This window comes from Pinus tabuliformis, chromosome 5_1 (genome assembly GCF_031772625.1).
Source record: "Pinus tabuliformis cultivar Carrire ecotype Pingquan chromosome 5_1, CPIR1, whole genome shotgun sequence".
Taxonomy (NCBI): domain Eukaryota; kingdom Viridiplantae; phylum Streptophyta; class Pinopsida; order Pinales; family Pinaceae; genus Pinus; species Pinus tabuliformis.
Genome location: NC_142305.1, coordinates 302,432,189 through 302,576,367, shown reverse-complemented (window position 1 = coordinate 302,576,367; position 144,179 = coordinate 302,432,189).

Below are 144,179 nucleotides of genomic sequence, written 5' to 3'. Positions count from 1 at the left end.
TCAAACTTCCTTCTTGAACTTATCAATTTCTTGGGTTGATTAGCACTTAGTAGAGAGAACTTGGTTTTATGCTTATATGCATTATTTATGAAGGAATTCCCATCCTTGATTAGGTGATACTAGTTTTATCTAACATCACATATCTTTTGTACGTGTAGAATCTTTCAAACAATATGCTACACACATTAAATGGTGCTATATCTAATTCTACTTCATTAATATATTTTTAACTTATAAAAAAAGTAATCTTACACTAGTTGGTGCCATGAGCTCTACATCCTTATAAATCCATCCCAATCAATATGGATGAGGATGGACATGAAATTCTATTCCAAGCTTGTTGACTAGCTCTTTTGCTATGAGGTTGGCTTGTAAATCAGAATCAAATGGAGCATCCACTTTTATCTTCTTGACTTGGATCTTAATATGGAAAATTTTAGTCATATCCTTATCTTCCTTGGGATGGATACTTATTAGATTTAATCCATTATGCATTATAGCATAGACGATATTTTCATCTACATATGAGATACTCTCTACCTAGTTGCATGAATCAACAACTAGCATGTCCATCTTGACATCCTTCTTATGGTTCTATTGCTCAAAATCTAAAGGTATCTTCCAACCATTATCTTTGGTATGAAAATAAATATTATGATGGTTACAATTATTGTTTGAATCCTTGCACTAATTAATGTGCAATGGTTGTTTCCTTCTTATCATTTCCTTTCTAATTATTCATTCCCTCCATGGAAGCATCTAGGTGGTGTTTTTGCTTGGAACCACTTGGTTGTCCATTTTTCTTACTCACATTCTATAGATACTATGCTTACACATGGGACTCATCAATTATCCTAGCTTTAAAGAGCATCACTCACCTTTGTAAATGATTGTGTACACTACCCAAATACTTAATGAATAAATCCTCATTCTTGGGAGATATACCCTAACATAATGGCCATTTTTTTGAACTTAGTGGTGTACCCTTCCACACTCTACCCTTTCTTATGATATAAGTAATTCTAGTGTATCCAATATTCCTATTTATATAGAATGGCCTAGAAGTAATAATTAGTGATGGTTTTAAACACCTCCCACTTAGTTACTAGTGGATCACCCTCTAGTATAAGCATATCCATGTGATGTTCCAACCACATTTGGGCATGACCTATAACCTTAGCTAGGAAAATGAAATATTTTTCTCATCCCCTATGTCATGAACACAAAAATAAAATTTTAACTATTGCAACCACCAAATAAATTTAACAAAGATCAATCTTTCCATGATAGTGTTTAATGCCCACTTTTGCTTCCACTATAAACATAGATTAGGAAGAAGTATTGACATTGGAACTTGGTCCAACTTTCTCTATCTCTTTTTATGAATCCTTTTATAGGTCTTCATTATCTCTACATTTTGTGTATTATTTATCTTTTGAGTTAGAGCCACCAAACTGCCAAAAAGGTCCAAACTTGCTCTCTAGAACTTCCATGAGGATGCCCATGTTTCAAGATATGTTAATGACTTTCGATTCTAGATTTGAAATTCCTTCTTTGAATCGTCTCATAGATTGCCATTACTATACTAATCTCTCATGGTTAGGGGTTTAAGACTTGTTTATTACATCCATTTTTGTATCTTACAAATTCCCACAAAAAACCAAAGTAAGTATCTTTGACACCCATTCCTTTCATAGCAGGCCAATATTTAACATAGCTTTATAAACCTTTATGGTTAGGATTAGGGATTTTATATTCCTTTATCCCTAATTAATGCTAGGTATTTATACCATCTATAATATTCTTGAACATCCACAAATGACTACCTCCACATACCTAAGTAATGTGATCAAATATGGGATCCAATTAGTACCATGGTGGTCAATAATATAGGTCAAATTGTAAGAGGCATAATTTCCACATGCATACTCTAATTGAGGTGATCTTCATAGTTTTGGAAAGCTCTCTATGTCTAGAACAATGTCCATAGGTTTCAAACATTTTTCCCAAACTTTTGACCGAAAAAATGATTGTTTAAGGCCTCAAATGGGTTCCAAAAGTTTATGGGCCCCAAATCACCAAAGAAAAAGTGCATCTAAAATGGGTCCTATAAGTTAATAGCTCTATTTTTTCCACCTATAAAGTACCAAAACTAACATAAAATTATATGATGATCCATTATGAATTAGTCAACATCCTAAGAGATATATAAGGTGTTGGAAGCTTCACAATATTGGGGGGGGGGGAGTGAATCAATATTGTGTGTATGGATCAAAATTTTCACATTTTACCCTTATTTACAAATTAACTAAGTTATGTAATAGTCAGCTAGTAGCACATCAATCAATTAGCATATCATAACACATAAAGACACATTATTTAAGGCAGAAACCCTTCCAGGAGAAAAATTTCCATTCACTTTCCTCTAATTCGCTCTTATTCTTATTAATCAAAATCTTTTTTTACATATGCACTGGCCATCGCCAGTGTGAAATCCATAACTTTCTAATCATGTTATCAAATATCGTTCTACACTAATACCCGACAAAAGCCACCACTTCCTGAACTCTACATACCACCATCTGCTATAAGCCATCACTATTGGATGATCTAACACCCAATAATATTTTCCATCCACCATTAGAAGGAAGTCACTACTTCCAAGTTCTTAGGCCACTGCCTGAAGTATGCAACTACCCCTGAATCTGCAAGCCAACACTTGTTATCACAGAAGGCCCCAACATTCAACCTCTTTTATGGACCATGTTTCACAATTTTCACATTGGATCCACCTAACTCAATACAAACAACCATGGGCCACATTTCATCCCATTTTCATACTAGACCCACACATACTCTAAGCTCAATAACAACTCAATCCATTGATTCAATAAGTCTTATGCAAACTCTACTACACAAAAACTTCTCATAATCAATTTTCTCATACAATCAATCTACTCTCAATAACACATCACCTAGAAGCCAATCGACTTACTCAAACTAACACACAAGACACTCCTCACTCAGCTCTCTACAATATGTAAATACACCAAAAATAATACAACATTGTTACATAAAGGTTATGAAAATACAAGGATCTTTGTTGCACATATATACTTTGACCAACATGCAAAATTCACTTACTCAACTAGAAAACCATACAACATATATGACCATACAATAGTGTCAAATAGGCACTCATCCATGTCTCCAACAAACCTTGCAAAAACATTGTTAGAGACATAAAAAACTCAAGATGTACAACAACATACTGGACCACACGACAAATTATACAAGAAAAATAATTAGCTACAATCAAAACTCAGCTAACAACCTCTACCTCTTCCACATGCACTGGTACTTTTTTTTTGGTCCATAACTCATATCATAACTCTATTACAGGTATCTAAGGTCACTGTGAACCAACCAGCACAAACACTCTGGCCTTTTTCTCTTCATGCACATTATCTTTGCAAAAATACTTCGATATGAGTATTTTCAAGCTCTATCTCGATCACTTCATGCACATTTTTCCTCTTTGTCATCACAATCTCTCATGCAAGGTAGTGTGCATTGACCAAAAAAAACCAACTCGATCACTCCTCTATTCGCATCTACATACACGATCTCTACTTCTCTTCATCGCTTTTCCATCTATGCTAGAATAATCAATATTTATCTCTGTCTAAGAATGCATAATCCAACCTAAGCTTAGTGTATTTTGTGGGAATAAATAAAACAATTCCCAACGCTCTAATTTGACTAGATCCATGACCATTAACTCGTTCCATTATGCCCAGGTGACAGATCAATGTTCCACCATAATCCAGATTGACATGATTAGTGCATTCCACTACTTGGGTGACCAAATCAATGGACCACGAATCCAATCAATAGTTACATAGTTAGTTAAATGTGTTTACACCTTCCATTGATGACTATATCTTCAATACATGTTGTAGATAAGTCAATCAAACATTCTTATAAATACTCTAGGTTTGTGCCCGTGGTTTTTCCTTTGTGCACCTACAAGTAGGGACATAGGTTATGCATGCTTAATCTGGGTTGATTCAATGAATTTTCCACTACAAATCTAGGCTACCTCCTTACAAATGGTTCTTTTCCTTTCTGAACCAACGTATGTACACTTAATGAGGCAAAACAAAAAACCTTTAGTCCAGATCTACCACTGCTACTTCACACCATCTACAACCATCTTTTCAAGCCCCTGAAAAACACTAGACACATCAATATTCAATCAAATAACCATGCAAGCTCATCTAATCATGTTGACATTAGTGCCAATACAACTGGCTCCATTATTGAATTCAATGCCAACACAATGCTACTAACATTCTCCCCCTTTGAATTTGATGGCAACCTTCAGCACTCCAGTAAACTAATTTTCTTCATTGTATGTTGAATGGTCTTCATTCTCTACTAGTGGTTGTGTCACTCTCCCCCTTTTACATCAATGGAAAAGGGTGACCTTTCTTCATTAACACACCATGATGACACCTCTTAATATACCATGTTGATACTAATAAACAAAGTCGATGCCAAATGATTTTTTGATGAATATGGATTAGCTCCAACATCCTGCAAGATAGGCATTGGTACCCAAGGAAAATGTTGGCACATGCCAACTAGGCCAACACCATGCTCTTCTTTAAGCTGAACATGCTCCCCCTAAATATGTAATGGTGATTGCAAATAACTTCTCATAGATGTTATTTAACACATTTTGTTTCCATTTCCTCCTTGCCATGTGCAAGAGTCCACCTCGTCATGGACTAAAAACTCCAAACACATCATGGCCAAAATATGAACATAAGCTACACGGCTTCACAAACATGATACATGGCTACATCAATGAAATCAAAGCCCATGCATGGCTGAAATGAATACATGCCAAAACTTAGGACTTTCTATATTATGCATGCCTGTTACCAATGACCATTCAAACACCATGGAAATGATATACAAGTGCACATGGGGCTTATACCAATGACTATAAGACCCATACATGGTTGAGACAATACGTCCAAGATAACTTATTTTCGATGCACCCCTAACACAAGATGTCTTCCTTCTACCCAAGCCTAGACCAAAGTGTTACCGGGAATAGTGTCTATGCAGAAATGCTAATCCCACTAAGGTTGGTAGCTACCTTAGAAACAAACAAACTAAAACTACTTTCGTTTTCCTTTATGAGAGATAGATGAGAGAAGAATAAAGGAGACCAACCTCTGTCTTGCGCTTGGTTCCTTGTTTGATTCCTCTCCCTTCTGATAGATCTTTTGCTACTCGATTCCTTGTCCACCCAGCTTCACAGGGTACCTGTAGAATCAAAGCAACATAATACTATCCAAGAACATAGATCTATTATCATAAACAGTATAGGATCAGATGTACATTGACCACACAAATGCATAAAACATTAATCATACAAACATGTGGAGGAAAACTTGAATAGCTTTATTGATAATCAAGAAAGAGACAAGAGAATTACAACCAATTATTCTGACCTAGCATCATCCTCTCAGCAAGAAGCCCTTCTTCACCTCATGAAAAGCTTAGATCACCCAACATTATGATATTGCACCAAGAAACCAGTAGCACTTCCTTACAAGATACAAAATTCCAGCCTCTGGATCTCTGGGATGAGGGATCCATATATAGATGTTTGCAACGGGGTTGAGTCAGCTTTTGAGATTTGATTAGTGTCTTCTCTTTGATAGTTCTTGATTACACTTGGAGATTGATGATCTCTTACTCATTCCTGGTTGAATTCATAGAGGCAAGTGTCACAGGAGAAGTTTCTGGAAGATTCCATGCTCCTCCACCTTGCGGATTGACCCTGCCATTTGTCCCTTCTCGCCCATCGCACCCCATAGAAGGGATTTTTGACATGCATCGCACCTACTGTGTGTATTCAGGTGGGATGCAATGCACTTTGCCTATGGAGTAGGTGAAATGGTCCAATTTTGACCAGTTTTGAGTAGTTTTTCATGGAGAACTTCTGGGAGAAGATGTAATCAGTTGACCTTGTTCTTTTAGGGGTCGGAACAACACTTTTAGGGACTTAAGAGCCCTTGGCTTATTTACATTTATGATTGGGGTTGCAGTGCCCAAAAATTTCTATAATAGTTTCCCCTAAAGCATGAGGTCGTTAATTTGTCGATGTCGGGTGAAATGCTTTATCATGAGGATCTCAAGTTCTTTCAAGCTGGAAGGAGACCTGTAATAAGATACAATACAATACATTATCTTCATAATATTTTCATGATCTAGCTGAGGTGGGCATTCCCATGCTCAGCTTTATAAATTCATTTTCATGTACATGAGACAGACAATCGTCTGAGTGTAGACTGATGATTCTGGTAGAGCCATCATCCCTTAGATTGGATGATTATCTGTGCAGCAATGATGTACATTTGATGTATTTATTTTCGTGAATATATATCGCAGCCCGGATGGATGAAACTAGATCTGGGGTCTTCAATCTCGTTTGATCTTCACTCAAAGTACAAGTCGATCCATGTGAGAGATGTTCTGGAGTCGAACATGGAAAGACATCGCCTGATTACCGACCAATGATGTAAGCCGTTAACAGGCCCGAGAGGAATCACCGATAATGATGATGACCCTCAAGGTACTACAGTAAAATTCATGTGGTGTGAATAAAGGACTTGGCGTCAAACACCACGCAAAATCTTTTGGTCAAAGGCCATTGATGTAAACCTGTCGCCGGAAGTGAGAAACCTGCCATTGAGGCATGTAAGCTTCAAAGTACTGAAAGGGTTGTTCCTAGATCGACTTCTTGGATAATGAGCTGATGTCGACAAGAAGCGATCTGTCATAGGAGGGCCTTAGTGAATCCCACATCAATGACACGGAACGGAGCAAATGATTTTAATGGAGGTGAAAACGATTTGGTGATATACGGTTCAGGGTGGCGGTCATGAAAGAATGGAGCGAAAATGTATTATAGTGGGTGAGACACAGGTGAATTCTCTAAGTGACTTCTCTTGAACATATCGGTGACACTGACATGATGGATTGGTAGCGTTAACCCCAAATGTGGATGGTGTGATGGAACCATGGTGATGTGACCAGTGAATGGAACAACCCAACCCGACTCGGATGCGGAGTGAAAGTGTCATGTTCAAGAACGACTTGCTACCAACAAAGTTTCTTCAAGTTTTCTTCCCAATTTTTCCCCAGTCATTGCTGACCAGTACCTCTTTATTTTTGTCAAGCTTGAGGAGAATAACATATGCTTGTTCTATAATTTGCCCTTCGGGCAAACCCATCGCTATGTTTTAACGAGCCTAGCGATAGTGAAACTCGTTCTTGTCTGTTATGGACAAGTTTGTCGCTATTAGGTTTTAACGAGTTTAACGACAAAGATAACTTGGTCCTTTTCAATTTTAGACAGTCTAAAAAGGGACGTAAAGGAAACTCCAAAAACCCTTTTTCGTCATATAATCCCTTAAGTCCGAAAAAGTATAAAATAATACAGAAGGGATGAATTTTCGGTACTTTTAACGAGCCGAACAAAACAAGCGCTCGATTTTTTGTGTAATAATCCCTCAGGTCCAAAAAGATTAAAATCTAAAGGAGGGATAGCACTTCCGATCACTTTAACGAGCTGGAGAGGCCAATGGCTCGACAATCTTTTCATATTTTATGAGTCAATTGAAAAGAGCTTAAAGGAGACTCGTCTTTGAGGAACGAGTGATAAATTTGAGTAGCAGCTGATTCCAAGTAAGGTTTGGAATTTTCCAATCATGGTAGTGTTACAAGGATGGCTATCAGGATGACTCTTTGCAGCTGTTCCTCAAAAGGGGTAAACAATCAAGTGGAGGTGAATGATCGGCCAATACAGAGTGGAGGTGACGATGAGAACATGACCAAGGCTTTAAAGGCTGAAGTACTACATTCACGACGGTTATTTACTAGAAATCGGTTCATTTTTTATTTTAAAATGAGCTTAAATGCTTGGGGAAACACTTGCCCATTGCTTATGTTTATTTTTTAACGAGCTTGAAGTCCGTGTTAAAACTGCTCAATTTAACAGTCATTTCTTGACTTTACCATTAATAGCTTTGTTCCTTCAAAGATTGTACTGCATGCTCAATTGCTTCATCAAACTAGTTAGAAATGAACAATATATGTTTGAAAAATGAGTTTAAGACACTAATATTTTACTTGAATTAAGTAAAAAAGTAATTTAAAAGTGCTTTTACCCCTCATTTTACCATTTCATTTGAACTTTGGCTTGTTGGAGCTTTGGAGATGCTTTCCCCTTTGATTTTCACCAGCTGATTCCGAGAGATTTTGCGGATGATTTTCGGCGCCGTCTGGACCAGGTAGGAGCTAAACCTGAGCTCTTTCGTTTCATCTTTTCCATTTTGCATTCTGAGCCTGATTTCTGGTTTTTCTGAGCCTCTGGGGTTTGAAAAACTCGCCCCGGTTCCATCGCACCCTTTCTATATCAAAAGGTGCATTGCATGTTGGCCTACCCACTGGACAGTTAGCATGCAATGCACCCAGAACACTACTAGGGGTGCGATGGGCGCAAGGAGGGAAATTTGTACACAGATTTCCATGGAAAATTTTGCCTGTTTTTCACCAAATCAGGATCTAACTCTTCTCTTGTTTGTTTTCAAAGATTCATTGGAGCAAAATTCCTATTACATGGCGAGAACGTGAGCATGAAGAAGAGGACATGCTTGCTTTACATGATCCGGTTACGGTACATGCACTGCGGAACTATGGTCTGTTCAAGTTTTTCCGCATCTCTAGCATGAGGAAACAAATAAACTTGTTGCAGTATTTGCTCAATGCCTGGGACCCTACTAGCCAGGTGTTCTAGATTAGGGGCAATCCATCCCCTTCACTGTCGTGGACATCTATTTTTTGACCGGCTTATCGAGGCGGGGTGCCCCTATCTCCTTATCAGGTTCGGCCTGTGGGGGTGAATATGTGAGAGATTAAATTCGCAGGTATTGCAGAGAGGGATCTCAGCCAAGTAAAGAAGACAAGATCATTATCCGAGATGTCACTGACAGGTCCTTGAGGACCATTTTGTTCACCTTTGGTAGGATGGCTGGTGGTGCGGCTCTTCATGTGGCCAACCGGTCTTATATGCAGTATGCCTTAGAATGTCTCGAGCCGAAAGTGTTCAACTAGTGTGATGTAGTACTCTTTGTGATGAAAGAACAATTGACCAAGGTGAAGAACGAAAGATTGAAGAACTTTGGATATGGTTCTATTTTGACCGCCTTTGCCTTGGAAAAGATCTTGTTGATGCAGCCGCAATATATTTCACTTGGTTTACCTCCACCGACTGAACCACAGATGCAGAGATGGGTCGACCATATGTCCAGACATGCTGGTCAACCTTAGATTTCCTTTTTTGATACCTTCTTTGGATGTTTCGATCGTCAGGAGACAGTTTTTTCCGAGTATCCATATGCTGGTATGGACTTCTGGGGTGACCCGGATTTGGTACTGCCAGCTGGCGAGCAGTGGGGTGCCATTGGTAAATTCTTTGACCATATTTCTGTTTATCGTTTCTCTTTTATAATGTCGTTGTGCTTTATTCTATCAAGACTAATTATAACTCATGTGCTCATGCAGATGTTGGTCCCGTTTGGCCAGTAGTACGCCTGAGAGTGCCATCTGCCGCTCCAGCAGGAAGCTACCAGCCTTAGTGGGATTAGCAGCTCTGCATAGACACTATTCCCGGTAACAAAATGGTGACTCCACTGGGGAATCAAAGTCGCAGTGGACCTCAAAGACGAGTCTCCTTCAGATAGCAAAAGATCTATTAGAAGGGAGAGGAATCGAACAAGGAACCAAGCGCAAGACAGAGGTTGGTCTCCTTTATTCTTCTCTCATCTATCTCTCATAAAAGAAAACGAAAGTAGTTTTAGTTTGTTTGTTTCTAAGGTAGCTACCAGCCTTAGTGGGATTAACAGCTCTACATATACACTATTCCCGGTAACAAAATGGCGACTCCACTAGGGAATCAAAGTCGCAGTGGACCTCAAAGACGAGTCTCCTTTAAGCTCTTTTCAACTGACTCGTAAAATATGAAAAGATTGTCGAGCCATTGGCCTCTCCAGCTCGTTAAAGTGGCCGGAAGTGCTATCCCTCCTTTAGATTTTAATCTTTTTGGACCTGAGGGATTATTACACAAAAAGATTGAGCGCGTGTTTTGTTCAACTCGTTAAAAGTACCGAAAATTCATCCCTTCTGTATTATTTTATACTTTTTCAGATGCCACCTCGAGTGGGTTGGCATGGGTATATCATAGTCGCGGATTCTTGGTTGTAAAGTAAGACCAGGTCGGTCTAAGGTAGCTACCAGCCTTAGTGGGATTAACAGCTCTACATAGACACTATTCCCGGTAACAAAATGGCGACTCCACTGGGGAATCAAAGTCGCAGTGGACCTCAAAGACGAGTCTCCCTTAAGCTCTTTTCAAATGAATCGTAAAATATGAAAATATTGCCGAGCCATTGGCCTCTCCAGCTCGTTAAAGTGACCGGAAGTGATATCCCTCCTTTAGATTTTAATCTTTTTGGACCTGAGGGATTATTACACAAAAATATCGAGCGCTTGTTTTGTTTGGCTCGTTAAAAGTACCGAAAATTCATCCCTTCTGTATTATTTTATACTTTTTCGGACGCCACCTCGAGTGGGTTGGCATGAGTATATCATAGTCGCGGATTCTTGGTTGTAAAGTAAGACCAGGTCGGTCTAAGGTAGCTACCAGGCTTAGTGGGATTAACAGCTCTACATAGACAGTATTCCCCGGTAACAAAATGGCGACTCCATTGGGGAATCAAAGTCGCAGTGGACCTCAAAGATGAGTCTCCTTTAAGCTCTTTTCAACTGACTCCTAAAATATGAAAAGATTGCCGAGCCATTGGCCTCTCCTGCTCGTTAAAGTGATCGGAAGTGCTATCCCTCCTTTAGATTTTAATCTTTTTGGACCTGAGGGATTATTACACAAAAAGATCGAGCGCTTGTTTTGTTCGGCTCGTTAAAAGTACCGAAAATTCATCCCTTCTGTATTATTTTATACTTTTTCAGACCCCACCTCGAGTGGGTTGGCATGGGTATATCATAGAAACTATTCCCGGTAACAAAATGGCGACTCCGCTGGGGAATCAAAGTCGCAGTGTGTTATCACTCAGGTTGTCCTTAAAGCTCCTTAAAGGATACGGCCGAGGTAACCACAAACCAATCTTTGGACTGCAGGTCCTAGCCTACCTGCAATCAGAGAGGGCTCTCTCTTTATAATTTAGCTTTGTTTTGGGTTGATTTTAGGCTAGTTATGATTTTCTTGGGTTTTTTTTTATTTTGGTGGGATGGAGGATTCTTTCAAACAGAGTTGGGATGCATAGAGTGAGAAGTTCAAACCATTGGGGATGGAGTCGTGGATTAGGCTTGCTGTTGCGTTTTCTTGGTCACAAGAGGAATACAGAGCAGGATAGCTACACATAAAACAATATCAAGCTGGAATAAGGATGGAATGAAGGTCAGTGAATGAAAGGCAACTAAGTGGCTCTCATTATGCTAACAGAGGGAAGGTGAATGAACATTTATATAGGAGCAATCAAGGATTCCTAAACAACATTCATATATGAAGGAACTAGTGTAAATATGAGCCAATAAGTATTCATATTCAGGACTAATTCAGATGAAAACATAGATAAATCACAGAAATCGAGAACAAAATACAACTAAGTGAGCTCTGAACTATTCTTTCTTTCTGCTATTTAGATAGTGAAACAATGATGGCATGAAACATATAAACTGTAAACAGAGATAAGAAACACTTATTGGGCTATGTAGAAGCGTTAGGATTCCATAGTCACTCTTTAGTCATTAAAACACAACAACCAGTTCATCTCCCAAACATTCCAGCGATCTTTGATTATAGAGACTCTCAGAAAATACAGTGCAAGTCTAGAGAGGAAGTTATCGACCAACCAACCCTTAAAACAATGTAGAGGGTGGTTTAAATAGAAAATATTTACAAACATCAGATCTGGGATAGATCTCCTCAAATAAATGCCTTTAACCTAATTTGTACAGAAGTAAATGGCAGAAATATCTATCTAACAGCTGCGCTGGGGTAACTGGTATCTCAAAATATCTAATACAGCAGATCTTAGGCAGATCTGAGGAAAATGAGTGCTTTAATCTATTTTATCTTGAAGTAAATGCTTAAAACATTTATCTAAGTGCTGCGCTAGGGCAGCTACCTCAAAAATGGATCAAAAGAGTTCCTTGAGCCACGCGCTGTCCTCTGTGTGATAACTGTGCATTTAAGGAAGCAACGTTGCTCCAAAAATATGACTGGGAACAATGTCTTTGCAATAAATCTGCCTTGAAAGCCTTCATCTATGCCTTTAGGTGGCTTTAAAGCAACAAAAGAAGTGTTGGTGAGCCTTAATGGCTGAATGATGCTTTGTTGACTTTGCTGGGCTTGCTTTGCTTTCATCTGCTTTGAAAAACTGGACTGATACTCTTTGCCGCATCCTGATACACTTTGGCACTGAATCTGGGCCTTTTCTCACCGCTGATACTCTTTAGACTGTTTCATCGCCCCCTTTCTGCCTTTTAATGCAAAAATAACTGCTGCAAAGACTTCCGTGGCCTTTAGGATGCTATCGGCGCTGGCTGATCTAAAATAGTATTAAACTCTGAAGAAATGTCGCAAAAAGGAGGAATTACATGCTGCTGATCGTGCTGAGGCCGAGATTGGCTTCTGGAGCTAAAAAAGGCTTTGGAGCAATCCGTAATGGCTTAAGGATGCATGGATTTCTTTAACTGGAGCCAGGCGCGGGCACTAGAAGAAACCCTGTGAAAAATGGCCATTTTCCTTTTATAAGGCAAAAATGCCTTAAAACATGAAATTTTACCACAACTAGGGCGGGAGTGATCACTGTTCATTAGATTAAATCATAGCCGTTGGATCTGGTGTGGGCCGATCCAATGGCTGGCGCTAACTCGCATCGGGGCAGACCATTGGTCCCAACACATAAAACCTCTGAACTGCTGCGGACCTGAAATGCTTTGAGGCTACCCTTTATAACTTTTTGGCTCTGCCATATCAGAGCCTTCCCTTTTCGCTGTACAAAGGATCCTTACGGACCCTAAATCCTTATTGTGCCACTCTATAATTTACTTCGGCTCCGCCAGTAGGACATGGGGAGAGCCGCGAACAGATCATGTCCGTTGATCTGGGAGGGTGATCCGACGGCCGACGCTAAATCGCATCGGGGCGGACCATAGGTCCCAACATGTAAAACCTCCGATGAGCGAAATAGCTGGCGGACCCGATCTGATTATAGGCCCTTCTTTACTGCATTTCGGGTCCGGCCCATCGGCGAACCCAAATCGGTGAATTTACAATGGAACGGGTCCGCGGACCCAAAATCCTTTAAACTCTGTTGCATTTGCTATTTCGGCTCCGCCGTATCGGAGCAATCCCTCTTCACTGTGTAACGGGCTCCTTTCGGACCCGAAATCCTTATGCGCCGCGCCTATATTACTTTTCAGCTCTGCTGGGGAGCCATATATGGGGTTGCTGCGAATCCATATGAGCCGTTGATCAGCGGGCCCGGATGGGCGGCTGAGATTAAATCGGCACTTTTGCAATCGGCGGGGCAGCGGGTATACACATATGTGCGATCGCCGAAACGATGTGGACCGTTGATCTAGGTGGGACGATGGACGGTTATGATTTGGTCGCTGCTTTACTGTCGGCAATATCGCGATAAGGCTTGCGATAAGTGAAAATGTGGGTTTTTTGCAATAAAGTTAAGTTTTATGAAAAACTTAGGTTTATGTGGTAAAACGTGAAATTGCGATGCAGAGAGCTCCCAATAGCGATATTGCATCGGCGGAGGGGTCGGGGGCATATATATGTGCACATATGAGTTGCGATACGCTGATTGCGAAATCGCATTGGTGAGGGATGGATCGGAGGTATAAAAAGGGGGCCTACAATGATCGCTGCGACCTCCGACAGCGATATCGCGTTGGAGGGGGGAAAATGAATTCGGAGGAGGGTTTTAACAGTAAAGGGAGGCTTTTGTGGAATCGGAGGGGCCCTTTTAATATTTTGAAGGGATTCTAAGGCATCGGAAGGGGTCCGATAGCTTTAAAAGATGGGTTTTAATGCTTGGAAGGAGTCCGAAAAGATGGATTTTATACATTTGGAGGGGGATTTTATGCTTAGGAATGAGCCCTAATGCATTTGGAAGATAGTTAGGGGGGTGAAGTGAGGATTCTTGCTGAGTTTTAGATAAACTTAGCAATTTCCAAGGATGTATATGGTTATTTTCAACCAGGGGGAGGGATAAATATATAGGGGAGTTATATACATAGTTTTAGTAGGGGAAGGGGAAATAGATAGGGAGTTACATAGTAGTGTTAGTAGTTAATATGACAATGATGAGAAAAGCGCTAAGTATGATGTCTTAGGCTATTAGTGGGGAAAAATGGTTGATAGAAGAAGTGTGAACATTCCTTGAGTGAAGCAGATCTTCACCAAGGCAGATGATATGGAACATGATGAATCTAAAAGGTATCAAGCAGATCTTGACCTCTTTAGGGGAAGTTAGTGAGTGACTTTGGGACAGAGGAGGAAGGGGAAGTCAGACATGCCTCGCTTGAAGTCCTTCAAATGGAAAACTGCCTGAAACTTGTGATATGAATAGATATGACACTTGAAAATTTGAAATGGATCACAAGTCATGATTCTGCAACCACAAAGCTACCTACCCGGCCTACTTGCCTAGCATTTTCTCTTCTTTTTGGTTTGGGTGCACTTGAACTAGCATACCCAGCTTTTCATTCTTTTCTTCTTGCTTGTGCTCCTATCTACAACTACACTTATTGCATCCAGGGGCTCAGATTAAGCTGTTGAGCACCCTTGTTTCTCTACCTATCTACAAATCTGCCAAGATTAAGCTGTTTGGACAGATGTTCATTCTCTATATTCTACAACAGGAAATTGAAACCTAGGGAAGCCAAGATTAAGCTGTTTGGACCTCCCTTAGCTGAAAACTCATAAAAAATGGATCAACCCATCAAAATGGAACACAACAGTGGCATTTAGACTAGCACACTCTCATGGATACTTCTTTGGCCATCTGTAGCAAATATGGAGCATTGCAGCAAGCAAAGTATGACATATTTTGTATGTAAAAATGTCGATCATGAAAGATGATTAACCTGCTGCAGCAGGAGGCTAACAGTGGCTCCACTTGGGGATGGCTTTTCCTTGTGACAAGCCAAGAACAGCAGGTCAGAATGCCTTGATTCTCTGTAGTTGCTGTTAATTGAAAATTTTTTTTGTGCTAATTTCTGAATGACTAGAACTTTAACTTCTGAATGCAGCACTCCTCCTTATCTGAAACACTATGAAAAATAAAGCATCGCCTGCTTTCTTCTACGTGCTTGATATTGCATACACTTTTTCTTAAGCACTGCCTTGTGAAATAAACACAAAAAGAGAATAAAACTGGAGCTCTTCTTTTCTTGTCTTTGAAAGCGTGATGAAGTAACTGAAAATCCTCCTTTCTTTTTGATACTGTTGACTTGAAGACTACAAGCTGCAAACAGTTTCTCTTTAACATAAATCACTGTGATATGACAGTGCTGCTCTTGCTATTTTGCTGAGATTACTGCAGAGACAGAGCTTGAAAATAGAGGACTTGCATCGGCTGTGTCTTCACAAACTTTGTTGCTGCTCCTCTAACAATCAGATTATTTATACAAAATAAAAAAAAAAGTGCTGATATATACAAATATCAATGTACAAAGAGATATTTACAAAGCTGCGTTATGTTCAACAAAAGGGATCATGATAATGCTTCAGCATATGGCCATTTACAGGGCCTTCTTCAGCAGTGCTGCCCTCTACAAATTTGAGGAAATATGTGTTATTTCCCCGAACAACAAAAATAACAAATGGCCCTCTCCAAAGGAAATCGAATTTTGCATGTTTTCCCTTGTCTTTTCTTCGTGAGTCCCACCTTAGAACTTTGTTGCCAACACAGAAATTCTCAGCCTTAGTTCTCTTATCAAACATCCTTTTGAGTTTTTCTTGCATAATTTGAGCTCTGTCATAGACCTGCTCTCTTGTCTGCTGCAAATGAATTGTTTGGTTTATCCTCCTTTGTATATCATTTGGCTTAGCTTGAATCTCTTGCAGCAACTTGATAATAGGAATGCCCAGTGATGAAGGAAATCTGGCCTCCATGCCATATACTAGCTCATAAGGGCTCATCCCAATGGATTTCTTGGTTGACAATCTGTCTGCCCATAGGGCATTTGTGAGCTTTCTATGCCAGTTCTTCTTGTTTTCTTCTAAGATCTTCTTGATAATATTGATCAGTCTCTTGTTAGATGACTCGGCTAAGCCATTACCTTGAGGGTAATAGGCTGTGGAATGGCCTAAAGTGATATGGAATTTATGGCAAAAATTGATCATCTTTTTGGATTTGAAAGCAGCGGCATTGTCAGTGATGATCTTCTCAGGGCAGCCAAATCTAGAAAGGATATTGCACTCAAGGAATTGGATAATGGTGGTGTCATTGGCCTGCCTGCATGGAATGGCTTCAATCCACTTGGTGAAATAGTCGGTGGCAGTTAGAATCCACTTATGCTGGCCTGAGGAAGAGGGATGGATTTCTCCAATGAAGTCAAGACCCCATTGTTGAAAAGGCTTTTCGGTTGAGATGGGTTTCAGAGGCAAGGGGAGCAGCTTTCTTTTGCCCTCAAAGATTTGGCATTTGTGACATGAGATAGAAAACTTCTTTACATCTGCAAACAAAGAGGGCCAATAGAAACCAGCCCTTAAAATTTTATCAGCAGTGGACTTCCAATATAGATGTCCTCCAGAGTCCCCTGCATGGAATTCTTTCATGACATTATTAGTTTCATTCATGGTCAAACAATTAAGCAATATGCCTTCATGATTCTTCCAAAATAAAGCACCATCTAAGACACAAAATTTCAAAGCCTTCATTCTTAAAAATCTCTTCTTGGTCCTAGACAATCCTGGGGGAGCACACAGGTTTAACAATACAAAGCAAATATCAACATACCATGGGGATTGCAAAAAGGTGTCACTGATATGTGGAGTTGCCAGCTTCTGTTCATTGTCCAGTTGGTTGATGTCTAAGGCTTGAAAGTTTGTTTCGGACATCAGTTTGGCTAAACCTTGTCCCTTTATTAGCTTGGTTGGTTTTATTTCTATGTCATACTCAAGAATGTTAGCAATCCACTTCCCTCTTTTGCCTTCTAATCCTTCTTTGGTTAGTATGTCTTTTACAACAGCATTTGGGACATAGGCAATCACGTGTGAATATAAAATGTAAATTTTGAAGTCTTTGATTGCTTTAACAAGGGCATAGGCTTGCTTCTCCATGATTTGGTACTTCAAGGGTGCATCTCTTAAGGCTCGGCTGAAAAAAGCAATTGGCTTTTCATTTCCTTGGTCATCCTTTTGCAATAGGACAACAACTATGGTATTATTAGATGCAAATGAAAATATGATAAAGTCCCTATCAAATTGAGGACTTGTGAGGACTGGGGCTTGAGTTAAGAAAACTTTGATACTCTCAAATGCTTGCTTGGTTTCAAGAGACCATTTTACCTTGGCATCCTTCTTTAACATGTTGCTCAACAGTCTTATCAGCCCGGCTAGATTTGGGATAAATCTCCTTAGGAAATTGATCTTTCCTAGGAATGCTTGCAGCTCTTTTATGTTTCTTGGATATGGGATTTGGAGAATGGCTTGGATCCTTTCCGGATCAATTCTAATCCCGTCTTTTGAAATGATATGTCCAAGTAATTTACCTTCTTCAAGGCCAAATAAAGACTTCTTGGGGTTCAAGGAAATGCCATATTTCCTACATGTTCCTGAACACTTGTCTCAAATGTCTTAGGTTCTCTTGATCAGATTTGGAGAAAGGGGTAAGATCATCAAGATAGACAACCAAGAAATCATGGATTTCCTTGGCAAATGCAATGTCCATGGCCCTTTGAAAGGTGGCACCTGCATTCTTTAGGCGGAAAGGCATTTTAACATACTTAAATGTTCCCCACGGTGTGGTAAAGGCTGTCTTGTCTTGGTCATCCGGGTGAACCAGTATTTGATTAAAACCTGAAAAGCCACCTAGCAAAGAGATTCTAGATGACCCCACTACTCTTTGTAGGATGTGGTCCATTTGGGCAATGGGTAGTGGTCTTTAAGGGAGACTTGGTTTAAGTTTCTCAAATCTACACAAAGCCTAATCTCACCTGTTTTCTTTCTTGTGGGAACAAGATTGGATACCCATTCAGAAAATCTAATGGGTGCTATGATACCTGCTTCAAACATTCTTTGCACTTTTGTCTCAATCAAAGGGAGAAGCACAGGATTGATTCTCCTCAGTTTCTGTTTGAAGGGCTTTTGATTTGGCTTTAAGGGAATGGTATGTTGAATAATTGAGGTGTCATAGGACTTCAAGTCCTCATAACTCCAAGCAAATACATCTTGGAATTCTTTGAACAAATCCACGTACTTGGGCTTTTGATCAGTTGGTAAATTTTTGGACAGTTTGATCATTTTCGGGTTCTCTGCTGTCCCAATGTTATGTTATTCTATCTCAGTGTTTATGGGTTGCAATTTTGGTTTTCTGGGGACATCATTTGCATCAAACATGTCTTCTAGTGGAGTGAGGCCAACCGGGAGAAAATTGTCCTTTAGATCAATGATTTCGGCCTCTGTTTTGGCTATTTCCTCCAAATGCATCTGTTTCAGCTCTTCTATGTTTTCTTCATCAAAGGTGGTTGGCTGTAGCAATTTTCTAGCTGTTTCAGCTGTTACAATTTGCTGGATTTGGTTTATTGCTTGCAGTGGATCATCCATAGCATCCATATCAATGTTTAGGCCTGAAAACTCATGCTGTAAGGTAATAAAATTGTTGATTTGAGCATCATCCTCAAACACTTGCCAATCTTAGACATTGTTAGGGACAGCAGGCCTATGCTTTATCTCAACAGTAAAGTGGTGATTGGACTCAAAAGGAAGCTTGCAAGTGCTAGCAAAAGTAGCTAGGCTGTGAGCATGCATATTATTGCTTCTAGAAATCTTAGCAAGTTTGGATTCAGTGAAGGTATCAAGTATTGCAGTGGCAGCAGTCCTATAAGCTCTTAGCCTTCTATCATTGGTAACGAAGCTGCCCTTCATTTGTTGTATGATTAAATCAGAGTCACCTAGAATGGACACCTTTGCAGCTCCTAGAGCTTTGAGCAGTTTAAGGCCTAAAAGGAGAGCTTCATACTCTGCCATGTTGTTGGTACATCTGAAGTTAAGTCTGTAAGCATGACCCTCTGCATGGCTATTATGTGTATTGTGAATCCATATTCCTGCCCCTGCTCCTAGCTTATTAACAGAACCATCAAACTCTAAATACCATGTGATTTCTTGCTTGTGGTTGACATTAAGAGTTTCAGTCATTTTGGAATTGGGCAAACCTAGGTTTTGTGCTTCATGTGGTTCTTCTTGTATGCTGGTTGCGCTGACTGTTTTGACAGTTTCCTGGGTATGAGCAACTAATTCTTGATTGATGCATGTTTCTTGTTCTAAAGGCAAAGGCCTTTGATTAGTTGGAGGACTTGTTTCATCATTAAACAAAATAAAATAATCCATATCAGAATGGATTGAATAGATAGGGAAATTCTGGGGCTTTTCCTCACTACTTACCACATACTTCATCAATGTTTCTCTATACAGTCTCTTTGGTTGCCCAAAGACTGAAATAGTGGCATAGGAGAGGTCTAATTGGAGAGATCCTTGGAGTTTCCCCCCCCAAGATCTTGACAACAACATGCCATACTTTGGTGGAATGTCAGCAACCACCACATCCATTAGGATTGTCTTGTTGGGAAATTGGACTAAGGAGACACATAAGTCTTTGATTAAGCCTAAACACTTGACCTGACTTGAGTCAAAGGAGAATAGATCTTTGTAGGGTCTTGTGATATCAAGGTTTAGTTTCTCCATTACAACTTTGGGCATAAGATTGTGTGAGGCACTTGAGTCAAACATAGCGTTGTGCAATACTTTGTAATGAATGTGCAAACTGACATAAAAGGGTAGAACAGCTCCATGTGCTGATTTGCCATCAACTTCTGGACCAAAAAGCAACTCAGGTGTATCATCTAAAATATTCACATCATCCCTTTTCTCTGGCATTTGTAGTGATCTTTTGATTTGTTGCCTATACACATCATGTTTGGCAAGTTTAGATAAGGGGATGGAAATCTTAAGTTTGGTTATTTCTGCTTCTAAGTTGAATGGTTTCTCCAATGGAGTCTTTGTGTTGGCAATAGCAGATTTCCCCTTTTCAAGTGTATTTTCTGCGTTTTCCTCTTGATTATCAGTGTTATGGTGAGTGATACCTTGCAATATTTCTATTTTGGGAAGGCTTTTAGGAGTGCTATTTACGTTTTCCTTTGAGGACGAAGGTAGCAGAGGTTGATCATTAGAGGGCTGCATGTCTGTTATGTCCTCTACAGTCACTTGGTGCGGGTTTGGGACAGTTATATCAGTTGTTTCTGTTATAATAGCCTTGCCTCTAATCTGGTTGGGTTGTTTGCCTTCCTTTGGTTTAACTTTTTCGGGCACATCTATGGTTCTTGTCCTCAGCTTATATTGTTTGTGGACTTCATAAATAGCTGAATCATAACCTTGTTTGAAGTCAAAAGACTCACCAGAGTTAGTCTGAAATTGATTTATCTCATGGTCATCTTGGTCTTCTTGAGTTAGGAAAATTTGTTGCTCACCCTTCAAATCCACCAAGTTCATGTGAGTGTCCTCTATGGCATCACTAGATGTGGATGCTTCTGTGTAGTTTTCTTGGAAAGGAGGCCTTATATCACGGTCTGGGCTAGATCTACCAGCGTTTGAGTTCTGATCTGTGGAGTCGCCAACTCCTGTTCATTGTCTAGTTGGTTGATGTCTAAGGCTTGAAAGTTTGTTTCGGACATCAATTTGGCTAAACCTTGTCCCTTTATTGGCTTGGTTGGTTTTATTTCTATGTCATACTCAAGAATGTTAGCAATCCACTTGCCTCTTTTGCCTTCTAATCCTTCTTGGGTTAATATGTCTTTTATAACAGCATTTGGGACATAGGCAATCACGTGTGAATATAAAATGTAAATTCTGAAGTCTTTGATTGCTTTAACAAGGGCATAGGCCTGCTTCTCCATGATTTGGTACTTCAAGGGTGCATCTCTTAAGGCTCGGCTGAAAAAAGCAATTGGATTTTCATTTCCTTGGTCATCCTTTTGCAGTAGGACAACAGCTATGGTATTATCAGATGAAAATGAAAACATGATAAAGTCCCTATCAAATTGAGGACTTGTGAGGACTGGGGCTTGAGTTAAGGAAACTTTGATACTCTCAAATGCTTTCTTGGTTTCAAGAGACCGCATCCTTCTTTAACATGTTGCTCAACAGTCTTATCAGCTCGGCTAGATTTGGGATAAATCTCCTTAGGAAATTGATCTTTCCTAGGAATTCTTGCAGCTCTTTTATGTTTCTTGGATATGGGATTTGGAGAATGGCTTGGATCCTTTCCGGATCAATTCTAATCCCGTCTTTTGAAATGATATGTCCAAGTAATTTTCCTTCTTCAGGGCCAAATAAAGACTTCTTGGGGTTCAAGGAAATGCCATATTTCTTACATGTTCCTGAACACTTGTCTCAAATGTCTTAGGTGCTCTTGATCAGATTTGGAGAAAGGGGTAAGATCATCAAGATAGACAACCAAGAAATCATGGATTTCCTTGGCAAATGCAATGTCCATGGCCCTTTGAAATGTGGCACCTGCATTCTTTAGGCCGAAAGGCATTTTAACATACTTAAATGTTCCCCACGGTGTGGTAAAGGCTGTCTTGTCTTGGTCATCCGGGTGAACCAGTATTTGATTAAAACCTGAAAAGCCATCTAGCAAAGAGATTCTAGATGACCCCACTACTCTTTGTAGGATGTGGTCCATTTTGGGCAATGGGTAGTGGTCTTTAAGGGAGACTTGGTTTAAGTTTCTCAAATCTACACAAAGCCTAATCTCACCTGTTTTCTTTCTTGTGGGAACAAGATTGGATACCCATTCAGAAAATCTAATGGGTGCTATGATACCTGCTTCAAACATTCTTTGCACTTCTGTCTCAATCAAAGGGAGAAGCACAGGATTGATTCTCCTCAGTTTCTGTTTGAAGGGATTTTGATTTGGCTTTAAGGGAATGGTATGTTGAATAATTGAGGTGTCATAGGACTTCAAGTCCTCATAACTCCAAGCAAATACATCTTGGAATTCTTTGAAAAAATCCACGTACTTGGGCTTTTGATCAGTTGGTAAATTTTTGGACAGTTTGATCATTTTCGGGTTCTCTGCTGTCCCAATGTTATGTTCTTCTATCTCAATGTTTATGGGTTGCAATTTTGGTTTTCTGGGGACATCATTTGCATCAAACATGTCTTCTAGTGGAGTGAGGCCAATCGGGAGAAAATTGTCCTTTAGATCAATGATTTCGACCTCTTTTTTGGCTATTTCCTCCAAATGCATCTGTTTTAGCTCTTCTATGTTTTCTTCATCAAAGGTGGTTGGCTGTAGCAATTTTCTAGCTATTTCAGCTGTTACAGTTTGCTGGATTTGGTTTATTGCTTGCACTGGATCATCCATAGCATCCATATCAATGTTTAGGCCTGAAAACTCATGTTGTAAGGTAATAAAATTGTTGATTTGAGCATCATCCTCAAACACTTTCCAATCTTTAACATTGTTAGGGACAGCAGGCCTGTGCTTTATCTCAGCAGTAAAGTGGTGATTGGACTCAAAAGGAAGCTTGCAAGTGCTAGAAAAAGTAGCTAGGCTGTGAGCATGCATGTTATTGCTTCTAGAAATCTTAGCAAGTTTGGATTCAGTGAAGGTATCAAGTATTGCAGTGGCAGCAGTCCTATAAGCTCTTAGCCTTCTATCATTGGTAACGAAGTTGCCCTTCATTTGTTGTATGATTAAATCAGAGTCACCTAGAATGGACACCTTTGCAGCTCCTAGAGCTTTGAGCAGTTTAAGGCCTAAAAGGAGAGCTTCATACTCTGCCATGTTGTTGGTACATCTGAAGTTAAGTCTGTAAGCATGACCCTCTGCATGGCTATTATGTGTATTGTGAATCCATATTCCTGTCCCTGCTCCTATCTTATTAACAGAACCATAAAGCTCTAAATACCATGTGATTTCTTGCTTGTGGTTAACATTAAGAGGTTCAGTCATTTTAGGATTGGGCAGACCTAGGTTTTGTGCTTCATGTGGTTCTTCTTGTATGCTGTTTGCGCTGACTGTTTTGACAGTTTCCTGGGTATGAGCAACCGATTCTTGATTGATGCATGTTTCTTGTTCTAAAGGCAAAGGCCTCTGATTAGTTGGAGGACTTGTTTCATCATTAAACAAAATAAAAGAATCCATATCAGAATGGATTGAATAGATAGGGAAATTCTAGGGCTTTTCCTCACTACTTACCACATACTTCATCAGTGTTTCTCTATATAGTCTCTTTGGTTGCCCAAAGACTGAAATAGTGGCATAGGAGAGGTCTAATTGGATAGATCCTTGGAGTTTTGCCCCCCAAGATCTTGACAACAACATGCCATACTTTGGTGGAATGTCAGCAACCACCACGTCCATTAGGATTGTCTTGTTGGGAAATTGGACTAAGGAGACACATAAGTCTTTGATTAAGCCTAAACACTTGACCTGACTTGAGTCAAAGGAGAATAGATCTTTGTAGGGTCTTGTGATATCAAGGTTTAGTTTCTCCATTACAACTTTGGGCATAAGATTGTGTGAGGCACCTGAGTCAAACATAGCGTTGTGCAATACTTTGTAATGAATGTGCAAACTGACATAAAAGGGTAGAACAGCTCCATGTGCTGATTTGCCATCAACTTCTGGACCAAAAAGCAACTCAGGTGTATCATCTAAAACATTCACATCATCCCTTTTCTCTGGCATTTGCAGTGATCTTTTGAGTTGTTGCCTATACACATCATGTTTGGCAAGTTCAGATAAGGGGATGGAAATCTTAAGTTTGCTTATTTCTGCTTCTATGTTGAATGGTTTCTCCAATGGAGTCTTTGTGTTGGCAATAGCAGATTTCCCCTTTTCAAGTGTATTTTCTGCGTTTTCCTCTTGATTATCAGTGTTATGGTGAGTGATACCTTGCAGTATTTCTATTTTGGGAAGGCTTTTAGGAGTGCTATTTACATTTTCCTTTGAGGACGAAGGTAGCAGAGGTTGATCATTAGAGGGCTGCATGTCTGTTATGTCCTCTACAGTCACTTGGTGCGGGTTTGGGATAGTTATATCAGTTGTTTCTGTTATAATAGCCTTGCCTCTAATCTGGTTGGGTTGTTTGCCTTCCTTTGGTTTAACTTTTTCGGGCACATCTATGGTTCTTGTCCTCAGCTTATACTGTTTGTGGACTTCATAAATAGCTGAATCATAACCTTGTTTGAAGTCAAAAGACTCACTAGAGTTAGTATGAAATTGATTTATCTCATGGTCATCTTGGTCTTCTTGAGTTAGAAAAATTTGTTGCTCACCCTTCAAATCCACCAAGTTCATGTGAGTGTCCTCTATGGCATCACTAGATGTGGATGCTTCTGTATAGTTTTCTTGGAAAGGAGGCCTTATATCACGGTCTGGGCTAGATCTACCAACGTTTGAGTTCTGAGTGTTCCTGAAATTTGGGTTCCTTATGGTATTGGGCTGTTTTCCTTCCCACGATGATTTCCTTTCAACACTCTCTACTCTGTCTCCCAGCCTATGCATGCCATTGATAATAGCATCTAGCTTTTGATCCAAGGCTGAGGGCTCTTCCTTGAAGGTGGTTCTTCTCTCCGTTCTAGCTCTGTTTCTTTTGGCAATTAAATTTTCCTCCACAGTGACAGCCACGTTTTGCATGTCTGCAAGGCTATTAGGGGCTCTTTCTTTTAATTGGTAGGCCATATCTGGGTCGAATCCATCAGGGAATTTATATAAGGCAAGGTCAGATGGGGGCCTTAAGTTTTGTGGGATAGCATTATAAACGCTATTGAACCTTGCACAATAGTCCAAGACTGTTTCTTGTGGACCTCTTTTGATTGTATCGTATTCAGCTACTATGTGCAAGGGATCTTTATTTTTCTCCCATCTGTTGATAAAAGATTGGTATAAGGCTTCTGGGTCTGCTATGGAATTGGCTGGAAGTGCTCTAAACCAAGTCCTGACATCACCTGACAAGCTTTGGACAAAAATCTTCATTCTCACAGCATCATCGTCAATCTCATAGCTTTCAAAGTAATCCTGCATTTTCTTTGTATGCTGAAGGGCTGTGCAGGCACTTGTGCCATCAAAATATGTGATTTTAGTTTGGTAATCCTGAGGCATAGCCCCGGGATTTGCAGGTAATTGCAAAGGTGCATATATGTTAGCCATATTGGCAGGGATAAATGGAACAACAGGGATAAATGGAATAACTAGAACAACTGGGATAATAGGAGTAGTAGTGGTAGTATGTGTAGTGAATGGAGGTGTGGAAGGAGTGCTTTGAGAGGTGGATGAAGAACAAGGGGAACTAGGGGTTGAATGAAATAAAACTTTGACAGGGGTTGGGCCACAGCGTGGGTGAACTGTTTCAAGACTATTATCAGCAAAATCCTCTCTTCGCTCTAGCTTCCTGAGGTTCCTTGGGATTATATTGGGATTTTCAAAAGCTGCTGGGGGATTTGGGTCTGGATTTGACCTTGTATAACGTGAATTCTTCCTGGGAGCCAGCTTCTGGCTTGTTTTTTGGGGATTTTCTAAGAATGTATGGGTTAGAAAGAAACTTTTGAAGGTCTGGTTCTTTCCCAGTGGAGCTTTCCACCTTGATTTGTGAAATTATCTGAGGATGTTCCCCAGTGGAGTCTTCTTACCTTCTTTGTGAAACTTTATGAAATTATCTGAGGAAAGTCCCCAGTGGAGTCGCCATTATGTTATCACTCAGGTTTTCCTTAAAGCTCCTTAAAGGATACGACCGAGGTAACCACAAACCAATCTTTGGACTGCAGGTCCTAGCCTACCTGCAATCAGAGAGGGCTCTCTCTTTATAATTTAGCTTTGTTTTGGGTTGATTTTAGGCTAGTTATGATTTTCTTGGGTTTTGTTTTGATTTTGGTGGGATGGAGGATTCTTTCAAACAGAGTTGGGATGCATAGTGTGAGAAGTTCAAACCATTGGGCATGGAGTCGTGGATTAGGCTTGCTGTTGCGTTTTCTTGGTCAAAAGAGAAATACAGAGCAGGATAGCTACACATAAAACAATATCAAGCTGGAATAAGGATGGAATGAAGGTCAGTGAATGAAAGGCAACTAAGTGGCTCTCATTATGCCAATAGAGGGAAGGTGAATGAACATTTATATAGGAGCAATCAAGGATTCCTAAACAACATTCATATATGAAGGAACTAGTGTAAATATGAGCCAATCAGTATTCATATTCCGGACTAATTCAGAGGAAAACATAGATAAATCACAGAAATTGAGAACATAATACAACTAAGTGAGCTCTGAACTATTCTTTCTTTCTGCTATTTAGATAGTGAAACAATGATGGCATAAAACATATAAACTATAAACAGAGATAAGAAACACTTATTGGGCTATGTAGAAGCGTTAGGATTCCATAGTCACTCTTTAGTCATTAAAACACAACAACCATTTCATCTCCCAAACATTCCAGCGATCTTTGATTATAGAGACTCTCAGAAAATACAGTGCAAGTCTAGAGAGGAAGTTATCGACCAACCAACCCTTAAAACAGTGCAGAGGGTGGTTTAAATAGAAAATATTTACAAACATCAGATCTGGGATAGATCTCCTCAAATAAATGCCTTTAACCTAATTTGTACAGAAGTAAATGGCAGAAATATCTATCTAACAGCTGCGCTGGGGTAACTGGCATCTCAAAATATCTATTACAGCAGATCTTAGGCAGATCTGAGGAAAATGAGTGCTTTAATCTATTTTATCTTGAAGTAAATGCTTAAAACATTTATCTAAGTGCTGTGCTGGGGCAGCTGCCTCAAAAATGGATCAAAAGAGTTCCTTGAGCCACGCGCTGTCCTCTGTGTGATAACTATGCATTTAAGGAAGCAGCGCTGCTCCAAAAATATGACTGGGAACAATGTCTCTGCAATAAATCTGCCTTGAAAGCCTTCATCTATGCCTTTAGGTGGCTTTAAAGCAACAAAAGAAGTGTTGGTGAGCCTTAATGGCCGAATGATGCTTTGTTGACTTTGCTGGGCTTGCTTTGCTTTCATCTGCTTTGAAAAACTGGACTGATACTCTTTGCCGCATCCTGATACACTTTGGCACTGAATCTGGGCCTTTTCTCACCGCTGATACTCTTTAGACTATCCCATCGCCCCCTTTCTGCCTTTTAATGCAAAAATAACTGCTGCAAAGACTTCCGTGGCCTTTGGGATGCTATCGGCGCTGGCCGATCCAAAATAGTATTAAACTTTGAAGAAATGCCGCAAAAAGGAGGAATTGCATGCTGCTGATCGTGCTGAGGCCGAGACTGGCTTCTGGAGCTAAACAAGGCTTTGGAGCAATCCATAATGGCTTAAGGATGCATGAATTTCTTTAACTGGAGCCGGGCGCGGGTGCTAGAAGAAACCATGTGAAAAATGGCCGTTTTCCTTTTATAAGGCAAAAATGCCTTAAAACACGAAATTTTACCACAACTAGGGCGGTAGCGATCACTGTTCATTAGATTAAATCATAGCCGTTGGATCTGGCGTGGGCCGATCCAACGGCTGGCGCTAACTCGCATCGGGGCGGACCATTGGTCCCAACACATAAAACCTCCAAACTGCTGCGGACCCGAAATGCTTTGAGGCTGCCCTTTATAACTTTTCGGCTCCGCCATATCGGAGCCTTCCCTTTTTGTTGTACAAAGGATCCTTACGGACCCGAAATCCTTATTGTGCCATGCTATAATTTACTTCGGCTCCGCAAGTAGGACATGGGGAGAGCCGCGAACAGATCATGTCCGTTGATCTGGGAGGGTGATCCGACGGCCGGTGCTAAATCGCATCGGGCCGGACCATAGGTCCCAACATGTAAAACCTCCGATGAGTGAAATAGCTGGCGGACCCGATCTGATTATAGGCCCTTCTTTATTGCATTTCGGGTCCGACCCATCGGCGAACCCAAATCGGCGGATTTACAATGGAACGGGTCCGCGGACCCGAAATCCTTTAAACTCTGTTGCATTTGCTATTTCGGCTCCGCCGTATCGGAGCAATCCCTCTTCGCTGTGTAACGGGCTCCTTTCGGACCCAAAATCCTTATGCGCCGCGCCTATATTACTTTTTGGCTCCGCTGGGGAGCCATATATGGGGTTGCTGCGAATCCATATGAGCCGTTGATCAGCGGGCCCGGATGGGTGGCTGAGATTAAATCGGGACTTCGGCAATCGGCGGGGCAACGAGTATACACATATGTGCGATTGCCGAAATAGGCAATCGCCGAAACGATGTGGACCGTTGATCTGGGCGGGACGATGGACGGTTATGATTTGGTCGCTGCTTTATCATCGGAAATATCGTGATAAGGCTTGCGATAGGTGAAAATGTGGGTTTTTTGCGATAAACTTAAGTTTTATGAAAAACTTAGGTTTATGCGGTAAAATGTGATATATGCGATAAAACGTGAAATTACGATGCGGAGAGCTCCCGATAGCGATATCGCATCGACGGAGGGGTCGGGGGCATATATATGTGCACATATGAGTTGCGATATGCCGATTGCGAAATTGCATCGGCGAGGGATGGATCGGAGGTATAAAAAGGGGGCCTACAATGATCGCTGCGATCTCCGACAGCGATATCGCGTCGGAGGGGGGCAAATAAATTCGGAGGAGGGTTTTAACAGTAAAGGGAGGCTTTTGTGGAATCGGAGGGGCCCTTTTAATATTTTGAAGGGATTCTAAGGCATTGGAAGGGGTCCGATAGCTTTAAAAGATGGGTTTTAATGCTTGGAAGGAGTACGAAAGCATTTAAGAGGAATTTTATATACTTTGAGAAGGGTTTAAGGCCAGAAAGGGGTTTAAGACTTGGAAAAGGTAAAACAAGGCCAAAAGATGGATTTTATACATTTGGAGGGGGATTTTATGCTTAGGAATGAGTCCTAATGCACTTGGAAGATAGTTAGGGGGGTGAAGTGAGGATTCTTGCTTAGTTTCAGATAAACTTAGCAATTTCCAAGGATGTATATGGTTATTTTCAACCAGGGGGAGGGATAAATATATAGGGGAGTTATATACATAGTTTTAGTAGGGGAAGGGGAAATAGATAGGGAGTTACATAGTAGTGTTAGTAGTTAATATGACAATGATGAGAAAAGCACTAAGTATGATGTCTTAGGCTATTAATGGGGAAAAATGACAGATAGAAGAAGTGTGAACATTCCTTGAGTGAAGCAGATCTTCACCAAGGCAGATGATATGGAACATGATGAATCTAAAAGGTATCAAGCAGATCTTGACCTCTTTAGGGGAAGTTAGTGAGTGACTTTGGGACATAAGAGGAAGGGGAAGTCAGACATGCCTCGCTTGAAGTCCTTCAAATGGAAAACTGCCTGAAACTTGTGATATGAATAGATATGACACTTGAAAATCTGAAATGGATCACAAGTCATGATTCTGCAACCACAAAGCTACCTACTCAGCCTACTTGCCTAGCATTTTCTCTTCTTTTTGGTTTGGGTGCACTTGAACTAGCATACCCAACTTTTAATTCTTTTCTTCTTGCTTGTGCTCCTATCTACAACTACACTTATTGCATCCAGGGGCTCAGATTAAGCTGTTGAGCACCCTTGTTTCTCTACCTATCTACAAATCTGCCAAGATTAAGCTGTTTGGACAGATGTTCATTCTCTATATTCTACAACAGGAAATTGAAACCTAGGGAAGCCAAGATTAAGCTGTTTGGACCTCCCTTAGCTGAAAACTCATAAAAAATGGATCAACCCATCAAAATGGAACACAACAGTGGCATTTAGACTAGCACACTCTCATGGATACTTCTCTGGCCATCTGTAGCAAATATGGAGCATTGTAGCAAGCAAAGTATGACATATTTGGTATGTAAAAATGTCAATCATGAAAGATGATTAACCTGCCGCAGTAGGAGGCTAACACAGTGGACCTCAAAGACAAGTCTCCTTTAAGCTCTTTTCAACTGACTCGTAAAATATGAAAAGATTGCCAAGCAATTGGCCTCTCTAGCTCGTTAAAGTGACCGGAAGTGCTATCCCTCCTTTAGATTTTAATCTTTTTTGACGTGAGGGATTATTACACAAGCTCAATCGAGCGCTTGTTTTGTTTGGCTCGTTAAAAGTACCGAAAATTCATCCCTTCTGTATTATTTTATACTTTTTTCAGACCTCACCTCGAGTGGGTTGGCATGGGTATATCATAGTCACCATTTTGTTACCGGGAATAGTGTCTATGCAGAGCTGCTAATCCCACTAAGGCTGATAGCTACCTTAGAAACTTATTCGGAGGCGGGTCCGAAAAAGTATAAAATAATACAGAAGGGATGAATTTTCGGTACTTTTAACGAGCCGAACAAAACAAGCGCTCGATCTTTCTATGTAATAATCCCTCAGAATATCCAAGATCTATCAAGAGGAGAGGAATCAAACAAGGAACCAAGTGCAAGACAGAGGTTGGTCTCCTTTATTCTTCTCTCATCTATCTCTCATAAAGAAAAATGAAAGTAGTTTTAGTTTGTTTGTTTCTAAGGTAGCTACCAGCCTTAGTGGGATTAGCAGCTCTGCATAGACACTATTCCTGGTAACAAAATGGCAACTCCACTGGGGAATCAAAGTCGCAGTGGACCTCAAAGACGAGTCTCCTTTAAGCTCTTTTCAACTGACTTGTAAAATATGAAAAGATTGCTGAGCCATTGGCCTCTCGAGCCCGTTAAAGTGACCGGAAGTGCTATCCCGTTGAAAAGAGCTTAAAGGAGACTCATCTTTGAGGTCCACTGCGCCTTTGATTCCCCAGTGGAGTCGCCATTTTGTTACCGGGAATAGTATCTATGCAGAGCTGCTAATCCCACTGAGGCTGGTAGCTACCTTAGAAACAAACAAACTAAAACTACTTTCCTTTTCCTTTATGAGAGATAGATGAGAGAAGAATAAATGAGACCAACCTCTATCTTGCGCTTGGTTCCTTGTTCGATTCCTCTCCCTTCTGATTGATTCCCCAGTGGAGTCACCATTTTGTTACCGGTAATAGTGTCTATGCAGAGCTGCTAATCCCACTAAGGCTGGTAGCTACCTTAGAAACAAACAAACTAAAACTACTTTCGTTTTCCTTTATGAGAGATAGATGAGAGAAGAATAAAGGAGACCAACCTCTGTCTTGCGCTTGGTTCCTTATTCGATTCCTCATCCCAGCTGTATTATTTTGTACTTTTTTGGATCCCACCTCGAGTGGGTTGGCATGGGTATATCATAGTCGCCATTTTGTTACCAGGAATAGTGTCTATGCAGAGCTGCTAATCCCACTAAGGCTGGTAGCTACCTTAGAAACTTATTCGGAGGTGGGGTCCGAAAAAGTATAAAATAATACAGAAGGGATGAATTTTCGGTACTTTTAACGAGCCGAACAAAACAAGTGCTCGATATTTTTGTGTAATAATCCCTCAGGTCCAAAAAGATTAAAATCTAAAGGAGGGATAACACTTCCGGTCACTTTAACGAGCTGGAGAGGCCAATGGCTCGACAATCTTTTCATATTTTACAAGTCAGTTGAAAAGAGCTTAAAGGAGACTCGTCTTTGAGGAATGAGTGATAAATTCGGGTAGTCGCTGATTCCAGGTAAGGTTTGGAATTTTCCAATCACGGTAGTGTTACAAGGATGGATAACAGGATCACTCTTCGCAGCTGTTCCTCAAAAGGGGTAAACAATCAAGTGGAGGTGAACGATCGGCCAATACAGAGTGGAGGTGATGATGAGAACATGACCAAGGCTTTAAAGGCTGAAGTACTACATTCACGACGATTATTTACCGGAAATTGGTTCATTTTTTATTTTAAAATGACCTTAAACACTGGGGGAAACACTTGCTCATTGCTTATGTTTATTTTTTAATGAGCTTGAAGTCCGCATTAAAACTGCTCGATTTAACGGTCATTTCTTGACTTTACCATTAATAGCTTTGTTCCTTCAAATATTGTACTTCATGCTCAATTGCTTCATCAAACTAGTTATAAATGAACAATATATGTTTGAAAAATGAGTTTAAGACACTAATATTTTACTTGAATTACGTAAAAATGTAATTTAAAAGTGCTTTTACCCCTCATTTTACCATTTCATTTGAAATTCATTTGAAAGGGGAGGTGCTTTCCCTTTGATTTTCACCAGCTGATTCCGGGAGATTTTGCGGACGATTTTTGGCGCCGTCTGGACCAGGTAGGAGCTAAACCTGAGCTCTTTCGTTTCATCTTTTCCATTTTGCATTCTGAGCCTGATTTCTAGTTTTTCTGAGCCTCTGGGGTTTGAAAAACTCACCCTGGCTCCATCGAACCCTTTCTATATCGAAAGGTGCATTGCATGTTGGCCTACCCACTAGACAGTTAGCATGCAACGCACCCAGAACACTGCTGGGGGTGCGATGGGCGCAAGGAGGGAAATTTCTACACAGATTTCAATGGAAATTTTTGCCTGTTTTTCACCAAATCAGGATCTAAATCTTCTCTTGTTTGTTTTCAGGGATTCATTGGAGCAAAATGCCTATTACATGGTGAGAATGTGAGCATGAAGAAGAGGACATGCTTGTTTTACATGATCCGGTTACGGTACATGCATTGCGGAACTGTGGTCTGTTCAAGTTTTTCCACATCTATAGCATGAGGCAACAAATCAACTTGTTGCAGTATTTGCTCGATGCCTGGGACCCTACCAGCCAGGTGTTCCAGATTAGGGGCAAATCCATCCCCTTGACTGTCGTGGACATCTATTTTTTGACCGGCTTATCGAGGCGGGGTGCCCCTATCTCCTTATCAGGTTCGGCTCATGGGGGTGAATCTGTGAGAGATTACATTCGCAGGTATTACAGAGAGGGATCTCAGCCGAGTAAAGACGGCAAGATCATTATCCGAGATGTCACTGACAGGTCCCTGAGGACCATTCTGTTCACCTTTGGTAGGATGGCTAGTGGTGCGGCTCTTCATGTGGCCAACCGGTCTTATATGCAGTATGCCTTAGAATGTCTCGAGTCGAAAGTGTTCAACTGGTGTGATGCAGTACTCTTTGTGATGAAATAACAATTGACCAAGGTGAAGAATGGAAGATTGAAGAACTTTGGATATGGTTCTATTTTGACCGCCTTTGCCTTGGAAAAGATCTCGCTGATGCAGCCGCAGTATATTTCACTTGGTTTACCTCCATCGATTGAACCACGGATGTAGAGATGGGTCGACCATATGTCCAAACATGCTAGTCAGTCTCAGATTTCCTTTTCTGCTACCTTCTTTGGGTGGTTTGATCGTCAGGAGATGGTTTTTTCCGAGTATCCATATGCTGGTATGGACTTCCGGGGTGACTCGGATTTGGTACTACCGGCTGGCGAGCCGTGGGGTGCCATTGGTAAATTCTTTGACCATATTTTTGTTTATCATTTCTCTTTTATAATGTCCTTGTGCTTTATTCTGTCAAGACTAATCAGAACCATGTGCTAATGCAAATGTTGGTCTCGTTCGGCCAGTAGTACGCCTGAGAGTGCCAGCTGTCGCTCCAGCAGGAGAGGTTGTGGGAAGGGCTATCCTTTGCAACCTTGATGTGGCCGAGACTCTGTCAACATTACAGGATCAGCAATGACTGGGGAAAAATTGGGAAGAAAACTTGAAGAAACTTTGTTGGTAGCAAGTCGCTCTTGAACATGACACTTTCACTCCGCATCCGAGTCGGGTTGGGTTGTTCCATTCACTGGTCACATCACCATGGTTCCATCACACCATCCAAATTTGGGGTTAATGCTACCAATCCATCATGTCAGTGTCGCCGATATGTTCACCTGTGTCTCACCTACTATAATACATTTTTGCTCCATTCTTTCATGACCGCCACCCTAAACCGTATATCACCAGATCGTTTTCACCTCCATTAAAATTGTTTGCTCCATTCTGTGTCATTGATGTGGGATTCACTAAGGCCCTCCTATGACAGATCGCTTCTTGTCGACATCAGCTCATTATCCAAGAAGTCGACCTAGGAACAACCCTTTCAGTACTTTGAAGCTTGCATGCCTCAATGGCAGGTTTCTCACTTCCGACGACAGGTTTACATCAATGGCCTTCGACCGAAAGATTTTGCGTGGTGTTCGATGCCAATTCCTTTATTCACACCACGTGGATTGTACCGTAGTACCTTGAGGGTCATCATCATTATCGGTGATTCCTCTCGCGCTTGTTAACGGCTTACATCATTGGCCGCTAATCAGGCGATGTCTTTCCATGTTCGACTCCAGAACATCTCTCACATGGATCGACTTGTACTTTGAGTGAAGATTGAACGAGATTGAAGACCCGGATCTAGTTTCATCCATCTGGGCTGCGACATATATTCACGAAAATAAAGACATAAAATGTACATCATTGCTGCACAGATAATCATCCAATCTAAGGGATGATGGCTCTACCAGAATTATCAGTCTACAATCAGACGATTATCTATCTCATGTACATGAAAATGAATTTATAAAGCTGAGCATGGGAATGCCTGCCTCAGCTAGATCATGAAAATATTATGAAGATAATGTATTGTATTGTATCTTATTACAGGTCTCCTTCCAGCTTGAAAGAACTTCAGATCCTCATGATAAAGCATTTCACCCGACATCGACAAATTAATGACCTCATGCTTTAGGGGGCAACTATTATAGAAATTTTTGGGCACTGCAACCCCAATCATAAATGTCAATAAACCAAGGGCTCTTAAGTCCCTAAAAGTGTTGTTCTAACCCCTAAAAGAACAAGGTCAACTGATTACATCTTCTCCCAGAAGTTCTCCATGAAAAACTACTCAAAACTGGTCAAAACTGGACCATTTCACCTGCTCCATAGGCAAAGTGCATTGCATCCCACCTGAATACACACAGTAGGTGCGATGCATGTCAAAAATCCCTTCTATGGGGTGCAATGGGCGAGAAGGGACAAATGGCAGGGTCAATCCGCAAGGTGGAGGAGCATGGAATCTTCCGGAAACTTCTCCTGTGACACTTACCTCTCTGAATTCGACCAGGGATGAGTAAGAGATCATCAATCTCCAAGTGGAATCAAGAACTATCAGAGAGAAGACACTAATCAAATCTCAAAAGCTGACTCACCCCCCTTGCAAACATCTATATATGGATCCCTCATCCCAGAGATCCAGAGGCTGGAATTTTGTATCTTGTAAGGAAGTGCTGCTGGTTTCTTGGTGCAATATCATAGTGTTGGGTGATCTAATATTTTCATGAGGTGAAGAAGGGCTTCTTGCTGAGAGGATGATGCTGGGTCAGAACAATTGGTTGTAATTCTCTTGGCTCTTTCTTGATTATCAATAAAGCTATTCAAGTTTTCCTCCACATGTTTGTATGATTAATGTTTTATGCATTTGTGTGGTCAATGTACATCTGATCCTATATTGTTTATGATAATAGATCTATGTTCTTTGATAGTATTATGCTGCTTTGATTCTACGGGTACCCTGTGAAGCTGGGTGCACAAGGAAGCGAGTAGCAAAAGATCTATGAGAAGGGAGAGGAATCGGACAAGGAACCAAGCGCAAGACAGAGGTTGGTCTCCTTTATTCTTCTCTCATCTATCTCTCATAAGAGAAAACGAAAGTAGTTTTAGTTTGTTTGTTTCTAAGGTAGCTACTAGCCTTAGTGGGATTAGCAGCTCTGCATAGACACTATTCCTGGTAACAAAATGGCGACTTGTTACCATAGTAGTGATTAAATTCCAGCAGGAGAGGCTGTGGGAAGGGCTATCCTTCGCGACCTTGATGTGGCCGAGACTCTTTCAGCATTATAGGATCAGGTCGAGGGCCTCACTCTCGGTATTCTAGATGTGAGGACTGATGAGTTGCCTCTAAGGTTGCAGCGACATACTACTGGCATCCCAAGTCGATGGAATAGGCTTTTACGCATGATTGCAGAGGCGGTGACTTGTTATCACCACCATCATTAGACTAGGGTGCCCCCTAGCGTTTTGAGTTTTGGGTCATTTGACCAATTTTGTCTTGGTTACAGAACATTATGTGTAAACCATAAACAGTTATACACACACACACACACACATATATATATATATATATTTGATTTTCGGAGTTTTATTTTGGTTAAGTTACATGATCCGAATGCAAATATTGATGAAATGCTTCTTTTTATAAATGTTGCAAATGTCTATCTAACACATAATTTAGATAGATGAGAGAAGAAGGGATCCAGGAGACTTGTGGGATAACCCTCCAAGAAGCCCTTCTTCACCTCATGAAAAGCTTAGATCACCCAACACTATGATATTGCACCAAGAAACCAGCAGCACTTCCTTACAAGATACAAAATTCCAGCCTCTGGATCTCTGGGATGAGGGATCCATATATAGATGTTTATAAGGGGGGTGAGTCAGCTTTTGAGATTTGATTAGTGTCTTCTCTCTGATAGTTCTTGATTCCACTTGGAGATTGATGATCTCTTACGCAAGTTATAGACATTTTTGGGCACTGCAACCCCAATCATAAATTTAAATAAACCAAGGGCTCTTAAGTCCCTAAAAGTGTCGTTCTGACCCCTAAAAGAACAAGGTCAACTGATTACATCTTCTCCCAGAAGTTCTCCATGAAAAACTACTCAGAATTGGTCAAAACTGGACCATTTCACCTACTCCATAGGCAAAGTGCATTGCATCCCACCTGAATACACACAGTAGGTGCGATGCATGTCAAAAAGCCCTTCTATGGGGTGCGATGGGTGAGAAGGGACAAATGGCAGGGTCAATCCGCAAGGTGGAGGAGCATGGAATCTTCCAGAAACTTCTCCTGTGAAACTTGCCTCTCTGAATTCGACCAGGGATGAGTAAGAGATCATCAATCTCAGGGATTGCCTCTCTGAATTCAATAGCTCTACTCCATACTACCCGCAGGCCAACGAACAAGTTGAAGCAATCAACACATTCCTGAAGCGCATGCTGTAAAGGATGATTGGAGTCCACAAAAGGAGTTGGCACCTGATCCTGTACTCGGCCTTGTGGGCATACCAAAAATCGGTAAGGAATGCAACCGGGTTTACACCTTTCCAACTGGTATATGGCCTAGAAGAAATCTTACCAGTTCAGTGTGAAATCTCGTCCCTCAAACTCATAATCGACCTTCTCCCCGGAACTTCAGAAGAGGAGGCTCGTTTCTTGGAACTAATCCAATTGCCAGTGGAACCCCGTCATGATCCATTAACTCGTAGACTCCTTTTGCTAACACTTGCTTAACAATATAGGGGCCCATCCATAAAGACTTGAATTTACCTACTCCCAATTTATCAGATTCTTGGTCGTAAAGTAAGACCAGGTCACCTTCTGAGAAGACACAGGGTTTGACATTCTTGTCGAACTGTGCCTTGACTCGTTTCTTATGGGCTTTGTTAGCCAAAGCGGCATCACGATGGTTTTTGACTAGTTCTGAGTGCAACCCCAATCATAAATGTCAATAAACCAAGGGCTCTTAAGTCCCTAAAAGTGTTGTTCCAACCCCTAAAAGAATAAGGTCAACTGATTACATCTTCTCCCAGAAGTTCTCCATGAAAAACTACTAAGAACTGGTCAAAACTGGACCATTTCACCTGCTCCATAGGCAAAGTGCATTGCATCCCATCTGAATACACACAGTAGGTGTGATGCATGTAGAAAAGCCATTCTATGGGGTGCGATGGGCGAGAAGGGACAAATGGCAGGGTCAATCCACAAGGTGGAGGAGCATGGAATCTTCCAGAAACTTCTCCTGTGACACTTGCCTCTCTGAATTCGACCAGGGATGAGTAAGAGATCATTAATCTCCAAGTGGAATCAAGAACTAGCAGAGAGAGGACACTAATCAAATCTCAAAAGATGACTCACCCCCCTTGCAACATCTATATATGGATCCCTCATCCTAGAGATCCAGAGGCTGGAATTTTGTATCTTGTAAGGAAGTGCTGCTGGTTTCTTGGTGCAATATCATAGTGTTGGGTGATCTAAGATTTTCATGAGGTGAAGAAGGGTTTCTTCCTGAGAGGATGATGCTGGGTCAGAACAATTGGTTGTAATTCTCTTGCCTCTTTCTTGATTATCAATAAAGCTATTCAAGTTTTCCTCCACATGTTTGTATGATTAATGTTTTATGCATTTGTGTGGTCAATGTACATCTGATCCTATACTATTTATGATAATAGATCTATGTTCTAGGATAGTATTATGCTGCTTTGACTCTACAGGTACCCTGTGAAGCTGGGTGGACAAGGAAGCGAGTAGCAAAAGATCTATCAGAAGGGAGAGGAATCGAACAAGGAACCAAGTGCAATACAGAGGTTGGTCTCCTTTATTCTTCTCTCATCTATCTCTCATAAAGGAAAATGAAAGTAGTTTTAGTTTGTTTGTTTCTAAGGTAGCTACCAACCTTAGTGGGATTAACAGCTTTGCATAGACACTATTCCCGGTAACAAAATGGCGACTCCGCTGGGGAGCGAGTAGATTGTTTGTTCATCTACATTTGTTTACTTTATAAACTTATAGACGGAGCCTGAAGTCAAGCCAGCTAGCCTTCGAACTGCATTTGCTATGCAAGTGCAAAGTAGAACAACGCTGCTTCAGTCAATCTCTGGGTTTTGTTTATGAATTAAATAATTGATTTACAAGCTCTCTAATTTCCCTTGTGGTGGCTCTAGTAACCTCCTTAGATCTACCCCTGTGATTGATTTACTAATTACCACTTGCTTGGCCAAAATCCCTAAACTGAACTGCAAACTGTGACCCAGAACCCAATCAAAGTCTCGTCCCTGGTCCAGCGCACTGTCTGTTTTGTGAACTTCAAATGCAGCGCACTTCTCGAGTGTAGTAGGTGTGTTGCATTTTAGTTTCACTGTGTTACAGGTGCGTTGATCAGACAAGGCCTTGTTCCTAAATTTTGGTTTATGTGTTCACTCTTTTAAGCTCTATTCAGGAGTTTTGCTGCCTGTAGTTAGTACACCTCTGTTTGAAACCCCTTTCCTTGCTATTATTCTGCCTCCATTGTGCAAAGAACTGTAAATGTTTTTATGTATTTTTGAGTCATTTTCAGTTCTCCTTTACAAATAAGTAGCGTAATTGTACTGTCGTTTCTTGACTTGAAAGTGTCGCAAGTGTCGTTTTCAGTCATAGAAGAGAATCTGATTGTTCTTGATAGTCGATTACACTGTTACTCTTGTATTTGATCTGAATTAGTAGTTTTTCTAGTGTCGAAAGCAAGTTTTCAATTCCAAATCACAAAATGTTGTCATTGTCCTCATTTTTTCTTGAAAAGAAACTTGTTACTAATTGTTGCTTTGAAGAAAGAATTCAGATTTGCGCTTAGCTTTCTTTTTATCATTTACACATTAAGAAGGCTGAAAAAAAATACGTGCATGTGCATTTGCATTTAGACTATTTGTTGGTTTGATTTAGGACAATGCATATAGTGTCTGCTCTTTGCTCTTTGTTGAAAGAACGCCATCTCTCTTTCCTTAGTAGCTAGGATTTTCATTTGCAAAAAGAAGACTAAACGATTGTTTATCATCTTAGATTGCATTTTAGGAATTGTACATCTACATCATGCGGTGAACCTAAAAGGAAAATTTCTTAAGCAAGATCAACTATAAAATAAATTTAATGAATCTAAAAACGCTTTGGAACCTAACACACAACATCTAGAAGTCTAGGCTAGAGACGTATTCCGGCGTCGTAAAGCCTGGTAACTGTTGTTTCACTATTGGTTTGGTGATTCCTCCACTTTGAGGCGATAAGTGCTAGTACGGACTTGTGCTCCCACGTACCGTTGAGTATATTTTGGGAGACCACAATAGTCTTAATCCTTTATCCATTGGAAGCCGTGTCTGTCGCCCTATCGATCGCAATGCACTGAACACAACATTCGGGAAGATTGACTGTCGTACCATAAAAATTATTCTGCAGTTTTGCAATTGGTTTGGTAATCCCTTTGTCTAGATTCCCAGAGCAGTCCCTTTCGTTCCTTTTTAGACTCCTTAACGGAAAAGGTCCATCTAAGCACTTGTCACTTCAGGCTCATTAAAAATCAAAGGCGATTAGAGTCATCTTTTGTTTTTTCTCGACTCTTAAAAATTGAAAAAACAAGTTGTGTCAAAGCGTCTAAAATTTATTTTAAATGGAATAATTATCACCTTTCCTACGTCGGTCTTAGGTTGAGGAAAATGGAGTCCACCAACCAAGGAGTTCCCCTTGGAGGAAATCCTAGTCCCTTCTCCTCTTGGGGAGATGTTGGTGCACCCGATATGGCCACATTGTCGCTTCCAGGATTGACAATTGGCTTGCCCGTATGGCTCTTCTCAACCTTCGTCGTTCAGAACACCGCGATTCCTAAACAATCGAGTCAGCAACTAAACGATTCCAGAGTTACCCCCCAACCCTCTACTTCGTCCAATTCTTCCTCTCCTCCCTCTTCGCTTGATGAAGCTGGTAAAGCCAAAAATCAAGTACCTGAGAAGAAGAAGGAAAAGAAGAAGAAAGAGAAGAAGAAGAAGGAGCCAAAGGCGAAAAGGGGCAATCAAGCATCGTCTAGCGAAAATCCACGCACTACACTGACTAGGCCTAAATCACCATGTGTCATTTGTAATGGAGACCACTATCATCGTGATTGTCCTTGCATCCCTCGGATCTTTAGGGACTGGTCTCCTCGTTTGCACAACCTGGTGTCGTCAACCTCTGATGATCATGTTGAAAATACACTATCAACTAGTGAAAGTGAAGCCCCTGGACAAAAAGGAAAATGTAAATTTCCTTGTAAACTGTGTGAAGGCGATCATGCCGTCCACCATTGTCCCTTCTTAGATGAGGCTAAAAGAGTTTTGGACGACCGTCCGGTTTCACCGTTACGGCTCCCTCTTGGATATAAGAAACTTTTGCCGAGTCCGTCACTAGTTGAAAATCTGGCTGACACGTCCTTGTGGTCGGCTGAAGCTTCTATCATTGAAGATAAACCATCTGAATCCACACTAGACGAAAGTCAAAAGGTCGAGGCGACAGTTGACCCGGTCTTGCCTTTAGAGGTTCCATCTTCAGATGATACAGTCACCGAAGAGAACAAGGATGACACCGTCCAAATTCTTTTCGTAAGCACAGACTCCGATGAACATTGGGGCAATCTAACCATTCCTTTACCATAGGAAGGAAGTTCGTCAGAGTCATATCCGGCCGTCTATTCGGTCCCACCTCCAAGCAACCTGGTTGTTTCCTTTGACTGGAATCTACTAGGCAGACCCTGTTTACCGGCTAGTGTACCATTTCGAATCATTGCTCAAATATATAGAATGGTCATGGCCAATACCATCATAGATGAAGGGGATTATGTGAGTATCCTTTCCTCAACTGCTTGGAAAGCGCTTGGTTCGCCATCACTTTTGCTTGAGATGAGAAATCTAATAGGCTTTGACAAAGGAACCAGTCGACCGTTAGGGATCCTTCCCGATGTGCCCATAACATTGAGAGGGAAAACCGTTCACATGAACATAATGGTAGTCCAAGGACCCCTGGATTATAATATACTCCTTGGACGAGACTATATTTATTGCATGGGAGCCATTGTCTCATCACTCTTTAGAGTAATGTGTTTTTCGCACGAAGGAAGAGTGGTCAAGCTTGTAGACCAGCTTTCATTCCCCGGTTCACACATAGCAAATAGTCATATACCAACCCTGAATGGTCTTTTCACGCAAGGAATGTCTCGTCAATCCCCAGTCCGTCCACCTGATGAGCGCGAGTGATTCTGGGAACATGACTGAAACCCAGGGGGCATGCACCCTAGTCTGCTTTGGCAGGAAAACTTCAGGTATAGGGTAGGTTTCCGCGAGGGATATATGACTAGTCTAACACACCCGTCCGTTTAGGAAAATGGGAATTAGGCTAGAATAAGATTCCCTCATCAAAGTTATGTGAGTGGAGGCGTCTGCGCCACTCACCTTTGTCTATTTCGGTAGACATCGCCGAAAAAGTGTTTTGTTTGTAACGCAGATAGAACAATCTTTGGTAACCTAAAAGAGGTAGGCCTTTCCTAATAAAACAAATGTTTTGTCTGCAAATTGAGGGGTAACCTCGAAACCCTATTTCACTATACCTGGGGGCATGCAAACCTTTTGGCATGCAAGCGAAGAGCGACCATTTATTTTTTAAATTTGTAGGTCCTCTAACCCTCTAAACTCGTAGGATTGGTCGTTTCCTAACTTGCATAAAGAAAGGATGTGGGGCAAAGCTTTGAAAAAATGCCATTTTTTAGATGATACATTCTTATTATACGACTGGATCGAGTAGTTTTAATGCGAACTTCAAGCTCGTTAAAAAATAAACATTTGCAATGAGCAAGTGTTTGCCCCAACGTTTAAGCTCATTTTAAAATAAAAAATGAAACAATTTCCGATAAATAACCGTCGTTAATGTAGTACTTCAACCTTCAAAGCCTTGGTCATGTTCTCATCATCACCTCCACTTTGTATTGGCCGATCATTCACCTCCACTTGATTGTTTACCCCTTTTGAGGAACAGCTACGAAGAGTGATCCTGTTAGCCATCCTTGTAACACTGCCGTGATTGGAAAATTCCAAACCTTACCTAGAATCAGCTGCTACCCGAATTTATCACTCGTTCCTCAAAGACGAGTCTCCTTTAAGCTCTTTTCAACTGACTCGTAAAATATGAAAATATTGCCGAGCCATTGGCCTCTCCAGCTCGTTAAAGTGACCAGAAGTGCTATCCCTCCTTTAGATTTTAATCTTTTTGGACCTGAGGGATTATTACACAAAAAGATCGAGTGCTTGTTTTGTTCGGCTCGTTAAAAGTACCGAAAATTCATCCCTTCTGTATTATTTTATACTTTTTCGGACTTAAGGGATTAGATGACGAAAAAGGATTTTTGGAGTTTCCTTTACGTCCCTTTTCAGACTCTCTAAAATTGAAAAGGACCGAGTTATCTTTGTCGTTAAACTCGTTAAAACCTAATAGCGACAAACTTGTCCATAACAGACAAGAATGAGTTTCACTATCGCTAGGCTCGTTAAAACATAGCGATGGGTTTGCTCGAAGGGAAAATTATAGAACAAGCATATGTTATCCTCCTCAAGCTTGACAAAAATAAAGAGGTACTCGTCAACAATGACTGGAGAAAAATTGGGAAGAAAACTCGAAGAAACTTTTTTGGTAGCAAGTCGCTCTTGATCATGACACTTTCACTCGACATCCGAGTCGGGTTGGGTTGTTCCATTCACTGGTTACATCACCATGGTTCCATCACACCATCCACATTTTGGGTTAATGCTACCAATCCATCATGTCAGTGTCGCCGATATGTTCAAGAGAATTCGCTCAGAGAATTCACCTGTGTCTCACCCACTATAATACATTTTCACTCCATTCTTTCATGACCGCCACCCTGAACCGTATATCACTTGATTGTTTTCACCTCCATTAAAATCATTTGCTCTGTTCCGTGTCATTGATGTGGGATTCACTAAGGCCCTCCTATGACAAATCGCTTCTTGTCGACATCAGCTCATTATCTACGAAGTCGATCTAGGAACAACCCTTTCAGTACTTTGAAGCTTGCATGCCTCAATGGCAGGTTTCTCACTTCCGACGATAGGTTTACATCAATGGCCTTTGACCGAAAGATTTTGCGTGGTGTTCAACACCAAGTCCTTTATTCACACCACGTGAATTGTACTATAGTACCTTGAGGGTCATCGTCATTATCAGTGATTCCTCTCGCACTTGTTAACGACTTACATCATTGGCCGATAATCAGGCGATGTCTTTCCATGTTCGACTCCAGAACATCTCTCACATGGATCGAATTTTACTTTGTGTGAAGATCGAACGAGATCAAATACATCCCTTGAGGCGACTTGTACTCAGAACTGGTCAAGACTGGATCATTTCACTTGCTCCATGGCCAGGGTGCAATGCATCCCACCTAAATGCACTCGGGAGGTGCGATGCATGTTGAAAAGCCCTTCTATGGGGTGTGATGGACGAGAGTAGACAAATGGCAGAAGCAATTTGCTAAGTGGATGATCTTGGAATCTTCTAGAAACTTCCCCAGGACACTTGTCTCTCTGAATTCGCCCAAGGATGAGTAAGAGATCATCAATCTCCAAGTGGAATCAAGAACTATCATAGAGAAGACACTAATCAAAAACCCAGAGCTGACACACACCTCTGCAAATATCTATATATAGATCTCTCATCCCAGAGATCCAGAGGTTGGAGGCTGGAATTTTGTATCTTGTGAGGAAGTGCTGTTGGTTTCTTGGTGCAATATCATAGTGTTTGGTGATCTAAGCTTTTCATGAGGTGAAGAAGGGCTTTCTTTCTGATAGGATGATGTTGGGTCAAAACAATTGGTTGTAATCCTCTTTGCTCTTTCTTGATTATCAATAAATTTATTCAAGTTTTCCTCCACATTCTTGTATGATTGATGATTTATGCATTTGTGTGGTCAATGTACATCTGATCCTATATTGTTTATGATAATAGATCTATGTTCTTGGATAGTGTTATGTTGCTTTGATTCTACAGGTACTCCTTGAAGCTGGGTAGACAAGAAAGCGAGTGGAAAAGACCTACCAGAAGAGAGAGGAATTGAGCAAGGAACCAAGCGCAAGACAGAGGTTGGTCTCCTTATTCTTCTCTTATCTATTTCTCATAAAGGAAAATGAAAGTAGTTTTTAGTGTGTTTGTTTCTAAGGTAGCTACCAGCCTTAGTGGGACTAGCAGCTATGTATAGACACTAGTTCTCCCACAGTATTAGATAGACTCTGATCCTCATTGATTTAGCAGCTCTGTCTATTTCTGATACCTTCTTCGGGTGGTTCGATTGTCAGGAGATGGTTTTTTCCGAGTATCCATATGCTGGTATGGACTTCCGGGGCGACCTGTTGGTACTGCCGGCTGGCGAGCAGTGGGGTGCCATTGGTAAATTCTTTAACCAAATTTATGTTTATCGTTTCTCTTTTATAATGTCCTTGTGCTTTATTCTGTCAAGACTAATCAGAACTCATGTGCTCATGCAGATGTTGGTCCCGTTCGGCCAGTAGTACACCTAAGAGTGCCAGCTGCCGCTCCAGTAGGAGAGGCTGTGGGAAGGGCTATCCTTCACGACCTTGATGTGGCCGAGAGTCTTTCAACATTACAGGATCAGGTCGAGGGCCTCACTCTCAGTATTCCAGATGTGAGGACTGATGAGTTGCCTCTGAGGTTGCATCGACATACTACTGGCATGCCAAGTCGATGGACTAGGCTTTTACGCATGATTGCACAGGCGGTGACTTGTTATCACCAGCATCATTAGACTAGGGTGCCCCCTAGCGTTTTGAGTTTTGGGTCATTTGACCAATTTTGTCTTGGTTACAGAACATTATGTGTAAACCATAAACAATTATATATATATTTTTGATTTTCGGAGTTTTATTTTGGTTAAGTTACATGATTCGAAAGCAAATATTGATGAAATGATTCTTTTTATAAATGTTGAAAATGTCTATCTAACACATAATTTGCCAATGAGTCAGTTAATGTGTTTAAGTTTCTGGAAATATGCTGATATTGAATAAAATCAAATTGCCTTTCCAAAATCTTGACCCTTAGGAACATGCGATAGATAGCTGGATTTCGGACGGAGTAGATACCGGTGAGCTGTAGTATGACGAGCTGTGAGTCTAGCCTGACGACCAGTCGGCGTATGCCATGTGTGATGGCATCAGAGAGAAGTTCTATCAACGTGCTATATTCAACGATGTTATTCATTGATCGACCAATGCATACCCCTCTGAAACTTACTAACTCGCCACTTGGATAAAAAATGGCCCAGGCCGCAGAAGATAGGTTCCATGAACTACGACTTGCTCCGTCAGCATATCCAACAAAAGATTCCAATAGGTTCGACATCTGCAAAAAATGTAAAAAGTGGATTTACTTGACCAAAACAAATACTTTAGTGAAAATAAAAATGTAACAAAAGCATATGGGTTACCACGCTGAATCACGCGTAGTAACACTTAAGGTACAACCCGTTACGAGGTTGTGCCAGTGGAACCCCGTCATGATCCATTAACTTGTAGGCTCCTTTTGCTAACACTCGCTTAACAATATAGGGGTCCATCCATAAAGACTTGATTTTACCTGCTCCCAATTTATCGGATTCTTGGTCATAAAGTAAGACCCGGTCACCTTCTGAGAAGACACGAAGTTTGACATTCTTGTCAAATTGCGCCTTGACTCGTTTCTAATGGGCTTCATTAGCCAAAGCGGCATCACAACGGGTTTCATCCAATTAGATTAGTTCCAAGAAACGAGCCTCCTCTTCTGAAGTTCCGGGGAGAAGGTCGATTGCTAGTTTGAGGGACGAGATTTCACATTGAACTGGTAAGATTGCTTCTAGGCCATATACCAGTTGGAAAGGTGTAAACCTGGTTGCATTCCTTACTGATGTTCAGTATGTCCACAAGGCCGAGTACAGGATTAGGTGCCAACTCCTTTTGTGGACTCCAATCATCCTTTGCAGCATGCGCTTCAGGACTTTTTTGATTGCTTCAACTTGTCCGTTGGCCTGCGGGTAGTATGGAGTAGAGCTGCCGTGAGACAACCCTAATTTGGCAGCTAATTCAGCCATCATGTGATTGCGAAAATGCGATCCATGATCTATGACTATAGCCTGTGGAACGCCGAATCTGGTGACTACATGATTGAAAAAGAAAAGGGCAGCTGTTTCACCAGTGTTATCTAATGTAGGCATCGCCTGGCCCATTTGGTAAAATAGTCCACTGCGACTATGATATACCTATGCCCCCCAGTCGAGGTGGGGTTACATGTCATGAAATCAATGCCCCATTTGGTGAATGGCCCGACAAAAACTATCGGCTGGAGAGGTGTGGGTGGTCTTCTGGTTTTGTATCGAAAATTTGACAGGCATGGCAACTTCTGACTGTGGTTATGCAATATTTGAACATTGTTGGCCAGAAGTATCCTGCTCGTAAAAATTTTGCGTCGTAGCGTAACCAGATTGATGCCCACCACACGCGCCTGAATGGCAATCATTCAGGACTTTTTTGGCTTCCTCATGGGTGAGGCACCTCCTCAGAACTATATCGACACCACAACGGTAAAGCGTGTCACCAACGATCATGTAGTCTTTTGATTGGTATCGAAGACGTTTTTGTTTGGAGCGAGAGGTATTAGGCCTATATTTTTGGGTTTGGAGATAGATAATTGTATCTCCATACCATGGATTGCTTGAAGATATCAGAAACAAAGATTCATCCACGATTGTTTCTTCGAATGTTTCATCGTTGGATGATGATGGGAGATTGCATAATAATTCTGCGAAAACTAGGGCTTTCTTTGACTTGGATTTTACAAATTCCATATCAAACTCTTGTAGAATTGCTATCCATTTTGAATATTTCCCCCCCCAGCAACTGTCGCGACAGTATATAAGTCATGGGGTTGCAATCTGACAGAATGGTAGTTTTTCGAAAGAGGACATAGTGTCGAAATCTCTGTATCGCTTGAACAACTGCGAGCGCTAGCTTTTCAACATAAGAATATTTTCTTTCTGTGTCATTTAAGTTCTTACTTAAATAATATATAGGATGTTCTATTCCGTTGTCTTCTTGAACTAAAACCATTGCGATGGTTATATCCGCTACAGCCAGATACAGGTTAAAGCCTTTTTGATAATCAGGAGCGTGCATTAATGATGCTTTCATCAGGGATTCTTTTAAAGCATCAAAGGAAGCTTGCGCGACCTGATCCCAGTTAAAGGGTAGTTCTTTTTTTAATAGACATGTATAACCTTTAGCAAGTTTAATTTGGAATGAACCTCCTCAGAAAGTTTGCTTTCCCTTGGAGTTTATGGATCTGAAGCAAATTTGAAGGTGGAGAAAAATTTATGATTGCCTGAACCTTACATGGGTCGAGACAAATCTCGTCCTTTGAGACTACAAAGCCAAGTAAACGACCATAACTGACACGGAACACACATTTGTGTGGATTGAGTCGTATTTTGTAGTGTTGGCAATGTAGAAATATCGCTCTTAAATGCTGCGGATGATCAGTCCACTTTTGCGAATGAGCCGAAAGGTCATCAAGATATGGTTGAACGATGTTTTTGATGTCATGGAAGGCATAATTCATTGCCCTCTGAAACGTTGCCCCTGCGTTCTTTAAACCAAAGGGTAATTTTCGATATGCGAATGTGCCACACGGACAAATAAATGCAGTCTTTGACTGGTCCTGTGGGCGGATATTTATTTGATTATACCTGGAGAATCCATCCATGAATGAAAAGATTTCGCATCCGGCGCATTCATCAATTATCTGGTCAATAAAGGGTGTAGGGTAGTTGTCTTTTGGACAAGCTTGATTTACATCCCTATAATCGACGCACACCATCCCTATAATCGACGCACACTCTAATCGTTCCTTGTTTTTTCATAACAAGAACAATATTCGATACCCAATCGGTTAGAGGAACTCGGTAAATGAAACCAGCATGGAGAAGCTTTTCAACTTCTACCTTGATGGCAGCGGCTTTCTTGGGGTGCACCTGCCGTAGCCGTTGTCGTACTGGTTTGACATATGGATACATCTTAATTTCGTGTTCAACTATACTTAAGTCAATGCCTGGCATTTCATCATATGACCAAGCAAAGACATCTCTGAATTCGTGAAAAAGAGCGTTATATATTTCCAGTTCTAAAGGGGAACAACATTTTCCAACATAAATATTCTCTACAACATCTGTTTTGGTCGAGATATTTATGGCGATAGTCTCTTCAATGTTGGACATGTTTCGTTCGGAATCCCCCATGTTTACAGTATTTGATAGGAAATCAAAACTGATGGATGATGAAGGTCATCAGGAGTATCTTCTTTACAAGTCGGAAGATGGGAACGATGGTGGTAATCTTCCCATGGCACCCCTTCAATTACCATTGATTGAAAAATTCCTTCGTCAGTGTAATGCACTTGCGACCAAGGATCTGAAGGGGTGCCATATTCCTTAGACCTATCTATCCAAACGCTTGATGAGCGTTGATTTGGGTTTGCCTCCCATGCTAGAAACATTGATTGCTACAATATTTCCATTTGGCTTGGAGGCAACACCAATAGATGATCCATGTTAATATCGTTTTCTGAGATCTTGTTAATAGAAGATATCATATTGCAGGTTCGTATCGCTGCCACTTCCGCCAGGTTGATTAGAGGTGGGAGGGCAAAAGTACCCATTAATATAGGGTCTTTTAGTAGGCCTACTCCGATATTTTGAAGTGAATGGGGGCTTCCATGGATCATCAGAATGCTTCCCGTAACTTGGGAACCATTGGGGAGGAAATTTTGTTGATCGACGATTGTAATCCCTCCTTGAAAGGGAAATGCAATCTTCCTAAAATAGGTTGACACAACAGCAGCCATAGCATATATCCATGGTCTTCCCAGTAGGACGTTGTAATCGAGGTTTCCTTCGATTACTTCGACATCTATTTCTACTGTTTTTCCCCCTAGTTCAACTTGCAAGTTACTTAGAATACCATACAGGGTATACGTTCATCCGTCGAATGATTTTAATGTTGTCGAAGACCACGACAAGGTTGGAGATCCTAAATTTTTCCAGCAACTCATTGACATAATACATGTAGATGCCCCCTCATCAATAATTGTTCGATGAACAGTTTTGTTGAGGGTTTTCAATTGAATGAGGAAAGCTAGTTGAGCTGGTAACTGAGGATCGTATCCTTTATGATTAAAGGACACAAGATTAGAATCCTTTGGGTCTATCCCACCGATAGCTGATAATAAAGCCTGCTTTTGCGATGGGCAATTTTTCAGTACCTCAAGTGTCGACATAGCGTATGGCGATTGGGCCAGATCTTCCACTATATTATAATTCTGTGCTGCTCTAGCACAAGGATTAAATGTCGACTTGTGTACTACTCTATTTGACGGTTTTATTGTCAGTTCTAGAATGATGGGTGGCGCAACTTCTGTTGAAGTTGTTGTCGAACTACTAGGTTGATCTTTATCCTTGTTGTTCGACAGCTGTGGATTCCCGTAATCTTTGTTCCTTTTCGATATCAAAGAATCATTTTTCTGTTTGGAAACCGACAACATCAACACTTGGGACGGGGAAGCATTTCCACTGTCAACCAGATTTGTTCCTAGATTCGGAAACGGATTAGTTAATACTACCGAGGTTTTTGAATTCTTGCAGAATTTTTTAAGCTCAGCTTTAAATGGACAGTCTTTTGTCCAATGATCCTCATCACATATTATGCATGGATTTTTTGGTTTCCTATTTCCAGTAGGGTTTGCAAAAGATTTTTCAGGTGATAATTCCTCCTATTTCTTCTTCTTCCCTTTGTTTTTCTTCTTGCCTCCTAGTTGCTTGGTTTCTTTGCCTTTATCAGTCGAGATGGCATTTACTTCCGAGGCAAGAAGTTCTTCTTTCGCATTTTGACTAGAAATCTTACGGGCCTTTTTAGATGTAGCCTTTGTCGATTTCGTGTCTGTTGTGCCAATCACGCCATCGCCAGCATGAGAGTCATTCTTCGATATAGGAGGAGGGGGGACCAAAAATTCTAGTCTAGGAGCGTTAGGTATTTTATCGTAGAGCATGCCAGACTGAGTATAAATCAAGTCTAAATATTACACACGAGCAATAACTTGCTCTTCGGTGATGACTCCTCCTTTTGCCACATCTTTTGTAATGGAAGGTAATAATGACTTAATAAACCATTCAGCTAAAAGCTGATCAGGAACATACGTTTTTACCATTCTACGACGACGTCGCCACTCATGAATATGATCGGATATGTGAGTGGTAGTTGTTTGTTTGAAATTGGTAGGAAGTTCCGTTCCCGTTTCGTACCTTATCGGTAATTGAAAATGGGTTAAAAAGGTTGTGGCTAGGGTACTGAAGTTGTCAAACGAAGCTTTGGGTAATTCGATATACCATTTTTCTGCCGGACCAGTTAACATCCTTTGAAAAAGGCGAAGCCTAATCGAATCATCGTTTAGGGTGTTTGATGAACACCACAGATGAAAGGTCTTCACATGATTCGACAGATCTTCACCCGGATTTCCATTAAATTTAGGAATATCTGATGGAAGTTTATGCAGAATCACTGGCCACCAAGGGGCGTAGGCGATTGGATCGTTTGTTAACCGATTTAGATCCGGTAACTCTAAAGTCGCCACGAAGGGTAACTGTTGATTCAAGTTAGTTGAAGCATACCTAGGATAAGATGGAATCGCCTGAGCAGTTGGTCTCTGCGAAGAGGAAGCAAGCTTCATCAAGTGAAGAGGAAGGAGGCTGAGAGATAGAGGCAACGAGATTCTGTAAGGGTCTTCAATCTCATTCGATCTTCACTCAAAGTACAAGTTGATCCATGTGAGAGATGTTCTGGAGTCGAACATGCAAAGACATCGCCTGATTACCAGCCAATGATGTAAGCCGTTAACAGGCGCGAGAGGAATCACCGATAATGATGATGACCCTCAAGGTACTACTAACAATTTACGTGGTGTGAATTACAACCAATCACGAGGACAACAATATAGCGGCCCATCCATAAAGACTTGAATTTACCTGCTCCCAATTTATCGGATTCCTAGTCATAAAGCAAGACCAAGTCACCTTCCGAGAAGACACGGGGTTTGACATTCTTGTCGAACTGCGCCTTGACTCGTTTCTTATGGGCTTCGTTAGCCAAAGCGACATCACGACACTGTAGTTATTTTTCATGGAGTTATCGAGAATAGTGTCTATGTAGAGCTGCTAATCCCACTAAGGCTGGTAGCTACCTTAGAAACAAACAAACTAAAACTACTTTCGTTTTCCTTTATGATGCCGCTTTGGCTAATGAAGCCCATAAGAAACGAGTCAAGGCGTAGTTCGAAAAGAATGTCAAACCCCATGTCTTCTCGAAAGGTGACTTGGTCTTGCTTTATGACCAAGAATCTGATAAATTGGGATCAGGTAAATTCAAGTCTTTATGGATGGGCCCCTATATTGTTGTCCTTGTGATTAGTTGTAATTCACACCACGTAAATTGTATTGTAGTACCTTGAGGGTCATCATCATTATTGGTGATTCCTCTCGTGCCTGTTAACGACTTACATCATTGGCTGGTAATCAGGCGATGTCTTTCCATGTTCGACTCGAGAACATCTCTCACATGGATCGACTTGTACTTTGAGTGAAGATCGAACGAGATTGAAGACCCTTACAGAATCTCGTTGCCTCTATCTCTTAGCCTCCTTCCTCTTTGCTTGATGAAGCTTTATACTCACCATTGCATCAGGTTAGAATCTCGGTGAAGATCCGTCGAATCATGTGATGACCTTTCATCTGTGGTGTTCATCAAACACCCTAAATGGTGATTCGATTAGGCTTCGCCTTTTTCAGAGGATGTTAACTGGTCCGGCAGCAAAATGGTATATCGAATTACCCAAAGCTTCGTTTGACAACTTCAGTACCCTAGCCACAACCTTTTTAACCCATTTTCAGTTACCGATAAGGTACGAAATGGGAACGAAACTTCTTACTAATTTCAAACAAACAGTGTCGTGAAATCTAAGACACTGAGCTTACCAGTTCAGAGTGAAATCTCGTCCCTCAAACTCGCAATCGACATTCGCTCCGGAACTTCAGAAGAGGAGGCTCGTTTCTTGGAACTAATCCAATTGGATGAAACCCGTCATGATGCCACTTTGGCTGATGAAGCCCATAAGAAATTATTCAAGGCGCAGTTTGACAAGAATGTCAAACCCCGTGTCTTCTCAGAAGGTGATCTGGTCTTACTTTACGACCAAGAATCCGATAAATTGGGAGAAGGTAAATTCAAGTCTTTATGGATGGGCCCCTATATTGTTAAGCGAGTGTTAGCAAAAGGAGCCTACGAGTTAATGGATCATGACGGGGTTCCACTGGCACAACCTCGTAACGGGTTGTACCTTAAGTGTTACTACGCGTGATTCAGTGTGGTAACCCATATGCTTTTGTTACATTTTTGTTTTCGCTAAAGTTTTTTTTTTGGTCAAGTAAATCAACTTTTTACATTTGTCGCAGATGTTGAACCTATTGGAATATTTTGTTGGATATGCCGACGGAGCAAGTCGTAATTCGTGGAACCTATCTTCTGCGCCCTGGGCCATTTTTGATGCAAGCAGCGAGTTAGTAAGTTTCAGAGGGGTATGCATTGGTCGATCAATGAATAACACCGCTGAATATAGCGCGTTGATAGAACTTCTCTCTGATGCCATCACACATGGCATACGCCGACTGGTCGTCAGGCTAGACTCACAGCTCATCATACTACAGCTCACTGGTATCTACTCCGTCTGAAATCTAGCTATCTATCGCATGTTCCTAAGGGTCAAGATTTTGGAAAGGCAATTTGATTTTATTCAATATCAACCTATTTCGAGAAACTTAAACACATTAACTGACTCATTGGCAATATAAATCAAGTCTAAATATTCTTCACACGTGTCTGTGAAAATCCCAGGCAAGACATTATGTCGTCATTCCTATATTACTTAGTGGTTCCTGGATCCTATGTCGTGTTCGTGATAAGGGTCCTAATTCTTCACTGGTCGTCAGGCTAGACTCACAGCTCGTCATACTACAACTCACTGGTATCTACTCCGACCCTTACAGTTTCACCTCATGAAAAGCCTAGATCACCAAGAAACCAACATCACTTCCTTACAAGATACAAAATTCCAGCCTCTGGATCTCTGGGATGAGGGATCCATATATAGATGTTTGCAAGGGGGGTGAGTCAACTTTTGAGATTTGATTAGTGTCTTCTCTCTGATAGTTCTTACCAACTATTATAGACATTTTTAGGCACTGAGTCGCCAACTGAGAGGCTGGAATTTTGTATCTTGTGAGGAAGTGCTGCTGGTTTCTTAGTGCAATATCATAGTGCTGGTTGATCTAAGCTTGTCATGAGGTGAAGAAGGGCTTACTTGCTGAGAGGATGATGCTGGGTCAGAACAATTGGTTGTAATTCTCTTGGCTCTTTCTTGATTATCAATAAAGCTATTCAAGTTTTCCACCATACACTTGTGTGATTGATGTTTTATACATTTGTGTGGTTAATATACATCCCCAGCGGAGTATATCCTTCCAGCAAGAGAGGCTGTAGGAAGGGTTGTCCTTCGCGACCTTGATGTGGCCGAGACTCTTTCAACATTACAGGATCAGGTCGAGGGCCTCACTCTCGGTATTCCAAATGTGAGGACTAATGAGCTACCTCTGAGGTTGCAGCGACATACTACTGGCGTGCCAAGTCGATGGACTAGGCTTTTACGCATGATTGCACAGGCGGTGACTTGTTATCACCAACATCATTAAACTAGGGTGCCCCCTAGTGTTTTGAGTTTTGGGTCATTTGACCAATTTTGTCTTGGTTACAGAACATTATGTGTAAACCATAAATAGTTATATATATATTTTTTATTTTCGGAGTTTTATTTTGGTTAAGTTACATGATCCGAATGCGAATGGAAACTTCACTATTTTTGTCAAGCTTGAGGAGGATAACATATGCTTGTTCTATAATTTTCCCTTCGGGAAAACCCATCGCTATGTTTTAACGAGCCTAGCGATAGTGAAACTCGTTCTTGTCTGTTATGGACAAGTTTGTCGCTATTAGGTTTTAACGAGTTTAACGACAAAGATAACTCGGTCCTTTTCAATTTTAGAGAGTCTGAAAAGGGACGTAAAGGAAACTCCAAAAACCCTTTTTCGTCATCTAATCCCTTAAGTCCAAAAAAGTATAAAATAATACAGAAAGGATGGAATTTTGTATCTTGTAAGGAAGTGCTGCTGGTTTCTTGGTGCAATATCATAGTGTTGGGTGATCTAAGCTTTTCGTGAGGTGAAGAAGGGCTTCTTGCTTAGAGGATGATGCTGGGTCAGAACAATTGGTTGTAATTCTCTTGGCTCTTTCTTGATTATCAATAAAGCTATTCAAGTTTTCCTCCACATGTTTGTATGATTAATGTTTTATGCATTTGTGTGGTCAATGTACATCTGATCCTATATTGTTTATGATAATAGATCTATGTTCTTGGATAGTATTATGTTGCTTTGATTCTACAGGTACCCTGTGAAGTTGGGTGCACAAGGAAGCGAGTAGCAAAAGATCTATCAGAAGGGAGAGGAATCGAACAAGGAACCAAGCGCAAGACAGAGGTTGGTCTCCTTTATTCTTCTCTCATCTATCTCTCATAAAGGAAAACGAGCTAAATAGAACTGGTCAAAACTGGACCATTTCACCTGCTCCATAGGCAAAGTGCGTTGCATCCCACCTGAATACACACAGTAGGTGCGATGAATGTCAAAAAGCCCTTCTATGGGGTGCGCTGGGCGAGAAGGGACAAATGGCAGGGTCAATCCGCAAGGTGGAGGAGCATGGAATCTTCCAGAAACTTCTCCTGTGACACTTGCCTCTCTGAATTCGACCAGGGATGAGTAAGAGATCATCAATCTCCAAGTGGAATCAAGAACTATCAGAGAGAGGACACTAATCAAATCTCAAAAGCTGACTCACCCCCCTTGCAAACATCTATATATGGATCCCTCATCCTAGAGATCCAGAGGCTGGATATTTGTATCTTGTAAGGAAGTGCTGCTGGTTTCTTGGTGCAATATCATAGTGTTGGGTGATCTGAGCTTGTCATGAGGTGAAGAAGGGCTTACTATGCAAGCTTCAAAGTACTGAAAGGGTTGTTCCTAGATCGACTTCCTCGATAATGAGCTGATGTCGACAAGAAGCGATCCGTCATAGGATGGCCTTAGTGAATCCCACATCAATGACATGGAACAGAGAAAATGATTTTAATGGAGGTGAAGACGATCTAGTGATATAAGGTTCAGGGTGGTGGTCATGAAAGAATGGAGCGTAAATGTATTGCAGTGGGTGAGACACAGGTGAATTCTCTGAGCGACTTCTCTTGAACATATCGGTGACACTGACATGATGGATCGGTAGCATTAACCCAAAATGTGGATGGTGTGATGGAACCATGGTGATGTGACCAGTGAATGGAACAACCCAACCCGACTTGGATGCGGAGTGAAAGTGTCACGTTCAAGAGCGACTTGCTACCAACAAAGTTTCTTCAACTTTTCCTCCATACACTTGTGTGATTAATGTTTTATGAATTTGTGTGGTTAATATACATCTGATCCTATATTACTTATGATAATAGATCTATGTTCTCATATATTGCTATGCTACTTTGATTCTATAGGTACTCTGTGAAGCTGGGTACACAAGAAAGCAAGTAGCAAAGGACTGTCAGAAGAGAGAGGAATCGAGCAAGGAACCAAGTGCAAGACAGAGGTTGGTCTCCTTTATTCTTCTCTCATCTATCTCTCATAAAGGAAAATGAAAGTAGTTTTAGTTTGTTTGTTTCTAAGGTAGCTACCAGCCTTAGTGGGATTAGCAGCTCTGCATAGAGACTATTCCCGATAACAAAATGGCGACTCCGCTGGGGACCCTTATGTCGTGTCCATGATAAGGGTCCTGATTCTTCACTGGTTGTCAGGCTAGACTCATAGCTCGTCATACTACAGCTCACTGGTATCTACTCCGTCCGAAATCCAGCTATCTATCACATGTTCCTAAGGGTCAAGATTTTGGAAAGGAAATTTGATTTTATTCAATATCAGCATACTTCCAGAAACTTAAACACATTAACTGACTCATTGGCAATAAAAATCAAGTCTAAATATAAACTAGACTGAGTATAAATCAAGTCTAAATATTGCACACGAGCAATAACTTGCTCTTCGGTGACAACTCCTCCTTTTGCCACATCTTCTGTAATGGAAGGCAATAATGACTTAATAAACCATTCAGCTAAAAGCTGATTAGGAACATACGTTTTTACCATTCTACGAAGATGTCGCCACTCATGAATATGATCGGATATGTGAGTGGCCGTTGTTTGTTTGAAATTGGTAAGAAGTTCTGTTCCCTTTTCGTACCTTATTGGTAACTGAAAATGGGTTAAAAAGGTTGTGGCTAGGGTACTGAAGTTGTCAAACGAAGCTCTGGGTAATTCGATATACCATTTTTCTGCCAGACCAGTTAACGTCCTCTTAAAAAGGTGAAGCCTAATCGAATCATCGTTTAGGGTGTTTGATGAACACCACAGATCAAAGGTCATCACATGATTCGACGGATCTTCACCCGGATTTCCATTAAATTTAGGAATATCTGACAGAATTTTATGCGGAATCGCTGGCCACCAAGGGGCATAGGCGATTGGATCGTTTGTTAACCGATTTAGATCCGGTAACTCTAAAGTCACCACGAAGGGTAATTGTTGATTCAGGTTAGGCGAAGCATACCCAGGATAAGATGGAATCGCCTGAGTAGTTGGTCTCTGCATACTAGCATAATGCATTTGGTGCTGGTAACTTTGTTAAGGTTGATGGGCATAACCATTGTAGAATGGTTGATTTTGACCGTTTTGAATATACGGTTGCCCACTATTTGCAAAGATTTGTTGCTCATATCCTTGGTATACCTGTTGGAATTGCGGTTGTTGGTATTGCACTAGCCATGGTTGCGAAGCCATGTGCTGTTGTCCGATACTAACTGTTTGACCAAGATGAGGGGTAATTGTACTTGTTTGGGCATGTGTCATTCCACTAGTTGGGGATTGTGGTTGAGTCGCAGGGTCAAGAGGCTGTTGCATTACAACCTGAGAAACCTGAGGTTGGCATACAACAGGCAGCGCTTGTACTTGCGACACTGTCATAATAGCCGGCATAGTTGGTATATTTGACATAGGTAAACATTGTTGCACTGAATGCACAACTCTTGGTTGTTGAGGTAGTATCGGCACCCAACCGCTAGATGTAATTCCAGCATAACCTGAATTTTGTTGTGAACTCCCGTATGGTTGTCCTCCTGGAGGAGACAATGAAAGGGTATATTGCCCCCCATACGGCAGTAATCCGGTACTTAAAGGTATTGTTTGCCCTTGAGGACCGGACTGCCCAAATTGACACCCTGAAGGATCAATTTGCTGAGACTCAACATAAGAGTTTCTGGATACTATTCCGGATGAACAATCAGGAACGGACCATACTGTCGAAATAGCCCCTGAGTGGGGCGCTTCTAGCGACTGCGAGCTAGTTGGGACAGATGGTATACCGGTGAACATTGTTGGAGTGACAGCAGGAAGTTCTACCGTCGTTATGTCGGATGGCACAGTCCTAGATGTCGACGGTTGTTCAGACATTTCTAGTCTATCCAAAAGATTTCCTAGTGATTCTACAGGAGCTTTCGATGGTGGTAGACTAATTTATGATGAAGAAGGATACAGAGTGATCCCGACTCCAAATTGCGATGGAGTACTAGATGGAGGATCATGCACAATCTCTTCTATAGCAATCAGACCAGGTGGAAGAGGGAGACTGTCTGGTCCGTAAAATATTTCTGGTGCCGAAGAAGGTATGGAATCTGCAGTGACAGATGGTTGGGGAATAACACCCTTTGAATCAGTTGTAGATGGAACTGGTTCAGTAACAAAAGTGTTTACCCTCACACTAGGATCAGTGCTACTGTCCTTCGGTGGCTGCTGAACTTCTTCTGTAAAGGCAGGGATACCAGAAATGTTTGGAGTAACCAGAGTCTCTGATGGTGTTGGAACACTTGTTCTAACTTTACCAGAGGATTTGGAACTGGTTAAACGAGTTCTCTTTGTCCATAACACTTTCGATTCTGGGGACAAAGACGGTTGACTCGTAAGCCTCCACGAGCGACGGGGTTTCAATTGACTTTCTTCCACGATTGCGGATTACTCGATCAACTAAAATCAAGGGGAAGTATGTTTCCGAATTAGATGAATTTTAGACGCTTTGACACAACTTGTTTTTTCAATTTTTAAGAGTCGAGAAAAAACAAAAGATGACTCTAGTCGCCTTCGATTTTTAATGAGCTTGAAGTGACAAGTGCTCAGATGGACCTTTTCCGTTAAGGAGTCTGAAAAGGAATGAAAGGGACTGCTCTGGAAATCTAGACAGAGGGTTTACCAAACCAATCACAAAACTGCAGAATACTTTTTACGGTACGGTAGTCAATCTTCCCGAATGTTGTGTTCATTGCATTGCGATCGATAGGGCGGTGGACATGGCGTCCTATGGATAAAGGATTAAGCCTATTGTGGTCTCCCAAAATATACTCGACGATATGTGGGAGCACAAGTCCGTACTGGTACTTATCGTCTCAAAGTGGAGGAATCACCAAACAAACAATGAAAACAACAGTTACCAGGCTTTACGACATCGGAATACGTCTCTAGCCTAGACTTCTAGATGTTGTGCGTTAGGTTCCAAAGCGTTTTTAGATTCATTAAATTTATTTTATAGTTGATCTTGCTTAAGAAATTTTCCTTTCAGGTTCACCGCGTGATGTACATGTACAATTCCTAAAATGCAATCTAAGATGATAAACAGTTGTTTAGTCTTCTTTTTGCAAATGAAAATCCTAGCTACTAAGGAAAGAGAGATGGCGTTCTTTCAACAAAGAGCAAAGAGCACACACTATATGCACTGTCCTAAATCAAACCAACAAACAATCTAAATGCAAATGCACATGCATGTATTTGTTTTCAGCCTTCTTAATGTGTAAATGATAAAAAGAAAGCTAAGCGCAAATCTGAATTATTTTTCAAAGTGACAATTACTAACAAGTTTCTTTTCAAGACAAAATGAGGACAATGACAACACTTTGCGATTTGGAATTGAAAACTTGCTTTCGACACTAGAAAAACTACTAATTCAGATCAAATACAATAGTAACAGTGTAATCGACTATCAAGAACAATCAGATTCTCTTCTATGACTGAAAACGACACTTGCAACACTTTCAAATCAAGAAACGACAGTACAATTACGCTACTTCTTTGTAAAGGAGAACTGAAAATGACTCAAAAAACACATAAAAAATTTTACAGTTCTTTGCACAATGGAGGCAGAATAACAACAAGGAAAGGGGTTTCAAACAGAGGTGTACTGACTACAGGTAGCAAAACTACTGAATAGATCTGAAAAGAGTGAACACAGAAACCAAAATTTAGGAACAAGGCCTTGTCTGATCAGCACACCTGTAACACAATGAAACTGAAATGCAATGCACCTACTACACTCAGGAAGTGCGCTGCATTTGAAGTTCACAGAACAGACAGTGTGTTGGACCAGGGACGAGACTTTGATTGGGTTCCGGGTCACAGTTTACAGTTCAGTTCAGGGATTTAGGCTGAGCAAGTGGTAATCAATAAATCAATCACAGGGGTAGATCTAAAGAGGTTACTAGAGCCACCACGAGGGCAATTAGAGAGCTTGTAAATCAATTGTTTAATTCATAAACAAAACCTGGAGATAGATTGAAGCAACATTGATCTAATTTGAATTTGCATAGCCAATGCAGTTCGAAGGCTATCTGGCTTGACTTCAGTCTCTGTCTGTAAGTTTAGAAAGTAAACAAATGTAGATGAACAAACAATCTACTCGCTCCCCAGCGGAGTCGCCATTTTGTTACCGGAAATAGTGTTTATGCAGAGCTGCTAATCCCACTAAGGCTGGTAGCTACCTTAGAAACAAACAAACTAAAACTACTTTCGTTTTCCTTTATGAGAGATAGAATAGAGAAGAACAAAGGAGACCAACCTCTGTCTTGCGCTTAGTTCCTTGTTCGATTCCTCTCCCTTCTGATAGATCTTTTGCTACTCGCTTCCTTGTCCACCCAGCTTCACAGGGTACCTGTAGAATCAAAGCAGCATAATACTATCCAAGAACATAGATCTATTATCATAAACAGTATAGGATCAGATGTACATTGACCACACAAATGCATAAAACATTAATCATACAAAAATGTGGAGGAAAACTTGAATAGCTTTATTGATAATCAAGAAAGAGCCAAGAGAATTACAACCAATTGTTCTAACCTAGCATCATCCTCTCAGCAAGAAGCCCTTCTTCACCTCATGAAAAGCTTAGATCACCCAACACTATGATATTGCACCAAGAAACTAGCAGCACTTCCTTACAAGATACAAAATTCCAGCCTCTCGATCTCTGGGATGAGGGATTCATATATAGATGTTTGCAAAGGGGCTGAGTCAGCTTTTGAGATTCGATTAGTGTCTTCTCTCTGATAGTTCTTGATTCAACTTGGAGATTGATGATCTCTTACTCATTCCTGGTCGTATTCAAAGAGGCAAGTGTCACAGGAGAAGTTTTTGGAAGATTCCATGCTCCTCCACCTTGCGGATTGACACTGCCATTTGTCCCTTATTGCCCATCGCACCCCATAGAAGGGAGTTTTGACATGCATCGCATCTACTGTGTGTATTTAGGTGGGATGCAATGCACTTTGCCTATGGAGCAGGTGAAATGGTCCAGTTTTGACTAGTTCTGAGTAGTTTTTCATGGAGAACTTCTGGGAGAAGATGTAATCAGTTGACCTTGTTCTTTTAGGGGCCGGAACAACACTTTTAGGGACTTAAGAGCCCTTGGTTTATTGACATTTATGATTGGGGTAGCAGTGCCCAAAAATGTCTATAACACAAAGACTCTCATGTATCTCAACCAATGCACCAACTGATGAAACAACAACGATACAAGGTTTCTCAAATGCAAACAAGAGTGCTTTACAAGGTTGAAATAAGTGATTCACTTTGATGTATGCTAAATGAATCTTGCTCTCAAACCCAACTCATACTAGGATTATTGACTAATGATAATCATAGAAAGTACAAAAAGGTCGTTCTCATGCCTTTTCGCTCATGAATACAATGCATGCATCTGCTACAAGGAATGAGTGAAAATTAACATAATATAAAAAGTAAGCCTCGAAACCCTAGATGGAAGCATAGCTCCCCATGAGCTCAATATAACTCTAATAGGAAACCTGATCCTGTGAACTTGATCATGCAATTAGGCTCATGATCACATCATGTTGTTGTTACAACTAATATCCATGAACTCACCATCTTATTATATTGTTTTCATATGCTCCCCTTGAGGCTATGCACCTCTCATACACATCTGTAATTTTTTATGAATATGCATCAAGTATCTATGGATTGCAAAGGGGGATGAACTCTCTACTTTACGATATACTACTCCTTCTTCTTCACCCATACTATAATATGATGCTTCTTGAAATTCACATTCTCTTTAGGTCTTCATCTAGGCCTACTCTGTATCAACTATTCATTTTTCCAGATATGCTTTGAGGAATTGAAAAACTGGAAATATCTAGCCATGTGATCGAAGTTGTCACAGGTAAAACACCTCACATGATCGAGATACATGGATAGAGGGTCCAATATTCTACTTCTCATGCTAGATCTATCCCTTGCATAAAATGTGTTTCTACTCCATGGAGTAGATCAACAATCAATCACCTTGTGGCCAAATAGATTACAAGAAAAAACAATAGCCATTAAAAGAACTAGTATACATGTTCGATGATATCCTTGGATGCCCATATCATTGCATGCATTTTTATTATATCTATACAATTTAATTTTTTAGTTGGTTTTAACATGTCCATAGTAACTTGTGGCAGTAATAACATTCGATCTCATCCATCAAAGTAGAAAAGAGATTGTTGTTTATCCTTTGAAAGTTGACAGATCTACCACAATATTCTCTTGGAGAAAATGATCTCCTATATGTATGTCGTCTTATTTCTTCATTCCTCTGCTACTAATGGATCTACTACTTGTTTCTTCTTTTACTACTTTTACTATAATTTTCCCTTTTTCTACTATAGGCTTCTTGGGATATGGAATCTTCTTTACATATGCCTGAGTGTTGGACTCTCCCTTGTGAAATCCAAGTTCATATCTATTCATGGGATATCTATGGCTGCTGAGATTTCTTTCCAAAGCCTTGGTTCTCTTCACTTTCTTGAGTTTATTGTCCTTCTCTTCTAGTTTCTTTCTTAATGTGACAACTTTAGCTTCAAGCCTTTCAACTTGTATCTCCTTTTATTTTTGTTATTTGGCCATCATATCATCATCTCTTCCCCCCCTTTAATTGAGTCTTCAAACTGACAACTTATTCTCTCAGCTCATTCTCGTTCTCATCAAAGATGCACATTAAATTATCATGATCTATACATACAACTATCAACATACTCACTTCAATAGTTAGTTTAACAATAACCACCATGGAAGACTCATACTCAATTGTAATAAGACTAACATCATTCTCATCTTCACTATTTAACTCAGCATGGCTACCATTAGATCTGTCTAAAGTATAACTCAAAAGTAGTTCATTAGCATAATTTTACCATGTTGGTGCACACTTGGTTTTTCTGATCCATTTTCTAATTTCTCCTTATCAGTTTTACCATTCACACTAGGGGATGAGACTCTTCTTGCTCAAATTATTACTTTTGAAGGCCCTTCTTCTTATTTTTTCTATTCTTCTCACATTTTTGTTGCTAATGTTACCTCCATACAACACCTGCAATATGTCCCAAACATCCTTTGCATATTTCTCATATGTTATCTTCTGCATAACTGCATTATGAATATTTTTGTAGATCACACACCTCGCTTGTGCATTCTTCTGCATCTCCTTAGATGAGATAGGATATGGGCCACAAAATTCACATACTAACTTCCAAATGTTAGATCCATAATATAATATGTAACATATGCCCTACTAATCCCCACGAAAACACAGATTAGAAGGAGGTGGTTACTATGTTGACCCAAGATCCAAGGTATCGTTATGAAATGGGGTCTAAAAATTTTGATCTTTTCAACTAACTTAAATCCTCACTTATACGTCATTGTTGCATTCGTATCGTCAAAATGATTCTAGTATAATTTTTTTCCCAAATCTGGCCTTTGGGTTGAGAGTTATCACTCTTCAAAGTTTTCACTACCTCGTCATCCCTCTACCACATGGCACCACGTGGCAGTCCAGTTAGCTTTCCATCACCACTTGGTGTGGTCGTATTAGTTTCTAACCCACTCACAGTTTGGGTCCATAATGAACTATACCATCTATCCATAACTGTGAACATACATACATTAATCCATGCATGCTTGCAATAACCCCCCACACATACAAGAACACATATTTACATAGATATATTTCAATAGACAAGCCATCATATGATGGTAACCTTTCTCATCTCTCGAGCTCTGTTACCTGTCCCATTCCACTTACACATTCACAAACTACTCAGAGGTTTACCATCCGGGTTGAAATGTATCTAGGTTCGCACATACACCAATGAAAGGTTTTCCAGGCTCACTTGTATGCCACTGCATCTCGGGTCTATGTCATCCTGTGTTATTTTAAACTTGATCCATCATTAAACTATCGAGGTTAGACCTCCGGGCTTATGTGTCATGACGAGTCCACACCACTGGACCGTTCATGTCTCCAGTTGGTCCACTAACTCCCATTCATCCACTCTAGTGGCTTTGCTCCAACCACGGTAGCCTAATGATGAGTCATCCCAGCTCTCCCACAAATGCTACACCTTTCCATCTCTGGGAGACGGACTTTGGGACATGAAATTTCTCATTGGTTACTGTTCAAATTCCTGTGTATGTGGGTCCCTCTTACTGCTACTTACTGCATCTTAAGCCTCTTTATATGGGAATCAGTTCTTCCACCAGCCAATGCATGACCTCCAATTCATTTAGGCCTTCCCCATGCTACCAGACCTACCATGCAATCCCAGTCCTTGTTAGCCCAGGTGTTCCCCTGTGTGAAATTTGGAGAGCTTCTGAGGATGTAACCTAGGAGATTAGCTTCTTCATAGTCGTAGATCACACCCATTTAATATCAGCCCTTCGATTTTTGGCCTTGCACTCGGTCATGCACTGCAGTCATATGGCCAGTGACTTATCTTTTAACTAACCCTCGTGCGACCCGGTACATCCATCTAGGTTCATGGATAGGGTTAAGAGGTTGGGAGTGTGGCTAAGGTATTTCTCCTACTCTGTGCCTTGCGCCATTTGCAAAAGGACTCATCCATGGTTCAGCTACAATGGTTCTACAAACATATGGACTTGCGCCAAAGTTTAAACATAGCCATTAAGGGATTATGAAGCACACTCTGGTGTTGTCCCCCCTTGATCTTACTACAATAATATCCTCTCCAGATTCTTGATGACATAAATATAGATCACAGTTCAGGAACTTGTCCATTTAGACTTTCCAAGGTATGCAGTCTCCTTTAGGTTCTCTGATTCATACAAGTAGCAAACCACACTCGACTCAGAGTTATGCATATCTCTTTTGAGAAACAATAAACACAACAAGATGATAAAACAACCTTCCTCAAATAAATAGGAATTCCTCTCTTTACATCCGATTATAGGAATAAACCACATATATAGGCACAGTATTAATGATTTTACAAGGCCACACACTTCAATCTTATGGACAAGAATTCCAGATGATCCACATAATTGGTCATCAAATAAACATTACCTTGGGCCTAAATCCAATACAAACGACATTAAATTCTCAAACCTATTACAGTGGAATTACTCAGTGCATATTACACTAGCATGTATGATTATATATGAGTGTTTCCTGCGTAGAAAGCATTAGTACAACAACATAGAAACAATGCACATAGGAATAATCTATTCCTAATATTACATCCTAGGCATTTGTAATACATTTCCATGCCAGCTCGATCTCCCTAGTCATTAACATGAGTAAATTATCAATATGATGGAAACATATAAAAATAAATACATGAAAACATAAGCAATCATAAGTATATTTGTCATCCAGGGATTAACCATTCCTCATCCATGGCACAGAGCTTAGAATTACACAAGAATTCATTTCCTCAACAAATCAATGGATTAAACCAATACAGTGAACCAATTCCATCACAAACATTAAACCTAACACATTAAACGTAGACATAACAATCAATGCATAAAGGGTTGAATATACTTATCTTATTAACATGTGCTCAACAACTGCGATTGGGACTTCAACTCTCCACCCAACCATAGATGAGTTATAACCAAGTCTTTCTTGCAACTGTCACCCCCAAGCCATATTCCAATGCTTGAGGTAGAGTTCTCTTAGAGGAGTTTCCAATGAGTACTTCAGCTAAAACAAGGTGTCTCGAGGTTGCCTCACATCCAGCCACCAACTATCAAACTAAGTAAATATGATGAACCATTTCACGGATAGAGAACCATCTTCTACTTAGGAGAATTAATCAATATCATCAGTTGAAACATGTTGTCTCAAGGCTAACCTGGCTCCACCCACCAACTATTGAAAAAATTCACATAAAATAGGGAACATTGTTTGTTATACAGAGGGACTTGCAACATCCCAATATCTATAGGGATTTGGACACAGAGTGTTTCAATTCAAATGCAGAGGAAGAGATATAGTTAATAGCATGGAGGGTTTATCATCTATGTTACCTTTGAAGGAATAAGAGTGCACTTTCTAGTATCTTAGTGGAATCTTCCACCTATGTTCGTAGTCCAATCCCATGGAACTACCATCAAGTGTTATCAACCCACTTACCCTAGGTGCCTCCCTTTCTCAAAGTTTGTCAACTAGCATAGCCTCGAGTGGATTTATTAGCCCTATAAGACACAACCATTTCTATTTGATTATCAATTAGAAAGCCTCATGGGTTTCTATGTTGGCTATCATCAAATTTATCCTCTATGGTTATCAGTCAGCAAGCCCATGGGTTTTTTAGTTTGGTATCATTAGAGCTTCTCTTCTCCTAAAATATCTTGATACTGATAACCTTCTTTTCTCTCCCACCAATGTGCTTGACCCTTAGGATCCTCTCGACCTCCTCTTTTCCCTTAATGTATCCTCTTCGATTCTATGTTCTTAAATAATAATTCTAGCCTCTACGTTCTTAGTAGATGCCTCCTCCCTGTGTGAGAGAGAGAGCACATGTCTCCCTTAATCCTCCCATCATTCTTCATTATTATGTAATGGAGTCTCCTTTCCTCCCCAGGGAATGAGAAGAAACTTCCCTCGAGAATGTTTCTTTTCCTCTTAGCCATGATGGTTCTATAACTCATATTGGTCTACATGGTCCAACCACCCTTGACAACACAACCCATGCTTTGCATTTTTTTTTCCTTTTATTTCTTATGGTTGGAGCTAAAGGACACTTGGACCAATCCTTCCTCTTTTTAATTAATTTATTACTTGCTCAACACATTTAATTATTTCATCCAACTAGGACTAATACTTAAAAACACTCACCTCCTCAATAACCCTCCCTCCTCAATCAAAGGAATATTTGTCTCTTTCTCAGCCATTTTAGAATAATTACAATTATTAACAAGAAGGAAAATGTTAACTAGGGGATATCACATAATAATTCAGATTTAAATTTTTGAGCCCATACTTGGTACTTTTCCGCAGTGAGGACAAATACTCCTTGAGGATTCATCCTGAGAAAAAAATGGAATCTTCTAAATCTGTCTGGATCTACTCTCCAACAGTGAAGCTGCACCCAAAATCCTTGCTATGATACCAATTGTTAGAAGCTTGACAATACTGAGAGGGGGCAGGAAGTGAAGAAGTATTGTGCGGTCAATCTTTTTGATTTTTACCCTTCTTTACCAATTAACTGAGTCATGCATTAGTTAATTAGCAACACATTAATCAATTAGCAGATCATAATACATGAAGACACATGATGTAAGGTGGAAACCATTCCAGGAGAAAAATCACCATTCTCTTTGATTTTCTTCCCTCGTCATATTATTAATCAAAATCTTCTTTTACATATGCATTTCCACCTCCATGTTACAAACCAAAACTTGCTAATCATGCGATCAACTCTCACTCTAGGCCACTACCTAATGGAAGCCACCACTTCTTGAACTTTGAAGAACACCATATGTTGGAAGCCACCACTCCCACAACTTTGTTGGCCATCACCTACTGGATGCCCCAACACCCAATAGTCTTTTGTAACCACCAACAAAAGGAAGTCACTACTACTAAGTTATCATACCACTACCTGAAGGATGTCGCTACACCCTGAATCTTAAGCCACCACTTATTATCATTGAAGGCCCAAACATTCAAACTCTTTTGTGGAACATGTTTCACAATTTTCACATTGGATCCAACTAACTCAATACAAACAACCATGGAACATGTTTCATCCCATTTTCATACTTGACCTGCACAAACTCTAAGCTCAGCAACAACTCAATCTCTCATGCAAACTCTACTACACAATCTACCTCTCACAATAAATATTCTCATAGAATCAATCTACCATGAACAATACATCACCCAAATGCCAATCAACTTACTCAAACTGAAACACAAGGCACTCCTCACTTAGCTTTCTACAATATGTAAATACACCAAAAATACTACAACAATGTTTTTTTTCACTTACTGGTTCACGGATACCTGGGTCAGTGGGTAGCCGCTATGTCCAGGGTTTTTAAACTCTGAGTGGACGCCACCCGAAGGGCATCAACACCCCTCGGCCTATTTACTGACCTAACCCCAAGAGCTTTCGGGATTCGACCCTGTGACCTCCCATTGGCGAGGCACTTGATTTGACCGATTGAGCTAACTCTTGGGGCTATACTACAACAATGTTACATCAAGGCTATGATGATATAAGGCTCTGTGTTGCATATATATACTCTGACCAACATGAAAAATTCACTTACTCAACTATATAACCATACAACATATATGGCCATACAATAGTGTCAAATATATACTCAACCATGTCTCCAACAATCCTTGCAAACACACTATTAGTGACACAAAACAATCAAGATCTACACAACAAATCCCGCAAGCATAACAATTAGCCATAATCAAAACTCAACTAACAACCTCTGACTCTTCCACACACACCAATATTTTTCTTTATCCATAACTTAGATCACAAACTTGTTATAGATAACTCTAATCATTGTGAACCCACCAACACCAAGGTTATGGCCGTTGTCTCTTCATGCACACTATCTTTGCACACAACCTTTGATATGGGCATTTTCAATCTCTATCTTAATCACTTGATGCACATTCTCCCTCTTTGTCATTACAATCACTCGTGCAAGGTAGTGCACATTCACCAAAAAAAAACTAACCCAATCACTCCTCTATTCGCATCTATAGGCACAATCTCGACATCTCTTCATTTCTTTTCCATCTCTGCTACAATAATAATTGTTTATATTTGTCTAAGAGTGCATAAGCCGACCAGAGTTTGTTGCATTCCATGGGTATAAATAAAACAATGTCCAACGCTCCAATTGGACTAGATCCACGACCATTAACTCGATCCATTATGCCCAAGTGACAGATCAACATTCCACCATGATTTATATCAACATGATTAGTGTATTCCACTACTTGGGAGAACAAATCACTAGACCACAGACCAAATCAATGATTACTTAGTAATTTCAATGTGTTCACACCTTCCATTGATGACTAGGTCTTCAATACCCATTGTAGAAAAGTCAATCAAACATTTCAATAATTACTTTGGGCAATTTCAGTGGTTTGTGCCCATGGTTTTGCCTTTGCGCACCTACAAACACATAAACGAGTTATGCATGCTGAATTTGGGTTGACTCCATGGATTTTCCACTGCAAATCGTAGGGTTTCCTTCTTACAAATGTTTTTTCTCCTTTCTAAACAAACGTCTATACACTTAATGAGGAAAAACATAAAACCTTTAATCCATATCTGCCACTTCTGCTTCAGGCCATCTGCAATCATCTTGTCAAGCCCTTGAAAACCACCAAACACATCAACATTCAATCAAATCACCATGCAAGCTCATCTAAGCCTATTGATATTAATGCCAACACAATTGACTCCATGGTTGACATTAATTCCAACACTATACTGCCAACATAATGTGGTTCTTAACATTCACATATGCTTCCTCACATCCTCATTTTTTGATCTAATAAGCAATATTTTTCCATTGTTAATATATTTGAGTGCATCCTCCAACTTTGCATCTCCTTTTGTTTCACTATATTTGTTTCTTCAATATTAGGGTCAAACAAAACTTCTATTAGTAGAAAATTCACCTAGTCAGTATGGTTTTTACACAATCTTATTTTGTTTTTCCTTTTAATCCTATTAGTGTCCCTTCACCACTATGTACTCTAACTAGACTCCTTTCCAACATCAATTCTTAGTATTTCAACCATTAGCTATTTATCTCACCTTACTTTCTAGGTTTCTTTAGATCTCATAACCTTCCCCTATTTCTTCCCTCATTATTGATCTCCTATTGAAAAGTGTGCAACAAGAAATGCTTGTTGAGAGTGCAACAAGATGATGGAGCTTAGTGAAAAGAGTCGCCTTCACTAAGTGGGCTCGCAGGCTATTTTTGGCGCAAGTCTATTTTTAGACTATGTCTATTTTTAGACATATGGATCATGTCTATGTATTGCAGGTTGTTGTTTATGGATGATTGGTCAAGTTGGGAAAAATAGATGGACTTCTATTTTTGATGAAAGTGTGAGTGATCACAGTGTGAGTGATCAAAGTCTATTTTTAGACTGGCTGTCAAAAATAGAAAAGTCAAATATTATTGTCTCATAATAATATTTGGACTATAAACTTGATCTTATCTCTTGGAGCACTTCAGGATGAGCTACGGATGTGGTACATGCAGATCCCAGAGGGAAATACGTGGTTACCTATGGGATGACTAATATTTGAATGCAGGACTTCAATTAGAACTCAAGTGAGTTGAGTTTAGTGGACTGGAGGTGCAGTTGATGGAGTTGTGTTCAATTAAGCTTTGTTAAACTGGTTGTATTTAGTCTAACTGATCAATAGACTAGAGATGAGTTGGGTGAATTAGTTATTAATTAATTCACAAGTTATTAACTCATAATACAACTATAGAATACATCAGTTAACTCAGTTGCATGTCAGTGCATGTTCAGTTCAGCAGGGACAGGTGGTAGAGAATCAGATTGCTATCAGTTGTGACTATAGTTGTGCACCATATCTTGCACAATCAAGGGATTGAGAATGCCAATGAGTTTTCTCACATATTTTCCCAGTATTGTAGCCTTTGCTCACGTCCAACAAAGTGTGAGTGATTATTTTGAGGTGAAATACGAGTTTGGGAAGCCATTATCATCAGTTCTTGAGCAGGTATTGAGCAGTGGAGGCAGGCAAGCAGTGGAATAGATTTGGAGATCAGATCTTAGTTGTATTGTGTGTAACAGGTGGAGCTGGTACTGGATTGCTTGTGATAAGCATTGTACTTTGTAATTTTACATGATTCAATCAATATAATATACAAATAGTTGGGGTTTTTAGCGAGATTCTTTCCCCGGGATACATACTGAGTTAATGAGTTTGATTGATGCTTCTATGTGCGCCTGTGAATGTTTCTACTTCTGTAAATTGATGATCAACATAGAGGAGTTTATGTATTGTGTATGTATTCCGAAATAGTACATGATCAGGATAATCTCCATTGAATATGTGTCATATTATTCAAAATTTCTACATGGTATCGGAGCTAGATGATTTGTAGAAAAAGTTTCTACATGGTATTAGAGCTGCTTGATTTGTAGAAGAGATTTTTACAGGATATCAAGCGAGGATTGATCATCAAATCTATTATTCAGGAAGTGTTTACATTTTATTTCTTCAGGCAGAGTATGTAATCGGGCCAGGTAGCCTCTGGATTCATCCTTCTTTTGGAAGGTGGGATATCCGGTGAATGCCAGTCGATCTCTGTACAAGAAATACTTTGTTCTCACAAATTCTAGATCGGAAGCAGTTGAGTTTTGAGCTAGTGGAATTCGAATTTAATTCCAAAGCAAGAGATAAACTCAGAAACATTCAGTGTGAGAATGGAGACAGTATGCCCCAGTATCTCACGAAGTTCACCCAATGTCGGGATGAGCTGGGAAGTGTGGGGGTGACTGTTAGATGAGGATGGTGAGTCTAGCACTCCTTGACCTTCCTAAGAGTTGGCATAGCTACCAGGACTCGGTGTATGGAAGGGAGAAACTGCTAAATTGGGAACGACTATGGTCGGATTTGATGCAGGAGGAGATTAGACGGAGCACCAGAGACGGTTCTTCATCCATGCAGGATGAGGAGAACTGTGCCTTAGCGATTAAGGTGAAGAAGGGGAAGGAGAAGGTTTCTCTTTCCGAATCTTGTTCTTCTAATGATGGGAAGAAGGTTGACAAGTCGAAGGTGAGATGCTTTCGTTGTCATGAGGAGGGTTCACGGGTCAAGAACCTGTATGCTCTTGAGGTTCAAGATGCATGCAAAGCCTTGAGCAGCGAGGCAATTGATGGAGACTTGGTGGTTGAGAGGGAAGGTATGTTACCTCTCAACATGCAGAGCCAGAAGAAGTCTCAGACGATTGTGGAGGAGCCACGATTGGTGCAGCAACTTCAGGAGGTTGTGGAGGAGCCACAACAGGGGAAGCTGAGAGGAGATAGAGTAGAGACATCTACTCATCCAGAGACCTCCAGTAGGGGGAAACTTCGATCCAGATGGGCTGAAGGATCGCATGCAGGCATACCTCCAGGTAGGAGGTGGGGTGATGTGGATTGATTGTCCCAAGGAGGAGGGGCAGGATCCTTGAGGTACCCAACCTCTTGGATGAGACCTTGCTACGGGAGCCCCAATGTGTAGTAGCAGGAACTGACTGATTGGGTAGAGATAGATGCGGATGGAGCGGCAGAGAGAGCGACAGTGCATGGAATCCCAGGACAGCGCATAGATAGCAGGCTGTAGCAATGTGAGAGGCACAAGTGTTCTGCACAGTGCTAGGTGGCACAGAGAGGTGTGCAATGGTGCGAGATGCATGGAGATGTTGCAGTAGCGCAGATGTCAGAGAGGGAGCACTTGTCAGTAGCAGGTAGAGCTTCAGCACCAGAGGGTGTTTCTATCCCAACAGGGAGGTCAGTTGGGAGGTGCAGTGCGGATGCAATGCTGGGAGATAGAACCAGCAGTAGCACGGATGCAGTCAGAGATCAAAGTGACAGAGGCTTGAGCAGTCAGATACTGAAGAGCACAAAGATGCAGAGTTTCAGTCGATAGAGGCAATAGCAGTCAGAGACTTTGATGACAGAGCAAGTGGACCGGCCACATGTGTTGCATGGAGAACATTCCAGAGTTACAGGATCGGGTTTGAGAGGAAGCCTTTCTTGTTGAGAGGGAGTGTTGAAAAGTGTGCAACAAGAAATGCTTGTTGAGAGTGCAACAAGATGATGGAGCTTAGTGAAAAGAGTCGCCTTCACTAAGTGGGCTCGCAGGCTATTTTTGGCGCAAGTCTATTTTTAGACTATGTCTATTTTTAGACATATGGATCATGTCTATGGATTGCAGGTTGCTGTTTATGGATGATTGGTAAAGTTGGGAAAAATAGATGGACTTCTATTTTTGATGAAAGTGTGAGTGATCACAGTGTGAGTGATCAAAGTCTATTTTTAGATTGGCTGTCAAAAATAGAAAAGTCAAATATTATTGTCTCATAATAATATTTGGACTATAAACTTGATCTTATTCTCTTGGAGCACTTCAGGATGAGCTACGGATGTGGTACATGCAGATCCCAGAGGGAAATACGTGGTTACCTATGGGATGACTAATATTTGCATGCAAGACTTCAGTTAGAACTCAAGTGAGTTGAGTTTAGTGGACTGGAGGTGCAGTTGATGGAGTTGTGTTCAGTTTAGCTTTGTTAAACTGGTTGTATTTAGTCTAACTGATCAATAGACTAGAGATGAGTTGGGTGAATTAGTTATTAATTAATTCACAAGTTATTAACTCATAATACAACTATAGAATACATCAGTTAACTCAGTTGCATGTCAGTGCATGTTCAGTTCAGCAGGGACAGGTGGTAGAGAATCAGATTGCTATCAGTTGTGACTATAGTTGTGCACCATATCTTGCACAATCAAGGGATTGAGAATGCCAATGAGTTTGCTCACGTATTTGCCCAGTATTGTAGCCTTTTCTCACGTCCAAAAAATTGTGAGTGATTATTTTGAGGTGAAATACGAGTTTGGGAAGCCATTATCATCAGTTCTTGAGCAGGTATTGAGCAGTGGAGGCAGGCAAGCAGTGGAATAGATTTGGAGATCAGATCTTAGCTGTATTGTGTGTAACAGGTGGAGCTGGTACTGGATTGCTTGTGATAAGCATTGTACTTTGTAATGTTACATGATTCAATCAATATAATATACAGATAGTTGGGGGTTTTAGCGAGATGCTTTCCCCGGGATACATACTGTGTTAATGAGTTTGATTGATGCTTCTATGTGCGCCTGTGAATGTTTCTGCTTCTGTAAATTGATGATCAACGTAGAGGAGTTTATGTATTGTGTATGTATTCCGCAATAGTACATGATCATGATAATCTCCATTGAATATGTGTCATATTATTCAAAATTACATCTCCCTCGACAAATGTTCAACGTATTTTTTAGCATTCTCATTCGATTCAATGACCACTAACTTGTGATATATGCCCTTCTATGAAGTTGTTGGTCCCTTAGTTCACTAGTTTTTGTTCCCCTAATGGTATTAGTTCTTGTTATGCCCTAAATGTTGCTAGAACTACCCCAAGAATTGTCATGGCATAAGGTGTTTATATTCCATGATAACAAGTTTGACATGTAACAACATTTCTCTAGCATTAACATTTTGATTTTAGTATGAATTTCTTTTTTCAGTCTCCTACATGCACCCTGCTTAAGGCAGGTATGCATCTACAACAATCTCTAGAACAAATCCAATCATTTTCTTCAGCTATGAATCAACAATAAGGGTTATTTGGTGATATACTCTATATTACATAATTCAGTTTTGAGCATTCCATTCGGCTTTACTTATTTCCTTCCATGTGCAATATTTGTCTCATCATGTTAATCTAGTCATTGATAGAGACTTAGTAAGAAAACTCCACTAAATATATCATGTCCATCCCTATCAACATTATCATACACAATTATATGTTTTCAATTATCAAAATTTTATCCATGTGACCATATTCATTGCTAATAAACATTTCAAATCCTATTTTGAATCATTCTTCCAACGAATACTTTTGAAAATCTTCATATTATATTATAGGCTTCCCCCCTCATGTTATGTCCCAACAAAAAAATAAATTGTTGGAGATTTCCAGAATAAAACTGTGTAATATTTATGATTCGTCCAATGTTTCAGATGGTAACTCCATCCATCATTAGGGATCAAAGAGAGCCTTGTGAGTAAACGAGTGATGGAGAGCCTATTAATAGGAGAAAATGAACAATGTATTCGTTTGATTAACGATCAAACAATAATAAATAATAATTATAAAATCTTTGACCAAAATCAATTTTGACAATTAAAAGGAATTAGATAAAACTAATGATTAAATTAATAATTAGCACTTATTAATTTTGAAAAATTAACCATATTGATTGAGAAATATTTAAGATAGTTAGGAATGAAATAATTAAAATAGGAATTAATTTTTTTAATTTAAGAATTAGTTAATAAAGAGGTTAGCATTAAATTAAATTTAATAAATAAAAAATTAGTTGAATTTGATGAAATTTTAAATGAAATAAAAATTATTAAAATGAATGGGAATGAGAATTAATAAATTAAAAAGATTTTTTAATTTTATAGTTAATAGTCAAAGATAACTAGTAAAATAAAGGGACTAAGAATTAAAGCAAGAATAAAAAAATTCAAAAAGAAATTAAGAATTAGTATATATATATATATATATATATATATATATATATATATATATATATATATATATATATATATATATGTTATTAATTATTAATTAGATAAAAAATAAGAATTAAGAATTCTTTAAGATGACAAAAAAATTATTAAAACATTAATAGTTAAAAGAAAAGAAAGGATCAAAAGGGAAAGAGGGCAATAAGAGGCACTCGGGAGGGGGATAAGGTAATCAAGCTAGGGTCAAGAGTCAATGGGTGAGATGGTGGATGGTAGGTTTCTAGGATTGGCTAAGCCTGTAACCATCCTTCCTATTAAAGTTATTAGGGTTCTTCTCAATTTCGAGGGCTTCTCGAACAATATGATAGTTGTAGAATGGTACAGAGGCTAGGATTTTTTATTGATTGAAACAAATTAAGTGCTTGGAATTATATGAGCGTTCAACGATGGCAGGATTTGAAAGATGATTATGGTTAGTGTCAAATATGTGCTCCTTGAGGCGGGCTTTGAAATACGGTTATGATTGATGTCAACTATGTACTCCTTGAGGTAGGCTTTGAAAGGACGACCAATTTGACCAATATAAGATTTACCAAAAGAACAAGGAATTTGATAAACCCATGATCCTAGCATGGGACTGTTAGGAAAAATACTAGGGGAGTGAATTAGTATTTTAAAACTCACTTATACCTTTCAATTTCTTATTCAGATTTATGTATGCTACTGTCATTAAGTCAAACAACATATGTACGCGACTATGATGAAGGAAAACCATGTATATCTAATTAACTAACTTTTTATATATTTCATCATTTATTCTACTTTAACCAGTGTATAATTACTTCATTAGCATTTAATTAAACAATAACCATGAGTTGTAAGAACAAGATAAACCATCACACATACGCAATGCAACAACACATGAGGACACCAGGATTTTTAGGTGGAAACCCAATGTGGGATAAAACCACCGTTGTCGTCGTCTCTGTCTTCATATTTTATTATAAAGGAAACCATCTTACAATCTTATAGTGCTGCAAATCATAGCAATACGTAGGCACCCACTTGCAGAAGGCTACAACCTTCTCTTGTTCTCTAGCACCCACTGGAAGGGAGCTCCAACCCCCTAATCAGATTTTCCAGCTACTACTGAAAGGAAGCTTTGACTTCCTCATTGAAGGCTCCAACCCTCAGCACCTCTGTGGACCATATTTCATAATTTTTCATATTGGATCTACCTGACTCACAACATCAAACCTGTAGGCCACTTTTCATCACATTTTCAGACTAGACCCATTACCATCATTTAAGCCCAATTCCAAATAACAATTATGAAACTAATCACTGTATCAAATCACTCAATAACTGAACCAATTGAATCATCAAAGCAATCAATGAATCTTTATTAAACATTACAACTGGATAGATCATATCAAAGCACAACTACTCATAAAAAAGCCAAACACTATTACTTATCATAGAAAACAATTGCTATTACTACAAACCCTAATTAATTACATGTCAGAATATATATGTTACTATTCTGAGCCATACCCGCGTATGTATATGCTTCTCCTTACGAGAACCTGCGTACATATCTCAAAATACTGAACAACTGAGTCTCACTATCATACTGAATCAACCACTGAATCACATTCTAAACCCATCACAGATCATTGATGTTATGAAACCAGCTCACAAAAAGATAGAAAAGATAGATCAACACCTTATAATTTAGCCTCTTCGAGGGGGCAACCTCCTTTACATTACAGAAATGAACAATTCTTGGATGATACAAATGACAAGACCTCCTTTCTATATATAGGAGTCTAAGGGGTCATAATATAATTAGAGCCGACATAACAATAATAATGTAAGGGCGCAATAATAACAATAGTGGGCTTCTATGGGGAACAATAATAACAATATGGGGACTACATGGGTACAACAATATAATAAGGGGGTTGTACTAATAACAATAAGGGGTTACACTAGTAGTATAAAGGCCTAACATGCCCCTCTCCTTCAAAAAATGTTGTCCTCAACGCTTGAGTAGTTCTTGATGCTTCTGTATAAAATTCTTGTCCTCCCATGTGGAATATTCGGTGGGTAATTTCTTCCACTTGATGAGATACTCTGAAATTGATTGATTTCGTAGTTGTCGGGTTCTTGTTTCTGTGACTACTCCAGGATCCAATTTGATTTTTCCTTCCTCTTCAAGTTCTAGCAATATTGTTTGAATTGGAATATTCTGCAACTTTTGAATAAGTGTCCACACTTCTTCATCCTTCTTCCATTCATCGCTTGCTTCGTTTATCCAATCTGGTTGGATAATAGAAATAGCACAAAACAATGCTTCCACATCCTCATTCTTTCTTGAGAGTGCATCTGCAAGAAAAAATTTCTTCCCTATGAAGACATCAATCCTTCGCTTCTCTGGAATATAATTTACCCTTCTATTCAATTTTTGAAAGTCCTCAATGTGCTCTTCCATTGAACCCTTTTGTTTGAAATTTATCAATTGGCTAAAGAAGGAGTTTCTCTTTGTATCCTCATAATGTGCTATCATTTCCTCTATGAAAATTGACCACGTGACAAGTGGTTTACGAGAACAAAGCCATTTATACCATAAAAATTGATTCGGTTCTAAATAATTAGATGCAATACATACCTTTTGTAACAATGGTACACCATGTAGATCAAAATATTTCTCCATCTGTAGTATCCAATTTACCTGATCCTTGCCATCAAACTTCCTCATCTCGCTTTTTCTTGATTTTAGGAGCTCGAACTTGAAACGACTGTAACTATGTAATTTCGATTCTTCCAGTTCTGAAATTGTGACCTAAAGTAGCCCTCTATGTCCTCTTTCCAATGACTTGATTATATACCTTTTCAGAAGAGCGAACTTATATGAAGTGCCACATGTCACTGTTTTGACCTTCGGGTCTAAAAAATGTACACAGGAAACTATAATCCGTCCTCTTTCTGTAACTTCTTATGAAATTTCAATCTGATGCTCAAAACAAAAATTATGATGATTTTCCCAAGGTCACCTGTTTCGAATGTAATTGAGGAGTTTGCAAAAATACCAAATTCCTTAGATCATATCTCCGTAAATATAGCGCGAAAAGCTCTGAAGTTCGGACCTGCAGTTCAACGCAATTTCTTCTCAAATGGTTTTTTTTTTTTCTTTTGAAACATTGCAAAAAAAAGTTATAGCGAAAATGCCACAACGACCTATTTGGGGCAGCGAAACCCTAGAATCCAAAGCTCTGATACCAAATGTTATGAAACCAGCTCACAAAAATATAGAAAAGATAGATCAACGCCTTATAATTCAGCCTCTTCGAGGGGGTAGCCTCCTTTACATTACACAAATGAACAATTCTTGGATGATACAAATGACGAGACCTCCTTTCTATATATAGGAGTCTAAGGGGTCATAAATCAGAACCGACATAACAATAATAATGTAAGGGCATAATAATAACAATAGTGGGCTTCTATGGGGCACAATAATAACAATATGGGGACTACATGGGTACAACAATATAATAAGGGGGTTCTACTAATAACAATAAGGGGTTACACTAGTAGTATAGGGGCCTAACAACTGAACAAATACATATCATCACGTAGTAGAATCTTCTCTAGTCAACATATCATTCCATAAACAATTCAACCCAACCTGAACTATAAAACACAGATTATCCTGAGAGAGACATTATCGACAGACAACAACAAACATAACATAAATGATCAGGCATCATTAACATCTCATACAGCAAGACCCTAACAGATGTACACAACTCTTATAAGGCATATCCACATATGTACATGCTTATCATTCTTCACACTTGCGTACATATTTGTCCACACTGTAAAATATATACGTGACTACTCAGAAGCAGATCTGTGTATGTACACAAATTCTTAATGGCATACCAACATACAGATCTGTAATCATTGAGTTATACCTTCATTGCACAATACAACATCTGTCAAACCTAGATCTTGGCATACAAATTGTTACAGACACATCATAATATCTTCATCACAGATCTATCAAACCATAAACATATTCAATATGTGGTCATTTCGGATCTATTAGATTTGATCCATCTTCATGCTCCCTGGTGTCACCTATTTCTGATCAAGTTATTCATAAATAATCCATCACATGCACACTTAAAACTTTGATCTCCATCTCCTTATATAGTATGAGCCTTATCCAATACCTTAGCCCAATCCCTTAGTAATATCAATGGTATTCTTTGACGAGATCAAATATATGTTGTTGCACTTATTAATATGGGCCAATACCATGGTAAAGACCCTTGGTATTCATAATACCATGGTGCAGAAACTGTACATGACTTCTCTTCATCATACTTGCGTATGTACACGGATTTTCTTCACATGACTCGCGTATACTTTCCTAAACTTCACCTTTATCATTCCTTTGTCTCTAAACTAATATTCCTTTTTCCATTCTCTCGGTCAGACTACATAATCATTATGTTGACATCTTTATCAAGTAGGTTTCCATCAAGGACAACACATTAGTCATAATGCCAAGAGGGATATGATATGTCTTTGGCTGATTGGAACAATTGCTTGAGGGTTTTATGGGGTTTAAATACAATTTTTATGTTAGCCAAAACTGTGGAAGTCTCGAATCACTAAAAAAAAAATTGTCTGATCTTTTGGTAGAATAAGGTATGCTTAGATGTCCATAAAAGTTTGGATAAAGCTTAGAGCTACATTTTCGATCCTTATAAAAGAGAAAGTATCACCCAAAACATAGGCTAATATTAAATATAAGGAAGTAGACTATAAAATGATGGTTTCATCAGTATTGGTTGCCATTAACGCTTAATAAAATATACTTTAAAGATCTACAACTTATAAGTATTCATACCACTTTCATATTCATCATATCCATTATAATAGAAAGTAACTAAAACTACTAATATACCCTCACCCATATAAACTAACACAATCATGATTTAAAAAGATAAAGCATTTCTACTAAAGTGGTCTACCATATTAACCAAATGCATCTAATTGGAAAACAATTAGGTAATATAAATCACTTCTTCAATAATATCCACTCATAACCTTTGAGACTACTTATATATTGCACATAAATAATTAAGTTTCACTGTACTAATCCCTAATTTAATTAACTTATTTATGTTGCATTAATAATGTTCTTATTTCTTTACGTGGAAATAAATATTATCTAAATTAACTAAAATAAATAAATAAAAATTACTTTATTTTCTCAAAATTATATATCTATATATATACGATTTTCTAAGTGCCATATGATTTTCCTTTCCAAAAAAAGAAAAAACATTACTTATTTCTTCTATATTTTCTAATTTTATTCGATGAAGAATTGGTAATATGTATATTTCTTTGTAAATTTCATTATTTATACCTTGAGTACATGAGCACTTCTTCTTAAAGCCACATTAGTTAAAGGCCAGTAATTATTTATGCCTTAAATTGTCAATATATTAATCATGGCCTATCCATGAATATGGTGGGGAAATTAAATTTTCAAGAATATATACTTGACCACTATTACACTTTGATTTTCCTTGAATCCGCTGATTTATGGCCGGCCATGCAAATAGTTGTTTCTCGATAATACATTGTATCTCCCTCATGTTTGAATTTTATTAACACGTGTATTGGGAGGTTAGTGGAATGTTTTATTAGTGGAATTCCATAACACTTTCTAGAGAAAAACAATATCTCCTTCAAGGATATCCTCACTACATGTCCTCCTCACCCAGATTTAGTGGAATGATAATATTTTGAAATGACATTCAAAAATAATTTTTAGGTAATTGGGAGTTTAGATAACTATCACATTATAAATAAAAAAAATATTAACATGTATAATTGTCCCATACTAAAAAATATTATCGTAAGTAGTTGTTAAACAATGAGAAGAATTTCCTCTAGAAAAATATTAACATGTATCATAAGTAGTTGTTAAACCATGGGAAGAATTTCCTCTAGAAAAATCATGTGGGGTATCATGTGCCATATCATTTACTTTGAAATCTTCTAGAATGTTGTAAGATGTGTTGTGAATCTTATACACCATCTATCCAATTTTGTTATATTGATATTGATGTATGAATATAATTTAATTTCTATATTGATTATTTGTATTGTATTGATAATTTCTATATTGATTTGTAGATTTGTTATATAAATAAATGGAATATATTAATATTATTATGTAGGACAATTTATTATTTTTTTATATTTATTTTATTTTAAATTTAATGAAATAATTAATTTTATCAATAAAAGTTGTGAATTTAAATAATTGAAATTTACATTTTTCATATAGAATATTATAAAATTTTCCAAACTTAATATAAAAAAATATTTAATATAGTATAAATGGAAAAGTGTTATATGTGTATAAGAGAAAAAATTACATTTATGAATCATTTATATTTTTTGATAATATTTAATCATATATATGAACTATTATATCTATATTATATATTTGTACTTTATATTTTTCAAAACTTTTTTTTTCTTTTTTCATCCATTCCAGAATTATAATGTTAATTTGAACAAATCCAAGTTTTTGTAGTTGGGAGTCTATATATATATTGTATTTATTAATCAAAATTGTGATAAAGAGGCCAATTGTCAATTATCTATTATCTATAAACTATTGTGAATATTCTACTAGAAAAATTCATTACAATAAATCTTACAATAATATGGAAATCTCTTATCATGTAGTGTATTACTTTAGATTTTCAAATTTAAGTATTCTATCTTAATGTATGAAAGAATGAAATACAAGAATGTAAGCAAATAACACACCATATACATTGTGAATGAACACAAGATGTACACTAGTGAAAACCTAATATGGTAAAAACGTAGCTAGGAGGTAAGGTCTCTGCTCTATTATTTTCTTCTAAATTATGAAATGTAAATACAAAGAAAGGGGCACTCACTATGGAGATGCCATGGACACTATGGAAAATATGGCATATACAATATATTTTACCTCCTTTGTTCTTCAATATCCCACTCTCGGATGCTCAAATAACTATAAAAATAATATACAATACATAAGAATGAAACCCCTTCCTTTCTTAGCACCCCAATATGTAATACACACAGGTGTCATGCTCAGGGTAAGGGTTTTTTCATGCCTCAACCCCTAATTAATTTTACGGTTTCAAAACATTTATAATATTCTTGAACATCCTCAAGTGACTAGCTCCACATGTGTGAGTAACATTGCATATACTCAATATCATGGAGGTCAATAAGATATATCAACTTGCAAGAGGCATAACTTTTTGCATAGGAATTTTGATTGAGGTGATATTTGTAGGAATGCTATTGATGTGTAGAACAATGTTAGAGGATTTGAAAATTTTCCTATAACTTCTCTTTATCGTACAATTTGGCCTTGCCTAGAAGATGTCCCTTCAACCCAACCTACCAAATTTCATACTACCCGTGTTTGATTGTTCTAGATTTATTTTGTATAACTACATATTCTACTAAATTTGCCTAATATTTTTATACTAGTGCCTCTATGGTAGGTAAGGCTTACTCATCAATTTTTTGATCCAATGTAGAATGCTAATAGAATTTTAGATCTTCCAAATTTGCTATCTATCTATCTATCTACACACATAGAGGTACATTAAGTATGTAGGCATTATCACTCACCTTCTCCATCAATTCAAAAATGTCATCTTATAGAGCCTTGATTTTTTTATTGGACCCTATGACCTTTTTTTCTTTATATACAATTAAAACTTGTCTCCCACCTTCAATAGTTTCTCAACTATATGTTGATCATGCAAGGCCTTGTAATTTTTTTGTGAGATATGTTAATGACTTATGCTTCTCGCTTTGAAAAAATATCTTTTGAATCATCTCATGGATTTCAATCACTATATTCATCTTCAACGGATAAGGTTTTAAGACTTGTTTCTTACCTCACTTTTTATATCTTTCAACTTCCCACAAAAACACCAAAGCAAGTTTCTTTGACATCTAACCTCTATATTTGCAACTTGCGAGAGGCATAACTATTGCAAATCAATTTTCATTGAGGTGGTATTTTTAGGAAATATATCGACATGTAGAAAAATATTAAGAGAATTTGAAATATTTCCTATACCTTCTTTTTATACTACGATTTGGCCTTTCTTAGAAGTTTCCCCTTCAAACTAACCTAGCAAATTTCACACTACCCATATTTCACTATTCTAGATTTCTTATGTAAAAATATATCTTCTACTAACTTTGCCTAATATTTTGGTGATAATTCCTATATGGTAGGTAAGATCTAGTTATCCATTTCTCAGTCCAACATAGAAGGCTCATAGAACTTTATATTTTCTACATTCCCTATCGAGTAAATACACAAATGCAGGTGCACACACACACACAAAGAGTAGATTGATTATGTAGGCATTATCACCCCCCTTCTATATAAATTCAAAAGGACCATATTATAGAGCCATGATCTTCTTACCAGATCCTATGGCCTTTATTTATTTAGATACAACCAAAATTTGTCTCCCATCCTGAATGGCTTCTCAACTATATGTTGATCATGTAAGGCCTTGTACTTTTATTGTGAATTCTTTAGTGTCTCATGTACTTGCAAATGAATTTTCTTGATCTTATCATCAAATATGTCAATCTTTGATGTTTATCCTATGTTGTCTTTCCTCACTCCTCCTTGATGTATGTATACAACATCCAAGGGAAAAGGTGTAAAATACCCAAAGAAAGTTTCAAAAGGAAGCTTACTCATATAATTATGGGCTATAAGAGTGTCAAATATAAATTAGATTTTTTCCAAGGTACTTGGATTCTTCTGATTGTAACCCATCAAAATATGAACCAATTTCATGTTCACTACTTCTATTTTCCCATTTATTTGCATATGGAAAGTTATAAATCTCTTCAAATTGGTGTCCATCTTTATCCATAATGTATTCCAAGAAGAACTAAGAATATAATGTATTTATTGGAGATGATATTCCTTGGTATCCCAATGTGCATAAAGACCTTTTAAAAATATATATATATATTTTTTGCATAGTGTCCCTTGATGGTCTTTTCACAAGACATGAGAATGTGCATCTTGCTAAACATGTCAACTACTACAAATAAATAGTCATGTCCCTTTTTAGTTCTTATAAAACCAACTATAAAATCCATGGAGATTATCTCCTAAATCTAGTAGGTATAGGGTATGGTATAAATGTATCTTTTGTTACTACACTTCCTATTACAACAAAGTATGCACCCTCTAATAAACCAAGTTACATATTCTTGAATTCTAGGTGAATATATATACCACTGGAAGTTGGAAATTTCCTTCTTAACATCAAAATTCTCTACAACTTTTGAGGTATGAGCCTCTCTAATAAGCTGCAAGATTTCACTTTAACAATAGGGAAATTATCTATCTTATGGAAAAACACATCTCAAATATGATACTTAGCCTTATTTTCATCTTCTTCTACATGAATTTGGCCTCATAGCTATAGAAAAATGCTTCAAATTCCTCATATTTTGTGTGTGCCTCTTTATATGCATCATGGGTAAAAGACTCTATGTGAAAAAGGGTTCCCAAAGCTGACCTTGAAATCAAGTTTATGGACTTATAGATTTTTCCATTCTCATATTTGATTATTATATTAGATTGCTATAAAATCCCATCCACTTATGGTGTCTAGTTTGTTAAATCTTAATCTAGGCCTACACGTGCTATACTAGCTAGTGATCAATGTGGATGATAATGTTCTTTCCCATTAGATAGTTATTCATTTATTAATATATTGAACCATAGCATAAAGCTCCTTGTCATAAATAAGGTAGTTCAAGACTCCATCTTGAAACATTTTATAATTCTAGCACACCAACTTACCTCCTTGAATCAAGACTACTCCCATAACATATCACTTACATATATCTACACTTTTAAAGGAATCTACAAATTAGGAAATGTAAGAATTGGTGCTTGACTAATCTTTCTTTTCATCTCATTAAAATCGTTATGTTGATTTTTTCGCGCTAGTTGGTATGGCATGGAGTGGTAGAACCATAACTAAGAAGGATGTTATAAATTTCCATAGGCATTATTGTATCCCAATAGAGGTCCTAAATTCAACGAGATTAGTGGGAGTTGTCCAATTAAGGATGACATCGATCTTTGTGGATATATCCTAAGTTCCCCTCCACCAATCACATACCCCATATTCATCAACAACTATTTAGAAAATTCACATTTCTTAAGGTTTGCTAGTATTTGATGCTTTCTTAGAGTCTCTAACAACTACTTTTGAGTAGAGAAATAAACCAATATATCATCTAAGTATGCTATTACAAGTGAATATAGAAAGGGACACAATATATTATTCATCAATTGCATAAATTTAGTTGGCGCATTAAATAGACCAAAAGGAATTGCTAACAATTCATATATATATCCTAAAGGATATATTCTAGGTGTCTACTTGTCTAACTTTTAGTTGGTGGTATTTTGATTTGAGGTCCAAACTGGTGAATTACATCACATGCTACAACTAATATAGCTAGTTATTTATCTTGGGTAGAGGGTCTTGATTCTTGAGGGTTATCTTATTCAAAGCTCTATAATCTATTAGCACTCCGAAGTTTTCTCTAGGCTGAAAGGAGAAAACTTCGAGGTAACCACAAACCTCTTTTGGTTGATAGAATGGTCCTCTTCAACCTGGGGGGCTCCCTCACTGAGCAGACTCAGAGATAAAACTTTTGAATATGATTTTTGATAGAGACTAGTTCTGAAAATGTTTGATTTTTGGTATGGGGGTAGTAGAGGGTTCTAGGAAAAACTAGTGATGTGATCATGACCTTCCTGGTCCAACATGCTGATGTATTTCCAACCAATTTCATGTACAAAGGCTCAATTAGTATGGCTTTTAGAATGAATGAAAAATTGTAGTATAGTGAAGATGGGGATATCAAGACATTCATCAAAAATAGAAGAATAACTAACAGTTCATTACTGCAACTTAGATAAATGACTATCAAGAAGAAAACACAAAACTGTCAAAGGCATACATATTCCATTTGCAAATTGAAATATTTGGCACAACTAGACATGAGCATATGAAATGAATTCAAGTGTAACTGTTCCATACACCTTCAAATCAGTTTAAGAAGATAACACAACAAGGATAATATATAACTAAGAAGAAACAATATCCGAAACATCCATACCATAAGTATCTCTGCAACTCCACTGGAATCTCTTCAACATTCAAGAAAATACATTAACACAGATCACAACAACAAACAGCAATAGTTTCCCTAGTAATAATGAAGCCATCAAAAACCATTTCCATATGTATTCATCATCTTATATAGTTCATACATAGGATAACATCATGTCTAAATTCAATGCACATTTGATCCAACATAGGATCGATCTCAAAACTGAAAGGAGGAAAACTGTTGTTTTTCCAAATACTTTTCCTCAAAGCATAAAACATAAAAGTGTTTTTATCTCTAAAAACAAACTTTTTCTAAATAGAAAACCAACATATCTCTGAACATGATCAACATGAAGTAAAATAGTAAAAAGCACAAAGTTGCTTTCTAAGTGTGCAAAAGGAAGTGTAGTAGCTGCACAACATCCAAAACTTTGGGATTATGAAACTGGCACGTGGCAGGATGCCAAGGAAGTGAGATGGCTGCCACACGTGCTCCATTCCATCCCCTTGAAAACCTGATAGGTGGCTTCCCTCTAACATGTGTGTAGTAGTGTGGGCATGGACTATGTAACAAATTTTCAATGAGCCATATCTCCCAAAAAATAACACCCGTATACAAAATGAAGGAGGTTATTTTAGATGATAGTTTTTTGAAGATAAAACTCTCTCAATTTCTCTAAATTATTTCCCATCTTCCCATAAAATACTCTGCAAAACAATGAATTAAAATAAAGTATTTGTACAGTCCCAAAAATGGGCTTTGAATATGAAATCAAATCTCCCGATACATGACACCTGTGTATAAACTAGAAGAATTTATCGTTATTTGAATTGTGCTTAAGAAAAACCTCTTTCGGTTTCTCTAAATTCAGCTCCATTGGTCAAAAACCGTTATACAAAATGGTGACTAAAACAGAGCTTGACAGAAAATTCCCAGAGTGAGCGTGACCTCAATTTCTCATCAACTACCTGTTGGGAATCGACAGATGCTATCCTGTAGGGATGCTGTGTGCTTGGATTAGGAAGGGTTTGCATGAAATCACATTGACATGAGAATAAGGCAGCATACAAATTTGAATTACCCCCTGTCTTTTGTCTTGTAGTGTAATGAAGATTTGAACTGATGAGTTAGAGTGCTCCACTTCATTTGGCATGATCATAAAGCATGGGAAATCATTAAAATGTTGGGAGTATAATGTCTCTTAGGTAATGGGGGTGGGTTGCATGTTATACATGAGGATTGTACAGGTGATGAGTATAGGGAAGTGGTAGTCGTGTCATGGGGAAATATGGTAGGAAATAGGGAAACATGGGGTAGATAGGAATAGGGAATAAGAATTTAAAACACATTTAATGCCAAACCTCATGACTATCAGAACTTTAGACTGACACAACTTCATTTCAGATGGATCTGATTGATGAACAAATGACACATAACCCCTTTTGACTCTAACTGATTGTATAAACATGTGTGACCTCATGACTCCCACTGATTGAGACCCTTCACAACTCTAATGATGTCAGACAATAACTTTGAGGCTATGACACCAATAGTAGTCATAGGCTAAACTGCTGCTCAAAAACTAAAAATGAATGAATAAGGAAAATACATTTGACATGAAAAATTATAAGACCCTAACATAATCAATACTCATTCCCCATGTCCCGTCCTTCTTGGGTACTATGATATTAGTTGAGATACTTGGTCCAATTACTTCTTACTCCAAAAACTAATATAATTATTTATTCACTTTATTTGCTTCTAGGATGGAATGTTTGTACAATTCAATGTTTGATAATGGGGATTCAGACAAGAATTGCATCTCTCGATCCACATCCCTCTTGGATGGTAGAAATATAGGCTCATGGAACACTTATCTATATGCCCACAAAATATCCTCCAACTAATGCTTCTTTTCCTTAATACATCCCTTGAAATATGCCTTTATTTTTACTAACTCAACTCCTAGTTGATTCTTTATAAGAAAAGTAATATAAAATTCCTACTTGAATTAATCACTTTCTTGGATTCATTAGCACTTATGAGAGAAATATTGGTTTTACCTTTGTGTCCATTTATGATGAACGAATTCTAATCATTGATCAAGTGATATCCATTATCGTTCATCATGAATATTGGATCTCTCATGTACATGTTGGGGTTTCTAAACTCTACGTTGCCATAAAAAAATGATACTACATTTACCTTCACTCCATTAATATAGCTTGGACTTATATCAAACTTTATCTTTTATTTATTATTAACCCTGAGCTCCACATCTTTATTTAACCATCACAATAGATATACATGAGGATGTTAGTGAACATCTAATCCAAGTTTCCTAACTACATCTTCTGCTATGAGTTTGGCTTGTGAACTAGAATCAAATAAAGAATCGTCCTTTGCCTTCTTGACATATATCTTAATATGGAAGAGTTTAGTCATATTCTTCTCTTTTTTTGCATGGAGGCTACTTACATTTACCCCCTTTTGCATTGTAGTGTAGACAATATTTCTATCTACTTCTAAGCTACTCTTTACTTGGTTGCTTGAATCCATGAATAACGCATTCATATTCTTGGCATGCCTCTTATGGTTCTTTAGATTAAGCTTCAGATGTAGCTTCCAACACTTATGTTTGGTGTGGAACCATAAACCTTATAATGGTTATATTAGTTGTTTGGATCTTTCTCCTTGGAACCATTTTGGTTGTCCTTTATTTTTACCCATATTCTTTAAATATTTTGCTTACACATATGCCACATCAACTATATTAGCTTTAAAGAGCATCATTTTCCTCTATAAATCATGTTTAGTCCACCCAAATACTTGATTATTACATTCAAGATATTGGGAGACATACCCAACATAATGTCGAATTTCCTAAAGTTAATGTTGTACCCTTATGCAATCTACCCTTACTTATGCCACAATTAATGCTAATGAATCCACTAGATCTATTTGTGCTCAATAGGGTAGAATTAATAATTAATGAGGGTTATCAACACATCCCACTTAGTTACTAGAGAATCACCCTCCAACTAAGCATTTCTAGGTGACTTTCCCACCAAATTTTCACATGGATATCTGAATTTAGTCAAGAAAATGCAATATTTTTCTCTTCTCCTATGTCATGAACTTTGAAATAAAATTCTAATTGTTGCAACAATTGATTCAATTTAATAACATCAAGCTCACCTCGGTAGGATTTGATGTACAATTATGCTCTCACATTAAATAAATATTGGAAAGAAGTGATGGCTCTAGAACTTGCTTTATATTTCTTTGGCTCTTTGCTGAAACCCTTTTCTATTTCTCTCTTATCTATAGATTTCTCATCTAATTTAGCTTTTAAATTAGAGACACCAAACTCCCCAAAAGGTTCAAACTTTGGGTCTAGAGTTCCTATGAGGATGGCGATATTGTGAGAGTTGTTACTGTTATTAACCATATCTTTGAAAATCTTTCCTCTGACTCAGCTTGTAGTTTTTATTATAGTACTCATTTACCATGGATATGGTTTTAAGACTTCTTTCTTACATCAATTATTAGATCCTGCAACTTCCCACAAAAATATCAAATAAAGTTGATCTAATGTGAACATTATCTATAAATTTCCATGGATCTTCCACTTGCATGATTTATCACAACAAATCATACAACATTATGTAATGTCTTACTTTATATTTTTAGATTTAATTGTTATCATATTAATGCATGAAATATTAAAATAAATTGGAATTTAAATCAAGCTAACAAAATAGCACCCCATCCACATAATGAACGCAAGATATATGTAACACCTGAGTGTGACTCCGTTATATTTATACATATCTTTACTAGGAAAGTGGACAAGGATGTGCTAGGTCATGTGGCCCCCCTTCCCCTCTCTCTCTCACTCTCTCTCACGCGCACGCGCGCGCACACACACACACACACACACACACACACACACACACACACACACACACACACACTCTACTTAATCCTAGGGAACTAAGCCATTACTAAAATGAGCCTAAAGTAAAAAGTGCACATGTCTTTATCCTAAAGTGGGAAAACATGTTCCTTAAGGTTCCACTTGTATATAAAAGTGGGGAGTATAATGTAATTACCAATCCTTCCATTATTTTTATACATTCAATTTTATCATGGTGACTATGGAACTTGCTTTAGGGGGAGCTAGTTACAAATATTGTTACCTTGTTGATCCTAGGTTTATTGGGGTTTACACTTCTCCTTGGGTTGCCTTGGGTTAGGTTGGAGCTCTAGAGGGAGAAGTATATGGATATGCTTCCTTAGTGTAAGGCTTGTGGGGACTCTTGAGGGTAGTTGGAATTCCTAGAGTCACAGGGCTCTTAGAATCCTTAGCCTATGTTGGAGCACATGAAGGATAGTGGCCTAACTTGAGGGAATGTAAGTGCAAAGAAGGGGGTGAACTACCTTAAGTTGTGATGGCTAGTAAGGGATGAGACATCATAGGTTGGAGGATACTAAAGTTTTATACCTAGGCATGTTACCTTGTTGGTGTTATCTATGGGCCTTAATAGCTTTTGAAAGCCTTTTTACTTAGTGGAATCATAACTGCAACTTGAAGGGGACCCATTGATGATAGCTTATGAGTAGTGTGGTTTATGTTTGGGTGCAACGTCTAAAGTCTGTATCTAATTGGTGATTCATTTAAAATATGTGTGTTTCTTATGATGTTTTTATATTTTAGCTATGTTTATGTCATGTATTTACACATGTTATTCATGTTGATGAAACTATATATGTGCATAATGCTTTTATGGTTATGTCTATGTTTTTATTGCATGGTAGTATGCACTAGGCATGTACGAAAAAGCATATATTTAGCATGCTAGTTGATATTATAGCCTTGTTGGGACTTTTGTTTTATGGTATTAGAGGTACATGATCCAAAATTAAAGAGAAATTTTGGAATCTATAGATGCAAAGGTAGTAATACACCCTAGTGGGAGGGTTAGGGTGTTATAGAGTGTTATTCGAGTGAAGGTTACAACATTCAGGTTGTATGGCCCAAAAATTAGCTTGCAAAGGAAAAAGTTATAATTTTCATACTAAATTATTTGGCATAATTCCTCAAGGAGAGGAAATGGGGAAAATTTCAAAAATTTGATTAGATATGGGGAGAGATCAAGCTCAAGTGGAAAATGAGTTTCTAGGAGAATAAATTTTAAAAAATCATCACTACAAGAGTGATATTATATGGGCTAGATTTTATTTAAAATTGTAGAGACAAACATAACATAAAGTAGCAGAATTGGGTGAAAATTCCCAAATTAGGAGAAAATTAATTTAGGATGATTTAGAAATGATTTGTTTGAGGAGTAAGTGCATTGGATTGTGTTGATGCTGCGATAAAAAATCTCCAAATTTTTTCCTACACATGAATTTTGGAGCCTACAAAGGATCTAACAATATTTTATTCCATAGTCTCTTCATGATTGATTAATGTTATGCTAAGTATTTAAGTCTTCTTCTTGGTTTCTAAGTATTGAAGTGACTTTCTCACACATGTTTAGTTTGTAACAAGTTCATGAGCGTATTCTTGTATGCAAGATTGAACAAGCATAATGCAGTGTTTGTGCAATTCTCAACCTATTTTGAAAATCAATGTGAACTTTCATTGATTGTCTCTCACTTTTGGTTGTGATTGTACTTCTATTTTGACGAGTTTTTCCAACTGTCGCTTTCATGCACATTTTCTTTTGCAAGTGTCGCTTTCATGTTTACAATTGTCCCTTTTGCTTGTTTTCACTTTAGTAAGTATAATTTTCATGTTATCCTCACTCTGACATGTGTCTCTTTCAATATCTTTCACATTTTCAAGTGTTATTTGCACTTTTCTCTTATTGTCTCAAGTGTCATCTTTTGCAATGGGAAGAGTCACACATTGTAAAAGCAAAGTTGGGGCTCATTGTGAGAGGAAAATTTGGTACCAATGGGTACTATTTACCACATAGACATGTACTATACACATTCCCAAATTTTATTTTATTGTCGTACTAGTGTCATCATTGTCGTTGCAAAGTGTATCTTAAGTGTCACACCTAGTCGAAGGGAGTCAATTGTACATTCTTAAAGGGAAGTTCTGATGCATTCTCATGTACTAATGTGATGCAGGAGCATCCGACCACCCTTAATCAAAAGTCAAAGTCAAATATATGGAGGAGGAGACGTGGACAACCAATGTAAATGCTTCCGATTTGAATAGGTGGGCCATAACCCACAGGTTCACGTAAGGTTATTATGAAAACCAGGGAAATTGCCTTTCGGCAGTTTTTCCTGCATCAAAGTGGTATCAGAGCAAGGAAATGTTTCCTGCAAGAAAGAATATTTTGTGTGCGAAAGAAGGAGGTACAGTTATGTTGAAGACTAGAGAGTTTATGATCTTTACACTGTCGTACAGATAGCGGCAGCAGAAGGTGAGAAAACTTGCAACAGCCTAGAGCATGAAATGCTCATATGGTTCCACAAAAGAGAGAACTAGAGAGATGTTGAAAGACTAAGCTCGAGGAGAGAATCTTGGTGAGGTGTCATGTAGCAGAGAAGACTGTTACTACAGAGGTTTTTTTGCAGTTCACAGAAAGTTCATGAAGGCAGTTCCACTGAGGAAGTGAGTAGAATTGCTATGGGATGAAGGAGAAGCATGTGACCAGGAGGTCATAAATATTTTGTGCCTCGGAAGTCTGATGCATGAGCATCCGACCACCCTTAATCAAAAGCCAAAATCAAAGCTATGGAGGAGGAGACGTGGACAACCAATGTAAATGCTTCCGATTTGAATAGGTGGGCCATAACTCACAGGTTCACGTAAGGTTGTTATGAAAACCAGGGAAATTCCCTTTAGGCGTTTTTTCTTGCATCATAATGTGTCATATTCATCATAAATAAATACATCAAACATATTCCCCAAGTCTTAAGCACTGTCATACAAGTGTCATCACTGTCGTTGCAAAGTGTACCCTAAGTTTTGCACTTGGAGGAGGTTGTTGTATTGTCACTGCGTTAAGGGGATCATGTTGTTATTGTGTACCAAGTGTTCAATGTTGTGTCATCAATTGTTCTAAGTGTGTGTGATAATTCATAAGTTCAATATTAGTCTCACTTCTACCTTATTGATCCCACACTTAGCCAAATCCTGAAAATATTTTTGCCCGACCAACTTGACCCAACTCATCCTCATTGAACTTCACATTTTGCAGTAGCAAGGCTCAAGATCCCCCCTTGCCTCCTAGAACTATGCAATGTGCAATTCCTATCTCCAAGGGCTGCACATTGATAAGTCTCAGTGCTCATCCTTGCCCTCTTGACCTCCAAAATTGTGCAATTTACCTTTCCAGTCAGCCTCCTTATGCACATTACGCAGTGGCATGCCTCATGTTGTCATCTTGCCTCCTTAAGTTGTGAAATTGTGCAATCCCTTAGCCTCTCTCTCTCTTGTACTACACATTGGGAAATTTCAAGGCTTAATATTGTGTCTTTGAGCTCCTCAACTGCTCAGTGATATTACCTAGGCCTCCAAAACTACACATTACGCATTCTCAAACCTCATTCCATCACTCTTAGCCCCTGGAACTACACACTGCGAAATCCCTGAGTCTTCCTCCCTATCCAGTGCCTAATCCCAACTTAATTAGTCATTTTCAGGAAGCAAGCTAGACTAGGATATTTCTGGACTGATGTCATATTATCATGAGTGGATTCCACTTGTAGGTATTACATCTTGACATGACAGGATGATGCTCGGAGAGGAAGAGAAGGAGATCATATGAGAAGACACTTGTGAAGTTTGAACCATGATGAATTCATCTAGCAAGGAGATGAAGGGACACTATCTTACCATAGAAGATCAAAGATATAGATGGCATATGAGGACTCCATATCAATCAACCCCTTGGAGGATGAAGATGAAACACATTCAAGATCCATCATGAAGATGCAAAGAAAGCAGCAAAAGGAGTAGCTTGGAAATGCCACATCATCATGAAGTTCCATGTCATCATTGTCAAGAGTCATCTCAAGAGTCACATGTGTCATAATACCTTTCCACATCATTTTTGGAATGTAATTACGTAATTTCCCAAAATGAGAAAATGTAAATATGTGAAAGATTAAGGATCCCACATGGAATATGAAGAGTCACAAGAAATTTCTAAAGTCATATAAAAGCTCAAAGGTCATGTAAGAATTTGGAAAATTCATTGTAGAAGTTCAAGTGTCATGAGGGAGGTCAAGAGTCACATGGGAGGTGGAGAGTCACCTCATTTGTTATAAATACACCCTCATAACTCAAGAAAAGGAATTTTTGGACTTTAACTTTCACCTTGGCTTCTCTAGCTTGGCATAGGAGAGAATATATTTCTTTGGAGGAACAAGTAGTGACTTAATGTTCCAGTATTGGGGCTAGTGTGGCAACATTGTACTTGTATATATTGGCACTTCAACTTAATATATGAAGCTCAATGATATAGCACATTTTCATAGATGTATCATGAATATAGTAATATTATTTATTTGTTTGAGGTATATGTGTAGGTTTTAAAGTTGTACAGAAATTACCTACAAACAAATTCTTAAAACCGAGATTTTCCCCTAGATCCCAAAACTAGGACTACCAGATTGATTTTTCATTATATTCCTTCCAATGTTTCAATATATATATATATATATATATATATATATATATATATATATATATATATATATATATATATATATATATATATATATATATATATAGATACATGTCGAGGAATTCATAAACCCTAATCCATTAACCCTTGATTAGAACATAATTGTAGTTCCCTTAACTAGATCTACAAAATACCATGGGAAAAAGAGCATCATGCCCAAAAACCCATTTGAAAAACCATGGGTAGGTCCTCCCACCATCTTTTGGTCTACCCCCCATCCTTGGGTCCGCATAAAAAAAATTCCTAGGGCGCTTCCCCAGACCCCATGCAAAGGGGCTACCACACGCTTACAAACCCGCTGACAGGGGGGGATGTCGCCCCCCGCTGCACCCGACGCAATGTAAAGTGTCTGCTTCTAGTTGTGGAAATAATATAACACATACCCACCATTCTCCCACTTGTTGTTTTCTTTCCATACAGGGGGTCATAGGAGAGCTTTGTCATTGGTCTAAGCCTACAACACCCATTGTTTCTCTACACCAACAAAACTTCTCAGTGCTCACAGACTTCATTAATGAATCTGTGACATTCTTCAAAGTGTCCACCTTTACCATCAACACCTTTCTATCCTCAACCATATCCCTCACAAAGTGATATTTTAAGGTATTAACCCCAAACATAAATTACCTGCATATGAATTCTAAAAAACAAAAAATAAACAATGGCAAGAGCATAACACATAAAACAAATATACACAGAGATTTTCCCCTATATCCCAAAACTGGGGCTACTAGATTGATTTTTCATTATGTTCCTTTCAATGCTACAATACATATATATACATGCCAAAGCATCCATAAACCCCAATACATTAACCCTGGATTAGAACATAAACGTAGTTCCCTTGACTAGATCTACAAAATACCATGGATCGGAAACCATCGCGCCCAAAACCATGTGTGAAAACCATGCACAAAACCATAGGTAGGTTCACCCACCGAATATAGGGTCCAAAATATAACACAATCCAACAATATTGAACATCAATGTGCTTTGTCTTCAAATGATAAGAAGGGTTCTTAGCCAAGAAAATTGCACTTTGGTGTCACAGTCTATCCTTATAGCTCGCTACACCAAACCCATACTTGAACACAATCTATGCAACCAAACTACTTCCTTGCTTACATGAGTGGATGCCATATATTCAGCCCATGTAGTTGAAAGTGCCACTACAAACTACCTCTTATTCATCTAACTAACTGCTTGTACAAATAGGTTAAACACATACCCACTTGTATATATTCTTTGATCCATATCCCCAGCCCAGTCTGCATCAACAAAGCCACGAAAGACCAAAACTCAGTCCAATCCTGGTCTTCCTTGGTAGCACAAACCATAGTCACTAGTGCCAAAAAAATACCTGAAAGCCCTCTTCATTGTTTTCCAATGCTCCTTCCCTGGTTTCAACATAAACGTGCTCAATACTCTCACTGCATGTGAAATGTCTAGTCTGGTGCAAACCATTGCATACATCAGGATACCAACTACACTCACATATGGAACGTGGGACATGTCTTCTTCCTCTTCTTGTTTCTTAGGACATTGTTCAACAGATAACTTCACACCTACAAGAATAGGAACCTTCACCAATTTTCTATCCTGCATATTAAACCTCTGCAATATTGTCTTGGCATACTTCATCTAGTTTAACTAGAGCTTCATCTTTGCTTGATCTCGTTTAATTTCCATGACCAAAATATAGTTTGCAACACCAAGATTCTTCATGTTGAATTTGGAGGACAATTGGGGCTTAAAATCCTAGATAATTTCTTTGTCATTTCAAATCATCAACATATCATCCACATACAAGACCAAATAAATAACATGGACGCCAATTAATTTAAAATACACATAGTGATCCACTTTGCTTCTGGTGAAGCAAAGTCCTCGTATATATGTATCAAATTTAAGATACCACATCCTTGGTGACATTTTTAACCCATACAAAGAATTTTTTAACCTGCATACTAGTTCTTTCTTACCCTTCACTACAAAGCCTTCAGGTATATCTCTTCTTCTAGGTCCTCATGAAGAATCCAAATCTGCTCTACCTCAAAATCAAAAGAAGCAACAACAGATAGAAGTAATCTAATAGAATCCAACTTCTCAACAAGAGAAAAAATATCACCAAAATCAATTCCCGACACCCGGGAATAACCTTTTTCTACCAACCGAGCTTTGTATTTCTCCACCTTACCTTCTACATTCATATTCTTCTTAAACACCCATTTTCTTCCAATGGGCTTCCTTCCATCCAGTAATCCCACCAGATTCCAAGCCTCATTTTTGTCCAAAGTTTCCATTTCATCAACCATGTCCTCTTTCTAGAGTTTTCCATCCTCTGAATCCACTGCCTCATTGACGGTTATGGGATCATCATCAACAATAGATAAAGAAAAATTTGAATAGAAAGTATATGGAATTAACCTTTCTAGCTACCTTCTTTCTTGAACTGGTCTTCTCAAAATTGGAGTTTGTGGCTCTTCCTCTTCTGATTCATGTTCTGGAGTTTGATTCTTCCTCCTTCAGCTCAAACTCTATCTTCTCTAGTTATTTTGGTAGGAATTCATGTTTAATAACATCTTTCATCTCTCTAAACACCACATCTCAGTTATGCACAATCTTCCTTGTTTCTTGGTTCCAAAGCTTATAGAATTTTAAACCATCCTTATACCCAATAAAGATGAACCTTTCAGATTTACTATCCAACTTGGTTCTTTTCTCCTTTGGAACATGTACATATGCATCATAGCCAAAGACCCTCAGATGTGAAACAAAGGGTTTCTTACTGATCCATACTTCATGTGGATTCTTACTTATTTGTTAACCAGGTCATATGCAGTATCCACTGCCTCTGCCCAAAATTCTTGTGCTATCCCAATACCACTAAGCATACTTCTTGAGATTTTCATAAAAATCTTGTTCATTCTTTCTGCAACTCCATTTTGCTAAGGTGTGTATGGAGTAGTCTTCTGCCTTGATATACCACACTTACATAACTCTTCAAATTCCTTATCACAGAACTCTCCATCATTATCTGTCCTCAACACCTTGATCTTCTTCTCTATCTGATTGAAGTGTATTCTTGAGGAAATATATCCATGTATTCTTTGATAAGTCATCTATAAATGAGACATAGTACACATACCTAGTGATGGAATTGAAACAAGTCCAAAAACATCACTGTGCACAAGCTTTAATATCCCTTTCACCCTCTTAGCACTAGAGGGGAAACTCACTCAATCTTCTCCCCATATACAAAATGTTCACAGAAATTGAAATCTAGATAGAAATTAGACATACCTTCTACCATACCATTACCATGTAGTATTCAAAGGCCCTTCTCTCCAATATGTTCAAGCCTTTTATGCCATATTATGGTCTTTTCTTTAGATACCGCTAGGTTTCTTGCTCCAATTTCAGGAACCACAGAACTGTTGCACCCATCAATAACAGTGCTACCCAAAAGGTTGTACAGAGTTCCAATTCAAAATCCATGCATCAATACTAGTGCTCCCCGAACCATATTGCATATATATTTCTCGAACATAGTTTTTACACCTACATCGTCCATATTTCTTATCAAAATTAGACTTCTGTCCAATGCACGAATGTGTAGACATCAGGAAGTGTTCTAAGCCTTCCACCTTGCAAATTCAACTTGACTTTTCCATGTTATATTATTTTGGCCTTCCTGTTATGCCCTAAGAATACATCACTTCCATCATATTTCTCGTACTTGCAGAACCACTTCCTATGGGGAGTGAAGTGAAAGGATGCATCTAAGTCAATCAACCATGCCTCATGATCTACATGTGTACTTGAAGAAGAAGCCAAGTACACATCCTTCATCTGAGATGGTTTTCGCCTCTACAAAGGGAGTATCATCAAATCCATTTCCTTTCTTAGGAGCTTTAGATCTACAGTCCTGTTGGATACCTATAGTAATAGGTTTCATATTTCATGATTGGCAAGAGAAAAGCCAAATATGCTCTGCTCTGGTATCCCAAAGATCCCATATTTCCTAGAAAGCAAGAGCTGGGTAAAGTGTTTCAAGTATTGAGGACCTTATTTCAAATTTTGTGGATGATTCAACAGTCTAATCTGGATCATGCCATGTTTCAATTTTGAGTTGTAGAATAGAGAAAGAGGTCTGTCCAAACAGCTTAATCTTGGCAGACAAGTAGTTCAGGTAGAGAAGCAAAGGTTCCCAAAAGTTTAATCTGGGACCTTGGAAGACATAAGGGTAGAAGTAGATAGAGAGAAAAGGAAAAAGCCAAAGAAAAGAAAAGGCAATTGAGGGTTGCAAGTCCAAGTGCCCCTCCAAGAAGAAACAAAAAATGCTAGGCAAAATAGTTGGGTAGGCAGTTGTGGTTGCAGGAAGAATATGATCACCATTACACAGGCATCAATAGGTCTCTTGCCAAGGCAACAAATCTATCAGCAAACAAAGTGGTGAATTCCATGAAATTACAGCAAAGAGCATCACTAACTTCTGTTCTTTCCCTCTCTAGTCTATCACTAACACCCCCTTTCTAATTCCCCTCCTTCATTCATATTAACTCCTAATTCTACTATATAACCTCCCTTATCTTACCCCCACCCCTAATATTATTAACACTAAGGTGTATAAAACCCCAAATCTTATGTATATTCCCTCCCCTAGGCATAATAGCCATGTATTGTTCAAAAGGGACCAAAATGGCATCTGGCCACTTTGGTGAACCTATTCCACCCTATTTCCCCTTTGCTGCAAGTCAATTTGCCCTCAAATCACCTCTGCACTGATAAAACCCCTCTCCAAACCCCTCTGGCATATAAAACCTTTGCAAAGGCTAATACCCGCCTCTGGCACGTTTCCCAATCCTACCGCATGGTTGGTTAATCAAAACATTTGAAAAAACCCATAAAACCCACAAAGTTTGATTTTTCCGCCCGCACTATCAAACGCGCCTTTTTCTCCTCCGCCAGCCGTCGGATCAAGCCCATCAGATCCGACGGCCCACATCAATATCGGAGCGCTTCCTGTGGCGGCACGTTAACCTCCGGGAAAGTGACGTTGCGCCTTGTCACGCCTCCTCCACGCGTCAACCGATGGACCATCTCGGAGCCCGCTCTGACAGCCTCTGCGCCGTACCTAAACCGCCCCGAGAAACCGCGGCGGTTAAGGCCTTAACCGTGACCGCTGCAGTTTGACCGCCACCTACCCGCCGCTGACTCGCCGCCACGTCATTGCCTGCTCGTACCTGCCTCTCGTATGGGTCCACCTCACTGCTGACTGGATTGCCACCTCGCCTCCCCTTTGACCAGTCACCCACTGCCACGTCGCCCGATGACGTCAGCTGACGTCACCTCACCATGACCCACCAATGACGTCATGCTGACGTCAGCAGAAAAAAGCGCCAAATTGGTAAAATAACCCATATTTACCAATTTTCCCGTGTTTTTACCATTTTTTACTGTTGTTTCTGCTGAATGCTCTGCATGACCGTTTGAACTCAAATTTTCGCCAACCAGTCAATTAGCCCGGGCGACCTCCTCAAACAGCAACTGTGCACCTGTGTTTCAACCTCTGCTCGTCGAATTACAGGTGCCCCTCTCCTACAGAAAGCAAATTGGAACAGCTGCTAGATCTTCAGCAGCACAGCAGCAAACCACTGAGAAGACATCCCAGGCAGCAGGCAAAGACAAAGGTAAACAGGTGGAACAGCCACCTGTATTGACAGAGGAACAAGTTGACACCTTGCTACAGCAGCAAGAAGAAATGGAACAGCAAGAACTGGGGCAGCAACAAGAAAAAGCACAGTCCAGTGAACAGCAGCCCTTGCAGCAGGAAAAGGGGACAGATCAACCTAGTAACACTGAGCAGCAGCCCCAAACAGAGGTGCCTCCCAGCACAGACACCAATGTAGACACCTCAGTCCTCCAAACACCACAGAAGGAGGATGTGACTAGGAAAAGGGAGAGAGAGACCCCCCACACCTCATCCTTCATCAGAGGAGAGAAGAGACAAAGACTGAATGACTCCCAAGAGGAGGACATAGTAGTAAGGCAAGCCATGGGCATGGGCCCACCCAGTGGAGAACTTTCGGCCAGCTCATCTCAGCGTGGACATGACATGACTATGGGTGGAGAGGTCAGCTCCTCCGGTCAACATAGAAAGGGGCAGTCAAGTATAAAGCAGCAATTCATTGACATCAAAAGGAGGAGTGATCCCATAAAAGTGCAGCTGTATGATCACTTGTTAAACCTAGCTCCTAGCAACCAGCAGAGACTCATGTCTGCTTTCGATGTGAGCGAAGGAAAAATGGTAATGAGCCACTTCATGCCCACAACTTTGCAGCCTCAGTCCACCTCGGACTATCTAAGAACCAACATGGAGGTTCTTGCCAAAGACATACACCCCATGGACAAGATTGAATTACATAAGCAAACTGGTGAAATGGTGTATGCCTCCCTGGCAGATGAGACATTGGAGAATTATAAACTAAAGAACAGCCTGGATAACACAGCTTCTCAGCTGGAGTTAGAAAGAGCATCATCACAAGCCAAGGACAATAGGATCAAGTCCTTGGAAGAGGTAATTATAGAGATAGGGCATGATCCTAAAGATGTCAAAGGCATCCAAGAACTTCTGAAGATAAGGGATGCAGACATGGCAGCCCTAAGAAAGAAAATCAAACTCCCGGCCACCATCCATCCACAAACAGATGAAGTTGCCCAGCAAAGGCAAGAGAAGGATGCTACAGATCTGCTGGTATCCCTATACAAAGAGCTGGTTAGGACTCAAGACCAGCTAGGACAAACTGAAGCTGCAAAGGCAGCACTACAAGAAACACTGAAGCAAAGAGAAGGGGCCAACCCTCCCAGCCTCCTCCTGTGATAATAAATCTTGAGGAAATCCCTCCAAAGACCACTCCTCCTCCTCAGCAAACAGAAGCTACAGCACCAACTACAGCGCCATCCACAGCAACAACATCTACAACATCAGAACAGGCTACTAGTTTAGACATGCAAAAGCTGCAAGCTGAGATCCAAGCTATGGAATCTCAAATGAAAGAGCTGGATGAACTTAAGAAAACCTTGACCAAGGTAAATGAAAAGTTTGACAAGAGCAAACAGAATGAAGCAGCCAAGGAGAGAGAGGTAAAAGCTCTTAAGAGGAGAATTGCTGAACTAGAGAAAGAGCTTGCACTAGAAAAAGTGACAGCTGAAATGAAAGCAGTGCTATGGAGCAACATTGGGCGGTCCATCGCCAACCAGTGGCAATATATTGAGACCATGGATGAGCAAATGGTGCTCATCACTAAAGCAAACAGAGAAATACAGAGGGCCAGGGCAAGCCTTGGACACATGCCAGAAGCTGCTACTAGGATAATCAATACTCTGAACTATAAAACTAGCTCTCAATTAGCTGTCATGGGAATCACCAACAGGACAGAAACAATTGCTGTAGCCAAGAGAGTCATAACATTGAGAAACCTGGTTGGAACACTGGAGAGGAGGACACAGGATATGCAAACTGAAATCAACAGATTCCTGGAAAAGTTCGTGGCACTACAAAACAGAGGCCTCCCCAGCATTTTAAGCAGTGTAGGAAGACTGCTCACCCTGGACAATTACAATAAGAGAATTGATGCCCAGGCAGTAGCAGAGATTGCACAACCGCCCAGCACTTCAGCAGAACCAGGGCCAGCCACCGGGCAGAGTATGTATGACAGAGTGGAGAACCTGTTTTTCCTCATGAATGAAGTTGACCATCTGTTTGATACACCACCTAACTTCTTCAAATTCACAGAAGCAGATGAAACTCTAGGGGCAATATTAGCACACCAACTGCCCACACAGGATGCCTGGAGAAATTTGACACAGACAGTTTTGTCAGGCCAGAATCAGTAGCGCCAATTCTCCAGGCAAATGAGCATACATGCGCAGGCACAATTTTGAAGAAAGGTATCTACAGAGAAGAGGCAGAGGCTGAGCCAACTCAGCAAGACCATTGACTCACCACAAGCAACAGTCACAATCACAGGTGACAAGTCCAGGATACAGCGTACAAAGCCTTAAAGACAGATCTTCCAGCATTTATTCAGAATATCTCGACCGACTTAGCTGTCTCCAAAGGCTAAAATATCTTCTGACAGAGCATTAAAATGCCTGTACTCTGTAATCAATGCTGCATTAAATTTTGATCATAATATCTTAAGTAGTTGGTAAGAATGTAAAATCTGAGATAACTCAGAACTCAGATATTTTGTAAATCACCGCAAGTATATATTCACCCTTCACAGCAGTTGAAGAGGTTGTTGCAATTTTCTTTTGAAGAGCTCTCGCTCGTTGTAATATTTTCAGAGAAGTAATACAAAGGAATAATGGAATTTCCAAGGCTTGGTGTTCTTTGATGTATTGTGGTGAAAGATGAATGTTACAGGATTCCAGGGTGTTGCATAAAACAATAAGTATTCTCAAATCTCTTTGTTATATGTTTTCGAGTCTTTTGTTCTCTTTTGTTGTTCAAATGTTTTACACTTGATAGCAAGGTGAAAGGATAGTTCCAGGATTTAACCATGTTTACCCTGGACTCAAACTGAGCTATTATACATGTTTTCCTCAGATACAGTGACAGAATTGTAATTCTTAATTGCTGCATTTCAAAACTGTGTCTTTTACTGTGACAGGCATTCTCAGGGATTCAATTTTTGCCCCTGAGACCTCCGTCTTTCTCCTCTTAAAGTTGTCTGTTGGAAATATATAGACAATAAGTGAAAATTCTTAAATGCTTTCACTGTTTGTGTTACCTGTTTCCAGTCATTTAATCAAAAATCTGTTCTATTAAACACTCAAATGGCCCTGTAAGTTCCATCTTTCATCTCAAAATTTCAAACACATATAGCCACAGACTCCATTGCCCAATGGTACTCAACCTCTCTGAAAACTACATCACTAGAATCTAAAAGGAGTTTCATCAACCAAAACATAAACAAAACCAGTGCATAATAGCTAGCCTAAAACCCTATCATAAACAATTACAAATCATAAAGAGAGAGCCCTCTCTGATCACAGTTTGGCTAGAAACAGTGATCCAAAGATTGGTTAGTGGTTACCCCGGCCGTATTCCCTTGGGAGTCATAGGGAACAACCTGGGTGTTAACATAATTGGCGACTCCACTGGGGAATTAAGATTTTTTCAATTACTATCTATTTTCAAAAGCTACCATCAAGCCTGAAACTAGCCAAGAGGCCTTAGGACTGTTTCTGTAAACACAGGGACAACTTTAGGGAAGAGCTAACTAGGGAATCTTCATCTTAGCTTTGAAAAATATATAGTCATTCCAGAATTCTTACCTAGTCCTTGTACATACAAAACCTTCTGTATAAAGTTCTAAAAGAATACTTAGAAGCTGGCTCCCAAAAGAAACCCAAGGCACACTAGGGCAAACCCTGACCCTAATCAACCCATCATTGTCGATAACCCAAATATCATACCAAAGAACATAAGGAGACAGCAAAAGCAGGAAAAGCTTGCTGATTCAGATATCAGTTTAGACCAACCTATCCTCATTCCAACTCCTTGCAAAGTTCTTTTCCGTTCCACACCCAATTCCCCCAGTTCACCATCAACCTCTCAAAGTCCTCTCCTTCCATCTTCACCATCTGCACACACTCCCTCAACCAGTTCCCCACTTATTACCCATCCTCTTAACCCGGTTACACCTGTAATCCCTGTTGTCCCATTTGTTCCTATTAACCCTATAAACCCCATAAATATGGCTAACAGATATGCACCTCTGCAGATACCAGCCAATGCTCCAGCTCTACCCCAAGACTACCAAACTAGACTCTCATTTTTTGACTCCCATGGCCCTTTGACAGCCATCCAGCATGCTAAAAAGATGCAAGACCACTTTGAGACCTATGAAATAGATGATGACAGTGTTAGGATGAGAATTTTTGTTCAAAGCTTAACTGGGGATGTCAGAACTTGGTTTAGATCCTTAAATGCAAATTCCATTGCAACCCCTGAAGTTCTATACCAGGAATTTACCAACAGATGGGAGAAAAAGAGAGATCCGCACCATATACTTGGTGAATATAACACTATTAAAAGAGGTCCCCAAGAAACGGTTTTGGAGTATTGTGCTAGGTTTAACAACATATACAATGCTATCCCCCAGAACTTAAGGCCCCCTCCTGATTTGGCCCTTTATAACTTCCCTGATGGTTTTGATTCTGATATGGCCTATCAGTTGAGAGAAAGAGACCCTCCAACCCTCGCAGAAGCCCAAAGAGTTGCAGTCACTGTAGAGGCCAACCTAATTGCCAAAAGAAACAGGGCAAAGCTTGAAAAGAAGGTTGGTTTCAAAGAAGAGCCCTCAGGCTTTGATCAAAAGTTGGATGCAATACTAAACAGCATGAAAAGACTAGGTGAAAGAGTGGAATCAGTTGAAAGAAAGTCATCATGGGAGGCACCACAAAACAATCCTCCTAGAAACCCAAATTTTAGGAGAACACAGAACCCCAATATAGGAAAGACAGGTGCTGACCAAGATATCAGACCCCCTTTTCAAGAAAATTATGCAGAAACTTCCTCAGCTAATCAGCTCAATGAAGATCCTGACATCAACTTAATAGGTCTGGATGGTAAAAGCCATGTTTTCTTAACACAAGAAGACCATGAGGAGGATGAAAACAAAACATTCCAAACACAATCAGGAGAATCTTTTGACTTTAAACAAGGATATGATACTGCTGTCTATGAAGTCCATAAGCAATACAAACTAAGGAGTCAGACTGTAAATGCAAATCAGCCTGAAAAGATAAAGGAGAAACAACAATCTAAAGAAACCTTAGTCACTGAACCTAATGACAAAACAAACTTGCCTGCAAAGGAAGTAGTGGTTGAGGAGGTCACTGAACTACTGTCCCCACCACAACAGCCCACGGCAACCTCATCCTCCCACCCAAATCCGAACATTACCCCTCAAGACATCAACATAAGGGGCAGGTTCCAAAATCAAGATGAAATCCAACAAGAAGATTCAATGAACAAAGAAAGGACTGCTATCCGTGACTCTAAAATTCAGGTGGATAAACCCTTTGACCTAGGAACAGAGATTGGCAAGTTAAAGATAGCAATTCCCCTTTCAGAGCTAGCCAAGCATGACATATATAAGCAACAGATCAAAAAATCCCTTCAGCTCACCAACAGCAAAGATGATGTAAATGTGTTAGATGACACTCCAGAATTACTGTTTGGCCCAGAGGTAGATGGAAAGACAGTAGTCACAGGGGTTTTACCTTTTTATGTCAGCTTGCATATTCATGATAAAATACTGCACAATGCAATGTTTGACTCAGGTGCCTCTCACAACCTTATGCCAAAAGCGGTCATGGAAAGGTTAAACTTAGACATCACAAGACCATACAAAGACCTGTTTTTTTTTTATTCTAGTCAAGTCAAATGCTTGGGCCTAATTAAGGATTTATGTGTGTCCTTGGTTCAATTTCCCAACAAAACCATTTTAATGGATGTTGTTGTTGCTGATATCCCACCCAAATATGGGATGCTCTTATCAAGATCATGGGGAGCCAAACTCCAAGGCTCCCTGCAATTGGACATGTCATATGCAACCATTTCTGTATTTGGGCAACCAAAAAGACTTTATAGGGAAACACTCATGAAATATATGGTCAGCAGTGAAGAAAAGCCTCAAAATTTCCCAATATATGCTGTCCATTCAGACATAGACTCCTTCATCCTCTTCAATGACAGCGCAAGCTTCTCAAACAATGACATTAAAACCGAAACACCCATACAAGAACAAAACATTGATCAAACAAGTGGCACCTGCCAAATTTCAATCAGCCCAACAATACCCATTAACCCTCCTCTAGTTGTCAAAGATTGTCAAACAAATGATGAAATTATCCTAGGAGACAAATGGGAAAAGAAACCTCAACTCATGCTCACATTGCCATCCCATGAAAAGAATTTAAAATCTCCTGACCAGCAAGATAGTCTGTGGGTCCTAGAGTTTGATGGCTCAGTTAACAAGTTAGGGGCAGGAGCTGGAGTATGGATACATAACAAAGAGAAAGGCTGTGCAGAAGGCCGGGCTTATAGATTGAACTTTAAATGCACTAACAACATGGCAGAATATGAAGCTCTGCTACTAGGTCTCAAGATTGCAAAATCATTACAAGCACATAGCCTCTCAATCATGGGGGACTCTGATCTAGTAATTCAACAAGTAAAAGGGGATTTTGTCACCAATGACAAAAGATTAAGGTCCTATAGGTCTGCTGTAATTGAAATACTAGAAACTTTCTCCGAGTTTGTTCTCACAAAGATTCCAAGGGGCCACAATCTCCATGCTCACAGCTTGGCAACATTTGCCAGCACCTTCAAATTCCCACTACAACCCAACAATTGTTTCACAGTAGAGGTCAAATATAGGCCTTCTATTCCAAACAATGTCAAAGAGTGGCAAGTATTTGAGAATGACAGGCAAATAAACAACTTTTTAACCTTGCAACAAGAGTTTACAGGATTAAATATTGACCTTGAGACAGCAAGTCAATCTCAAATAGTTGATGGAGCAAGTCAATCACAATTACAGTTTCAACAATCTGCTCACCCAATGTCACCTAGGACAGCAAAACAATTACTCAGTCCAACCATTTTCAACAAAGAAAACATTCAGCAAATTCACCAAATTGACTGTGAAGAGCTGAGCAACGCTGAAGATGAAATCATACAACTCAAAGACAATCTTCTTCCAGCAGGTCTTACCCCACTAGAGGACATTTTTGACTCAAATGATGTTCCCAGGAAACCAAAGATGCAGCCATTAGATGCAACAATTGAAGAATGTAACATTGGTACCATTGACAAGCCTAAAATAATAAAGCTATCTGCTGCTTTGCCCCCTGATCAAAAACCCAAATATATTGATCTCTTTAAAGAGTTCCAAGATGTCTTTGCTTGGGGTTATGAGGACTTGAAGTCTTATGATACCTTTGTTATCCAGCACACCATTCCCCTCAAGCCTAATCAAAAACCATTCAAACAGAAATTGAGAAGAATCAATCCTGTGCTTCTTCCTTCCATTGAAAAGGAATTACAAAAAATGTTCAAAGCTGGTATCATAGCACCAATCAGGTTTTCTGAATGGATTTCAAATTTGGTCCCTACAAGAAAGAAAACTAGTGAGATTAGACTTTGTGTAGACTTAAGGAATTTGAACCTAGTGTCACTCAAAGACAACTACCCCTTGCCCAAAATGGACCACATCCTTCAAAGAGTAGTAGGAGCCTCAAGGATATCACTGTTGGATGGTTTCTCAGGCTTCAATCAAATCCTGGTACACCCTGATGATCAAGACAAAACTGCATTTACTACCCCATGGGGCACTTTCAAGTATGTGAAGATGCCCTTTGGATTGAAAAATGCAGGGGCAACGTTTCAAAGAGCAATGGACATTGCTTTTGCAAAGCAAATTCATGATTTCTTGGTCATTTACTTAGATGATCTTACACCCTTTTCAAAATCTGACCAAGAACACTTGAAACATTTAAGACAAATCTTCATAACATGCAGGAAATATGGTATTTCCTTAAACCCCAAGAAGTCATTATTTGGTTTGGAAGAAGGGAAACTTCTAGGGCATATCATTTCGAAAAATGGCATAAGAATTGATCCAGATAGGATACAAGCTATCCTACAAATGCCTCACCCAAGGAATGTCAAGGAGCTGCAAGGATTCTTAGGAAAAATCAACTTTTTGAGAAGGTTTATCCCAAATTTAGCAGAGTTAATCAGATTACTAAACAATATGCTAAAGAAAGATTCAAAGGTCAAATGGACTGTTGAAGCAAAACAAGCTTTTGAAAGTATAAAATTGGCCTTGACTCAAACCCCAGTGTTAACTAACCCTCAGTTTGACAGAGACTTCATCATTTTCTCCTTTGCCTCCCAACATACTATTGCTGCTGTTTTATTACAGAAAGATGACCAAGGGAATGAAAAGCCCATTGCTTTTTTCAGCAGAGCTCTTAGAGATGCCCCCCTAAAGTACCAAATAATGGAGAAACAAGCCTATGCCTTAATCAAAGCTATCAAAGACTTTAGGATTTACATCCTTTACTCCCATGTTGTGGCTTATGTACCAAGTCCTATTGTCAAAGACATCCTCACACAAGAAAACTTAGAGGGAAGAAGAGGAAAATGGATTGCGAATATACTTGAATTTGACATTGAAATAAAGCCTACAAAGCTGATAAAAGGGCAAGGTTTGGCCAAGTTAATGACAGAAGCAAATTTCCAAGCCTTAGACATTAACCAACTGGACAGTGAAACAGAGCTGGCGACTCCAAAGATCAATGTAGCCTTTGAACAATCTCCTTGGTATTCTGATATCTGTTATGTGTTACAAAACCTGTGTGCTCCCCCAGGACTGTCCAGAACTAAGTCTAGGTTCCTAAAAATGAAAACATCTAAATTTTGTGTGATAGATGAGAATCTACTCTGGAAAAACCATGAAGGTATTTTGCTGCACTGTCTTCTTGAGAGTGAAACTGACAATATCATGCAAGAATTCCATGCTGGAGACTGTGGTGGACATTTGTACTGGAAGTCCACTGTAGACAAGATATTAAGGGCTGGTTATTACTGGCCCACTATGTTCTCTGATGTGAAGAAATTCACAACATCATGCCACAAGTGCCAACTGTTTGAAGGCAAAAGACAGTTGCTGCCACTTCCTTTGAGGCCCATTGCAACAGAGAGACCTTTTCAACAATGGGGCTTGGATTTCATTGGAGAAATTCATCCCTCATCTTCAGGACAACACAGATGGATCTTGACAGCAACAGACTACTTCACCAAGTGGATTGAAGCTGTCCCATGCAGACAAGCAAATGATTCAGTAATCATTCAATTTTTGGAAAACAATATACTGGCTAGATTTGGCTGCCCAGACAAGATAATAACAGACAATGCTGCTGCCTTCAGATCCAAGAAGATGGTGAACTTCTGCCATAAATTTCACATTACTTTGGGCCATTCTACAGCTTACTATCCTCAAGGAAATGGCCTTGCTGAATCATCAAACAAAAGCCTGATAAACATCATAAAGAAAGTGCTGGAAGAGAACAAAAAGAACTGGCATAAGAAACTAGTAAATGCTTTATGGGCAGACAGATTAACCACTAAAAGATCAATTGGGACCAGCCCATATGAGTTAGTCTATGGATTAGAGGCCAGATTTCCTTCATCACTAGGAGTGCCGGTTATGAAACTTCTACAAGAAAGCCAAGCAGAGCCCAATGACATGCAAAGAAGGATTAACCAGATAATTTGTCTACAGCAGACCAGAGAACAAGTTTTCAGCAGAGTGCAGATACTACAAGAGAAACTGAAAAAGGCCTTTGATAGAAGAACTAAAGCAGAAGATTTCAATGTAGGGGACAAAGTTTTAAAGTGGGATGCAAGAAGAGAAGAGAAAGGAAAACATGGGAAGTTTGATTCTTTATGGAAAGGACCATTTGCTGTCCAAGCAGTACAAGGTAATAACACCTACTTCCTAAAAAGTTTGACTGTAACTGAAATGGATGAAGGTCCTGTTAATGGCAGGATGCTGAAGCACTATTTTGACTGTTCACTATGATAGAAATTCAGAGGTTCATTGTATATATGCAGTTGTACATATTCCTTTTTGATTTAAATTGTATAAAGAGGTTTTCCCAAATGCTGCACCTAGCAGCAACAGGCAGATAGAATCAGAGGTTCTCCAAGAAAAGGCACACAATTTTGACAGATTATATGCAGCAGATTTCAAAGACAAAAATGGGCAGTCAAGGAATAAGGCAATCTGACCTGCTGTTCTTGGTCTTTCAAAAGAAAAACCATCCCCATGTGGAGCCACTGTTGGATACCTATAGTAATAGGTTTCATATTTCATGATTGGCAAGAGAAAAACCAAATATGCTCTGCTCTGGTATCCCAAAGATCCCATATTTCCTAGAAAGCAAGAGCTGGGTAAAGTGTTTCAAGTATTGAGGACCTTATTTCAAATTTTGTGGATGATTCAACAGTCTAATCTGGATCATGCCATGTTTCAATTTTGAGTTGTAGAATAGAGAAAGAGGTCTGTCCAAACAGCTTAATCTTGGCAGACAAGTAGTTCAGGTAGAGAAGCAAAGGTTCCCAAAAGTTTAATCTGGGACCTTGGAAGACATAAGGGTAGAAGTAGATAGAGAGAAAAGGAAAAAGCCAAAGAAAAGAAAAGGCAATTGAGGGTTGCAAGTCCAAGTGCCCCTCCAAGAAGAAACAAAAAATGCTAGGCAAAATAGTTGGGTAGGCAGTTGTGGTTGCAGGAAGAATATGATCACCATTACACAGGCATCAATAGGTCTCTTGCCAAGGCAACAAATCTATCAGCAAACAAAGTGGTGAATTCCATGAAATTACAGCAAAGAGCATCACTAACTTCTGTTCTTTCCCTCTCTAGTCTATCACTAACACCCCCTTTCTAATTCCCCTCCTTCATTCATATTAACTCCTAATTCTACTATATAACCTCCCTTATCTTACCCCCACCCCTAATATTATTAACACTAAGGTGTATAAAACCCCAAATCTTATGTATATTCCCTCCCCTAGGCATAATAGCCGTGTATTGTTCAAAAGGGACCAAAATGGCATCTGGCCACTTTGGTGAACCTATTCCACCCTATTTCCCCTTTGCTGCAAGTCAATTTGCCCTCAAATCACCTCTGCACTGATAAAACCCCTCTCCAAACCCCTTTGGCATATAAAACCTTTGCAAAGGCTAATACCCGCCTCTGGCACGTTTCCCAATCCTACCGCATGGTTGGTTAATCAAAACATTTGAAAAAACCCATAAAACCCACAAAGTTTGATTTTTCCGCCCGCACTATCAAACGCGCCTTTTTCTCCTCCGCCAGCCGTCGGATCAAGCCCATCAGATCCGACGGCCCACATCAATATCGGAGCGCTTCCTGTGGCGGCACGTTAACCTCCGGGAAAGTGACGTTGCGCCTTGTCACGCCTCCTCCACGCGTCAACCGATGGACCATCTCGGAGCCCGCTCTGACAGCCTCTGCGCCGTACCTAAACCGCCCCGAGAAACCGCGGCGGTTAAAGCCTTAACCGTGACCGCTGCAGTTTGACCGCCACCTACCCGCCGCTGACTCGCCGCCACGTCATTGCCTGCTCGTACCTGCCTCTCGTATGGGTCCACCTCACTGCTGACTGGATTGCCACCTCGCCTCCCCTTTGACCAGTCACCCACTGCCACGTCGCCCGATGACGTCAGCTGACGTCACCTCACCATGACCCACCAATGACGTCATGCTGACGTCAGCAGAAAAAAGCGCCAAATTGGTAAAATAACCCATATTTACCAATTTTCCCGTGTTTTTACCATTTTTTACTGTTGTTTCTGCTGAGTGCTCTGCATGACCGTTTGAACTCAAATTTTCGCCAACCAGTCAAATGGCCCGGGCGACCTCCTCAAGCAGCAACTGTGCACCTGTGTTTCGACCTCTGCTCATCGAATTACAGGTGCCCCTCTCCTACAGAAAGCAAATTGGAACAGCTGCTAGATCTTCAGCAGCACATCAACAAACCACTGAGAAGACATCCCAGGCAGCAGGCAAAGACAAAGGTAAACAGGTGGAACAGCCACCTGCATTGACAGAGGAACAAGTTGACACCTTGCTACAGCAGCAAGAAGAAATGGAACAGCAAGAACTGGGGCAGCAACAAGAAAAAGCACAGTCCAGTGAACAGCAGCCCTTGCAGCAGGAAAAGGGGACAGATCAACCTAGTAACACTGAGCAGCAGCCCCAAACAGAGGTGCCTCCCAGCACAGACACCAATGTAGACACCTCAGTCCTCCAAACACCACAGAAGGAGGATGTGACTAGGAAAAGGGAGAGAGAGACCCCCCACACCTCATCCTTCATCAGAGGAGAGAAGAGACAAAGACTGAATGACTCCCAAGAGGAGGACATAGCAGTAAGGCAAGCCATGGGCATGGGCCCACCCAGTGGAGAACTTTCGGCCAGCTCATCTCAGCGTGGACATGACATGACTATGGGTGGAGAGGTCAGCTCCTCCGGTCAACATAGAAAGGGGCAGTCAAGTATAAAGCAGCAATTCATTGACATCAAAAGGAGGAGTGATCCCATAAAAGTGCAGCTGTATGATCACTTGTTAAACCTAGGTCCTAGCAACCAGCAGAGACTCATGTCTGCTTTCGATGTGAGCGAAGGCAAAATGGTAATGAGCCACTTCATGCCCACAACTTTGCAGCCTCAGTCCACCTCGGACTATCTAAGAACCAACATGGAGGTTCTTGCCAAAGACATACACCCCATGGACAAGATTGAATTACATAAGCAAACTGGTGAAATGGTGTATGCCTCCCTGGCAGATGAGACATTGGAGAATTATAAACTAAAGAACAGCCTGGATAACACAGCTTCTCAGCTGGAGTTAGAAAGAGCATCATCACAAGCCAAGGACAATAGGATCAAGTCCTTGGAAGAGGTAATTATAGAGATAGGGCATGATCCTAAAGATGTCAAAGGCATCCAAGAACTTCTGAAGATAAGGGATGCAGACATGGCAGCCCTAAGAAAGAAAATCAAACTCCCGGCCACCATCCATCCACAAACAGATGAAGTTGCCCAGCAAAGGCAAGAGAAGGATGCTACAGATCTGCTGGTATCCCTATACAAAGAGCTGGTTAGGACTCAAGACCAGCTAGGACAAACTGAAGCTGCAAAGGCAGCACTACAAGAAACACTGAAGCAAAGAGAAGGGGGCCAACCCTCCCAGCCTCCTCCTGTGATAATAAATCTTGAGGAAATCCCTCCAAAGACCACTCCTCCTCCTCAACAAACAGAAGCTACAGCACCAACTACAGCGCCATCCACAGCAACAACATCTACAACATCAGAACAGGCTACTAGTTTAGACATGCAAAAGCTGCAAGCTGAGATCCAAGCTATGGAATCTCAAATGAAAGAGCTGGATGAACTTAAGAAAACCTTGACCAAGGTAAATGAAAAGTTTGACAAGAGCAAACAGAATGAAGCAGCCAAGGAGAGAGAGGTAAAAGCTCTTAAGAGGAGAATTGCTGAACTAGAGAAAGAGCTTGCACTAGAAAAAGTGACAGCTGAAATGAAAGCAGTGCTATGGAGCAACATTGGGCGGTCCATCGCCAACCAGTGGCAATATATTGAGACCATGGATGAGCAAATGGTGCTCATCACTAAAGCAAACAGAGAAATACAGAGGGCCAGGGCAAGCCTTGGACACATGCCAGAAGCTGCTACTAGGATAATCAATACTCTGAACTATAAAACTAGCTCTCAATTAGCTGTCATGGGAATCACCAACAGGACAGAAACAATTGCTGTAGCCAAGAGAGTCATAACATTGAGAAACCTGGTTGGAACACTGGAGAGGAGGACACAGGATATGCAAACTGAAATCAACAGATTCCTGGAAAAGTTCGTGGCACTACAAAACAGAGGCCTCCCCAGCATTTTAAGCAGTGTAGGAAGACTGCTCACCCTGGACAATTACAATAAGAGAATTGATGCCCAGGCAGTAGCAGAGATTGCACAACCGCCCAGCACTTCAGCAGAACCAGGGCCAGCCACCGGGCAGAGTATGTATGACAGAGTGGAGAACCTGTTTTTCCTCATGAATGAAGTTGACCATCTGTTTGATACACCACCTAACTTCTTCAAATTCACAGAAGCAGATGAAACTCTAGGGGCAATATTAGCACACCAACTGCCCACACAGGATGCCTGGAGAAATTTGACACAGACAGTTTTGTCAGGCCAGAATCAGTAGCGCCAATTCTCCAGGCAAATGAGCATACATGCGCAGGCACAATTTTGAAGAAAGGTATCTACAGAGAAGAGGCAGAGGCTGAGCCAACTCAGCAAGACCATTGACTCACCACAAGCAACAGTCACAATCACAGGTGACAAGTCCAGGATACAGCGTACAAAGCCTTAAAGACAGATCTTCCAGCATTTATTCAGAATATCTCGACCGACTTAGCTGTCTCCAAAGGCTAAAATATCTTCTGACAGAGCATTAAAATGCCTGTACTCTGTAATCAATGCTGCATTAAATTTTGATCATAATATCTTAAGTAGTTGGTAAGAATGTAAAATCTGAGATAACTCAGAACTCAGATATTTTGTAAATCACCGCAAGTATATATTCACCCTTCACAGCAGTTGAAGAGGTTGTTGCAATTTTCTTTTGAAGAGCTCTCGCTCGTTGTAATATTTTCAGAGAAGTAATACAAAGGAATAATGGAATTTCCAAGGCTTGGTGTTCTTTGATGTATTGTGGTGAAAGATGAATGTTACAGGATTCCAGGGTGTTGCATAAAACAATAAGTATTCTCAAATCTCTTTGTTATATGTTTTCGAGTCTTTTGTTCTCTTTTGTTGTTCAAATGTTTTACACTTGATAGCAAGGTGAAAGGATAGTTCCAGGATTTAACCATGTTTACCCTGGACTCAAACTGAGCTATTATACATGTTTTCCTCAGATACAGTGACAGAATTGTAATTCTTAATTGCTGCATTTCAAAACTGTGTCTTTTACTGTGACAGGCATTCTCAGGGATTCAATTTTTGCCCCTGAGACCTCCGTCTTTCTCCTCTTAAAGTTGTCTGTTGGAAATATATAGACAATAAGTGAAAATTCTTAAATGCTTTCACTGTTTGTGTTACCTGTTTCCAGTCATTTAATCAAAAATCTGTTCTATTAAACACTCAAATGGCCCTGTAAGTTCCATCTTTCATCTCAAAATTTCAAACACATATAGCCACAGACTCCATTGCCCAATGGTACTCAACCTCTCTGAAAACTACATCACTAGAATCTAAAAGGAGTTTCATCAACCAAAACATAAACAAAACCAGTGCATAATAGCTAGCCTAAAACCCTATCATAAACAGTTACAAATCATAAAGAGAGAGCCCTCTCTGATCACAGTTTGGCTAGAAACAGTGATCCAAAGATTGGTTAGTGGTTACCCCGGCCGTATTCCCTTGGGAGTCATAGGGAACAACCTGGGTGTTAACAAGTCCTTTTTTTAGTGCCCTTCATTTTCGCATTTCCAGCACATCTTTACAGGTTTTCTTGGATATTTATATCTCCCTCTAGATTTATGTCTCCCACTCGAGGAATTATTTTTGTTTCTATTATATGAATTTCCTTATACAGACAAGGCATCTCCATTCTGGCTCTCCATATTTTTCTGTCTCATCTCCTCTGACAACAAGGATGAGACTATCTCATCAAAATTCAAGATAGTTGTATTGCTACCTATAGCGACAACCAGACTATCCCACGAATCTCGTAGAGAACACACCAAACTGATGCACTTATCTTCATTTGAAATTTTTATAGCAAGAGATAACAACTGAATTACCATAGTATTAAATGCATTTAGATGCTATGTTATTGAGTCTCCATCCTTCATCCTCAAGTTATACAACTTTTTCCATAGGAACAATTTGTTCACTGGATACTTAGATTGGCATAAAGTCCCTAACTTGTCCCACAAAGCCTTCCCATTAGCTTCCCATGATACATTCAACAATACCGAATCTAAGATACACAACTATATTATGCTATTTTCCTTCTGATCTAACTTTTCCCAATCTTCTACTGACATTTTCGTTGGTTTAGTACCCAAATCTACCATGATCCACTAATCTTTATCCACCAATAAATCCTCCATATTGAGCTTCCACAACTCAAAATTTTGTCCTTTAAATTTCTCGATCTCTATCTTTCCACTATTTGTCATCTTCTTTCATTGCAAGAATGGATCTCGTGAATCTCCCACTGAACAGGGTCTACCACAGGCCTAAGCAAAACCCCTTAGCAACAAAGGTGTCCCCTTGAAGCCGAAGCAACTCTAATACCACATGTAGCTTTTAACCATGTACAAAAATGACCTACAAATGAATTCTTAAAACAAAAAAATATACAATGGCGAGAACATAAAACACATATACACAAAGATTTTCCCCTGGTTCCCAAAACCGGGATTACCAGATTGATTTTTCATTATATTCCTTTCAATGTTACAATACATATATATACATGCCAAAGCATTCATAAAACCCAATCCATTAACCTTGGATTAGAACATAACGGTATTTCCATTGACTAGATCTACAAAATATCATGGGTAGAAAACTATCATGCCAAAAAAACCATGTGCAAAACCCATGCACAAAACCATGGGTAGGCCCGCCCACCATATTTGGGCCCACACCCCATCATTAGTTCTATCCAACTATTGGTGGGTTTGCATAAAATAAAATTCCCCAGGTGCTGCCCCAGATCTTGTGTAGAGGGGCTACCTCCCCCCTACAAACCCCCCAATAGGGGGAGTTGCTGCTCCCATGTGACCCCCCCACTATGCCCGACATAATGTAGAACACCTGCTTCTAGTCATGGAAAAAATAGAACACATACCAAACAATATTATTTTCTCACATGTACTAAGGAAATTGAACTATTTCGGTGGCTTTGGTATGTATCTTGTTGAAGGTGTGTTGTATTTGGTTTTATGATCATGGTTGTCTTGTGAACTAATTTACATATTAAATAGCGATCCTCTTATGCTCTTGTGTTCCTCTTTTAGAATAATACTATTACTTTTCTTCTAGAGGCTCACTCTCTTTCTACCCTCCATGAAAGTACCTTGTATACATTGCAATTGTATGCCCCGCAATGTCAACGTACTTGTTTGTTTCAAAGAATGTTGTATAACCTCTTATGTTAATAATTGTAGCCAATAAAAATCCCTAAGGATAATGGAAACCAATAGTATTGCTGGTTGGAGCTCCTACTCCAAACAATGTGAGGTCTAATTGGGACTTCACATAGGGGAGACCCCCCTTGGTTGACGGATTTCCAGCACCATCAACAAATTGTAAACTATAAAAATGAAGTTGAGAATTGAGGCTTCTATTATTTGACTTGATTTGAGCTTCTTCTTTCAGATCCATCATCTCAATGTGATGGATCTAGAAGAAGAAACCCAAAATGAATTTTCTGGGTAAAGGAAAAATTATAGGAGAGATTTGCCATGAATTTTATAGCAAACAAAAAGGATTTTGGTAAATTGTCATCATTGGAAAAATTGTAAAAATTGAAAAATTGGAAAACTTGGAATTTCATAATGGTGACATCAGCAATGAGGTGACAATTCCAACTGGTAGATGAAGTTAACATGTGGAGTGGACAGGTCGTGAGACATGTCTCATGACCAAATGTCATCGTAAATTGATGGTTTGTTAAATCTCCTCTCATCTTCTGATCTAACATACTTCACAACCATCCGATGTTGTTCACTTGTATTGTTGGATACATCAATTATGGATGTAATAAATAAAAATTTGGAAAATTCGCACCTTGTGGGTATTCACAACCATTGATCAAAGATCAATGTTGACCGTTAGATCTATTGGACTCAAATGTTTGGGTTAAACTACAATCAAGGTTGTTTTTGATATAAGATATGGAATATTCATGCAATATCAACATCTAGCATCACATATATTATAAAGGAAAGTTACAATAAAATTTCATAGGCATTTTAGTCTAATATCTAATCTAAGCCATTAGATTGTGATGACCCTTTATCATCAGATCCATTAGAGATCACATACTTCATTAGTAGGTGGGTACATCTTAACCTGATTTGGATTTTCACTACCAGATCGAGTTAATTATATCCATCAAGTCCACCAAAGGTAAGTTATGTGTTTGTGGTTCAAAATTCCCAAGTATGATATGGATTGTAGACCATTTATTTGCACCAAGTCACAACCATTAGATCTTAAAAGTGTGCAAGCTTCACACTAGGGGTAAGGGTGTATAATAGAAATCACAGTTCATTGCAACTAGTGAGAGGGAGCCATGTGAAATGGTGGCAGATAAGGTAGGACCCTCCCATATTATTGAATGTCAGTAAGGTGCCAAGTCAGCCATGGCATTCAAGTGGGGTTGAGGGACAGAGAAAGTGCGGTGAGATAAGTTGCCTGATTTCCAACTATCTAAGGAAATAAATGCATGCTAGGTTTATGTCCAATGGAAACTAAAGAGTATAAATATGCATACTTTCCATTTCATAAGAAGTGCATAAATATATTTCATATACATATTATTAGTTACAAAATAGTGTTGAAAAGTAATTTGACTAATAATGGGTGTCACACCATTTAAAAAAAAAAAACTTAGTAGTTTATTAGAATTTTTACCCTATTTTCAAGTCATAAAATTGCAAGTAATTTTTTAGGCTCTAAATGATGTTTCTATATGTTGAAGATTTTATACAAATTGTCTCATATGAAAATAAAAAAGAAATTTTTCCACTGAGATACCAAAAAAGAAAAATTGAGTTAGTATGAGGAAGTTACACTTGAAATAGTGAAATGGAAAAAATAGGCACCCATTTGCTTCTAGCAGGCACAAATCCATAATCATAACTTAGATCAAGACATAGAAGTAGTCAATAGAATATTCTTGGATAATAAAACAAAACCATGGAGGAAAATCTAGAATATGGGTGTACAAATTCTTAGGAAATTAGAAAGAATATGTTATAGCAGTATAAGAGGAAATGACGCAAAACATACCAAAATTCAACAATCCATAATTTTCACCTTAGAGATTAGAATTGGAGATGTGAGAAGTCAATGATAATATATTAAGGAGAAGCCATCTATAAACCTATAATTTTGAACTAAGCCATGCATTTCCTTAAGAAGTCAAAGAAGGCCTCTGGTGGCCTATAGGAGCATATTCAACATTAGGAATAGGAGTATGGAAGATGCTCAGGGATATTATAGCCATGAAGAGGAAGTCAAGAGAATGAATATTGACTTGGGTAATGCTAAAATAGATTCAAATGGACATGGAATGGGTAGGTAAAAGAATATACACTTGGTGGAGACCATGAGTCTCAAGATGGAGGTTCTCAACTATAAGGATGATAATGAAAGGTTGATTAGGGCCCAAGAGGAGCTACACCTCATTAATACTAATATTTTGAAAATATTAAATCATTAGTAGAGATAGATAGATAAGGGATTTGATTCAAGGAAATAAGAGGAACAAAAATTTCAAGTCAATAAGGAGGATGTCATAAGTTCAAGAAATTCTAGGAGTGTTGGTAGATAACAAGATTACTCACCAAAACGTTCAACCAAGAGGGATAATGCTTCTTAATGTTTGGAAGTAACCCAATCATAATGTTTTAATCTATGGAAAATTGCACATGGTTACCTGTAGCATAAACATTGAGTATTCACATAGCAAAGCACATAACAGAAAGAAAGAGAAGAGATATAAGTAGTGCAGAACCAGCAAAAGCACACTTTATAGTATGTCTCTTAAAAGCCAAGTAGAACCGATACATTAGTAGATAGACTAATATATCTATATATATATATATATATATATATATATATATATATATATATATATATATATATATATCATTTTGGGACAGTTACAATAGTCTAACTATCCGACTAGAACCTTAACTAATCAAATGTTAGTTAGATTAACAGTCGACTTTACATTGTATGTTGTCCGACCTGACTGGGCTAGTCGACTTAGCCCACTATCCCCTCCATTCCAACTCATAATTTTGTATGTTCCAAGCGGGGTCTTGTCTGAGGATGAAGATGTGTATGTCTGCATGTGCAGAAAGCATCCAACCTAGAAAATGTTCAATACAATATGTTGACGTTGTTGTCCAAGTTTGAAGTTGAGATGAGTGGGTGTCCCACCATCTCTCTACTTGACCCATAAAGGTTTGCACCAAAATTTGCATCATTCCCCATTCACCAATGTATTTTGTTACTTGTTTAACATGGTTTATAGGTGAGACTCATTCATTAAAGTGAATAATATTGTTGGAATCTTGCATTAATCATGTTGGAAGTAGTGATGGTGTTCCTCTATAACTTTTCTCTTTTAAGATAGGTACTTCTTTGATGGAGTAACAAGGTCAAATTTTCGTCATTGAAAATTCTTCAATCGTCCAACATTCTTTAGATTTTGATTTATAGTTCTTGACTTGCCACTCGTAGAGCTCCGTGTCAAAATTCTCTCCAATAGAGAGTTGATCTTGTCAATATTTCACCAAAGGCGTCCGACTCTACATTATCTTGATATTCATGTAATACTTAGTACAACCTTATTCTTTCTGCTTCTTTTCCACAAGTTTCATCCAAGACTTTCCTTCATGTGGGTCCATAGGAATAATAGTTTTCTTATCGTTTCCTTTAATCTTGATTCTATCTTTCTCTAGTGATATATTTTCTTTCATCCTTTGACCCCATAGTCTTCTAACTAAATCAATGACTTTAAAAGAAACTGGCATTGGGATGCCCATAATCAAAATTTTCACTTGCCGTAATATCCCAATAGGTTCTATGAATCTTTGATCAACAAGTTTAAAGTAGTTAGTCATCTTATGTATATTTGGTCTACCAATGCTTATCCATGTCTCTTGTGGGAGTATATGGACTTGAGATCCAAGTTCGTTGATGACTTGTTTTACAATATATCCATTTATTTCAATTTTGACTTTTGGATCATGGTCTTCAAATTGCTTTCCTTGCGAGAGTTGTAGGACATTTTTACATCTTTCTTTGCTTTCGTAACAATATTTTAACATGTTCAAAAGTTCTACTTGACAAATGACTGAATTCTCTTCTTTTAAAGTTCTAAGAATTCTTCTAATATGACATCCTTCACCAGTTTCTATGAGTCAGATTCTTTGGAAAATAAATCAAATTCTCTTGTCATTGTGCCGTTATGTGCTTGCATATCTGGTTATCTAATCGTATTTTTAGTTGTTCAAATAACTTGTTTATTATTATCTCTTCTAGTGCCCGACTTCGTAACAACATGATGATTCTTCGAATTCAATTTGTCTTTCTTTGGCATGGTTTTCTGTAGATTTATAATTATTTTATTTAATTTTTTTTCAATAATTTTGGGGCAATCTTCTAATAAATAATATCTTAGGCCGCACATGTTGTAGAAGCATAGGTCGGTCTTATCTTTTAATGGAAAATTGGGGATGTATTTCCTTCATGCCAACAAGTAAAATAGTAAAATCTTCCTCGAAATCAACCACATCCTCAACCTCTGTCATTATATCCCATTCTATGGCCACCATAACCTCCTCGAATGTTTATTTGTCCACCATATGATGGTGGTTTGTTAAACTAATCCACGGATTGCGTATGATACATAGCATGATAGTTTGGCTTGTTTTTTCCATCGAGTGGATGCTCTTGTGTTGAATGTGTATTATATTGACAAATGGTGCACCACTTAGGCTTAGCATTCTGAAGATTATACTTATAGTCTTTAGTCATATGATTAGAAGCAATTTAACATATATTGCAATATATATCAAACAATATTTATTGAACATCCTGATTAAAATGGCATATTTGCAAGTTTCCTTAGTATGTCTTTTGGTATGACAATTAGTGCACCATAATTTGTTCTTCTTGAGTGTCAATGCAAGCAACAAATTTTTTAGTTTTTCAATTCTATCTTCAAGTTTATTATCAGTCGATGAGACAATCGACTGACCTTCATCGTATGTTTCAATGTGTTGTGCCAGTTTAAGAGGCTCTTCCTATGCTGTAACTTTGTGAATTCTTATAGGATCACAGATCTTTTGGAGGAGACCAGCCACATAACATTGGAGTAATAAGTGTTCATCAGTAACGTGTGGGATCTAACTCAACATATCTTTGAATCTTTATCATATTCTCTCAGTGTCTCATTTGGTCATTGTTTGATTTCTTTTAGTTTTTGTGTCGCAATTTGTTTGACATCGTGGGCCTTGAAGAAGGTGAGAAAGTTTTTCTTTATTTCATCCTTTGACTTCGATTGATCTCGTTAATATTCGTATACCATGTTAATGCTCGCTTCCTCAAGGAAACTACAAACTAAGCCATTTTCTTAGTTTCATTGGTAATATCATTTGCAGACCATAATTTTTCACAAACAAACCAATGCTTTCTTAGAGGGGAATGTGATTTAATCCCATTGTTCTTATCGAATATCTCTACATTCCAAATGTTTGACTATTGCTTGATTGGTCATTTTCGGAAAGATTGATGGTGGGTTGACTACTCTCAAATGTGCTACTCTATTCATTATTAACAATGTCTCCCGAAAATGATTCGTTGGTCTGGAATGATTTATCTATGTATTCGGTAAATCAACTTACTTTGGGTCATGTCTCTTCGTTGAATGGATTTGTGCTTTCAACTTCTTCGATGGAAACTACTATCGATGATAACCCCTATAAATTTTTTTCAGTTTGATTAGTCATTTTAGATAGGGTTTTTAAGTTTAGGTTCATGTAAAATCTATCATAGGGTACATTTAGTATTTGATAGCGTCATCATAGAAGAGAAAAGCTCATGATTCCATTTGTATGGAGGTCATCATTTCATAATTGAGTCATCTGACAATCTTACGAACTTTCGCAACAAATCCAGTTCAGCAAACCAAGAATTTTCTATGAAAGTTCCTGACAGTTCCATAGCAAAATGGTCCATCCTAACACTTTTCTTGCTACGATAGTCCATTGTTGTGTAATGATATTATTTTAAATGATTGTTAGTGATGTCAGAGTTGTGCTGAGTCATAAAATTCCTTTATTCTCGTGCCCTCCACTTCTTTTCATTCATCCTTACCCTTCCTTTTCCACTTTATACCATCTATTGCTACCAAAAGTTCACAAGTGTTGTCACTGTAATAGGGTTTTGCGCTATCAAAACGAGTCTAGCCATGGTCTGAGTGTGGTCTAGGTGTTCTCAAATTGATTTGCAAGCAAAGAGGAAGAAACTCACAAGTAGCTCCTGATGTGTTGATAGAATGGCATCCAGAAAAAAATACAAAGGAGGTGTTGTAGTGTGTTATGAGCCCACGGATATGAAATTTCTTGAAGAAGACCCTGCTTTTGTATAGTCATTTTCCAGCGTGGGATGTCTACGATTTTGAAAAAAATTGCATGGTTTTCATGTGAAAATTACTAAAGACTTTTCCATCAATTTCACTAGGATTGGTACAAAGGTTGGCATCTTGAGTTTGACTGTCTCTCCAGACACAATTTCCCATGCTACTGAAATCCCAAGGTTAGTGGAGACGTGGTTTAAAGTCCAGAAATTCCAGCTACTAAATTGGAATGAATCTTTGAAGGAATAACATCGAGGGATTGATATCCAGAACCTGCCTTAAAGAGCATTATTCCAAGTTGTTGATGGTTATTCAAAAATATTTTACATGTGAAGGAAGATTTCGTATGGTCTACCAGTTCCACTTCAGGTTGCTGCTCCACTTCACAGGTAAACAACCCTTAGATATCCCTTTCTATCTCTTCAAAAGTCTAGGGAAAATGGTTGAGAAGGTTCAAGATAAACGCGATACAAGAAGTACCTCTATTTTTCATCACGGATTTATCAAATTGATGGTGGTTGAAGAGTTAAATAGGTTAAACAGAGATTGGCTTACCTTCCTGTTCTTAAGTGGGTATGAATTGGATGTTGCTACCTCCTCTAGGAGAACTCCGAAATCTAAATCCACAACCCCTAGAAAAGAGCAACAACCAGTGGCAGAGAAACCTGTAATAGAGTCTTCCACAAACACCAAAATGAAGATGACTAGAAGACAGAATAGAGAACAAAGTACAAAGAAGGGAAAGCTAACTGATATTCTAGAAGCTATAGAAATTGAAGAAAGCCCAGTTGAGCAGCCTATAGAAGTGACCCAAATTGAAACCAAGAATAAAAGCAAGAGGGCTAAGAAGCTAGATTTTACTCAAGAAGAATAGGGTTTTGTTTTTAGGCCAAGGAAACCTGTGACAAGATCAATTTAGCAAGCTGGGGAGATGCCTGAAGTACCATTGGATAAAACAAAACCATCAAAGAAGCCAACAAAGAAAAAGAAAGGCAAGGAGGTTATTCAAGAAAAAATTAAATAGAGGTTCTATAGGAACAGTTAAGAGAAGCTAGACAAGAAGTTATCAAATCCAAACTTGAGTTTCAAAAATGGAAAAATGAAGTGTCAAAGCAGATAGAATTTTATCACGAAACTGCAGACAAATCTAAAAGGATGATAAGGAGGACTTTTCCTTTGCACAGAATGTTGAAACACGTGTGAAAGGAAAATTTGGTTACAAGCAGACATGAAAATCTTATAGGGACAAGTCACAACACTGGAAATCCAAATTGAAATGATCAAGGTTGAACTCAAAAAGAGAAATCTCAAGATCATTGCTGAAGTAGATGCTACTCCATGATATGGTAAAATTCTCAATTTTGTCTTCACTATATCTAAACCAACAAATTCAACCTTATATATAGTAAACATGGTATTAGGAGTAATAAGGCGGCATTAAGAATCATGAAAATTCGAAAAAATCAGAATTTTGAAATTTCGTAGGAACTCCCCATAATGAAGCTGAGAATTTGCTACGAAACTATTGTAGCTTTTCATGGAGGTTAAGGCTAGTCTAAAACTCAGCAAAGGAAGTTCTAAAGGCATATGTTTAGCTTGGAAACATCAAAGAAGACCTTAGAACCAACAAAGAGAGAAAATAAGTAGCATAAGGGTGTTTTTTGAAGTTGCTACCAAAGTTTGCCATGAAATTGCTGAAGACTCTATTTTTTGCTACAAAACTACAAAAAACCTGTTTTTCTGCCTTTTTTGAAGTTTTTAAATATCAAGCATCCAAGATCCAGATGGTTACAAATCATGAAGGGTGTCCACTTCATCATGCAAAACTCCTATTTTTCATAATGCCAAGTCAACACATAGCCACATCAGCATAACAACCATCTCATTAAAGAAGTCAATCAATAAAAAGAAATTTAATCATGAACAACATGTCAAAGGTGTAATGACACTCCAACAAATTCAGTAAGAAGTTGAGCTTGATTATCTTCATCAACAGAAAGTGGTTAGAGTTTTAAAAGCTAGCAGAGTCCCAGTTGAATTCCAACTATGTAAAATAGAAAATACCTATGAGGACTTTGTTAGCTAGAAGGAAAATAGGAATAGGTATCTTAGATAATGGATCAAATCTAGCGTAGGTGGCAGGTTGATGTAAAGATATATTTTCTCTATAAATAGGTAGTTTTTCAACTTTGAGAAGGGTTGATGGATAATGTGAAGAATTGACCTTATGTAATCTTTTGATCCTGTTGATAGAAAATTTGCAGCAACTTTGTTTTTTGTACTTGAGATTCATGTCATGGCTTTCGTTTGTTCTTAACATGTTGTTTTCTGTTTTACATAGTATCTTGATTACTTGGAAATCTTGTCAAACTGCTCCAATTTCGTTCATTTACTATGTATGATTATGGATGTTAATTTTATATCAGTTTTAAAGCTATAGATGCCTCAACTTCCATTAAACATTGTTGTTGGCCATAATTTGTTTTAATTTGACTCCATGCCCAATGGTGGTAGTCATCGCATTTTTCTTCACCTGCAAAACCACAAAAAATAATTAGTCATCTATAGTTTGAGTTGTTTCAAGTGAATTTGATAAACATTTGAGAGATCCCTCTCAAATTGGAAGGGATAACTTCCAGTTCAAGTGGTCTGAAATAGTTCCACTAGGTTAGAGGTTGAGATAGCCCAACTCTTTCTATCCCAGTGATAACATAAACTAATCATGACAGGGGGGGGCATGATCATGAGATTGTTGAGTTGGAGAAGTACTTGTTCAATTTCTTGATTCTCACTATTTGGTTTATTTTCGATTTATAACTTATTGTTGATTTATTTGATTAACTTCATTATGTCAAACAATGAGTATGTTTGAATAATGTTGCAATGTTTTCTGAAGGAATTCTCTCACAGTGGGACTTGATATAGATACCGTTAGAATCCATCGAATGGCAGGACCAGAGTCATCAATTTCCATTATGTCTACCTGCCCTTTAGTAATTACAAGTATACCATTATGTTCTATCAGAGAGGGCAATGCAACACCTCTCAACTTTTCTGACGAGTACCATGCATCTTTGATCACATGCTCATGATTTTGTATTCTCATTCTATAGTATTCTTCTCTTATTTTTCCCGTTGTTGTTGTCGTTTGTCCATTGATATTTTTTGGATATCGTCCGATTGCTTATATTTCTAATTATAAATCTATCGATTACTTTCTTGTTCTTTCTTTCTAGCAATCAGTCATCTTCCTTCCATTTTTTTGACTTTTAACTACTTCTTTCATTTTCTTATCTTTATTTCTCACAACTCATTACCCCGCCACTCCACCCCAATGCTAACTCGACTTAGGGTCGGTGAGTGAGGGAGTATGAGATATCCATGTTTATTTACTTAAAAAATAATCCCAAACTTCTTTTATGTCTTTGTAGTGGATGTCTAAGAAGTTCTGCATTCATTTTACCATTTATGTCAGTTGATATTTATTAGAGTTTGCAATGAAGGTTAGTATTCGACGATATGACCTACACCCTTTTTGAGGAATAATTTATGTAAAAGGTGGGAATCGAGCAAGATAAGTTGTCATGCAAATAATCAAAGAAATTAGATTTAACAAAATCAATACAATTTATTATTCTATTTCTTTTCATCACAAAAATCGTCCAAATGCAACTCAAATCACTCATGCAGATTTGTCTAACTACCATTTGAGAGCTTCAATAAAATTCGATCATTGGATTCACTATGTGATTTTTTCTCGAGTGACTTGATCAAGGAATTTATTAATTTCTGTCAGGCCAGCTTCAATAAAATGCTTGTGCACTTCATTGAAAAAAATGGCTTTGACTTCTGCTAAAGACAGTCAATTCCTTCATGCAAAGTTCTTCAGGTAATTATTATTTTTGTCTCCCACCACAACTATATCTCTTCCAAGGTTAACATTTATTCTTGCATTTTCATGAATCGAGTCCAAACTACCAACAATGGAACCAATGTTGTAATCTAGGGAAAAGTGCACATGGTTAAAAGTGCACATTGTTACCAATAGCATAGACATCAAGTATTCAAATAACAAAGCATATAACCGAAAGAAAGAGAAGAGATACAAGTAGTGGAGAACTAGTGGAAGCACACTTTATAGTATGTCTCTTAAAATCCAAGTACAAATGATGCATTGGCGCACACACACACACACACATATCATGTCAGGATAGTTATAAAACTATCTAACTAGACTCTTAACTAATCTAACTTTAGTTAGCTTTACAATTAAATCTACATTGTATGTTGTCCTCAGTCTGCTAGCCCCTCCAAAAAATATCATTAGTCATATATCAAATAAGGAGATTTTAATTGAATGACTTCCAAGGAGATATAAGGAAGATTAATCCTCCTACATTCACTGGTGTCCATAAGAAGGGTAAGGAAGTTGAATATTGGTTGTTGGGGATGAAAACGTATCTCTAATTGCATAACTACTCATCCAATTTGGAAGCACTAATTACAATTTATCACTTGTAAGGAATATCATCAATGTAGTGGGATAAAATCAAAGAAGTTAAGCACTTCAATGATAAGAGGATCTAATGGAGGTGGTTCAAGAGATATTTTAAGAAGAAATACTTTAACACTACTATGATAGGAAAATGCAATAGTTCTTTGAGCTCAAGCTAGGGAGCATGAAAACAAAGGAGTGTGAAAGAAAATTAATTGAACTATTGAGATATGTTGGTTTTATTAAGGTTGATAAGTTCAAAATACGAAGTTTTAAAGTGGTTTACCATTATTTTGGAGACAATATTAAATTTGCGAGCCTAAAACATTGGAGGAAGCTATATGGAAGAAAAGTAACTTTATGAGAAAAAAAAAGTAAGCTAGCCTTCCAAAAATATTGGGATGACAAGAAGAGAGCTAAAGTGGAGCAAAGGAAGAAGAGATGCGAACCTTCATTTTTCAGGAGTAATTCTTACGAAAATCAACAAGCTAAACTAGTCCAAAATGAACCAAAGAGCGCAAATTCATTAGGAAAAAGTCAAGATTTGATCTCTTTAGGCATTGAGATCATGAGGGAGAGCATATATGCAAAGATTTTGCTCACAAAGGATAAAAGTGATGAATGTACACCACATTCAAGGAGATGATACATTAAAGGACATGGGTAGAAGCATGCCTAGAATTTATCCAACATTGAACAATAGGAAGGTTTCTCATATGATTGAAGTTGGAGATAAGATAAATAATAATCCCATTTCCATTTTAATTTATTATGAATCTAGCCATATTTATACTAATCGTAAACTTATTGAAAGATTTAATTTGAAAAGAACAAAAAATGGAAGGACTTGGTTGGTTTAGCTAGCTACAAGGGACAAGATGAGGATAAATGAATTAGTGAAATAATGTTGACTGTACATGAATGACGTGAGAACAAAGGAAGATTTAGACATCATACCTTTGGGCTTATATGATTTCCTTGTATTGGTTGGACAAACACTATGCTATCGCATATTGACACAATAACACATTCAATTATCTTGATGAAGAGGGTGGAAAAGTAAAGTGCAATTAATTCCAAAATTAGTATCTATTACGAGAATATCATCGTTGCACATGAAGAAGAGATTTTTGTAGCCCACATGGAAGAGAAAACTAAGTACACTGTTCCAATTTGCTAAAGACCTTCAAGTAGTAAGGGAATTTGAAGATGTATTTGCTAAGATCCTAGGTTTACACCAAAGAGGGATATTTAATTTTGCATAGATTTGGTACCTGGAGCTATCCTGATATATAAAATACCATACAATATGAGGACAATAGAGATAGTACATTGAGGTTGTGCATAGAATTGAAAAAGATAAGAAAGATGATAGTGAATAACAAGTATCTTTTACCAAGGATAGATGACTTGTTTGATCAATTGAGAGGAGTTGAGGTATTATCTAAAATAATCTAAGGCTAGGATACCATTTTATCATTATTAAAGAAAACATTCATAACTCCATATGGACATTACGAGTTTGTGGTGGTGCAATTTTGGTTATCCAATACACCAACTGTCTTTATGTGTCTTATGAATGGTATTTTCCAAAATGATTTGGACAAGTTTATCATTTTCCTTTTAGATGAAATACTTATTTATTCTAGGTTTGAAGAAGTGTGTGACAAACAATTAAGGAGGGTGTTACATGTGTTCTGGGAGCATCATCCTTATGCCAATTTGCAAAAGTGTTCATGTTAAGGAGGGTGTTACAAGTGTTCTGGGAGCATCATCCTTATGCCAATTTGAGAAAATGCTCATGTTACCAAAATAAGATTTATTAAATTTTGGGTCATATCATCATAGCAGAAGGTGTGGCAATGGATCTAGAGAAAACCAAAACTAAAAATGAGTGACCATCACCACAAAATACAATAGAAGTTAGGTATTTTATGGGTTTGGTAGACTATTATAGCATATTTGTTAAGGGGCTCTGAAGAATAGGACATCCTATCACTTCTTTGAAAACAAAGCGTGTGAAATTTGAATGGTATCTTGAATGTAAATATGCCTTTAGACATTTGAAAATGCTATTAACAAGTGCACCAATATTGAGGATAGATTATTTGAATTAATTTTTTATTATGTTCACACATGCATGCAAAGAAGGGCATGGAGGAGTGCTCATGCAAAGTGGGAATGTAATCTATTATGTACCAAGGAAGTTGAAGGAGCATGAGAGAAATTATGCCACTTAATATTTGGTGTTGGAAGCCATCATTCATGACTTTAAAATGTGGAGGAATTACCTCATGTGAAATAGGTTTGAATTGAAAACAAACCATAATGATTTGAAACATTGTTTGGACAACCAACTTTGAATTCTAGACAAATTAGATGGTTGGAATTTCTAGTTGAATGTGACTTCAAAATCAAGCACATCAAAGGGAATGATAATAAGGTGGCTAAAGCACTTAGAAGAAGGATTCATACAATTCATGATACAACAATAAGTGTATGTATATTTGATTTAAAAATAAGAATTTTAGAGGTAGAAATTTCATATCAACAATACATGAAAACAAAATAAGAGCTACAATAATGTAATTTATTGCCAAAGTACAAATATTTTGAGCTAAAAGATGGTGGTTCCTCATGTATAAGATCATCATTTATGCCAAATTTCCAAGTGTTGAAAAATATATTATTGAGTGAGATGCATAATGTACCCTATGTTGGACATCTAGGGTACCAAAAAACAATTTCCACAATAAAAGTCAATATTTTTGTCCAAGTATGAAAATGGAAGTAGATTATTGTAAATCCAAATATGTAATGCAAAAATGTGAAGGTTGAGCATAGGCATCTAGCTAGATTGCTATAGGTAATACCCATTCTATAGTGGAAGTGGGAAATTGTTCTATTGATATTATTTACCAAACAACCTAGGACAATGCATCAACCTAGGAATATGATGCATCATGATCATGGTAGTGGCATACAAGATCACTATGGTTTTCCACTTTTTTCTGGTGAATTAAATATATAATAAAACAAATATTGCCGAAATATGTATGAAGGAAATTTCTAGGCTCTATGCTATACCTAAGGCAATTATTCCAGAAAAGGTTCCCATATTTACATCAAACTTTTGGAAAGATTTGTTCATGGAATTTGGAACTAATTTGAATTTTAATATAGGATATCACCTAGAGTCAGATGGAGAAATAGAAGGGTCAATCAAGTGATTGAAATATATTTTGAGGATGTATATGATGGAAAAACCATCAAAAAGGGAAGAATATTTTCACTTGGTGGATTTTGCTGTCAACATTGGGTATCAAGAATCTTTGAAGATGAGCCCATTTGAGGACTTGTATGGAAAAAAATTCAAAACACTAATGAGCTAGGAAAACCTAGTGGACAAGGCCATATTTGGGATAGATTTTCTCAAGGACATGGAAGAATAAGTGGCTGACATAAAATAGAACTTGAATATTTCAAAAGAAAGGAAGAAGATCTATGTAGAAAAAGGTAAGACAAATTAGGAATCTAGAGTTGGTGATTACATATTCTTAAAAATAAAATCCAGGAAGAGTTCATTAAAATTAGGAAGCTACTCAAAGTTGGAAATTAGATTTTGTAGGCCATTTGAGATCTTGGAGAGGATTGGCCCAGTTGCATATATGATTGCATTGCCAACATCCATGCATGTTCACAATTTATTTCATATTTATTTACTCGAAAAGTATGTTCTTGGTGTTAATCATGTTATTGATTAGAAGATGATTTAAGTGGATCTTGAGGGAGACTTCAAAGTTCGGCCAATGGGAACTTTATATAGGAATATCAAGGTGATCTAGAATCAAGCCATTTCCTTTGTAAATATGCAATGGACCTACTACAATATTGAGGATGCTACATGGGAGAATGAAGATTCCATGAGGAGGAATATCCTCATATTTTTGGGTAGTTTTTAATAATGCACAGAGGATGGTGTATTAATAAGGGGAGGGGAGTGTAACCCCCTAAGTATTTGTACATATCTTTACTAATTTTGTGAACTAGAATGTATCGGGCCTGCATGCCCATATGTGTGTGTGTGTTTTTGGGCTAGAATTCCTATGTACATATGTTTTGAGCTTAGAGTGCTTGTGTGATTTTAGGTTTGGAATCATTTGTGCTAAAAAAGCCTATGAGCCTAGATATGTAAGTATGTAATCACACTCATATAAATAAAAATGCATCATTGTTGCATACCAACTTAGCTAAGAGAGATAGTGGGACAATTACTCCACAAGTGGGAAAGTGTTGTGAAATCAGCTCAAGAAAAGATAGAAAAGATAGATCTACGCCTTAGAATTTAGCCTCTTTGAGGGGGCAACCTCCTTTACATTACATAAATGAAAAATTCTTGGATGATTCAAATGACAAAACCTCCTTTCTATATATAGGAGTCTAAGGAGTCACAACATAACCCAGCCGACCTAACAATAATAATATAAAGCCACAAAAATAACAATAGAGGGATTCTATGGGGCACAGTAATAACAATATGGGGATAATATGGGCACAACAATATTAATAAGGGATGCAACTACAATAGTAATGGGGTAATTACTAGTATTATAGGGAGCCAACATGCCCCTCTCCTTCAAAAAAAGTGTTGTCCTCAACACTTGAGTAGTTCTGGATGCTTTTGTATAAAATTCTCATCCTGCCATGTGGAATCTTCAGTGGATAAGTTCTTCCACTTGATAAGATACTCTGAAATTGATCGATTTCGTAGCCGTCGAGTTCTTGTTTCTGTGACTGCTTCCGGTTCCAATATAATTTTTCCTTCCTCGTCAAGTTTTGGCAATATTGTTTGAACTGGGAGCTTGTCGCCTATAACCTTCTTTAAACATGAAACATGGAAAACTGGGTGCAATCGAGAAGCTGCAGGAAGCTCCAATTTGTATGCCATAGTACCAATCTTTTGCAACACCTTGTACGGACCATAATACTTTGGTAATAATTTATTATCCTTCTTAGCTTGCTGGAGGGACATTTTCTTATATGGTTGTAGCTATAGGAATACCCAATCACCTACATCAAAACTTCTTTCGCTGCGATGTTGATCTGCCTGTTGTTTCATTCTATTCTGTGCCAACACGAGGTTATCCTTTAAGAGTTGGAGGACTTTTTGTTGATGTTCGATGTGATGTTCCACTACTTAAACCTTAGAATTTTCTCTTAAACATGATGTGATGGATGGTGGCTGATATCCATAAAGTGCCATAAATGGGGTCATTTTTGTTGTTGTATGGAAGGAAGTGTTATACCACCATTCAGCCAGAGGCAACCATTTGACCCATTGTGTCTGTTTATCAGATACAAAGCAATGAAGATATCCTTCCAAACATTTGTTTACTATCTCAGTTTGCCCATCAGATTGAGGATGATAAGATGAGCTATGACCTAACTGAGTACCAAGACAAGAAAATAATTCTGTCCAAAAATTTCCAGTGAAAATGGGATCTCTGTCACTTACAATAATCTTTGGGTTTCCATGTAGCTTTTGAATTGTTTCCATAAATGCAGTAGAAACCGTACTAGCTTTAAATGGATGTGATAATGCACAAAAGTGTGCATACTTGGTAAGTCTGTCAACTACCACCATGATGACACTCTTTCCCTCAGACTTGGGTAAACCTGTGATAAAATCCATTGAAACCTCCTCCCAACGTTGGCTTGGAATGGATAAAGGTTGTAATAGACCCGGTGTCTTAATTGTTTCAACTTTAATTTGTTGGCAAACCAAACATTCCGCCACAAATTTTTGAATATCCGATTTAAGGCCATCCCAAAAAAATTCCTTCTTAACCCTGTGGTAAGTTTTTAAAAATCCTGAGTGCCCTCCTAAGGGAGAAGTGTGCAATTCCATAAGAATCTTTTGTTTTAGTTGGGAATTCTTACATAGGTATAAGCGTTCTTTGTACCATAAAGAATCATTTTGCCAGCTAAATGTATCAGATGTATTGGAATCTTGTTGTAACTTTCGAATAAGTGCCCATACTTCTTCGTCATTCTTCCATTCCTCCCTTGCTTCATTTATCCAATCTGGTTGGATAATAGAAATGGTGCACAACAATGCTTCCACATCCTCATCCTTTCTTGAGAGTGCATCTCCCACCACATTTTGCTTCCCTTTTTTGTAGATGATTTCAAAGTCATAACCCAACATCTTTGTGACCCACTTTTGTTGCTCTTCAGAGGATAATCTTTGTTCTAAAAAGTATTTAAGGCTATCATGATCTGTTTTTACATTGAAGTGTCTTCCCATTAGGTAGGGTCGCCATTTCTTAAGTGCATGGAGTATTGCCAACATTTCCTTCTCATAAATAGCTTTGTGTAAAAACTTTCCCTTGATTGGACGACTTTCAAAGCAATGGGTCTTTCATCTTGCATTAAAATAGCACCAATTCCATTTCCTGAAGCATCGTATTCCACAATAAAGGTTTTTGTGAAGTCCAGTGTAGCTAAGACCGGTGCTTGGCACATTGCCTCTTTAAGATGTTCGAAGGCCTTTGTTGCTTCTGGAGTCCATGAAAATGCATCTTTCTTCAATAATGTTGTTAGAGGTGCTGCTATTCTCCCATAATTCTTAACAAACTTGCGATAATACCCTGTCAACCCGAGAAATCCTCGCAGATTCTTTATGGATGTGGGGATTTTCCATTCCTTAATGGCTTTAATTTTGCTAGGGTCTACCTTAACTCCTTCATGAGATACAATATGACCCAGATATTCCACCTCTTGTACTCCAAAGAAACATTTGGATCTTTTTGCATATAATTGTTTCTCCTCCAATAGTTGTAGCACCCTGTCAACATGTTCAACATGATCCTTCCAAGACTTGCTGTAGATTAGTATATCATCAAAAAATACAAACACAAATTTTCTAAGGAATGGTTTGAAAATTGAATTCATCAAACCTTGAAATGTTGAAGGTGCATTGGTAAGGCCAAAAGGCATGACCAAAAATTCATAATGACCCTCATGAGTTCTAAATGTTGCTTTCGGAATGTCTTCATTCTTCATTCTGATTTGATGATATCTTGAACGAAGATCCAACTTGGTGAAGTAAATTGATCCATGCAATTGATCCAGTAATTCATCAATGACGGGAATGGGAAACTTATCTTTAATAGTGAGCTTGTTGAGCTCCCTATAATCCAGACACATGCGCCATGATCCATCCTTCTTGTGCACTAATACTACTGGAGCAGAGAAAGAACTTTGACTCGGTTGAATTATACCAGCCGCTAGCATTTCTGCAACCATACGTTCAATTTCACTCTTTTGGGCATAGGGATATCTGTACGGCTTGATGTTTGGAGGAACACTTCCTGGAATCAAATGAATAGCATGATCATGATCACGAATAGGTGGGAGACCTTTTGGAGTCTCAAATACCTTGGAATGATTGTCCAAGACTTTTTGGAGATCTAGAGAAATAGATGATTGCAATGTGGAAACATCTAGCGAACATAATTGTGCAATTACACCCTTTGTTCCTTTTTTAGAAGCTTTGTCATACCATTAGAGCTAATTATCTTTCCTGGTTTCCCTGCAATACCCCTTAATTCAACTTCCTTTCCTTCCACAGAAAATTTCATGAAAAGTTCTTGAAAATTGAAAGCTATTGTACCCAAGGATTGTAGCCATTGTACTCCTAGTACAACATCAGCACCTCCCATTGGAATGGAAAGCATTGGGCTAGTCAATACATATTCTCCCATCGATAGCTTGATATTATGGCACTTTCCAGAGCAATTTATTGTTCCTCCATTTGCAACCATCACTTGACACTCTGGTGCTGGGTATAAGAAGCAATTCAATTCTTTTGCTACCTTACAATGAATAAAATTGTGGGTACTTCCTGAATCAATCAACACTAGTACCTTTTTCTTCTTGATTTGTCCTTCTATCTTGATGGTTTGAGGAGTGGTAATTCCTGCCAATGCATTACAAGATATGGTCGGATTCATTTCTTCTTTATCTAGGCTTTGTTCCTGGAGTATATCCTCTTCTTTTGACCTTTCTTGCTCCTTTTCTTCTTCCTCTTAACAATCTATGTAGAATAATTTCTTCTCAGCACACTTATGACCTTTAGTGTATTTGCTATCACAACTGTAACAAAGCCCTTTTGCTCTTTTTTCTTCCAATTGTTGTGGTGTCAACCTTATAGGTTGTGGAAGACTAGGAGCAACCACACTTCCATCTTTATAGTTGTGAGTGGTATGCTTCCTGGTTGCCATAATTTTGCTTTCCATTTTTCTTGCTAACCTGAATGCCTTCTCTAATGAATCAGGTTCCCGAAGGCGAACATCATGTTGGATATTATCCTTTAAAGTCCCTATGAACACATCAATCCTATGCTCCTTTGGAATTTCTTTTACCCTTATGTTCAATTTTTGGAACTCCTCAATGTGCTCCATTATTGAACCCTTTTGTTTGAGACTTATCAATTGGCTAAAAAAAGTGTTGCTTTTTGTATCCTCATAATGTGCTATCAATTCTTCCGTAAAAATTGCCCAAGTGATAATTTGTTTACGAGAGCAAAGCCATTGATACCATACAAACTGATTTGGTTCCAAATATAAAGTTGCAATACGTACCTTTTGTGTGTTTTGCACATTATTGAGATCGAAAAATTGCTCCATTTGTAATATCCATGTTGCGGGATCCTTGCCATCAAACTTCCTCATATCGATTTTTGGAATATGGTGGGTTTTCGATCCCACATTAGAGTCTAAGAAATCATGATTAACATTTCTTTTGTTCGCATCATGAGTTTCCTTTACTACCTTTTCACCATTGGTAAGTATTTCTTGTAGAAAATTTGTCAAATTTGTCTTCAAATCTGCCATGCCTGTTTTCAAATTTGTGTTCAAATCTATCTTCAAGTTGTCCATCTTAGCTTCCATGCCATTCATCTTAGCTTCCACACCATTTATCTTAGCTTCTGTTAGCTTTTGTGACAGTGACATTTGTTGCACTTGTTCTTGTAATTTTGATATATCATGTAGCATTTCTTCCTCTTCTTCATGAGTCATGCTAGAGCTTTCAGGTTCCTTACTAGGTGTTTGCATTTTCTTTCCTCGAGGCGTCAGTTACCGATAATAATGCTCTACTATGCCCTTTGAATTCTTTCAAAATAAATTTTCAAACCAAGCTTAAGCAAAAATTTAAGAAAATCTACACACCTTTTTTCACTTTGTAGGAGCTCGATATTGCCTCTGATGTATCTCTGTACTTTCCAATCATCTAGTTCTAAATTAGCGACCTGCAGTAGCCCTCTATGTCCTCTTTCCAATGCCACAAGTCTGACCCAAGTTGGATTCTCCAAGGAAGAGTTATGTGAAATCTCCCACAGTGACTTGATTATAGACTAGTTCAGTAGAGCGCACTTGTACGACATGCCACGAGTCACTGTTTCGACCTTTGGATCTCAAAAATGCATACAAGAAACTACAGTCCGTCCTCTTTCTGCACCTTCTTATGAAATTTCAATCCGATCCCCAGAGAGAAAGGTATGACGATTTTCCCCAGGTCACCTGTTTGGAATGTAATTCAAGAGTCTGCAAAAAGACCAACTTCCTCAGATCATATCTCCGAAAATATAGCGCGAAAGCTCTGAAATTCGGATTCAAGGTTCAGCGCAATTTCTTATCAAATGGGTTTTTTTTGCAACTTCTGAAACGTCGCAGAAAATTTTTTATAGCGAAAATGCCATGATGACCTGTTTGGAGCAGCAAAACAGTAGAATCCAAAGCTCTGATACCAAATGTTATGAAACCAGCTCAAGAAAAGATAGAAAAAATAGATCTATGCCTTAGAATTTAGCCTCTTCGAGGGGGAAACCTCCTTTACATTACATAAATGAACAATTCTTGGATGATTCAAATGACAAAACCTCCTTTCTATATATAGGAGTCTAAGGAGTCACAATATAACCCAGCCGACCTAACAATAATAATATAAAGCCACAAAAATAACAATAGAGGGATTCTATGGGGCACAGTAATAACAATATGGGGATAATAGGGGAACAACAATATTAATAAGGGATGCAACTACAATAGTAATGGGGTAATTACTAGTATTATAGGGACCCAACAGAAAGGGTAAGTGATGAGGCGCTTAAGCTTAGGGGGGTAATCCATTAGTAAAATTAACCTAAAGTTTGAAGTGCACATGTGCTTATACTAAAGTGGGAAAAGGGGTTTACAAGGCATCACTTGCCAACGATGGAACATGCATATAAAAGTGGTGAGTTTAATGTAATTTCTAATCATTCCTTTCATTAGTTTTATTCATTCAATTTTCCCATGGTGATTATGAAACTTGCTTTGGGGATACTCTTACCCTAATGATCCTCATAGATCAAGGTTTTCTCTTCTCCATGGTTTGCCTTAGGTTAGGATGGAGCCATGGAGGGAAACATGTAGGGATGGGTTTCCCTAGTGTGAGGCGTGGAGGGTACCTAAAGACTCTTGGGGGTAGTCAAAACTCTTGGACCCACAAGGCTCTGATATTACTTGTATATCCTATGTTGGATCCCACGAAGGGTAGTGGCACAACTTGAGGTACCACCAATACAAAGAAGGGGGTGCACTACCTTAGGTTGTGCAAGTTGATGAGGAATGAGACACTACAGTTTGGAGGTTTTTGTAGTTTGGTTCCTTGTCCTTTTACCTTATTGGTGTTATTTATGGAACTTAGTTGGTTTTATGAAGTCTTTTATCTGGTGCATTCATAGCCCTAGCTATCGAGTGACATATTTCTAAGAGATTATGAAAAGTATGGTTTATTACTAGGTGGAATGTTTGAGGTTTGTATCTAATTAGTGATTCGTTTAAAAAGATAAGTGCTTCTTATGACGTTTTTATGTTCCTATTATGTTTAATTCATGTATTTACATGTGTTTCATGACTAATGAAATTATATATGTATATCATTCTTTTATGGTTATGTGTATTTGTGCATTTCATGACAATACGCACTAGGCATGTATTACAAAGAAAATGTGTAGCATGTTAGTTGATATTGAAACCTTAATAGGCATTGCATTTAATGGTATTAGAGATACATGATCTAAAGTAAAAGAGAAATTATGGAGTCTACATGTGCAAAGGTAGTAAAGAACCCTAGTGGGAATCTAGGGATGTTTGGGAAAATCCTAGCTAAAAGGTGAGGTCTATGCTCTTCCCTTTTATTCTCAGTTATAGAATGAAAATACAAATAAAATGGCACCCATTATGGAGTTTTCATGGAAACTATGGATAATCTGGTTACTATAATATATTTTACTTCATCAATTTTGGTTCAGTGTCCCACTCTAAGATGCTTTACTCAACTATGGAAACAATACATAATACAATGAGAATGGAACCCCTCCATTTCTTAATGATTCAATATTTAACATAGTTTGATAGTTAACCAAGGTCAAGCTTAGGGATTTTTCATTCCTTTAATCCAATTAAAGTTAGGGAAGTGGACCATCCTCCCCTATTTCTTCCCTCGTCATTGATCTCCATCCATAAATAATCAATATTATCTTTTATTATTCTCATTTGATTCAACCATCACTAGTATGTGATCTATGCCTTTCTATGAGGTTTTTCATCCCTTTCACCAGTTTTTGCTCCTCTCATGGTATTAATTCTTCTTATGCTCTCAACTTATCTAACACCAACACAAGCACCCCCAAGGGATGATGTGTTTTTATTTCCATCAATAACAAGATTGAAATATAAAAAAAAACTTCTAACATTAGCATGTTGATCAAAGTTGTATTTCTTTCAATTGTTTTTGTTGGGTGTGTGTTATATTCTTTCCAAAACTAGCCCCGCACACGAAGCAGGGGGTTAGAGGGGGGAGGAATCCCCCCTACATTGTGTCGGGTCCAACGAGGGGGTCACAAGGGGGGGGGGGGGGGGGGCGGCAACACCCTGAGAAAAAATATTTTGGACCCTATATTAGGTGGGTAGACCTACCTATGGTTTTGTGCATGGGTTTTGCACATGGTTTTGGGCATTATGGTTTTCTGCCCATGGTATCTTGTGGATCAGGTGAAGGGAACTACATTTATGTTCTAATCCATGGTTAATGGATTGGGGTTTATGAATGCTTCAACATGTATATATATGTATTATAAAATTGAAAGGAACATAATGAAAAATCAATCTGGTAGTCCCAGTTTTGGGATCTAGGGTAAATCTTTGTGTATTTGTTTTGTATATCTATTTTATGTTTTATGCTCTTGCCATTGTTTATTTTCTATTTTTAGAATTCATATGAAAGTAATTTATGTACATGGTTAATACCTACATTTGGTATCAAAATTATTTTGGCTTCAAGGGGACACCTTTACTGCTGAGGGGTTATGCTCGGGCCTATGGTAGACCCTGTTTAGTGGGAGATCTATGGGATTGATTCTTTCGGTGAAATAAGATGGTGAGTAGTGGAAATATAAAGATTGAGAAATTTAATGGTTATATTTTTGAGTTGTGGAAAATCAAGATGGAGGATCTGCTGGTGGATAAAGATTAATGGATCACAGTAGATCTAGGTACTAAACCAACAACAACTTCAAATGAAGATTGGATGAAGTTGGATCAGAAAGCAAAGAGCACAATAGGGTTGTGTATCTCAGATTCAATATTGTTGAATATATCAGGGGAAGCTACAATGAAGGATTTGTGGGACAAGTTAGGGAATTTGTACCATTCTAAGTCTCTAGTGAAGAAACTATTCCTACAGAAAAATCTGTATAACCTGAGGGTGAAGGATGGATACTCAGTGACAGAGCATTGGAACGCCTTCAATACTATCGTAAGAGAGTTTTTATCTATTGATATTAAAATTTCAGATGAAGATAACGTTCAAATATGGCAACAAGAATATTCCAATTTAATTTTTCCTTGAATTAAATTGTGAATTAAAATCGAATTTAGTCTTAACAACTACTTGGAAATAATTAATTAATTTATTTTAAATGAATTAGTTGGAGAAATTCAAGTTAGAAGTCTTTCTAAAGTCATGCAAGAGTTATCCCTTAAATTAAGGAGATAAGATTGAGTTATATTTGAGCTGTAATTAGTTAACTTAGTTTAATGAGTAAAGTCCAGTTAAATTAGTTCCAAACTGTTTGAGGAACTAATAGTGAGTTAATAGTCAGTTGATGCATTAATGCACTCAACTAGTGCTACTCTAGTTAACTGATGACTCCCTCATCAGAAACTCATGCATGTCTATTATGAGAAAGACCCAGTTGAGATAAATGTTCAAGGATAATGTACTACCAATTGCATGTGTTTTCTCATGGATAAAACTCATGCATGCAAGCAAGGATTTATCCTTGAGGATTGCGCAGTTTTGGAGGAGATCATTCACTTGGTAATAGGAGATCATCCAAAAGGAACAACGCAAAGAAATAGGAGCTTGGAGGGCATATATGAAGACTGGAGAGAAGCCAAGATTGCCTATAAGCATTTGTGAGGATTGTACTGAGAGCTGGATAGTTGTGAGAGCTAAGGCTCTGTATAATTCCTATGTATTTCCACCATGTATGATAATACAACAGTGTGGGGTTTTTATCTGAGGCTTTCCCCAAAGTATTTCCATGTGTATTGTGCCATTGATTCTTCTTCTTTTGGTTATATTATTCAGCTTGATCTTTAAGCTTCCACAAATTGATAGCAGAAGTAGGTTATAGTATTCTGCTTTGATTTATATTGCATTATTGGGTTAACCTACCATCAGATTTTCTACATGGTGTCAGAGCTGCGAATAGTATACTGAGAAGAGAATTCGAAGTTTGAAGTTCGAGGTTGCAGGTGAAAATAGAATTCATATCATACTTCAAGGTTTGCCAATGGTGTTCTATGGCTTGAGACTCGAGTATGCCTTGAAAGGTAGCTCAAATTACATAGCATGGAAAGATAGAATGGAGGCTGTATTAGAAGAAAATGGCTTGAAGGAATTCATTGATCAAGAAATCCCAAAGCCAGATTCAACTAATGCACAAGAGTTGGTTGAGTGGAAGAAGTGTGTGGCAAAGGTGAGACAAATCATCCTCGAGGGAGTTCAAGACCATATTGTCTTGAGTCTCCATGGGAAGGATACTCCATTTTCAATGTGGAAGACATTGAAGGACCTCTACCAGAACAATAGCGACTAGAGGAAATTGGTGCTCAAGGATAAGCTTCAAATAATCAAGATGGAGAAGGGCGATACTATTTCCACATATTTGAACAAGTTCACCACCTGCAGAGATGAGTTTGGTAGTGTGGGAATAAGTACTACCGATGATGATATGGTGAGCCTTGCTCTCCTT